Source organism: Bubalus kerabau, chromosome 1 (genome assembly GCF_029407905.1).
Source record: "Bubalus kerabau isolate K-KA32 ecotype Philippines breed swamp buffalo chromosome 1, PCC_UOA_SB_1v2, whole genome shotgun sequence".
NCBI classification, from domain to species: Eukaryota; Metazoa; Chordata; class Mammalia; order Artiodactyla; family Bovidae; genus Bubalus; species Bubalus kerabau.
Window position 1 is genome coordinate 184039730 of NC_073624.1, and position 133422 is coordinate 184173151.

At 49.7% G+C, this 133422-nt stretch overlaps 1 protein-coding gene, 1 long non-coding RNA gene and 2 other non-coding genes across 9 annotated transcripts; 2 read left to right on the forward strand and 2 right to left on the reverse strand.

Annotated features, from left to right (window-relative positions):
- Window positions 1–2507: 2507 nt before the first annotated feature.
- Window positions 2508–11724, reverse strand: LOC129625964 (uncharacterized). The gene is made up of 3 exons (XR_008701679.1): window positions 11554–11724; window positions 9964–10043; window positions 2508–5137 (listed from the first exon to the last, which is right to left on the reverse strand). It is a non-coding gene; the product is annotated as an uncharacterized LOC129625964 (long non-coding RNA).
- On the forward strand, window positions 11509–101416 carry SMARCA4 (SWI/SNF related, matrix associated, actin dependent regulator of chromatin, subfamily a, member 4). Of its 6 annotated transcripts, none has more exons than XM_055545023.1 (35): window positions 11509–11680; window positions 27381–27633; window positions 29491–29623; window positions 30524–30904; window positions 31209–31307; window positions 32193–32451; window positions 34435–34561; window positions 35426–35599; window positions 36907–37080; window positions 38403–38570; window positions 38663–38713; window positions 44560–44690; window positions 45018–45075; window positions 51687–51808; window positions 53111–53261; window positions 54629–54792; window positions 59054–59120; window positions 60253–60363; window positions 62327–62569; window positions 63932–64045; window positions 64611–64718; window positions 65944–66030; window positions 67042–67088; window positions 68685–68851; window positions 71646–71809; window positions 73891–74118; window positions 74433–74531; window positions 74798–74875; window positions 75518–75736; window positions 80049–80302; window positions 97712–97820; window positions 98059–98160; window positions 98922–99054; window positions 99150–99292; window positions 100896–101416. In XM_055545023.1, exons 2-35 carry the CDS (start codon window positions 27412–27414, stop codon window positions 100926–100928), a joined length of 4920 nt encoding a protein of 1639 aa, XP_055400998.1. In that variant the 5' UTR covers window positions 11509–11680; window positions 27381–27411; the 3' UTR covers window positions 100929–101416. The 6 variants fall into 6 exon arrangements, with proteins under 6 accessions (XP_055400998.1, XP_055401015.1, XP_055401022.1 ...); XM_055545040.1 differs by having other exon boundaries at window positions 97715–97820; XM_055545047.1 differs by having other exon boundaries at window positions 38666–38713.
- On the reverse strand, window positions 95656–95728 carry TRNAG-CCC (transfer RNA glycine (anticodon CCC)). Its single transcript has one exon. It is a non-coding gene; the product is annotated as a tRNA-Gly (tRNA).
- A 26911-nt stretch (window positions 101417–128327) lies between the features above and the next one.
- On the forward strand, window positions 128328–128434 carry LOC129642475 (U6 spliceosomal RNA). The gene has a single exon (XR_008709745.1). It is a non-coding gene; the product is annotated as a U6 spliceosomal RNA (small nuclear RNA).
- Window positions 128435–133422: the final 4988 nt, after the last annotated feature.

Below are 133422 nucleotides of genomic sequence, written 5' to 3' on the forward strand. Positions count from 1 at the left end.
TACCACAGGCTGGCGGATGCCACGCCCCAGCATAATCTGCACTGCAGAATGAAGTCAGTGGAAGAAAGGGAGAAGATGGCGTGGGAAAGGCAAAGAGGAGGCAGATGGAGGCGGGCCAGGTGAGAGGGCCACCTGGTTCTGTCACAGCTAGGCCGGCTTTATAATGTCTCTGCCTTTTAATATGCTGTCAAGGTTGGTCATAGCTTTTCTTCCAAGGAGCAAGTGTATGTGTATGTCCTGGTGTTCACCTGTTTCTAGTCTGTTTTGGTGATTGATGGCTAACGTTATGTGTCAATTTGACTGGGCTGTGGTGCCCAGTCATGTGGTCAAACGCTATCCTGGATGTTCCTGTGAGGGTGTTTTTGGATGAGATTCACATTTAAATCAATAGACTCTGAGAAAAGCAGATTGCCCTTCATAATGCAGGTGGGTCTTGCATAATCAGTTGAAGGTATGACTAGAACAAAAGACTAACTCCCCCAAGCAAAAGGGGATTCTGCTGGCAGATTGCCTTGGGGGTGGAACTGCAGCATCAGCTCTTTCTGGGTCTCCAGACTGACGACCCATCTTGTAGACGCTGGATTTGCCAGTTTCCTTAATCATCTGGGCTTCCCTGGTGGCTCGGTGGTCAAAGAATCCGCCTGTCATTGCAGGAGAGGTGGGTTTCCATCCTGGGTCAGGAAGATCCCCTAGAGGAAGAAATGGAAACCCACTCCAATCTCTCTTGCCTGGGAAATCCCATGGACAGAGGAGACTGGTGGGTTACAGTCCATGGGGTTGCAAAAGAGTCAGACATGACTGAGCGTGCATGCTCCTCCTCCTTGATCACCTGAGCCAATCTTGTATTAGTCTGCTCAGGCTGCCGTACCAACATATCATAAACTAGGTGGCCTCAAAAACAGAAAAACTTTTTTTTTTCACAGTTCTAGATGCTGAGACATCCCAAGATCAAGGTGCCAGCAAATTCAGTTTCTAGAGAGGGCTCCCCTCCTGGCTTGTAGATGGCCACCTTCTTGCTGTATGCTCACATGGCAGACTTAGAGATGGAGATGGAGGGAGAGGGGAGAGACAGAGAATAAGATTGTTCCCTGGTGTCTTCTTTTGTGTGTGTGCATGTTCGGCTGCTAAGTTGTGTCCAACTCATTGTGACCCCGTGGACTGTAGCCCACCAGGCTCCTCTGTTCATGGAATTCTCCAGGCAAGAATACTGGAATGGGTTGCTATTTGCTTCTCCAGGGGAATCTTCCTGATCCAGGAATTAAACCTCTGTCTCTTGCATCTTCTGAACTGGCAGGTAGATTCTTTACCACTGAGCCACCTGAGACAGACAGAAAGAATAAGACTGTTGTCTGTGCTCTTATAAGCACACTAATCCTATCATATCAGAGCCCCACCCTTATAACCTCATTTAACCTTAATCACCTCTTTCTAGGCCCTCCTCCAAATATAGTCACAGTAGGAGTAACAGCTTCAACATGTGAATTTTGGGGGACACAATTCAGTCCACATCAAATCTCTTTCCATCCATGTACACATCCTATTGGCTCTGTTTCTCCGGGAAACCTCGACAACAGAGGTGAGATGAGATCTTCTAAATAAACCAACCCAAGCTCTCTCAGTCACAGACCACCGAGCCCAGGTGATGCTGGCCACTAGGGTTCCCCTTCCCTCTCTGGCTCTGTGTGCCACCTGCAGGCAGCTGACTCCTGCCCCACCGCTAGCCTGCATTTTCTTTTGCTCCCATTACTGGCAGCAGTGGTTAAGGGCATGGCTACCAGAGTCCATCTACCTGGCTGTGACCAGGCCAGCCTGTAAGGACAGTGTGGACCTTGGGTAGATTATTAACCTTTTCTCTGCCTCAGTTCCCACTATAATGTGGGGGCAATGGCAGGAGATGCAGCGAGGGTCATGTACATATATGGATATGGATGTGTAGGTTTTAGATGAACAGACTTTAGTTTTCAAAGATTTATTTGGCTGTGCCAGGTCTTAGCTACGTCATGTGGGATCCTTCACTGTGCTGCACCGACTCTCAAGTTTTGGCGTGCGGGCTCAGCAGTTGCGGCGCACACACCAGGGATCGAACTCACATCCCCTGCACTGCAAGGGGGGTTCTCAACCACCGGACCGCCAGGGAAGGCCCCAGACTTTATTTTTTAGAGCAGTTTTAGGTTGACAAAAAATTGAGCAAATGGTATACAGTTCCCATATATCTCCTCTCCCCATCAACCATCTATCCCATAGTTTCCAGTTTCCCTTATTAACATCTTGCATTAATGTGAAATACTTTGCTACAACTGCACAATTGGTTACAACTGAATCAATATGGATACATTACTACTGGCTAAAGTCCATGGTTCACATTAGGGTTCACACGTATTGTTGCATATTCCATTTTTTAAAAATAGGCTTTAATTTTTAGGGCAGTTTTAGGTTCACAGCTAAACTGAGCAGAAAGTACACAAAGAACAGTACAAGTTTCTTAGCGCCCCTGCCCCCCTTACATGCACAGCCTCCCCCACTGTCAACAGCCCCCACCAGAGTGGTACATTCGCTGCAATTGCTATACCTGCCTTGACACATCTCCATCACCCACAGTTTATATTAGGGAAAACCCTGTGTTGCACATTTTATGGGTTTGGGCAAATGACATGTATCCATCACTGTGTCATATAGAATGGTTTCACTACTTCTCTTTCACCCCCAACCCCAGGGGAAGGTCTCCTTTTACATTCTCCGGTTTTGCCTCTTCCAGAATTGCCATAGAATTAGAATCACATGGTATATAACCATTACAGACTGGCTTCTTTCATTCAGAAATACGCAATTAAGGTTCCTCCATGTCTTTTTTTTTTTTTCCCCCAATTTTTTTGGCCATGCTGCGAGGCATGCAGAATCTTAGTTCCTAGACCAGGGATCGAAACCATGCCCCCTCCAGTGGAAGTACGGTCGTGGGAAGTGGGCTGCCTGGTCTGATCTTGTTTCTCTATAGTGCTAACATTCCATTGTCTGGATTTATCATGGTTTGTTTATCCGTTCACTTATCGAGGGGCATCTTGGCTGCCTCCAAATTTTGGCAATTGTGAATAAAGCAGCTAGAAACACTCATGTGCAGGTTTCCGTGTGGACCTAAGTTTTTAATACATTTGGGTAAATACCTTGGAGCAGAATTGTGAGATGATAAGAGGATATTTAGTTTTTCCTTTTATTTGCTTATTTTGTCTTTGGTTGTGCTGGGTCTTTGTTGCTGCCTGGGCTTTTTCTAGTTGCAGCAGGTGGGGCCTACTCTAATTGTGGTGTGTGGGCCTCTCATTGCGGCGGCTTCTGTTGAGGAGCACAGGCTCTAGGGTTTGCGGGTTTCAGTAGTTGTGGCACTCAGGCTTAGTTGCTCCGCAGCATGTAGAATCTTCCCGGACCAGGGGTCAATCCCGTGTACGCTGCATTGGCAGGAGGATTCATAACCACTTGTGCTCCAGGTAAGTCCAAGGATATGTTTGGTTTTGTAGGAAATTGCCATATGGTCTTCCAAGGTGGTGGTACCAACTTGCATTTCCACTACATTTAAATTTACAGATTCCCAGCTTAGAATAGCAGCTGGCACCCAGGAAATGCTATGCAAGTGTTAGCTGTTGTTGCTCATATTAATTTCTGGTCCTTCAACGGCGGCTTGGCTTGCTAAGCTCATCCTTTCAACACCTTTGAAAAAGGATTCCCTCTTGTGTCTCTATTTTTCCCAGCAGAGGAAGGGTGTCTAACCTGTCTGGGGTGGGGATGGAAGCTAAATCTAAGCCAAGTCCTCCTGTAAGATGCCAGGGAGGGAGGCAGAGAGATGGCATTCAAGCTGGGGTTATTGTTCAGTCACTGAGTTGTGTCTGACCCTTTGCGACCCCATGGACTGCAGCACACCAGGCTTCCCTGTCCTTCGCCATCTCCCAGAGTTTGCTCAAACTCATGTTCATTGAGTTGATGATGTCACCCAACCATCTCATCCTCTGTCGCCCCCTTCTCCTCCTGCCCTTAGAGACTAGAACAGGACAAAAGGGGACCTGCATTAGGTGTGCAGGGCTGTGTTCCCAAGCAGGTAGAGGAAGATCTGCAGTGGGGAGTGGGGTGGGCAGGAGAGGGCAGAGCCTTGTGGGCCTGCTACTTCACAACGCCTATTTCTGAGCCATTCAGGGTTTATTTAAAGTAAGCAGGTGCAGACTTCCCTGGTGGTCAGTGGTTAAGAATCCACCTTCCAATGCAGGGGACATGCTTGCAATGCCAGTTCTCAGGCCCTGCCCCAGGTCCGCTGACCAGATGCTCTGTGGGTGGGGGCCCCCTGCCTGTTCATAGGCCCTCAAGAAGATCCTGATAGACACACCAATAGTGTGTTCTCTAGTACACGTTTACATCTAGAGTTTAAAAATATGGTCACGTGGAATTAATCACGTGGCTACACTAGTTGTAAATTACTCACCAGACTCACCTTCGCCTTTCCTATTGGTAGGCAGGTGGGTAAGTTTCTGAGTCTGTGGATACTTGCCACTGAAATGATTGCTCCCTCACCTGTTCACAGATGGTACCGATGCCAAGGCTCACCTGGGGCACTTTCTTTTTTTGGCTGCACTGAAAGACTTGCAAAATCTTAGTTCCCTGACTAGGGATTGAACTCGTGCCCTCAGCAGTGAAAGCCTAGTGTCCTAACCACTGGACCACTACAGAATGTTCATTCCTTGGGCACTTTTTATTTATCTTTGACTGGGCAAGCGCTTTGTTGCTGCGTGCGGGTTTTCTCTAGTTGTGGGCACGGGCTTCTCATTGCGGTGGCTTCTCTTGTTGTGGCTCATGGGCTCTAGAGCGCACAGGCTTAGTTGTCCTGAGGCATGTGGGATCGTCCCAGACCAAGGATTGAATCTGTGTGCCCTGCACTGGCAGGCAGATGCTTAACCACTGGACCACCAGGGAAGCCCCCTGGACATGTTCTATGAAAAAAATTTCTAGAGCTCCACCAGATAGGGTCTCAGAACTTAAGAAAATTCTCCAGGCTTGTGTTTTGAACTAATCTCCCCTTGGCGATTCATCACACAGGTTAATGTTTCTTTGTCTGTTTCTTTAGAACAGAAACCTCCATGGGGGCAGAGGAGTTGCACAGTACCTGAAAATAAATTAAGCAATGGATTAAATCACTTTTATTGAATTGTCTCCTAAACAAAAATCACTTACATTGAACTCCTTCCCAGCTGGCCCAGTGGTGAAGAAACTGCCTGCCGATGCAGGAGATGCAAGAGACTTGGGTTCAATATCTGGGTCAGGAAGATGTTCTAGAGAAGGAAATGGCAACCCAGTCCAGTAATTTTGCCTGAAAGATTCCACTGACAGAGGAGCATGGGGAGCTACAGCCCATAGGGTCACAAAGAGTCAGATACGACTGAGGATGCATGCACACACAAACACCTCCAACAAGACTGTAGCTCCCAGAAGGCAATGTTTTTTAAAATTTATTTGGCTGCGCCAGGTCTTAGTTGCAGCATGTGGGATCTAGTTCTCTGACCAGGGATCGAACCTGGGCCTCCTGCATTGGGAGCTCAGAGTCCTAACCACTGGACCACCAGGGAAGTCCCCTCCTTCAAATTTTCTTCCAGCAACTAAGGTATGATTACGACAGAGAAGGGACCCAAAATATTACAAGATGTATCTTCTTCAACTTGCTCATCTGTTCATTTGCCCAGGTTTGCAGAAGTACCAGAAGTCAGACAAAGGTAAATAAGTGGATGTGATACACAAGTTCATGGCATAAAGCTGAGGGCAGACGCTGTGCATTGTTTCTCCAGATGTTGACAGAGGGTGATGCCATTAGAGTTAGGCTGTCCCCTCTTACTGACTGCGTTGGGAAGGAGGGGAAGCAGCAATTACTGAGTGCATTGACCAGATCTCACAGCGGCTCCTGTTGACTCTGCAGGGTAAATACCCAGGAAGGCCACAGAGAGTGTAATTACACACACACTCGCACAAGAGCAGGAGAGCCTAAACAACCCAAATATGGCAGGCCATGAGGTCTTTTTTTTCCTTTACATTTTTCAAGCAACCACAAAATCATTTCTTTTGCTCAGTTCACTGCATAACAATTTCTACCCAATCCATTTTAAAAATTAAAACCTTTTTAAAAATTAATTTTATTGGATTATAGTTGATTTACAATGTTGTGTTAGTTTCAAGTATATAATGAAGTTTCAATTATACATATACATAGATCCACTCTTTTTTAATTCTTTCCCCATATAGGTCATTATAGAGTATAGAGTATTATAGAATCCCCTGTGCTATACAGCAGTCTCTTATTAGTTACCTATCTTATAGTAATGGGGATATGTCAATTCCAATCTCCTAATTTATCCTTTCACTCCCCTTTCCCGCTTGGTAATCATAAGTGTGTTTTCTACATCTGTGACTATGTATGGATGGAGCCTGTTTTCCTTGTAAATGTTATCCTAAGCTTCTCCCTTCCTCCTCTGGATAGAAGGTTCAACACATCTGAGAAAATACAAGTGATCTGCAGCTTTGCTTCATTTGTCATTTAGTCCCTAAGTCGCTTCAGTCACGTCTGATTCTTTGTGACCCCATGGACAGTAGCCCACCAGGCTCCTCTGTCCATGGAATTCTCCAGGCATGAATACTGGAGTGGGTTGCCATTTCCTTCTCTAGAGGATCTTCCTGACCGACCCAGGGATCAAACCTGCGTCTCCTGCATTAGGGGCAGATTCTTTACCGCTGAGCCAGCGGGGAAGCCCCCTAAATAAGACATACCTATAAAACACCTATAAAACTATGAAAAATGTGGGTAGTTTCCACCTGTAGTTGCAGAAAGTGACACAGTTTGCCGCAAGTGTAACACAATATTCTTGATCATCTGCTGAGCTGATTTAAAACTTGGGCTTTCAGCTAAAAGAAATCTATTGCCCTGGGTTTGTAATTTGGAAGGATGGCTTCTTGTTTTCTGCACAGCACATCTCATTGTTTGATTTGGGGAAACAGTTTTCTTGTGATGCCCATTTTTTAGGGCAGTAGGTCATGTTTGAGGAATAAATATATGTTCGGTTAATAAATTAGCAGTTTTATGCCTAAGTAAGATCTGAAGAGACACTCTAAAAAGTATTTCCTAAAGGAAATCAACCCTGGATAGTCATTGGAAGGACTGATGCTGAAGCTGAAGTTTCAATACTTTGGCCATCTGATGCAAACAGCTGACTCATTGGAAAAGACCTTGATGCTGGGAAAGATTGAGGGCAGGAAAAGAAGGGGGCGGCAGAGGATGAGATGGTTAGATAGCATCAGCGACTCGATATGAATCTTAGCAAACTCTGGGAGATAGTCAAGGACAGGGAAGCCTGGTGTGTTGCAGCCCATGATGTTGCAGAGTCAGACACGACTGAGCAATGAATAACAGCAGCATCCACTTTACTGTGGCAACTGAAGAGTATGCATTTCACATTTTCACCCACTGGATGTGGATGAGCATGTTATTTCAAGACCTTGATTTGAGTCAAAAGAGATTAGTCCATTTTCTCTGTAATGGTTCATCTTGTGTATCTGTTTGGCTGGTTCATGGCACCCAGCCATTTGGTTAAACACCAGTTCCTAAGCTGCTGTGGAGACTTTTATCAAAATGTGATTCATGTTTAAATCGGAGTCATGATGTTGAGTCAAACCGTGGACCCTCCATCGTGTGGATGGGCCTCATCCAATCATATATAAGGCAAAAACTGAGGATTCCCAGAGAGGAAGGTCTCAAGACTGTGGCACAGAAACCTTGCCCGAGTTTCCAGCCTGCTGCCCTGTGGAATTCAAGCTCAAACACTGCAGCATCCTCTCTTCCCTGAATTCCCAGCCTCTGGCCTGCCCTACAGATCAAACTTCAGACTTGCCAAGATCCTACAAGCCCTGGATGCTGGGAAAGATTGAAGGTCAAATGAGAAGGGGGCGGCAGAAGCTGAGATGGTTGGAAGGCATTATTGACTCAATGGACACGAGTTTGAGCAAACTCTGTTAGATAGTGAAGGACAGGGAAGCCTGCTGTGCTGCATTCCATGGAGTCACAAGGAGTCAGACATGACTGAGCGACTGATCAACAACAACAGTCATGTGAGCCAATTCCTTAAAATAAACATCTTTCTCATTTATCTATATACATATATATTAATATATATATGTGTGTGTGTGTGTTCTCTTTCTCTCCATATGCATATATACTTCATTTCTCCAGTGCAACAGAATCAATAGGATGTATGTGTGTGTGTGTGTGTGTATATCTTGGATTTTCCAGGTGGTTCAAGTGGTAAAGAACTCACCTGCCAGTGCAGGAGATGCAGGTTTGATTCCTGGGTCAGGAAGATCCCCTGGAGAAGGAAATGACAACCCACTCCAGTATTTTTGCCTGGAGAATCCCATGCACAGAGGAGCCTGGTGAGCTACAGTCCATGGGGTCGCAGAGTCAGACATGACTGAGTGAGCATGCGTGAATGTGTATGTATAGCCAACATCCTATTGATTCTGTGTCTCTAAAGAACTCTGACACATCCTCTGAGCTACATGGGAAGCTCCTACCTAATAGGGCCACAGATACGAGGTTGTAGATGTGAATGCAGACTCTGAGACTCCTAAGACCAACTGGGAATTGTATTTTTGCTGTGTGGGGAGTGATGCTGCAAACATCTGGATTGCTACACTCCTCTTTGCATCCTTGCGGAGCACAGCTTCCTCATGCCCCTATCTGGCCCTGTCCTGCCCACTGGGGAAGGCGGGAGGGGCAGCTATCATTGTAAGAGGCAGCATATGGGGAGAGTGACCAAGACCAAGACACAGGAGATGAGGGGTGGAGCCTAAAGCTCTGACTTCACTCTAGGCATCTCCCTAGTGGCATCTGAGATGTCACAGGTGTAAGACTGAGGCCTCAACAAGCATCTCATAAACTCTGATTTTGTGTGAGAGGCAGCATGGGCCACTGGAGAGTGCTTCTTTAGCCTCTTTTCCATGCACCAGTCACTAGGCGCTGTGCTAGGTGCTGGGGACAGACAGAAAGCTTATGTTCCAGCGTGCAGGATGAGTACAATGGAGAGATATCACCTGGGGATGTAGCAGGTCGCATCTGTAACATTACAGAGATTCTCTGGGAGACACAGCCATGCAGGGGTCAGAAGCACATGTGCAAAGGCCCTGGGGCAGGAATGTGCCAGGTTTGAAGAATATTAAGAATTGTCCACGAAGCCCTGCCCTCCCCGGTTACTGCAGACCTCCCCCACACAGAGCCACAAGAGCTGTCCTCTGTTCCCACACTCCTTTCCCTCTTCAGGGTCTTTGTACATCCTGTTTCCTCCGCTGAGTGCCTTCCTCCTTTGGGTCTTGGCATATGGAGAGTCTGACCTGACTTCTCAACCCCAGGAAGACCCCATATTATCAACCCCGGGGCTTTTCTTCCAATGCATTTAGATTTTTCCTATCAAGTATTATTAGTGTGATTGGTGTGGGAGATCATTAGCTGAACTCATGGACTGTCTGCTCCAAGGGCCAGAACCCTGCCTGCTCAGTGCATCACCGCACGACTAAGACCAGCTCAGCGTTTTTGGGTTTTTTGGCTGGGTCAGGTCTTAGTTGCAGCATGCGGGATCTTTAGCTGCAGGGCACGGAATCTCTAGTTGTGGCTCTTGTGCTCTGCAGCATGTGGGATCTTATTTGCCCAACCAGGGATCAAACTTGCCTGCGTCCCCTGCATTGCAAGGCGGATTCTTTTTTTTCTTTTTTAAAATTTATTCTTAATTGGAGGATAATTGCTTTACAATATTGTATTATTTTTTGTGCAAGGCAGATTCTTAACCACTTGACCACCAGGGAAGTCTCCTGCTCAGCATTTAAGATGTTGAAGGCACTTTAAAAATATTGCTTGAATGAATGAGACAGGCCAAAGTCCAGATCCCACTTGCCCATTACCTGTCCATTATCCAACGTCACAAGCTAAGTCACCGAGAGCTTCTCCATGGCCTGTTTTCATGGATTCCTCATAACCAACCCTGTGGAGATGAGTGCTGTCACTGTTTTGACTTTACAGGTGAAGGGATGTGTGGATGCCTCCAGTAAACTTGCCTGGCATCCCCCAGGTACTAAGAAGAGTCAGGTTTTCAATGCAGGTCTTTTTGGCTTCAGGCCAAGGTATTAGTTGCTGCTCTATGCTCTAAGGGCCTCACCTTGGGCTTGGAAAGGCCCAAAGAGCTGATGATACACACCCCATAGAAGCTAATATATTTTCAATTAAAAAAATATATTTTAAGGTATCTAGTGTGTGGCAGAGGGTGGCACCACACTAGATATTCGGTATTCACTAGGGACTAAAATTGACAACACTGTGCCATTCAAATCGAGGTTAGGGAGACAGATATTAAAGGGGTTACCCAAGAAATGTGAAAGGAAGGAAAAGGAGGTGGTGATCAAAGAGGAGGCAAGGCCAGGGGAGGTGATGAGTCAGCTGAGACCTGAAAAATGAGGAAGAGCAGGCCTGAGAGAAGCAGGGGTAGGGAGTCACAGGCTGTGGGACTTGGTCCTGGGGACCGTTTGTCCAGTTGTGGGGCTAGAAACAAAGTATACCGACTCAGAGATACTCTCAAAATTTAAGAGATGAAGCCTCCTACAGTCTCCGGGCCTTCACACTTGGAACAACGCTCTCTCTCTCACTGCTTTTATGTCTTGACTCAAATGTCTTCGCAGCGAGGCTTTCCCTAACTGCCCCATTTAAAACTTCCCCGACCCTTCACGTGTCCATTTCAACATAGTGTATTTTACTAGAGTTTTCTTGCCTCGCGCCTGCCTCTCCCACTAAAGCATGAGCGCCACAGAGGCTGAGATTTCTCTTCGGTACTACGGCACCTCAGTCTGGGGCAGGTCAATAGATATCTGCTAAACTAATAGCCCTAGGTAAGTTTTGCGGAAAAGGTAGCCACGGTCTTTGCCCCCCAGGCTTTGCCGAACAGGCACCGCCACCATCGGAACATCGACCTGCACTTGGCCCAGGGGCCGGCTCTGCTCATCCCCGGCCCAGCCTGTCCGCCTTCTGCCTTCATGCACGACCTTGGAAGCCTCACTTCTGAGTCTCGGGGTCGTCGGCCACGCTTTCCCCGCAAACCTCTCCACCACCCATCCCATCCCATCCCCCAACCTCCCCCTGCCGCCTCCACCACCGCCGCAGTGACCCTGCTCTGCGCATGCTCGGCAGCGTTGAGATGCGCGGCGTGCGAGGACGGAGAGCATCGCGCGCAGGCGCATGACCGTCCCACACAGAGTGGGGAGGCGCGTTGGGCGCTCTAGCTCTCCCTGGCCCCACCCACCTCTCCCAGACAACCCCGGCCAGACGCGCACGCGCGCTAGGAGCGGAAGGGCGGGCGGGCACGCGCACGAGGACGGGCCAGCAGCGGAAGCGAGAGAGGGAGTTCGTGGTGGGGGGAGGGGAGGTGGCGAGTGCGCGCGCAGCGGGGGCGCGGGCAGCGTGGGGGGGCGGCTGAGGCAGGCGGGCGCGCGCGCGAGGCTTACTCTCGCTCGGCGGCTGCGGCGGCTGCTTCTTTGTTTCGTGAGGAGAAGCGAGACGCCCATTCTGCCCCCGGCCCCGCGTGGAGGGGCGGGGGCGGCGCCGGGAAGGCGACGGCGCCGGCGACTCCCGGTAAGGAACGCGGGTCGCGGGGGGAGCGCGGCGCGGGGCTTGGGAGGACGGTTTGAATGGAGCCGGGCCGCCGAGGGGGGAGGGGGCCGCCGGCGCCCGGAGCGGGGCCGGGGTACGGCGGCGCCCGAGGGTCAAGAAGCCTGGCCGGCACCGCGCGCGCGGGTAAGGCCACAGGCAGCGAGGCCTCGGCGACTACAGTATCCGCGGGACGGCGGGGTGGGGGCCCGGGCCGCGTGGAGGCCGCGCGCCCCTCGAGCGCGCTCTCGCCGGGGTCGCCGGACAAAGCGCGTCGCCCCGTCGGCGGTCCAGTAGCCCACATCCCGGTGTCCGCCGGGGCTGCAATAATAGCCAGGCGTCCGGGCTTTTCTGCTTACGTTCTAACGGGTCCGACTCGAATGTTGGGTTTTGGCGAGGCTGCAGTCGGAGCTCAATAGAAAAACCCTAGGTGTGTCCAGCGTCGCCCGGACACGAACATTAGCAGCCCCCCTGGGTTAGCCGACCTGAATTTTTATTTTTAAAAAAGTCATGTCGTTTTAGATTTTCAAGGAAAGGTAAAGAACTCTGCTAACCCCTCGCAAGTAGTGACTTGAGAACGTTTGCCCTGAAGCCGGGGGTCGGCAGCAGTGGGGCAGGATGGAGAGAACTGTTTGCTGTTGAAAGCATTGTTTTAGTTTTGCATCCTTCCCCTTTTCTGCCAATCGATTTTCCAGATTAAGGTTTTTATTTAAAACGCGAATCTTTCCGGAGAAGGTGTTTTGTGAAGGTCTTGAAGACACTATTGTTATTTTTTCCCCCTAGTGAATCATTGGGGAAAGTAGGGAATAAGCAGTGAGAGCCACTTCCTAGGAATTTGAAACAAGTTTTCACTTTTAAATGACAGGCCTGATTCGAGTTTGACTCCTGGCTGTTGCTGGTCACTTCGCTGTGTGACAGGAGGCAAATAGCTTAATCTTTCGGAACCTCTCAGTGTCCTCATATGTGAAATGAGAATAACGGCACGAATGGAGCTGGTGAAAGCCTGTAAAATGGTTCCTGTCAAGAGGGAAGCGCTATTCTTGTTGTGCAGTCCAATCTCTTCCATTCTTGTTCAACACATACTTGTTGAGCCCCGGCTGGGTGTTTGGTGGTTGGAGGTTGGGTGCCCAGAGCAGCCTGTTCAGTCTTGTAGGGGAACAGGTGGTAAATGTGGGAACAACTGGAGGCCTGTCATGTGTGAGGAGCACAGCAGATGGGTGCGAGTGGTGGGAACCAGAGATCAGGGTAGCTGCATGGAAGAGGGGGCCTTTACTCAGGGTTAGGGACGACCCCCAGGTTGTGTTGGACCACTCGGGACCAGTCATTGCTCCCCTCTGCTGCTTTTGCACATGGTCATCTTGATCCTTTCTTGTGTTAGGAGTTACTCCAGTTTATCATTACACATCTCTTCTCCAAGGGCCATCAGAGCTGTTTCTGTGTAATCTCCTTTAGTGTACCCTGGCCCAGAGTGTAGTAGGCCCTTAGCGAACATTTGTGGATGAAGGAGGAGGGTACTCTTGAGGATTGAGTAACCTTGTGTGTGAAGTGCTTGGTCCAGGACTTGAGGGCCAGTTGCAGACAATAAATATTAGTTGCTGGTGATGTGTTTTGCTTTGTTTTTAAATTTTTTTCTAAAGCTTTCCAGGCCATTTTCCCCACACCTCATTCCCTCAACAGTGAGGGTGTGGGGTGGTGGTTAATAGGAGGTGGTGTTGTGGAGTGCTAGTTCTGGAATTAGACCTCCTGGATTCACAGTCAGCTCTAAATTCTAGTTTGATCTCTAGCAAGACACTTACCAGTAGGTCCCCCAACTTGAGAAACAGATATGACAGCGGTGCCAGCTCAAAGAATTGTTGTGAGGGTTGAAAAGATAGTATGGGAAGTGGTTTAACACTGTAGAGTCTGGCGTGTAATGAGCTCTCAATTTTTCAGAGGTGGTTTTGTTTATATGTATGTATTTGTAAATTAACTGTTCAGAAAACTGCAAACATAAGAGTCATTCTGTATCCCAGAAACCCCAGGTTTGATGTCCTGGTTATATACATGTTCCTAATTTTCTTTAAACTCAGTACATACACGATTATGAAAATAATAAGTGTTCCTCCTCATGCCACTTGAAATCATTTGTGCCCAACCCTTCAGGGGGGCTTCCAGGTGGCACAGTGGTAAAGAATCCCCCTGCCAATGCAAGAGACATAGGAGACATGGATTTGGGACCTGGAGGAGGGCTTGGCAACCCATTCCAGTATTCTTGCTTGGAGAATCCCATTGACAGAGGAGCCTGGTGGGCTATAGTCCATGGGGTCGCAGAGTCGGACACGATTGAGCACGCACACCAGCTGTTCAGGAGATGTTGATTTTGCAGGTTTTTTGGGGGGGTGTTCATCGTGGGGTGACCTCATCAGAGCTTTGGTGCAGGGCAGTGCAGTGGTCTCCAGACTTTCTGTCAGTGAAAAGCACTCCAACATAAACACTGTATGAACACTCCAACATACACTGGTAACTGTAGACCAGCTTCCGGTCCTCACTGTTTATCAGATGTGGGAGAGGGGGAGGGACTCGGTGTGTTGGGTGAATATCCCTTGAGAACGTTTTGCCAGTGAAGAAACTGAGGTCCAGGCATATTTCACCAGGGCCTATCGGGTTGAACATACAAGTCTGACTCCTGGGTTGGCCAGTTTCCCTCTTGGTGCCTCCAAGAAATGGGGTAAGTCCTCAGACATGACGATTGATTTTGGCCTGGGTCATCAGGGCTGCCGTGGCTCAGAGGGCATTCAGATTGACCCTAGACAGAGCACAATGTCCGTGGTGCCCCCCTGGAGTTGTGCAGGAAGTGGCCCACCCATGCATTCCCCGTTCACATAGGGAACAGGCACGCACCTGCTATGAACCTGGTGCTGCTGGGGGCCGGGGGTTCGGCCAAGAACAGGCAGACAAGGACCCTGTCCTCATTCAGTCATATCCATCTCCTTATGTGCAAAGAGGGCTGGTCCAGTAATAGTTCCCAACTTGGACGATTGTTGCAAGGACTAAACTACAGCAAAATGATGGATGACCAATGTTAAGTGCTTAGAGTGCCTGACACACAGGAGTAGACAGTTTGTCGCTGTTGTTATTTATTAGGATCCCAACAATATCCTAGTGGGTTAAGATACAGAATAGATTTTTGCCTCATTGCAGTAGTTCCATATGTTTTCAAAGTGGTAGGAAAGGAATTGGTGCCTCCGTTCTGTCCTTAATAATTTCAAAATGCTGCGCTTTGCAGTTTCACCATACGGCACTGGAAAGAGGGAAGTGTGTTAGGTGGCTTGGATTTTGAAAAACGTAAAATGTTCGTTTTCCCTTTCACATATCTCCTCGTAACTGGATTGAAACACTGGAGAATCAAAGTTTTTAAAAAAAAAAAAAAAAAAGAATGAGCAAAACCTCTAAAAGGGAAGTAACAGCGGTCGAATATTGGTGAGGGGAGAGGTCTGAGGGTGAATCTATGAGAACTGAGTTGAGATCACGTGAGCTCTTATCTTCCAGGTGTCATCCCTAAGAAGCAGGAAGCTCTTTGGTGTGATCAGTGATATCTCCGTGTTTGCTCTTGTGTGCTTAGTCATCAGTCGCGTCCAACTCTTTGTGACCCCCATAGACTATAGCCCGCCAGGCGCCTCTGTCCATGGAATTTCCCAGGCAAGAATACTTGAGTGGGTTGCCATTTCCTACTCCAGGGGATCTTTCCGACCCAGGGATCGAACCCCCATCTCCTGCGTCTCCTGAATTGCAGGCAGATTCTTTCCTTGCTGAGCCATGGGGGAAGTTTTTCAGGATATGGATTTGATGGGCATGAGAAAGTGGGCCTCTGCTCATCTTCCTGAGTGGGAAGGGGCCTGGAGCTGCCTCCAGGCGTAGCTGGGTTTCTTGGGGGATTCCGTTTCCCACAGCAGAGGGAAGGGAAGAGTTGTAGTCAGTTCCCCTCAGGGAATGGGCTTTGTTGTCCTGGCCCCTTCCTGGAAGCCAAGACTGGTTTCCAGAGCTTGGTTTTTGGGCTCCGTTACTTTGCCTAAAGGCCGTGTATTCATTTTTGTGTGTGGACACTTGTAACCCGGGGGCAGTCTTGAGTTTCGCTCACTGTGAAGTCTGCCAGCTCCTGGAGTGTGATAAAGAGGAAAGGCTTTCCCAGTGAGGACCTGCTGTAGAGCCCGGGGGATTGTACTCAGTATTTTGGCATAGCCTGTAGGGGAAAAGAATCTGAAAAGGCTTATGTACACATATCACTGAGTTGTACACCTGAAGCTAACACATGGTAAATCAACTAGCCTGCAATTAAAAAAAGAGAGGATGGGCTTTAAAATGGCTCCCTGGGGTGGGGTAAGTTCTCCTTTCACTGGCGAGTCGCGCCTCACTGGTTCAGGAAGCAGGCGGCCGTGTGGCAGTTGCCGCCTCACCTGGTACCGTGCGAGACGGGAGGGGGCAGGGTTGCCCCAGAAGCCTCAGGATAGTTGGAGGGAGGGTGTCTCTTGTGCCCATGGCTACACTGATGCGCAGGGGGCTCCTCCATGTGCCCTGGGAGCCGCTTCTGGCCCTGGTGAACTCCGAGCGCACGTTGGACTGCAGCCGGGACTCCTGGCGCCTCCTCAGAACAGCCCTGGAGGCTCTTGCCTCGGGAGTGCTCCCTCTGCTGCACTTTGTGCTCCTCTGGACTGTCCTCCTCCTATGTCTTCTGTTCCTCAGCCGGCATCGGTGCTCAGGCACCAGATGCAGATAGTCTTGAGGCAGGCAGGACTCTCTTCCAACGTGACTTTGGGCAGACAGCCTCTTGGAGCATAAACCCCCTGTTTCACCCCAAGCGGGTGTGAGTTGAGGCCAAAATGCAGCCTGGCTGGGCTTTGCTAAGCCTGGTTCCAGGGCTGGTTGCCCCCAGGGAAGGGACACTTTCTGTATTTCTTTTTTTTGATAATTCTTTTTATTTACTTATGGCTGTGCTGAGTCTTCGTTGCTTCTCAGTCTTACTTTTCAGCTGCAGTAAGCAGGGGCGACTCTTGCGTTGCTGTGCACGGACTTCTCGGTGCTGTGGCTTCCCTTGTTGCGGAGCACAGGCTTTAGGTGTGTGGGCTTAAGTAGTTGCAGCTCCTGGGCTCTAGCGCACTGGCTCAGTGGTCGTGGTGCACAGGCTTAGTTCCTCTGTGGCATGTGGGATCTTCCCGGACCAGGGATGGAACCCATGTCTCCTGCATTGGCAGGTGGATTCTTGAGCCACCAGGAAAGCCCCCTGTATTTCAAATGGCATGGCATGTGCCAGCTGAGGCCCCTCTGGTCACTTTGGTCATCCCTGTCTCCTCTTATTCTCTCACTCTCACATCCATTCCATCTGCCGGTTCAGAAAAATCTTCTAAAACCATCATCAGACCATGTCGCTGCCTGACCTGCAGTATACCAGTGGTTTTCCATTGCACCTTGGGTGGACTTCTGCTTCCTCACCACTGCCCTCCAGGCCTGTGATCTGTGCTCTTCACCCATCTCTGATCTCGTCTGCGGCCTCCCCCTTCTCGCCTCCTCTTCTTCAGGGTCCCACCCCAGGGCCTTTGTACTTGCTGGTCCTGTGCCTGCCCACGGCCACCGGCTCCCATCACACTCCAGGTTTCTGCTCAGATGTGTCCCCGTCCTGAGACTCCCTGGCCGCCATGACTGGAAGCGCACCTCCCATCAGCTTGACTGTTAACCCACTTGATTATGCGTAGCTCTTCCACCCACTAGCAACGTTGTGTCCTGTTGATTTGTGTCACTCAGTTGTCAGTTCCACCAGGCAGAGACTTTGTTTTCTGCTGCATGTCCAGTCCCTGGAACCCGGTTCAGGGCACGTGTGTTCTCCCCAGGTGTTTGGAGGTGGCTGGAGGGCCCGTCACAAACCCGCCACAAGTGGCACTTGTGGGTGCCGCACGTGCACTCTGTGCGTCCCTGTTGTAGGGAATTTCTCTCCAGCCGTCTCCAGGAGTCACGGCTAATGCTCAGTGTTGAGTACAGAGCAGGCCTCACAGCACACTTGGTGGTGGTCTTGCTGTTCATCCAGTGGGGCTCGGTCAGCCTTAACAGAGGAGAGGGGGAGAGTCTACCCAGGGTTCAGAGGCGGAGCAGGGTCAGGACTGAAGCTGAAGCTCCAGTACTGTGGCCACCTGATGCAAAGAGCTGACTCATTGGAAAAGACCCTGATGCTGGGAAGGATTGAGGGCAGGAGGAGAAGAGGGCGACAGAGGATAAGATGGTTGGGTGGCATCATCAACTCAGTGGACGTGAGTCTGAGCAAATTCCGGGAGATAATGAAGGACAGGGAAGCCTCGTGGGCTGTAGTCCATGGGGTTGAAAAGAGTCGGAGATGACTGAGAGACTGAACAAGGGTCAGGAGAGAACTGTAAAACTTGTTACGGTTACTTGATTTGTGTTTATGTTGGGTCACCTGGAGTCTGCTGTGCTCAGTCGCTAAGTTGTGTCTAACTCTTTGCAACCCCATGGACTGTAACCCACCAGGCTCTTCTGTCCATGGAATTTTCCAGGCTAGAATACTGTAGTGGGTTGCCATTTCCTCCTCCAGGGCACATGGAGTCTGGATCATAGTAAAAAGAGTTTGTTGTAGATAGGCAGTGTTTGTGTTCTGGAAGGTAGACAGTTTTATCTCCCTGCCAGATTAGAGCTTGAACTCCCTGAGGGCCTGGTTGCCTGCGTGTCTCCTGCCACGTTATAAGTGGGGAGGTGCTCTTCAGTGGTTTTCAAATGAATGAAATACTTAAGGGCGGAGTGGCAGGGGGAGGATTCCAATGCATCAAATGATGCATAATTCCCAGTGCTAAAAGTAATACTAACAATTTGGCATGTCTACCTCTTAGGTAGACCTGAGAAGACATTGTCATCATCATCATCAGGACATGGTTTTTTAGTTTCTAAAATTCATTGTCTTTTAAATGCAGGGCAAGTTTTTGCTACTTAATTCTGTTGGAGGGATAATGTTTGCCACAGAACAGCCAGCTTCAGGGCAGCTGTGGGCTCAGGAATGTGCTGTTTCCATGTGGTTCCTGAAACCCCAGGTGCCCCGACCCTCATGTCCTTGCTGGTTTGAGGACTGCTGCACCCCACAGCCTCAGGTCAAGTGTGGAGGGTTTTATTAGTTGTGGAGTATCTAGGGGAAATCTCATTTTGTAGTTTAAATGGGACGAATGAGGCTGGATTTGCTGAAGCCACCTGGCCAAGCTGCCTTGAACTCTCTCTGAGCTCCGAGTCATGACTTGACTACCATGGAGCTGCTGCTGAAGTGTGTCTTCAAACAAATTTCTCCACACCCCAGGAACAAAACAGCAGCTATCCTGGGACCAAACTTAAATATACAGCCGGTTTTTAGGCAAAATAGAAAAAAAAAAACCTTACCTGATCATCTCAGTAAGCAGATTTCAGAGGGTCCCCATCGCCCGTTAGCAGCCTGTCCTGCTGCAGTGATCGGCTACCATGATCCTTTTAAGAGAAATCATGGTCCTTAGAAGAGAAGCACTAAGGCCGGTACGAAAGAAGAAATGAGACCTTCTGATACTGAAGCAGTCTGGTTCCACATCTGAACATCAGCACAGCAATTTTGGTGAAGTTGAAAGTAGATGGAAAATAACAGTCTCCAAATGCTTTCATTGTCCTTGTTTATTTCTCCAGAGACACTTCCTGGGCATCTTTTCTGGGTGTTGACTTCCCAGGTATTTTGTCTGACCTAGGCTTTTTTTTTTTCCTTAAAAAGTGTGTGTGTGTGTGTGTGTGTGTGTGTTTAAATCGTGTTTACAGAAGTAATAGATGGTTAAAACAAACACACACAAAGAAAAAACTCCAGAAGTCTGTGATGTGGAACGTGTTAAGCTCCCCATCACACGCCTCCGTAGAGAGCCACTGGCAGTTTGGTGCATGTTTTCTTGGGGCTAGCTTCTATGCTTGGATTAACATGAGGAAATTGTTATTCTTAGCAAAACGGTGCTCAGGCCTACACCCCTGACTTTGACGGTACCTTCTTCCCCCACTTCATTTTGGACCATCTCCATATACATATGTACAATGCTACCTCAGTTTTTGTGTTGTTTTTTTTTTTTAACTTATTCATTTATTTACCTATTTTGGTTTTGATTGCCTGGTTTGATTTGCAGGGTTTTGGTTGCTTCACGCCCCCTTTCTCCGTTTGCAAGCAGAAGCTATTTTCTAGTTGCGGTGCACAGGCTTCCATTGCAGTGGCTTCTCTTGTTGCGAAACACAGGCTCTAGGCACATGGGCTTCAGTGGTGGCAGCACTTGGGCTCAGTAGCCCCATGGCAGTGGGATCTTAGTTCCCTGACCGGGGATTGAACCCATTGCCTCGCATTGGCAGGCAGGTGGAGCTCCAGCGAAGTTTTGAAGTCAGCCAAGGGAAGGCGCCGCCCCGGGATTACTTTGTGACTGATGTATCCTCAGTAATAGTCACTAGTGACTAGTAATAGTCGCACAGAAGCAAAACATAATCCCCCTGAATTTTGAAATATTCCTTTCTTTCTATATCTTGATGACCTTGAAGCAGTTAAGGAAAACCTGCTTTCTCTTGTCACAGTACTTTTGACACCGAACATGTTTTTTTCCCCACACCAAACAGTTCTCCAGGTTTGTATGGATGCCATTCGGGTGTCCAGCAGTTCATTTGAATTCTGGCACTAACCACCCAGAGTTAGTGGAGACCTCACGGGTTAGGGGTTCAGCCCCACGAGAGTGATGCCTCTTCAGATGCCAGTTGCAAGTAGTGAGTGGGTTTCCAGGTTACCCACACCCCTGTCCAGCTTGGCTACAAACAGGGATTCCCATGATGCCTTAGCAGCTTTGGAAATTTGCACTGCTACTGCTGCTGTTTCGTCGCTAAGTCGTGTCCAATTCTTTGTGACCCCATGGACTCTAGCCCCCAGGCTCCTCTGTCCACAGGATTTCCCAGGCAAGAATATTGCAGTGGCTTGTCATTTCCTCCTCCAGGGAATCTTACTTAGGTTTACTGGTTTATAAAGGCTACAGAAGAACAGCCAGCAGAAGAGATACGTAAGGTGAGGTCCAGAAAAGTTCTGAGTGCAGAAGTGTCTGTCCCCATGCAGGTGGGGTACACCACCCTTTTGGCACATGAATGTGTTCACCAACCCTGAAACTCTTGTGAACCCCATAGTTTAAGGTTTTTGGTGCTCTGTCACATAGTCATGGTCTATGAACTCAGTCTCCAGCTCCTCTCCCCTCCCTGGAGGATGGAGCTGAAGTTTCTAAACTATTAACGTCTTTCTTCTCACCAGCTCCCATCCTAAAGTTATTCAGGAGCCCACCTGGAGTAGCCTCATTAGAACCAAAGACTGTCCTGTCTCTGAGGGAATTCTAAGGGATTTTGGAGCTCTGTGTAAGATGCTCTTATCACCCTTATCACTTAGGAAATTGCATGGGTTTTAGGAACTCTGTCAAGAACTGAAGGTAGAGACCACAAATACATTATTTCTCATTGTCACAGATAGACATAGATTTCTTAAACAGAACCCCAGAACCATTAATTGTAAAAGAACAGACTTGAGATTATTCAGTTCAGTTCAGTTGCTCAGTCATGTCCGACTCTTTGCGACCCCATGGACTGTAGCATGCCAGGCTTCCCTGTCCATCACTTAACTACTGGAGCTTGCTCAGACTCATGTCCATGGAGTTGGTGATGCCATCCAACCGTCTCATCCTCTGTTGTCCGCTTCTCCTGCCTTCAGTCTTTCCCAGTATCAGGGTCTTTTCCAGTGAGTCAGTTCTTTGCATCAGGTGGCCAAAGTATTGGAGTTTCAGCTTTAGCATCAGTTCTTCCAGTGAATATTCGGGATTGATTTCCTTCAGGATTGACTGGTTTGATCTTGCAGTCCAAGGGACTCTCAAGAGTCTTCTCCAACACCACAGTTCAAAAGCATCAGTTCTTCGGCACCCAGCCTTCTTTATAGTCCAGCTCTCACATTCATACATGACGACTGGAAGAACCATAGCTTTGACTAGATGGATGTTTGTTGGCAAAGTAATGTCTCTGCTTTTTAATATGCTGTCTAGGTTTGTCATATCCTTTCTTCCAAGGAACAAGCGTCTTTTTAATTTTATGGCTGCAGACACCATCTGCAGTGATTTTGGAGCCCAAGAAAATAAAGTCTGTCACTGTTTTCATTGTTTCTCCATCTATTTGCCATGAAGTGATGGGACTGAATGCCATGATCTTCGTTTTTTGAATGTTGAGTTTTAAGCCAACTTTTTCACTCTCTTCTTTCACTTTCATCAAGAGGCTCTTTAGTTCTTTGCTTTCTGCCATATGGGTGGTGTCATCTGCATATCTGAGGTTATTGATATTTCTCCTGGCAATCTTGATTCCAGCTTGGGCTTCTTGGTGATTCAGCTGGTAAAGGAACCACCTGTAATGCGGGAGACCTGCGTTTGATCCCTGGGTTGGGAAGAACCCCTGGAGAAGGGAAAGGCTACCCACTGTAGTATTCTGGCCTGGAGAATTCCATGGACTGTATAGTCCATGGGGTCGCAAAGAGTCAGACATGACTGAGTGACTTTCACTTGATATATTGGACATCATTAAAATTAAGAACTTGTTTTCATCACTGAGAGACAGTAATTATAATCACTTATCCCGAATAAAATGTTAGTGAAAACTTAGAGCCTGTATAAAAGTGAATCTTTTGGTGGCCATTGAACCTATGAAAAGGCGCAACACCGTTAAGTCACAAGGGAAATGGAAATTAAAACCGTAATGAGATTCAATTATACCCTCACCAGAACGGGTACAAAGACCGACAGCACCAAGTTTTGAATGAGAGGAACTGGAATGCTTACTCTGCTGCTGCAGGGAGGGCAGCGTATGTGATTATTTTGCTAATTTGGAAAACTGGCAATATCTGCCAAGCTAACATTATTACGCCTCCCTTATGACCAGCAGTTTCCCTCCTGGACACACTCACAAGGAAAATGTGCACCCACGTCCACCTATTGACATTGTTCACATCAGCTTTACGTGTGCTGGCCAAAACCTGGGAGCTCAGGGTCTGGGAATAGAAGAACTGACGGCTGTCCCTACAGCATGGATGTTCCTCCCAGACCTGACGTTGTGCAGAAGTAAACTGTATGACCCTCCTTTCAGATGGAGTTCAGTAGCAGGTGGAACTAACCTACAGTGAGAGAATCAGAGCAGGGATTCCGCCGGGAGGGTGGTGGTCACGGCTGGAAGCAGGTGCCGTGGAGGTGCCGTATCTGATCTAGGACTCGTGTAGCTGTACACCTGGGATCCGGACCCTTGAAGTATGCCACAACCCGAGGCTGCATCGAGTGCTGGAGGGCTGCTCCCTGCTTCCCTTTTCCTGTGCTCCACACCCACATGATGCTGTAGGTCTGCCCTCCTGTGTCCATGGGTGGTACGAGCACCGGTGCCTGATGGGTTGCTTTTTTTTCTTAGTATTTATTTTGGGTCTTAGTTACAGCATGCGTGATCTTTGTTGCAGTATGTGGGATCTTTCGTTGAGGTGCACAAACTCTCTACTTGTGTCACACAAGCTCAGTAATTGCAGTGTGCAAGCTTGGTTACTCCTTGGCTTGTGGAATCTTTGTTCCCTGACCAGGGCTCGAACTTGCGTCCTGTGCATTGCAAGGCGGATTCTTAACCACGAGGCCACCAGGGAAGTCCCACATTTTGTTTTTAATTGAGGTATAGTTGTGTGTGTGTGTGCGTGTTTGCGCATGCTTAGTTGCTCAGTCATTACAACTCTTTGTGACCCCATGGACTGTACCCCACCAGGCTCTTCTATCCATGAGATTCTCTAGGCAAGAATACTGCAGTGGGTAGCCATTCCCTTCTGCAGGGGATCTTCCCAACCCAGGGATCGAACCCAGGTCTCTTTCATTGCAGGTGGCTTCTTTACTGTCTGTGCCACCAGGGAAGCCCGAGATACAGTTGATTTACAATATTACATTCCTTTCAGATATACCACATTGTGATTCAAACGTTTTTCTACATTGTACTCCATTTAAAGTTACCATAAAACATTGGCTGTTATTCCCTGTGCTCCATGATATATCCTTGTAGTTCATTTTATACGTACTAGTCTGTACCTCCTCATCCTCTACCTGCGTCTTGCCCCTCCTCCTTCATCTCTCCCCACTGGTAACCACCAGTTTGTTCTCTGTATTTGTGAGTCTCTTTCTGTTTTGTTATATTCATATGGTTTATTTTTAGGTTCCATATGTAAGTGATAACAGACTATTTGTCTTTCTCCTAATTGACCAAGCAGAGTACCTGGCAGGTCCATCCGTGTTGCAAATGGCAAAGTTTCATTCTTTTCTATGGTGGGGTAATATTCCACTGTCTAGACTATTACTCCATCCATCTGTTGGTGGACACTTATGTTGCTCCCATGTCTTGGCTGCTGTAAACAATACTGCTGTGAGCATTTGGGTGCATTTTTTTTTTCTGCATGTATTCTTGCCTGCTTTGTTGTAGATTAGCTGACCCTCGTTGCATGGTTTGCTTCTGGGCTCTCTATTCTGTTCCATCGATCTCTGTGTCTGTTTCTGTGCTGGCACCATACTCTTGATTACTCTGGCTTTGTAGAGCAGTCTGAAGTCAGAGAGCATGATACCTCTAGCCCCATTCTTCTTTCAAGATTGCTTTGGTAATTCGGGGTCTTTTGTGTTTCCATACAGATTTTAGAATTATTTGTTCTAGTTCTGTAAAAAAAAATGCCATGGATATTGTGATAGCGATTGCATTGAATCTGTAGATTGCCTGGAGAGGTTTGGGTATTATTTTTCAATCCACGAACACAGTGTACCTTCTCTTTGTGTCATCTTCAGTTTCATTCTTCTTTTGTGTGATTGTGTATGAGATTTCTGTTCGTTTATTTTGGCTGTGCTGGGTCTTCACTGCTGTACGGGCTTTCTCTGGTTGCGCAAGCAGAGGCTGTTCTCTAGCTGCAGGATGTGGGCTTCTCACTGCAGCAGCTTCTCGTTTTGGAGCACAGGCAGATTTTAGGGTGCATGGGCTTCAGTAGTCATGACGCACAGGCTTACAGTGGCATGTGAAATCTTTCCGGAGCAGGGATTGAACCTGTGTCCGGTGCACTGGCAGGCAGATTCTTAATCCCTGGACTACCTGGAAAGTTCTTCAGTTTCTTTCATTAGCGTCTTAAAGTTTTCTGAGTACAGGTCTTTTTGAATCATCTCAGATTTTGCTTCCAAATGAATTGGTCTCGAATTTGTTTTTTGTTTTTTTAAAGTTTGATTTTTCCTTGAGCACATTGAGTTGGGATGTGTGGGGAAGGGATTGTGAGCATGTTCTCTGACGCTACTGTTCATCTCCAAGGCTCCTGGAGCTCTGGAGGAGACCAGGGATGCAGGCAGAGTGGAGAAATGTTTGCTCGTTTGGTTGGGTGTGTTCACAGGCAGGGGAGGTATTTGGGCCTGCCGAGATTTCTCATCCTCTTTGTTCCCGTTATTTAGTCGTGAAACTGGAGTGAAGAAGTATGGGCTTTTGATCTGTTATCCAGGAAGATACACCCCCACCTGTCACAGGAAGACCTTTTTTTTTTTTTTTTAAATCAGGAAAATTTAAAATGTTCCTGTACTGGGACTTCCCTGGTGGTCTAGTGCTTAAGACTCCGTACTTCCAGAAGGAGGGGGCACGGGTTCGATCCCTGGTCAGAGAACTAAGATCCCACATGCCTTGCCATGTGTTGTGGCCAAAATATTAGAAAGTAAAATAAAGCATGTTTAAAGTATCCCCAAAAATGTTCCTGTACCTTTTCAAGATTTATCCTTGAAATCAGGAGAGCCTAGTAAAATTTAAGTGAAAGTGAAAGTCGCTCAGTCGTGCCTGACTCTTTGCAACCCCATGGACTATACAATCCATGGAATTCTCCAGGCCAGAATACTAGAGTGGGTACCCTTTCCCTTCTCCAGGGAACCTTCCCGACCCAGGGATCAAACTGGAGTCTCCTACTTTGTCAGGCGGATTCTTTACCACTTAGCCACCAGGGAAGCCTGACCTTCATGGGAAAAGAATCTAGAAAAATGTGGATATATGTATATGTATATATCCACTGATTCACTTGGCCAATTCATTTTGCTGTACAGCAAAGTGATTCTGTACAGCAGAAAGGAACACAACACTGAACTAACTATATTGCAATTAAAAAAAAAAAGCAAGGGGGGAACTTTAAAATAACAGAATGCATCAGTCCCAGGAAACTTGGTTAAACGGCTAGAATTTGCAGCTTGAAGACGACTAAATGATGAAAAGGTCCTAAGTATGATTCTCTGAAGGGAAACCGTGCCTGGAATGTGCTGAGTAGCCCTGTAGAGCGAGCGTCTGCCTGTGTGTGGAGTAGCCTCGAAGGACAGGCCCCGGAGTGTGGTGGGGTCCCGGTGCCAGCACCAGTCAGACCTCCTTCCTTTGGGGGCTCTGTTGTCACAGCTCTGGGGGGCTCTGAGGAGCTGTAGCCCTTCCTCCCCACAGATACCCCTCAACTCACCTTCCTGGGAGGGTAAGAGGGCAAGACTGTTTCTTGCTGTCTGCAGGGCCAGCAGACACGTAACCTCTGAGTCTGATGGGTTGATTGGTGATTTTTCAGTATTCTTTTTGTATTTTCCAGATTTCAGCACTGAGAATGCCTTACTCTGTCATCAGGAAAGGGGTTGTTGCATTAAAGAGAATCTTTCTTAAGGACATATAACTGCACAGCAGATTGAAAATTGAACACTTACTATAGAAAGCTCTTATAAATCAGCTCACAGGCCAGTCAAAGGAATCATGACTCAGCTCACATTAGGAATTTTTGGGCTGATTTTTGAATCTTGTGGAGGTTCTGGGTCATAATTCTGGGTATCAGATTTTAGTTTGCAGCCCTTGAGTATCACTTTAAATTAAAAAAAAATTTTTTTATTTGACTGCACTGGGTTTTAGTTGCGGCATGTGGGATCTAGTTCCCTGACCAGGGATTGAACCTAGGTCCTGTGCACTGGAAGCATGGAGTCTTAGCCACTGGACTACCAGGGAAGTCCTGAATATCACTTTTGAGGTATTTGAGATATCAGAGTGCCATTAGTTACGTAGTTCGTTATGTAACTATGCCCTTAGTTATGTAGGCTCTTTAAAGGAGCCTACTTTTAAAACTTAGATTCATTTATTTTAAAGGAAACTTGGTCTCACTGCATTAAGTTGAAACCAGCATTCCTTGCCATGAATATTTGTTTTAGTTGAATTGATGAAGGTCCAGTCAGATGCTGTTGCTGGCAAAGGTTTGAGCCTCAGTCACACTCCTCTTTTTTCTTAAATGGAAAGATGAGCAGGCATTCAGAGGGCATGAAGGCTGTGTCAGCTCTTCCCTGAGACACGCCCTCTGTTATAACTAGAAAGCTGCCAGGGCACGCCAGGCAGTATCTGTCACCTGGTGCCCCACCTTCTGGGTCCCACCCCTTCCTCAGGGCACTTGGGTTTTTTGGGTGTCTGACTGTCATCTGCTCGGAGAGGAATTGGGGAGAAAGGCCTGGGTGGCTGGGGGTGCCTGTCAGAGGCTCTGTCTGACCTGACCGTGTGTGATCGTCCTTGACCTGCTGTGACCCACCCCAGCCAGGGACTGTGACCCCCACACTGACCAGGACTCTTTTCCCAGCAGGAGACCACTGTCCGCAGCTCCTGTGAAGATGTCCACACCGGACCCAGCCCTGGGCGGAACTCCTCGGCCAGGCCCTTCTCCCGGCCCGGGCCCCTCCCCCGGAGCCATGTTGGGCCCCAGCCCGGGCCCCTCCCCTGGCTCCGCCCACAGCATCATGGGACCCAGCCCAGGGCCTCCCTCGGCAGGACACCCCATCCCGACCCAGGGCCCTGGAGGGTACCCTCAGGACAACATGCACCAGATGCACAAGGTAGGGAGCCCTGGGCCCTCAGCCCCACCAGCTGGGTCCACACGCGCAGGGGCGGGGGGTGCGCAGCGTGTCCTGAGCCCCACTGCGAGCTGGCAGCCGTCCTAACCCTGGGTCTCTCACGCCTGTTGTTTTATTAATGAATAAAAGTGTCCAAATCCTGAAAGATGGCCTGCAGCCCGTGGTTACCTGCTTGGCTTACCTGCGTGACTCACGGAGCACAGCAGCCAGTGCCCTCTGTCCCCACTTGATCCTGTACTTGGGTATCATTGTCCTGACCACTCACCCGGGCGCATCAAGGATGCTTTAGCCAGTGAGATGAGAAAAGCCTCTTTTCACACATATAATTTTCTCTTTCTTTGTATTCCTGGGAGGTGGTTGGAGGAAATACTTTCTTATGGATAAAAAGCATCTAAAGGAAAAGGTGCCTTTTTCAAGCATCTGGGATCACAGGCGGCCATCACAGTAGGAGATACAAGGCCTGGGGACGAGGGGTCTCTGCCGACCCCTCTGGCTTCCCTGCCAGGCTGTCCATGTGTCCGTACCCCAGTTCACTTATCCCCTCCTGCCAGCCCATCAGGTGCAGGTATGTATTGTGCCCATTTTGCAGATGAGGAAGTAGGGTCTCAGCGGGATGGTCACTCAGCAGAGCCATCTCATCCCTTTGGCTTTCCCTGACCTCCGGCACAGTGAGGTGACCCCCCTCCACCCTACCCATCACCCATATATTCCTGTCAACTTGGGTACAGTATCTGTCTGGTCATTTCTTCTTAGAAAGCTGTTGAAGCTGTTGATGATTCTCTGACCGCTGCCCTTAATGCTGACTTAGGCCCATTTCTCCTCCGTTTCCCCTCTCTATTTTGTTTCTTCCTGGACACCTGACACGTCTCTCAGACACCTGCCATGTGTCTGGCTGGCCCAAGAGTTGAGGTCTGGTGGTCCCCGCCCCTTCCCCTGCCTGCAGAGAGCTCCTGCCCTGGGGGAGGGGAGCCTGTCTCTCAGCTCCCCAAGCCCAGGGGAGAAGGAGCAGAGGGCAGGCCCCACCCAGGGGTCTGCTCAGCATCCCAAGGGCCCCACGCTGCTTCTGGTTGGGAAGCTGGCCCTCTGCTCTTGGCGCACGCCTTTTCCTCCTCCTCCTTTCATGGTACACATTGAGCTGTGGCTGACTTTGCCTGGCCACCTCTTAGGCCAGAGAGGTGGACATTGGCATCCGAGCCTGGGAGGGTCTCGGAAGACGTCCACTTTGCCAGCCATTCCATGGGGGGAGCGCTTAGTGCTGAACATCAGGAGGGAGGCTGTGTGTTTCTGTCCCACCAAAATCTGACCGTGTCTCCTAGGAGGGGCAGAACAATGTTACAAACGTCCCCCTCCACGCTAGCAGGCAGGAGGCCGATCTGGGATCAGTGAGGACATTTGACTGTTGCTACTGTACCTCGTGGGCAGGAGTTACTGCCTGTCTCTGATTTACAGTCTCCCAGGCTAGAGGGTCCGTGGTCACAAGGTCTTCTTGTGACGGCTAGAACCGCTCCTGACCTGGAGCTCTGTGTGTGCTTTCCTTGTGAGATTTGGGCCATCAGAAACTGTCCCCTGCCTTCCCCTGGGGTCCTCGTCCGGCCGTGCCCTTGCCCCTAGATCACCAGTCTGCAGGTCCCCTGATTGGCGTTATTTCATGCACATGCCTTGACACCTAAGTAGGCATCAGGACCACGTCTTGGACGTAAGCTTGGCCATGGGGGCTCAATAAGTGCCTGGTGACTTGAATGCACGTTTTCAGTGACCTTGAACTTCTCTCGTGTGCATTTCTGTGCTGACTCTTCCCATGCCCCCTTGCTGATCCTGCCTTGTTGTCCACTCTCGCAGCCAATGGAGTCCATGCATGAGAAGGGCATGTCGGATGACCCCCGCTACACCCAGATGAAAGGGATGGGGATGCGGTCAGGGGGCCATGCAGGCATGGGGCCCCCGCCAAGCCCCATGGACCAGCACTCCCAAGGTACGGTTTCCTTTCTCCTCTTTCCTCATGTTTGTCGCCCTCTGGAAGTCCCAAGCTCACTTTCTTAAAGGAGTCACCGATAGATGGATTCCAAGGACCCAGGACAGTTGAGCCTTGTGATACACCCTGCCATGGAGGGCTGTTGAGCTTGGGCTTAGCTGGCGCCCTGTTCAGGCCGTCTTGTCCCAGAGCAGCCCCAGGAGAGTGGAGACTGGTGGGATGAAACCATGTTCCACGCCAGGTGTTAGACAAGGGCTGGGCAGGACAGGGTCCTTAGGACAGTGGCTCTGGTGTCACCCAGGAGCGTATTAGGAATGTAGACTCTGGGAATTCCCTGGTGGTCCTGTGGTTAGGACTTCCACTGCTGGGGCCCTGGGTTCGATCCTTAGTTCTTGATCTGGAAAACTTAAGATCCTGCAAGTCCTGTGACGCAGCTGGAAAAAAAGGAAAGAGAAAGCAGATGCCTGGTCCCTGCTTCAGACCTGCTGAGTCAGAATCTCAGGAGGCGGGCAGGGCTGGGCTTTATCTTTGCTGAACGGGGGTGGCTTCCTGTCAATGGGGCTGGAAGCTCAGGGGCTCTGCAGGTAAGGGAAGTGGGGAGAGTGGACCTGCCCAAGGTGAGGGGCAGGGGGGCGGGCCCAGAGAAAGCCTGCATTTTTGTGTCACCTCTGCTTTAATCATTGGCAAGTTACTAAGTGGGCGGAACCAAGTGCTGTGCAGGCTGCCAACCAGGCTGTGAGCGTGTGTCCTCTGGGTGTCTCTGTTTGAATCATGAGTACAAAGTCATTTGGCCGTCCTTGTCTCAGGGTAGTGGCCAGTGTAAGCTGGGCCCCATCTTTTCCTTAAAAATCACTGGATGTGTGCTGCCAAGTGACCGCCCAGACCCATGTCTCCCCACAGGTTACCCCTCGCCCCTGGGCGGCTCCGAGCACGCCTCCAGCCCAGTTCCAGCCAGTGGCCCGTCCTCGGGCCCACAGATGTCATCTGGGCCTGGAGGGGCCCCGCTTGATGGTGCTGACCCGCAGGCTTTGGGGCAGCAGAACCGGGGCCCAACACCCTTCAACCAGAACCAGCTGCACCAGCTCAGAGCGCAGATCATGGCCTACAAGATGCTGGCCCGGGGGCAGCCCCTTCCCGACCACCTGCAGATGGCCGTGCAGGGCAAGCGGCCGATGCCTGGGATGCAGCCACAGATGCCAGCTCTACCTCCGCCCTCCGTGTCCGCAACAGGGCCTGGGCCCAGCCCTGGACCAGCACCTCCAAATTACAGCAGGCCTCATGGTAGGGCCCACCGCCCTGGCCCTTGGGATGGGGAGGGATCTCAGAGCCAGCCGACAGGAATGTGGACATGTGCGTTGGCAGGTCTGGGCTCTGCTGTCCATTGGCTTCCCCAGCACCAGGGCTGCTGGTGATAAATGGTGTTTCTCTAGCTCCCTTGTCTGCTCTGGTGCCCACACCAAGGGGCTCCTTGTTGGATGTGTCCCCTGGAGCCAGGGCTGCCCATGGTGGGGGCAGGGTGCAGGGCCGCTGCAGGTATAAACACAGGACACGTTTTATTCTCTGGTCTGTTTCTCCTTGCGTGTAGGTATGGGAGGGCCAAACATGCCCCCTCCAGGACCCTCAGGCGTGCCTCCTGGGATGCCCGGCCAGCCCCCCGGAGGGCCTCCCAAGCCCTGGCCTGAAGGTGAGTTCCCTCTGTCCTACTGACACGTCTGTGCCCTGACTCCCACGTCTAGTTCATACTGTGCAGACTCTGAGATGAGCCTGGTCAGAGAGAGTAGGTCGGGGACACGTCTGCTGCTTCTGCCATCTTCTTTGGGTCTCATCTGGCCTAGCTTGGCTCCCAGAGCCTTGGGTTTGGTCCCATTACTCTCTACCTACCCACCCTTGTCTTTTGGGTCACAATGACCCTGGGGTCTCTGAGCCAGTAGCAGGAAGAGAGGGACAGTAAGGTATGAGTCCACTGTGCGACTCAAGTGAGAGGCTGCAGAGCAGACACCATCCTTCAGGATGTAGTGCCCTGGGCCCAGAGGTCACGGCCAACCCCTTTGCCTCCCGAAAATGCCCCCAGCGCTGTGGGAGGCAGGCTGGAGGGCAGGGCGACTCAGGGTTTTGTCACCCCTGTGTTCGGTGTAAAATGTAGTTAGTACTTATTTGAGGGTTACATCTGTGAGGTCAAAGCTGTGGATAAAACAGACTCATTCCTGTCGTCTTGGGGCCTGAGGATCAGTGATGGGCATTGAAGAGCCAGTCCTGTAAATCAAATTCTGCTGCAGCTGGGGTGGGTGAAAGGCAGGCTCACCCCATACCCACCCCGGGTCGGCACCTGGACCAGTAGGGGCTTTGGGGAAGGGATGTGCAGGCTGAGACCTCAAAGAAGAACAGGGAGCCAGACCTCTCAAAAGTGAGGAGCCATGGGGCAGTGAAGGGTGGGGGGCTGAGAAGCTGCCCAGCCCGTGTCAGCCTTGGGACGAGCTTGTCCCCGGGGCAGTCAGCACCCCACAGGCTCTTCACCTCCCAAGGCTGACCTGGGACTTAATGTGGTGGCCCACTTCCTGTCTCCCCCCAGGACCTATGGCGAATGCTGCTGCCCCCACGAGCACACCTCAGAAGCTGATACCCCCACAGCCGACAGGGCGCCCCTCGCCCGCACCCCCTGCTGTCCCACCTGCTGCCTCCCCTGTGATGCCGCCCCAGACGCAGTCACCGGGGCAACCAGCCCAGCCTGCCCCCATGGTGCCGCTCCACCAGAAGCAGAGCCGCATCACCCCGATCCAGAAGCCGCGGGGCCTGGACCCCGTGGAGATCCTGCAGGAACGGGAATACAGGTGAGGTCCTGCCACCAGCCAGGAGTGCCCCCCCCCAACCCTGTCAGCTCTGACACGCATTGATGGTGGGGCTCAGTTCTGAAGGCCAGTGGGGTATGCAACCAGAGGTCTCCTTCCTGCCTTGGTCCCCAGCCTTCTAGTTCCTGGTGTGTGTGCATCCTTGCAGAGAAACCCCATGTGTGTCAGAATAAGTGTGTCCACACAGCTTAGTTTGGGTACAGGGGGTTTATGTGCACGAGGAAACTTCATAGATTGTGCAATACTGCCCTCCATGGAGGTTGTACAGATAGATACGTGTTAGAATGAACATGCCTGGTTCTCCTCTCCTATCCAACTTTTGGCTCATCCGCATTCAAAAAGTCTCCTGGCGAGCTTTGCTGTGGACGTTTCTGAAACGTCACTCACTGTCGTCTGCCTTGCCCGGGCCTCCTGGGCACTGGGCACTGTGTGAGGGGCTGGCACGCAGTAGATCTGTATCCCCTTGTCCGACAGTTCTGTTGGTGCCTGAGATTCACTCCCTGGACACCTCACGCTCCCACTGTTTCTCCCTTGTGTTTATAATCTCTTCAGGGCTGGCCTCCCTGAGCAATGGCAGCTCTGTCCAGGGAGGGGCCTTGCCTCATTCACCGCAAATCCCCAGATACATCAGTGACTCAGCTTAATGACAGTCTTCAGAGTGTATCTCCAGCTGTGATGAGCCCTGGAGCTCCAGCACCTGGGCCCAGGTGCCTGCCCTTCTGCTCCATCCGAATGGCTTAAAGATGACCTGTCCAGATGGCCCGACTCCATTCTGTCTCTATTCCCATGTACCTACCATCCAGCACCAAAGGGACCATGGGACCTTGATCCTTGCTTGCAGTGTCCCCGTGGTGAACTCTCTCAGCTTCTTTTCCCCCCAGCACCGTTCACCCTGCCAACTGGCCTGCACCTCCTCCCCAGCCTCCTTGCTCTTGGCCTTGCCTGTGCAGGCTGTTTTCCCTCAGTTAACTTACACCTATTTCTTGGGTTAAAACTGGCTTCCCATTATCAATTTTGCAACCCTTTTCTCTTTAACCCCTGCCCAGTGCTCTGTCCTCACCTCCTTGACTCTCCTGGTTCCTCTTTCTGTTCAACAGGTTAGACTCATTCCTGCCCCAGGGCCTTTGCACATCCTGTGCGTGACTGCTTGTGGTTATTTAAACTTTATTGCCAAGGCCTCCGTGTGGTAGAGACTCTGTCTCCCACACCCCTCATCTCCAGCCCCTTCTTCAAAGTACTTTTCTGGAATAGCCATAGATACTTAATTTTTTAATTTCTTTATGGCTTTTCTTCCTGATAAACTTATGAACTCTGTGAGAGCAACCAAGAGCCCTGGTTAGTCTTGTTTAGTGCTGAAGCCCCACACATCGAGTGTTCCCTGGCATACAGTAGGTGCTCAATAATTAAGTGTGTGAAAATATGGGGATTATTCCGTTTGAACTTTATGCTCTACCCCGCCCTTTTTCTTTTTTTGGCTATGCCGTGCAGCATGTGAGATCTTAGATCCCCAACCAGGAATCGAATCTGTGCCTCCTGCAGTGGAAGCACGGAGCCTTAACAACTGCACCTCCGGGGAAGCCTCCTGTTTGAACCTGTGACCAAGCCTATAGGGTTGCTCTGAGGGGTCTCCCCGCTTCATAGCTGAGTAGATTTCCAGGGCCGGGATGGAGGCCCTGGCCCGCCTGACTCCAGAGATTCGCTCCCACTGCTGAAATGCCAGAAGCCGGCTGTGGGCTTTGAGCTTTCCTGTGTGCTGCGGCTCCTGGGGCCTCTGTGGCTGCCCTCCTGTGCGCAGTCTGTTGTGTGCATCCTTGCTCTGCCCTCTCCTGTCTCAGAACTAGTGTTGGACTCCACTGAGGAGGATTCTTTTGAGGCTCTGGCTTTAAAGAAAGGGAACCAGGGGGGTTCCCTATAAACTGGTGAGATCTCATGTCATGGGTCATTTTTTCCATCTTCGCACCCTAGGCTGCAGGCTCGCATCGCACACCGAATTCAGGAACTTGAAAACCTTCCCGGGTCCCTGGCCGGGGATTTGCGAACCAAAGCTACCATCGAGCTCAAGGCCCTCAGACTGCTGAACTTCCAGAGGCAGGTGGGCGCAGATGTGGGCTGTGGGGTTAGGAAGAGACCCTTCCTGCCAATACTGATGCTCAGATTCAGAGAGATGCTTACTGGGCAGTTTTTTTTTTAATCTTTCTTTTGCTCTGTCTCTCTCTCTGCGTTGGGTCTTAGTGTGGCATGCAAGATCATCATTGCATCACTTGGGATCTTCATTGTTATGCACAAGCTCAGTAGTTGTGGCATATGGGCTCCAGAGTGTGCCGACTCAGTAGCTGTGGCTCGTGAGGTCTCTAGGTGTGGTTTGAGAGCTTGATAGCTGTGGCTACAGGCTTAGTTGTCGCAAAGCACGTAGAATCTTAGTTCCCTGACCAGGGGTCAAGCTTGTGTATCTTGCATTGCAAGGCAGATGCCCAACCAGCAGACCATCAGGGAAGTCCCTGGGACAGTTATGAAGTATACCCTGACCCTTAAGCCACAGTGCTCCCCCTCACAGTCACCCACTGTCCCCCCTTCCTCTCTTCGTCCTGCCATTGGAATGAGCAAGTGTGGGCCTTCCTTAAGGTGGCCGTGTTCAGCTTGCAGCAGGAGGCTTGGATGGGTCTATTTCTGAGGGTCCTTTGCTTTTGAATGAGCAGTAAGAACTTTTGTGTGTGGTTGAGGGAGGGCAAAGCTGGAGACCTGAAGACCTGAGAGGCGCTCTCTGGGGTCCAGGGGCAGCCGTGTCCTGCACTGTGGGTGCCTGCTAGCCCTGCCCCACCCCAGGTCCTCTCCATGCGTGTGTTTGTGCTCTCGGGTCCTCCTGCGTGTGGCAGCCCGCTGCCTGGTTTGCATTGTGGAGGCACGCGGGCATCACCGAGTTATACCAGTCGCCAATTTCTCCCCTTCCTTCCTGAAGCTGCGGCAGGAGGTGGTGGTGTGCATGAGGAGGGACACAGCCCTGGAGACGGCCCTCAACGCCAAGGCCTATAAGCGCAGTAAGCGGCAGTCCCTGCGTGAGGCCCGCATCACCGAGAAGCTGGAGAAGCAGCAGAAGATCGAGCAGGAGCGCAAGCGCCGGCAGAAGCACCAGGTGCGTCCCTGGGGTGCAGGTCGTCAGCCCCGCACTCTGGGGTCCCAGTTTTTGTCTGCACACACAGTCTGCGTGTGTCTCTGTTCATCATAACAGTATTCTAGGCACCGAGAGTACTTCAGTGAACAAAACCAGTAAAGACAGTCGGGGAGATGGGCTGTAATCAAACACACATATGACGTTTGGGGAGTTAATAGGGTGTCAGGAGACAGGACATGGGGATAGACAGAGATGGAGGAGCCGTTCACACAGGATGGTCGTTCAGAGAGGGCCTCCTCGAGAAGGTGGGGTCTGAGCAGAGACCCGAGGGAGGAGCCACACGGATGTGTGATGACAGGGGTAGATGCAAAGGCCCTGGGGTTGGACGGCACACTGGTGTTGCATGTGGTCAGAGTGGGGGGAGCGTGGGTGAGGGAGGGAGGAGGTGAGGACAGGGACGCGATGGGACGGGCGTGTGGGGCCCTGTGGCAGAGGGGACCACTCAGGCTTGTGCTCGGAGTGAGGTGGGCGCCATGGAGGGCCTGAGCAGAGGCAGTATCTGACTGAGGTGGTTACAGGGTCTGTCAGGGAGACCAGATTCTCCATTCAAGCAGGGTTTGGGATTATTTTGTCTGTTTACATTTATATTTATGTTTTTTGTTTTACTTAATATAAAAATATTTGTATTTTCTAAAGTTTTTCTCCAAACAGTGTCTGTTATTGGCATAGTTTAAAATAACAAAAAGTCAACATTCAGCGATTAACCACTGTTAACTTCTTGGTATATATCATTGCAGTCTTTTTTTTTTCCCTCTATATAAACACAGTAGTCAAAAGTTAAATAGCTGTCTTTAAAAAACATATAGACATGTTGACCTGTTGAAAGTATTACTGAAGTCTACATTGCCTTCCGTCTCCGAGTGCTCAACATTCAGTGGTTTATGAAACCATTTCCCTGTCTTGGGACACACAGCGTATTCTCCACTTCCCACTGTTAAAAGTGACGCTGGGCTAGGCATTCTTGGACTTGAATTTTGGCGCCCATCTCTGCCATTTTTCTTAAATCCCTCGCAGCGATGGTTTGGATGGGGGAGGGGATGGGGGCGGATTTTGCAGTGAGAGCAATTGCCCTGGCTGCTGAGGCGGGGTTGGAGGGGGGCCCTTGCCACCACATGGTCCCCACAGAGAATGGTGGACCTTGTCAGCAGGCAGTGTCGCAGGACCAGTTTGATCACACCCCCTTGGTTTTCACCAAGCCCGCTTTGGAGTTTCGTCTCCCTCGGGGCAACATCCCGTAGTCAGTCGGCTCTTCTCTTTGCGCTCTGCAGGAATACCTCAACAGCATTCTTCAGCATGCCAAGGATTTCAAGGAATATCACAGGTCGGTCACAGGCAAAATCCAGAAGCTCACAAAGGCGGTGGCCACGTACCACGCCAACACCGAGCGGGAACAGAAGAAGGAGAACGAAAGAATCGAGAAGGAGAGAATGCGGAGGCTCATGGTACAGTTGGCCGTGGTGACCTGGGTCCCTCAGGAGGGTGACGGGTGTTGGGAGCCTGGGGATCAACCACCCAGGATTACGCTGGGGCATTTTGCTGCTTAGTGTTAGAGGTGGGACAGAGGAAGAAAGGATTTGGGAGTCCGAAACACCTGGCCCCAGGTCTTTGCCTGGTCATCCTGACTGTCAGTGACCTCTTGACCTCAACCAGTTAGCCAGCTGCTCTGTGGTCTCTGAAAGCTGGAGGTGGCACTGCCCCCTAGTGGGACAGTCACCTAGTGTGTGCCCAACCTCCCCACCCCTTTGTATGTAACCACGTATTATTCACGGAGGGTTCTCTGATTGGGCCAATATCAACAGCCCTGCTGCGTGGACAGGGACCACAGTAGTAAGGAGGACATGGTTCCTTCCCTGGTGGGGTCATGCTGGCCCTAGAGAGACAGGTGCCCACAGAGACAGACAAGATGGTTTTGGGGGGTGAGAAGTGCACAGAGGAGAACAAAGCAGAACCAGGGAGTGGGGATTAACTGTGTGTTCCAGGTAGGGTGGGCCTGACCCACGACTGCAGAGCTCTGGGGCGGGGGGTGTGCCTCCCAGCACAGAGGGGCGCCAAGAGCATAGACTCGAGGCAGGAGGAAGCTATGTGTGGGGCTCAGTCAGTACCCCCTGGAACAGTGTGGTTCAAGGCAGTGAGGTTGGAGTCCCACCTCCAACCTCCTGGCATTCACGGGGGCCTGGCAGGCCATGGAGGGCTTTGGCTTTAATTCTGACCCTGAAGGGGAGGCTGTGAGCTAGAGGAGGGCAGTGTGGTCTGATGTCTTCTCAGAAAGCCAGGTGGGAGAGTAGTGGTTCGGAAAAGGTGGAGAGAACAGTTGGAATTTGGGTGTCTTGTGAACAGAGGGGATGGGGCTTTTTTCTCCCCAGTCTTAGTTTGGCCACACTTCATGGCATGTGGGATCGTAGTTCCCCAACCAAGGATCGAACTCATACTCCCTACAGTGGAAGAGTGGAGTCTTAACTGCTGGACCGCCAGTGAAGTCCCAGGATGGGCCTTTTAAATGGCTCCTGCAGGACCATGTCTGTCCAGCAGGACCCTGTGGGGCCTGGTAGGGGTGGGAATTGGGGAGGTTCTGCAGGGGAGTTCATAGATCACATCAGTGAAGGGGGTGTATAGAGCACAGTGTAGGCCATGAGCTCAGTGCTTCCTAAATGTGGGTCTGGCCACTGGTTAGCAACACCCCACAGGCTTCTGAGTCTGCTCACTGCCCTGGGTGCTGGTGGACAGGTGAGTCACAAGCTTCCGCCATAACCACCCGCTTTCGCAGGCCGAGGACGAGGAGGGCTACCGAAAACTCATCGACCAGAAGAAGGACAAGCGCCTGGCTTACCTCCTGCAGCAGACAGATGAATACGTAGCTAACCTCACGGAGCTGGTGCGGCAGCACAAGGCCGCCCAGGTCGCCAAGGAGAAGAAGAAGAAGAAGAAGAAGAAGGTGCGCCGCTTGGTGGGGCTGGAGTGGCTGTGTGTGGGCATGCACCTTGGCCTTCTCTGTCAGGGGCTGACTGTCTCTCTCTTCCCTTCCAGAAGGCGGAAAATGCTGAAGGACAGACGCCTGCGATCGGACCTGATGGCGAGGTGAGCAACCAGGGCTTTCTTCTTGTGGACATGCCAGCCCATCCCCGGAAGTTAGGTCAATTTCACCCTTAAAGTTTTTTTTGTTCTGAAATTATGAAATGTATGGTGCTGGTAAGAGTCCCCCTCGGTCCCCTGCCACCCCCCACCCTTCTTGCCCCCACTCCCCAGAGAGCACATCGTTCACACGTGGGTGTGTTTCCTTCTGGGGCTTTTTCTGTTCACGGGCTGTTATTTCTTTCTCAGTTCTTTCTTTAAAATTTTAGACTCCCCGGAGAGGTGTAAGAACAGTACAGAGAACCTTTGTGTGTTCATCACCCACATCCCCACTGTTGATATTCATTTTTTATAAGCCATTTGAGAGTCAGATGCCAACATGATGGCACTCTGCTGCTGTGTGTTTCCTGTGTACATCCTAAAAACAAGGCTGTTCTTTTCCGTAAGTGCACAGCAGTCAAAACCAGGAAACGGACGTTGACGCGGTGCTGTCATCTGATCCACAGCCCTTGTACGGCCTCACCGTTGACCCTCCGGTGTCCTTCACAGCAGCAGGAAGCCCTGGAGTGACGCAGGGTCCTTCTCCATGCATCACATGGGGAGTGTGTGGCGTAGATTTCTTCCCTCAGTGGTGACCTTGATCCCTTGGTGTCAGCCTAGGCGTCTCCAACTGCAGTGATTGGAAGTACCCTCTGGGGAGGTACTCACACTCTGTGAAGATACTCTAACGCCGGAAGCCTGCACCCACTGTTTCAGCGCCCACTGTGTTTGCCTGCATCAGTTTTTGCCATAACAGTTGCAAGATGATGATTTCTCCAGTCAGTATTCCTTCTGTGTTTATTAGTTGGCTTTCTGCAAGAAGGGAAAGTCTTCCTTTTTTCTTTTCAAATTGGAGTGTTGCTTAACAATGTTGTGTTAGTTCCTGCTGTATCCCATTTAGGTCAGCTCAGAGCATTTAGTAGAGTTCCCTGTGTTATATAGCAGGTTCTTATTATCTGTTTTATACATGTGTGCTGTGCTAAGTCACTTCAGTCATGTCTGACTCTTTGTGACCATGTGGACTGTAGCCCACCAAACTCTTCTGTTCATGGGGTTCTCCAGGCAAGAATACTGGAGTGGTTGCCATTTCCTTCTCCTGACCAGGGGATCAAACCCATGTCTCTTAAATTTCCTGCATTGGCGGGCAGATTCTTTACCACCTAGGAAGTCCATTTTATACATAGTAGTGTATATGTGTCAATCTCAATCTCCTAATCCATCCCAAACCCTCTCTTCCCTCGTTGGTAGCTATACATTTGTTGTCTACATCTGTGTCTCTGTTTCTACTTTGCAAATAAATTCACTAGTACTATTTTTCTAGATTCCACATATATGCATTAGTATGCGAGATTTTCCTTTCTGACTTACTTCACTCTGTATGACAATCTGTATGTCCATCCATGTCTGTGCAAATGGCACAATTTCATTCCTTTTTATGGCTGCATAGTATTCTGTTATATATATGTGCTATGTCTTTTTTTTCCCTATCAGTATTGTGTTATTGTAAGGGTTCCGGTTTCTCCACACCTTTGTCAATACATGTTATTGCCTGTCTTTTTTAAAAGTTTACTTTATTTTTGGCTGCATTGGATCTGAATTGATGTGTTGGGGCTCTCTCTAGTTGTGGCAAGCAGGGCCTCCTCTCAGTTGCAGCGCACAGGCGTCTCATTGCAGTGGCTTCTTTTGTTGCAGAGCACGGGCCGTAGAGCCGGGGCTCAGTAGCTGAGGTGCACAGGCTTGGTTACCCTGTGACATGTGGTATCTTCCTGCACTGGGGAGCGAACCTGTGTATCCTGCGTTGGCAAGTGGATTCTTAGCCACTAGACCACAAGGGAAGTCCTGCACCACATTTTCTTTATCCATTCCTCTGCTGACGGACACAAGCTTCTGTTCTTCTTTATTTGGCTCATGGGCCATAGTTTGCTGACCCCTGGTACCGACTCATGGATTCTTATTTGGTCTAATGGATTTACTTGGTTTAATCTTGCACTGTCATTATATATTTTGATGCTCAAGACTGTTCCAATTTAGGCCCGTGGGAACCCCTTCACCTTAACTCCTGTGTCCTTCTGCCCTATTGTTCTCTGAGGGCGTTGTGACTTCCTCACACACCAGAATGGCCTCGGGCTCATCTGCTTTCCCTCCCGAACTCAGCCATTTCTCCAGGGAGCCCTGACTCCTTTCATCAGAAAAGAATATTTGGAAACCATGATCTACGTGTGCTCATTGTTACTGAGGTTTCATTGTTTGGGGGCCCTCTCAGCGGACACATCTAGGAAATAGATGTGTGTATGCACGCACATCCACTTTGCTAGTTACACATATTAACTAGTTATATAAATTACAAATGTTGCAGTTGCACTGATACCTCCAGTTCTAATCCAATACCCTGGCTTCGTTCTCTCCTCCCTGCCCATGTTATGATAGCCCCAAACCGACTCCTGTCTGCCACAGTATAATCCCTTATTCGCAGAGTCCTAGAAGGCGCGGGAAGTAATTCAGAGCGGCTAACGTGCGGTCAGTGTTTGTTTTCAATTTAAAACATGTGCTCCAGGGACTTCCCGTGGCTAAGACCCCGAGCTGCCAGTGGGGCCTGAGTTTGATCCCTGGTCAGGGAACGAGACCGCACATGCCACAACCAAGACCTGGCACACCCAAGTAAATAAGTTATTATTTTTTAAGTATATGCTTCAGATCCTTTGTTCAGAAGATTAGTCCTCCCAATTGTGAGGTTCCCCCCAATCCTTGTTGGTTTTATTTATTTGTGTGCATGTATGGCTCAGTCCCTCAGTTGTGTCCGACTCTTTGTGACCCCATGGACTGTAGCACACCAGGCTCCTCTGTCGGTGTTTCCCAGGCAAGAATATTGGAGTGGGTTGCCATTTTCTCCTCCAGGAGATCTTCCCGACCCAGGAATTGAACCTGTGTCTCTTATGTCTCCTGCATTGGCAGGGGGATTCTTTACTACTGGGCCACTTTATTTACTCCTCACTTATTTATTTAGTATGTGAAATATTAGCCTGGTCCCAAAGTCAGAACCATGCAAAGAGGCCCCCTAGAGAGGGGCTACTATCCCCACACACCCGTCTCTTCCAGAACATTCCTTTCTGCCTCCAGAAGGCAGCCATTCTCACCTGACACACTCATGTGAAAAAAAGATGTGAGATGTGCAAATGAACGGTGTGTCCTCTACCCTCTCCCTGAACCCCTCCTCCAAGCCCCTTCCCAGAGGGAAGCCTTGAGTAATCATGGGAGTGTGTGCTCTGGGGTATCTTCTGTATACATGCCTCCTGGAGGTTTTCTTTTCCCTGCCTGGTGCTGTATTTTAGTTTTTCCAGTTTCACTCTATTTATTTATTTATTACCCTCACCATAGTCTTTTTATTTATTTACTTGTGAGATTTATTTATTCTTTTTAATGTGGATCATTTTTGAAGTGTTTATTGAATTTGTTACAGTGCTTCTGTTTTATGTTTTGGTTTTTGGCCAAGAGGCATGTGGGATCTTAGTTACCCTACTAGGAATTGAACCCACACCCTTTGCATTGGAAGTGCAGATTCGGAACCACTGGATGGCCAGGGAAGTCCCACCTGACTCTTTTTAATGTCACTGTGTTAGAGATGTGGCTGTTGCTTGCTTCTTTGAATCATAAATGCGATACTACTCCTTGGTGAAAAAATGATAACATGAAATGTGAATGTAGTGACGACGTGAGAAGTAGAAGCCCCCGGGGTGCTTGTTCTCTCATGAGCGTGCATGTTGATTTCTGGTTGACCTCTCTCTCTACACCTTTCCCAGAATCTTCGTGCTTGCATTCTCTTTGTTTTGTTTGGGGACCATTTGGGTTAGTCTACACATAGCAAGACTTCTACTTGGCAGAGTATCTTGGACCACTTTCCATATCAAGCCATTAGTTCTCTTATTTTTTTGTATTGACGTACTTAGAATCTCTTTCATTGTTCAGACCGATATCTGTTTAAGTTGCTTCCCATCAGTAGATACAGCAGACACCCTGCACCAACCAACCCTGATGGACCACTGTGTACCTCCTCCCTTGTTGGTAGCTCTTCCCCCGTTTGCTTTCTTTTTTACACGCACATTGTGGTAATGAGCCGCCTTGTACTTACCTTTTGATGCTCTCTTAGCTGGTATGGCTTAAGCATCAGAAATACGTGTTTTTATGGTTATGGAAGCTGGAAATTCAAGCTCAAGGTTCAGCAAGGTTGATTCCTGGTGAGGACTCTGTTCCTGGTTTGTAGCCTCCTGCCTTTTGGCTGAAAAGAGAGCAGGCTCTGGGGTTTCTTCTACAGTCACTAATCCCATCATGAGGCCCCCACCTTTATGACCTAATTATGACCTTATGACCTTAACCTGGATTACCCCACCCCCTCACTCCCACAGGGCCCTGTCTCTAAATATAGTCACATTGGAGAGTTGGGGCTTGAGCTTTTGAGTTCCAGAGGGGACACAACCTAGCCCATAGCAGTTGGCGCACTTTTGCCTATTGGCCTGATTCCCAGAAATGAATGGCTATAGTGATTAACTCACATAATGTATTGATACTTATTCCACAGGGTTTTATTTGAAATACTGAATTTTTTAAGAAGAAATGTGGGCTCGCATTTGACCACAGCACAAAGCCTTCCCGAGGCCATTGGGGGCATTCGTATGGCAGGAAGCTGAGGCCCAGGGAACTCTGGAGGATTGCCACTGCAGCTGCTCATCCTGTTACGGTGACAGGAAGCACTGCTCCATGGTGGCTGCTGGTGGTGGTCCACAGCCTTGGCTGGACATCATTATCACCTGGTGAACTTCTGAAAATTAGAGAGGCCTGGGGTGAGGACCCCAGGGCAGTTGAGTCAGGATTCTAGGGATGGAGAGGTCCCACCATCAGCACCCTGATTGCTCCCAGGAAAGATGCAGGGGTGACAGTCACTGACCGAGGCAGCCTGCAGAGCTTGTTTGTGGGGTGGCGGTTAGGCGGGTTTAGAGTCCATGGGGTTGCAAGAGTTGGACACAACTGAGCGACTTAACAGCAACAGTAGTCTCTACTGAGGGTCATTGTAGGTGGTGAGCACAGCCTGCAGGGAGGTTTGGGAGGTAGTAAGTTCCTAGTGGGTATCTCAAGAAATGAAGGAATTACATATTTGTTGCTACAAGGAAGTTGTTTGATTTTTCAAAGATTCTAATTAGCTGTTTAACAGAAAAGAATGAGGACCTTTGATGAAGTCTACAAATCCAGTATGAATGGAAGCAATCAAGGGCCAGAAGAATGGGAATAGTGTGGTCACTTGGGTCAAAAAGTAATGAATACAGAAGACCTTGTTTCTTCTGTGTGGAATTGATCTAGGAGAACACACCAGAAACTGATCGTGGTGGGCACTTGTGGAGAGAGGGACTGTTGAGTTCGGGGGTGGGGATGCGGAGAGTCCACACTCCATCTTCTTGAATCTTGGACTGTATGATTATGTTATTGAGTTGGCCAAACAAATGGGTGTTGGGTTGGCCAAAACGTTGGTTTGGGTTTTTCAGTCCCATCTTATGGGGAAACCCCAACCAATGTTTTGGCCAACCCAATACCTATTTGAAAATCAAAAACATTTATGTCAGTTATTTCCGAGACACAGCTGTTATCAATTGGTTACATATATTTTTACTGAGTTATTAACATTCAGTGACCCAGCTTGTGTGCCATTTTTCTGGGCTGGAGTTGGGGTGGGTGGGGGGCAGTTCCCAGATGGCCCCGGTGCATGGATGGACGCCTAGGGTACGGACTCGGCAGAACCTCATGTCCTGTGTGTGACTCTCTTTCAGCCTCTAGACGAGACCAGCCAAATGAGCGACCTCCCGGTGAAAGTGATCCACGTGGAGAGTGGGAAGATCCTCACAGGCACAGATGCACCCAAGGCCGGGCAGCTGGAGGCTTGGCTGGAGATGAACCCGGGGTGAGTGGGGTCTTGCGGACCAGTGGCAACCAGCATCCCCGGTTGAAAGGCAGCCTTGTTCCGCGGGAGCTAGCTGCCAGGGGTGATCCTGGTTGCATTGGGAACAGGCTGATTTGCTAAAGAAAGTGAATCATACTGGTTCTGGGGAGTTTTGTTTTTTTTTTTTTAATCTGTGCTGCATGACATATGGGATCTTAGTTCCCCCACCAGGGATTGAACTCGTGCCCCCTGCATTGGAAGCTTGGAGTCTTAACCACTGTACCTCTAGGCAAGTTTCCTGGGGAGATGTATATTACAACACTGATTTTTTTTTTTTTCCCTCCCCAGGTATGAAGTAGCTCCAAGATCTGATAGTGAAGAGAGTGGCTCAGAAGAAGAGGAGGAGGTAAGAGTTCGTTTGCTGACCATCCAGGCCCTCGGGGCTCTGTGGTGTGACCTCTACCACCACGGATGCTAAGCTCCTCTTCCACTCAGGCCAGGCATCGAGTTGGGTAAGAGATGGGCAGGGGGCCGCTGAGGCTGAAAGTTGGTTTTTGAGAGCCACATTGCTTAATATGGTAGCCTCTCATCACACGTGACTGTTTCTACTCTAACTTCATTAAGTAAAATATAGATGTCCTCAGTCACACCGGCCCATATGCCAGGCACCCAGCAACTCTACCCTCCAAAAAATGCTGGTATGAAGTTGTGAGCATGCGATCGTGAGCATGCAGTGTTTGCCCCTTACCATCTGTTCTTTGAAAACCTTGTACATGATTGTATTTATTGTGCGTATTGTCTAAGTCGTTGAATTATGCCCTGTGAGGTGATTTTTAGAGTTGCCCTGGTTGTCAGAGCTCAGATGAGAGTCTTGTCCCTTTGTCTGTCCTGGCCGGCCTCGGGAAGGGTGACTGGGAGGAAGCCCGGGGATGCAGTGTCTGTGGGGAGGGTTCCTTCTGCACGGTTACCCCCAAGAAGGGCACTCCTTGCAGTCCCCCATCAACTGCAGTGAGGGTGGCTTACAAGGCTTTTAAAAAGCTTTCGTCCCCTCCATGAGGTTAGAGAGAATTTTAACAGGCATATCTTTGCTTATTAAGATCAAACATTTTTTCAGGTGTTACTGACCACCTAGATTTCTCCTTTGAATGATTTGCTTCACTTGCCCATTTCAGATCAGTTGTGTATTTTAGCTGAAACTTTAAGTGTTCTTTATGTATTTACCTCAGCCTGAAATCAGCTTGGTGTTTATCTGTATCTTTCTTTTGATTTGTCCTGTCTTCACTCCCCTCCTTCTTACCTCTTCAGGTCACCTGGAATTTATTTTGTGTAGGAATTCAGATGGAGTCCCTTTCCCCCCCACTTCTAGTAGTATTAAGTCCCATAGACAGAGGAGCCTGGCAGACTACAGTCCATGGGTTGCAAAGAGTAGGGCATGACTTAACGACGAAACAACAGCAAAGTAGTATTAAGACAATGGGTATACTGTTGGTTCACTGCTTCCCCACTGACCTGTGATATTTTTAAAAAATTAATACATTGGGTTTTTATATCCACCAGTTTCTTTTTTTTTTGATTTTAAGAATTTACTTTTCTCGTTATTTTGTTTTATTTGTTTTTAAATATCGAGGCATAGATACATAGTTGATGTAGTATTTAAAATTCCTTTTAAAATTCTAATGATTTTTAGACTAATAATGTTTCATTGAAATTTTTTTAAACAACGTTTTGGAGATATAATTTGCATACTGTGAAAGGCACCCATAAGAAGAGCACTCTTCAGTGATTTTCGTGAAGTAACAGTTGCACAGTCGTCACACTACCCAACGTTAGGGTGTCTTCACCACCCCAGAAAGCTTCATCTCACTGATTTACAGTTTTTCTTGCTATTTCCTCCAGCCCCAGGAAATCACTGGTCTGCTCTTCTCTATAGATTTGCCTTTTCCAGAGTTTCACATAAGTGGAATTATACAACATGTGGTATTTTTTGTCTGGCTTCTTTTACGTGGCATGTTTTTAAGTTTCACCTATGTTGTCTGTATGTCAAAAGTTTGTTCTACATTGCTAATTATTAGAGAAATGCAAACCAAAACTACAATAAGATACCACCTCACACTGATCAGAATGGCCATCATTAAAAAGTCTACAAATAACAAATGCTGGAGAAAGTGTGAAGAAAATATTTGCAATGAGAACATTATGGAGGTTCTTCAAAAAACTAAAATAGAGTTGCCATGTGATCAGAAATCCTACTCCTGGGCATATAATCAGATAAAACTATAATTCAAAAAGATACATGCACCTCTGTGTTTATAGCAGCATTATTTACAATAGCCAAGATATGGAAACAGCCTGAATGCCCGTCAAGAGGTAAATGGTTAAAGAAGATGTTAAAGATAATATACACAGTAAAGTATTAGTCATAAAGAAGAATGAAATAATACTATTTGCAGCAACATGGATGCACCTAAAGATTGTCATACTAGGCAAAGTAAGTCAGAGAATGACAAATACTACATGATATCATTTATACATTAAATCCAAAATATGTGAATGAACTTATCTACACAATAGAAACAGACATAGAAAACAGACTTGTGGCTGCCAGGGGGCAAGGGAGGAGGAAGGATTGGGAGTTTGGGACAAGCAGATACAAACTGCTATTTATAGAATGGGTAAGCAGCAAGGTCCCACACACGGAGAACTGTATTTAATACCCTGTAATAAAGCATAATGGAAAAGAAAAAGAAGATATTCTCTGCTTTGAGGGTGTAGATTTAACCCTTATATGCATATTTCCAAACTTAACAAACTCAACTATCAAAATTTTTGATAAGATGTGTACATTTTACTCCTAGGTGATTTATATCTCAATTTAAAAATATTAAAAAGAAATAATGTGGAGAAGCCATTAATAAAAGTTAAGATCTTAAAAAAAATTTTTTTATTCCTGAGTCGTGTTCCTTTGCATGGATATACCACATTTTGTTTGTCGATGCACCAAATTGTGGGCATTTGTGTGTGTTCCATTTTCATTTCTCTTGGGTAAATACTTCGGAATGGCATTACTGGGTCATATGGTAAGTTTATGTTTAACTTTTTAAGCAATTAGCAAACCACTGCCTGAAGTGATTGTACCTTTTCACAGGTCCCCAGTTTCTCCGTGTCCTTATCAACACTTGGTATTATCTGTTCTTTACATTGTAGGCATCCTAGCGGGTATGTAATGGTATCTCTGGTTTTACTTTGCATTTTCCTAGTAAGTAGTGACGTTGAGCATCTTTTCAAATGTTTATGCACCATTCATATATCTTCTTTGGTGAAAATCTACTGAAATCTTTTGGTGATTTTTAATTGGGTTGTTTGTCATTTCATCCTCGAGTTGTAGGAATTCTTCATACGTTCTTGATACCTGTCCTTAATCAGATATATAACTTGCAGATATCTTCTCCCAGTCTGTTTGCCTTTTTTCCCCTCAGTGTTGTCTTGAAATGTAAAAATGTTTCATTTTGATGGAATCTTTTTATTGATTTTTTTCTTTTATGAATTGTGCATTTGGTGGTATACTGAGAACTGTTTGAAATCATTAAGGTTTTTCTCTTATGTTTTCTTTTGGAAGTTTTATATTTAAGCTCTTACATTTAGGGTCATAGTTGAGTTGATTTCTGTGTGATCTGAAGGTCTAAGGGTTTCTTTGTATATGGATATCCACCTTACCCAGCACCATTTGATGAATAGGCTATTTTCCCCCATTGAATAGCCTCGGCAGCTTTGTGAGAAATTAGTTAGAATAAGGGTTTGTTTCTGATTCAGTGTTTTTCTGTTGATCTGATTATGTTTATCTTTGTGTCACTGCCACACTATCTTGATTATTGTAGCTTATAATAAGTTTTACAATCAGGTAGTGTTAGTCCTTCAACTTTTTTGCTGTATTTACTATTCCAGAGCCTTCACATCCCCATGTACACATTAGGATCAGCTCATCAATTACTACAGAAAGGCTTGCTGGGATTTTTTGGGGGGATTGTGTTGAGTCTAGATCAGTTTTGGGAGAATCACGTTTAATAGTACTTACTCTTCCAATCCATGAACATGAACTGTTTCTCCATTTATTTTGATAATCTTTAATTTCTTCTAGTATTGTTTCGTAGTTTTCAGAGTACAGTTTTTGTTTTTTTGTTGTTAAATTTATTCTTAATTATTTTATCCCTTTTATGCTACTATAAATAGAATTGTTTTCTTAATTTTATTTTTGAATATTTTGTAGCTTTTCTGTGGAAATAACATGGAAAAAATTTTTTTATGTTGATCTTATGTTCTGGGAACTTGCTAAACTCATATTGGTAATTCCAGTAAGGTTTTTTTGTTTGTTTGATTCCTTGGATTTTCACAAACAAGGTCATGTCATTTCTTGGATTTTCACAAACAAGATCATGTCATTTCTTGGATTTTCACAAACAAGATCGTGTCATTCATAAATAACCATGACTTCTTCCTTTCCCATCTGTGTGCCTTAATTTTTAATCTCTTTTTCTTGCCTTGTTGCACTGGCTAGATCCTCCAGTAAAATGTTGAATAGACGCATCCAGAGCAGGTATCATTGGCTTGTTTTTTATGTTAAGTTTGAGGCAGTTACTCTGTCACTGTTTAGTGTTAGCTGTAAACTTTTCGTGGGTATCTTTTAACAAGATGAGTAAATCATGTTCACATCACACTCTTTTCCTTTTTTGCTTATTTTACAATGAATGTTTGTTGTTGTTTAGTCGCTAAGTCATGTCTGACTCTTTTGCTACCCCATAAACGGTAGCCTGCCAGGCTTCTCTGTCTATGGGATTTCCCAGGCAAAAATCCTGGAGTGGGTTGCTGTTTCCTTTTCCAGGGGATCTTCCCAACCCAGGGATGGAACCTGGGTCTCCTGCATTGTAGGCGGGTTCTTTACCTCTGAGCCACCAGGGAAGCCCAGGGAATGTTTAGTGGAAGGCTGTATTAGCCACTCTGGGTTCTGACTTCCACCCTTGTGGGTTCCTTTTTGGTGTTTTTATTTGTTTAGTAAATTATCTAGGCTGAATCTGTGGGATGTTCCCCCAGGGAATGTGCTGTCTATGGTGTCTGATCAGTTTATTGTTTTGCTTTTTTTCTCATTTTCATTTGTAATCCTGGCCCTCTAGGAATGGGTTGTATTTCTTCATAACTTAGCAGTCACCTCCAACACCTTGACCCAGTAAAGACTGTGTCTCCTGCCAATAGATCTGTGTATGTAGAAGAGCATGTTCCGGGTCTGGGTCATTTTCAAGCCTACCCTGGCTTTTACTTTCCGCCAGGCCCTGTTTCATTTCCTTTGCGCATGTGCAGAGCCCTCAGCTGGTAATCTGCTCTCCCTACGCGTGGCTGAGGTCCTCAGCTCCACTGACTGCTGCTGGCCCGAGCATCGCCCACTGCTGTAAAACAGCTGAGTCCCCCCTCAGCCTCAGTTGCCAGGCCTCATGGCCTGCCTACCCTGACAGCTTACACGTCAGGATGGGAGAGGGGAAAACACCCACAAGTAAAATCTCTACAAACTCCCACCCTCTACTTACTCAAAGCTCTGCAGTTTTTTTAAGTATTAGTGCCTCTCAGACTCCAGTTCTCTGGAATGGTTCCTGGTGCTACTTTTGTCCAGCTGTCATGTCACTTTTTAAGGTAAAATTTGCTGATCCCCTTTAATTGAAATCAGCCAGGCTTCCCATTCCTATTTAATTCCTGGTAATATCAGCTTGGAAAGTCTTACAGTTTAGATTTTTGGGGCCAAAGTGTGTGTGCTATCATCACGTGTTCATTATTCCCAGTAATCTATAAGATTATTTTGCTTTCTCCAAGGGAAATTTCATTGGAGTTTGGAATAATTTAACAGGTTAATAAACAGATACTTTCTTTTTTTTTTTAGTTTTATAGCAGTTCCATTGTACATACACATTTTGTGTGATTTAAACAGGAATACAAGGATAGTTTAATGTTAAGGAATGCATTTGTGTGTATTTTATCAATATGTCATACAGAATCCCCTTTATTATCTGCTAAGTTAATGTTGAAATATCCTTTTAATGAAACATAATACTTAAATAGTAAGTCCCCTACATACAAATGAGTTCCATTTCGAGAGTGCGTTCGTAAGTCCAACAGTTCGCATAGGTAGCCAACTAACACAGTTTACCTATATAGTACCGTACGGTAACGGGTTTATGATACTTTTCACTCAAAGAATACATAAAACAATCATGAACTATAAAGAAAACATTTTCACTTATAGTATGGTACCTTGAAAAGTATAATAGTACAGGTCAGTAGCTGACACTCAGGGGTGGGCATCTAGTGAACAGGCAAGAAGAGTTTACGGACTGGAGGAGGGAGAGGAGGCGGGAGATGGCAGAGCTGGAGGATCGTCAGCAGTAGGAGACAGAGGGCAGGCTGCTTTGTCATTCACACCTGACGTTGATGGAATGCATGTTCACATCTTTGAAAGTTGTCAACTTGAAGGTTCATATGTAGGGAACTTACTGTACTCAAATTTATAGAAAACCTCTTAGTAAACTACGGTACCTGTTACCACGAGTCTTATTTGACATGTTGTACAGACATTTGGGCTGTGTCAGTAAAACCAAAAGTAAATAAAGACCAGCAAATATTGAAGGTTGCCTATGAATATTTAATACCTAGAAAATCCAAGAGAGTTGAAAAGCTGTTTTAGTAGCATACATTATGTAAGAAGAGCTGGGTGCAAATAGAATCTACTAGCAGCAACTGAAGTACAGAAATATCCTGAGATATCCTTAAAAAGAAGTGTCTGGACTCTGCTGTGAAAACTAAAAATCATGTACTGAGCAGCTAAAAGAAGATGCACGTGAAAAGCATGACATGTTTTGGGATGGGCAGGAGGAAGGCGTGTGGGTTGTAAAACCATCCCTAGTTTCTGGGCTTCTCCCTCAGGCGCCCCAGGCCTGTCCCTGTGGTGACCCGGGGAGACACGGACCTGTCTCTTGGCAGGAGGAGGAGGAGGAGCAGCCGCAGCCCGCGCAGCCCCCGACCCTGCCCGTGGAGGAGAAGAAGAAGATTCCAGATCCCGACAGCGACGATGTCTCCGAGGTGGATGCTCGGCACATCATTGAGTAAGGATTCTCGCTGCCCGCTCCCACTCTGCCAGCTCCCTGCATGGGAGCACGAGCTGGCAGCCATTGCTGGACCACATAGGTCAAATGGACTGAACTTCAGATGTCTCTGATTTTCATAGGATGTGATGACAGTCCATCCATTCACGTGGTTCGTCTTGTGTGTAGGAGATGGTGGGGTTTACCACGAAAGATTTACCATGCTTGCGCTCCAGCTCAGCCCTCCCCCTCTCCTCCCTGGGAGAAATTGGTTCCTCCGCGTGTGTCTTCCACACATACCCTGTGCTTTTTTTTCCCCTTTTCATTTCTGGGACACTCTTCTGCCCCTTGCTCCCGTGTCTGTGTACACACAGCATCTCACTCTGTTCCACATCTGGCCGCGTGGTGTCCCTGCCATGGTCTTGTACTGTGGCCTTTGTCTAGCGGTGGTCATTTAGGTTATTTTTCATCCTTTGCCCTTGAAAACAGTTAAAATTATTATACCAGTTTCCTGGTGGCTTACAGTACAGAGTTAGTGGATACTCTTAGAGGATTGAGAATGATATGTATTATATACACTTCAGGCATGGAGGGGAACCACTAGAACAAACATACAATCTTTTTAATCTATTAGAAAAACCCTCTAAGCCTCCAGGCCGCAGACCGGTACCTCTGTCAGATCAGCGGCAGCATTAGATTAGCAATAAAGTGCTCAATAATATGTAAAGTACTTGAATCGTGGTGAAACCACCCCACTGCACTCCCTGGCCTGTGGAAAAACAGTCTTCCATGATACCAGTCCCTGGTGCCAAAAAGTTTGGAAACCACTGCTCTAAGCTAAGAAAACCCAGCTTAACTGGGCAAATGGGTAGGGTGATACAAGGACAGAAACATAGCGTAAAGCAGTATGCTGGAAATCGGGTCACCTGTATCTGTCACATTAATAAAATGTGAGTAGTTTAATGTCATTTTTTTAAAGAATTCCAGATTGGATCACAAAACCTCCAGTGTATAAATGATTCAAGTTTGCAAGGCTGTCAAGTGTACATTTTCCCTTGAACTCTCAGTAGAGAGGGTGGGCCATGCAACCAGCCTCCAGCAGAAAGTAACGCTGCTTCCCAGGCGCCCCCTCGGCACCCAGAAATCCAATATTGGCCCCTAGGTTAGTGTCTACTGGCTTGCCTGTCCTCAGACTTTGTGGCTGCTCTTGGGCTCATCTTGTGGCTCAGGCCGTAAAAGCTGCTCCGCAGAGGCTTGTGTCAGAAGCATGTTGTCCCAAGTAAGAGTGTTTGTCTTCTCATGGCCCTTCCGTTTTCCTCCCAGGAATGCCAAGCAAGATGTGGATGATGAGTACGGCGTGTCTCAGGCCCTCGCTCGTGGCCTGCAGTCCTATTATGCTGTGGCCCACGCCGTTACCGAGCGGGTGGACAAGCAGTCGGCGCTTATGGTCAATGGCGTGCTCAAGCAGTACCAGGTAGGTTGGATGGGGCCGAGTCCGCACGGCAGTCCTGACAAAGGGGTTGAAATGAAATGGTGCAATCAGTCTGTCCTGTGTGCTTGGTTTGTGCCTGGCAGAACAGGAACACTGACAGGCTTTTAGCATCTGAATTCCCCCAACAGCTTTGCAGTAGGCACTGTGATCCTCCAGGTTTCATGGGGAGTTTGAGGGATAAGTGAGGAGCAGATAGATACAGCAGTTTCTCAAAGTCAGATGGTTCAGAGGGAGCTCAGCTCAGTGCTCTGTGATAACCTAGAGGGTGGGATGGGGAGGTGGGAAGGAGGTTCAAGAGGGAGGGAATATGAATATACTTATGACTGATTCATATTGTACAGCAAAACCAACACAAAATAGTAAGGCAGTTATTCTCCAATAAAGAAAAAAAAAATCACATGGTTTGGGAATGGCTGAGCCAGAATGGGACCCGGGTGTGGGGCCATGGGGGCTCTGCAGTGTGAGGCAGCGAGGAGGAGAGCCTAGCAGCTCTAGACTTAGTCCTTTCTTCTCAGAAATGCAGGCCTGTGAGGGTCACGTGGTCATGACTCGAAAGCTCTGTGTCAGGGCCTGGCCTGGAGCAGCCAAGAAAGGGAACTGCTCGTCATAGAAATTTCTTTTTCTGTGACTGTGGCCCCTCACCCCTGCTCATCTCAGCTCCCAGGAGACAGCTGGCATACCTCCAACCAAAGAATACGTTCCCTGTCTGCTGCTCGGTGTGCTGGTAACCCCTGAACCCTGCTTTTCCTTACAAGCACTCAGCACCTCTGCTGACATCAGGTTCCAAAGGTGAATCCTGTGACCAGTGGAAGTTTCCAGAGAGGCCTGTAAATCACAGAAATCAGAACATGGCCACGACTTACTTAATCTGTTAGGAAACTTGCCAGATTTTCCTTGAGGACAGTCTTCTAACGGCCTGTGGCAGAAAGCTTTGCAAGCTTTGGAAACCTTTACCTTCATCTTGAAATGCTGTCGAGGCAGTTAGTCATGTGGTGCACTCGTTACCCTGACGCCCCAAGGCTCCCCTGAATCCGGAGTCACACATTGAGGGCAGGCTGGTCCCAGTGGGCTGTGTGGCTTGGTAGCCGGCAGTGACAGAGACTTAACAGTTTAAACATGTGCCTGGGAAGGATGTTTCATACCTGGCTCTCATGAGCACAGCAGCCCTGTGATTCCAGAGAAAGGAGTGTGAGATGGGCCGAGTGGGATAGAAGAGAGTGAACAGAGCACGATGCCGAGCGAGCATGGCAGCGGGTGGTCCCTGGCTGGGCTGGAGCTTGGGAGTCTCCGAAGCGCAGGGAACCCTCTCGCCCCACCTGGGCCTCAGCTCTGGCCACTCGTCCTTGCAGATCAAAGGCTTGGAGTGGCTGGTGTCCCTGTACAACAACAACCTGAACGGCATTCTGGCTGACGAGATGGGCCTGGGGAAGACCATCCAGACCATTGCGCTCATCACATACCTCATGGAGCACAAGCGCATCAACGGGCCCTTCCTCATCATAGTGCCCCTCTCGTGAGTGCCGCCCGAGCTCAGACGCCCGTGTGTGAGGTTATCCGGGCCACCCTCATGAAGAACCACAGCCTGGGTGGCCTCACCACGGGCCCTGCTTCCCTGGAAGCCCAAGTCTGGGTCCAGGGTGTCCGCAGGCCTGGTTTCCCCCGAGGTCTCTCTCCTGACCTTGTGGATGGTGTCTTCTCCCTGAGTCTTTACTTCACCTTCCCTCTGCATGTCTGTACCCACATTTCCTGTTCTTATAAGGAAGTCATATAGGCTTGGATTAGGGCTCACCCTGAGGACCTCATTTTTATTCATTACCTTTTTTTTGTTTGTTTTCTAAGATTTATTTGCTTGGCTGAGTCCGGCCTTAGTTCGGCACACAGGATCTTTGTTGCAGCGTGCAGGCTTTTTGCTGTGGTTCACGGCCCCAGTAGTGGGGGCACACGGGCTTCTCTCTAGTGCTCCCAGGCGCTAGAGCACAGGCTTAATAGTTGTGGCGCACAGGTCTAGCTGTTCCGCGGGGTGTGGGATTCTCCTGGATCAAGGATCAAACCCGAGTCTCCTGCATTGGCCCGCGGACTCCCTGCCACTGAGCCACCAGGGAAGCCCTGCATCGGGCTGTAGTTGTGGCTCGCTGGCTCAGTAGTTGTGGCGCTCGGGCTTAGTTGTCCTGCAGCATGTGGGATCTTAGTTCCCCAAGCAGGGATCAAACCCGCATTCCCTGCCTCAAAAGGTGGATTCTTAACCACTGGACCACCAGGGAAGTCCCTTCTTTACTTCTTTAAAGACCCTATTTCCAAACATAGCTGGGCTCTGGGTATGAAGATGTCAGCATGTGAATTCTAGGGGGTCGCACCCAGTGCACGGCTGCCTGCCTCTGGGTTCAAGGCACAGGGTAGAGGAAGGGCAGGTTCTGGGGTGCCTGCCCATATGATCCCTGTTGGGGCGACTCTCTCAGGCTGTCCTTGGTGTCCTTTTCAAGTCTTAGAACCAACAGATTCCGCTTCAGGTTGTTACAGGAGTCAGATAACTGCCCACTAGAACGTGGAGTTTTGGTGTGTGTTCAGGTGCTGTTTCCGCTTCCTGCTAGGGCTCTGTGCTCTGCCGGTTGCGTCCCAGCCCAGTCCAGGCACCACAGGTGCTGAGCTGTGGTGTCTGGTACCTGAATGGCGTCCTGCAGAAGCTCTCACTTGCAATCTCTTGGTGGTACCGGCCTCTTCCTCCCCACAGACACCCTTCTGGGGCCAGGATTGCTTAGCCACTCTGGGGCTGCCTCTTCCTAGCTCTGCATATGACACACGATGGTTCTGCCTGCAGGGTTTTTCTAGAAATCCTGGGACTGGCTGTCCTTGACCTGGTTCCAGTCACATGCTAGGCGGCAGTCCAGCTGTGGGCCCAGGGGATGGCCTGTTCTGATGTGGCCAGGCCTGAGTGTGTGCACTTGGCCTGGCTCAGAAGGGGAAGCCCTTGCCTTCGGCCCAGTGTGCAGTAGGGGCCACGTCAGCTGTCGAGGCGGGTGATGGGAAGCCATGTCCTCATCCCCCAGCCCATGGGAACATACTTTCCTGCCTGGAAGATGGGCAGGCCTCCAGAGGCCATGCACCCGTGGCTGGGGGGCCTCAGGAGCCTCTACAGTTTACTGGGAGATGTTGATTTCCCCTTTTGCTTTCTCTGGCTCATGGTGGTGTAAATCTGGCTGCCTTGGGGGGAATAGATCTTCATAGAGAGGGAGTTGCTTCTAGAAGCGGCAGGAGGTCCTGGGCCTGCAGCTGGCCTTGCTGCGTCCTCCCTTGGGTCGGCCCAACTTCTTGTCAGTGCCCGCGGCCCTCGCCTGTGTACTGTCCACAGCCCTCCAAGGGCTCCTGTCCCCTCCCTTCTGTTTAAGTGGGACACCAGAATAGCTCTGTGTCCAGCGTGCTATGCTACAGACTGGGTTTGTTTTTTTTTTTTTTCCCTTGGCTGCACCTTGCCGTTTTCCAGATCTTAGATGAGAAAGGGGATAGTCATAGAGCTTCTCAATACCCTCAGCAATGAGAGCACAGAGTCCTAACCACTGGACTGCCAGGGAGGTCCCATGGTTTGTCTCTTTTTTGAACATATGTTTCTTTAAACTTTATTTTGTATAGGAGTATAGCTGATTAGCAATGTTGTGACGATTTCAGGTGGACAGCAAAGGCGCTGAGCATATGACAAGCTATTCAGCATCACTAATAGAGAAATGCACGTCAAAACTACAATGAGATACCAGTTGTTAATTTTCATTTTTAAAATTTTTTAAGGCTTAAAAACAACTGCAAAAGCAGCTTAAAAAGTTCCTGCACACCTTTTAGCTGGCCTCCCAGAGCTCACATCACCTTAGGACGGTTTTAACACCAGGCTAGTAACAACGTGGTGATAAATCATCACTGTTAGTGACTCCAGAGACACAGTTCAGATGTTGTCAGTTTCTGCATTGAAGACCTTTTTCTGGTTCACGGTCCCTCCCCTGCCTCTTGTTGTCGTGTGTTGTGATGTCTCTGTGACAGCTGCCCAGCTCGGCTTTGTTCTTCTTGATCTTGGTGAGCCTGAATCCCGGGCAGGTGTTTGGTAGACCATCCCTCCTTAGACAGGGCTCATGTGATGTGTCCTTCTTTCTGGAATTCCGGCAAGAACCTCCAGGAGGGGCTCTTGTGCCCTTCCTGAGGCTTTACATCAGAGGGCACAAGCCCAGGGCTCCACAACAGGAGAGCGTCACTTTGGTCTGCCCTTTTATCTTTCTGCCGGATGGTGCAGCACGAGGGATCTTAGTTCCCCGACCAAGGCTCGAACCCTCGCCCCCTGCAGTGGAAGCATGGAGTCATAACTGCTGGACCACCAGGGAAGTCCCGAGTTGTTCTCTTCCTGTGTGGTACCTGCTGGTTTCCCCATGCAAATGTAAGAGTTTTCCTTTGTGATTTATAAGTATCCCGCGGGAAGATTCTGAGAAACTGTGACTGTCGCATTTCTCAGCATACTCTTCTCTGTAGTTTCAACATCTATCAGAAACTCTCGCCTGAAACGATGATCCCCCTGGAAGGTGCCCAGGCAAGGTTTTCTCTTTCCAGCATTCCTTCCGCACTCTTGGAATCTACTGCAAAGGAAAGCTGTCTCTTCTCCCCCGTGTAGTAGTTTAATGGTTTAGTTCTTCATAGCAGCGTAGGCTCATGGAGCCTATCATTAGCGATTTTGCTGAAGAAGGAAAGTGAAAGTGAAGTCACTCAGTCGCGTCTGACTCTTTGCGACCCCATGGACTGCAGCCTACCAGGCTCCTCTGTCCATGGGATTTTCCAGGGAAGACGACTGTGTCCTTTCAGCACGTCCCCACCATTGCCTTGTGATGGTTTGTTTCCTGTCGAATAGCATCCGCTTTATAGAAAAGTTGGAAGGATGGTACCCAGAGCTCCCGGTCCCTTCCTCTGGTTCCCCCTGTGGCTGATCACATCTTTTTTGCTTGTGTGTTTGTGACTGGGCATTGAACCCGTGCCCCTCTGCACTAGAAGTGCAGTCTTAATCAGCGCACCACCGAGGAAGTTGCTGTGGTTGATCACATTTCACGTGACCCTGTTACGTTTGTCACAAGTGAGGAATCCCCACTGGCCCATTATATAGAGAGAGAAAGTGTGACTGAACACATTAACCTTATGTAAAGTTTATGCAGATTTTACTAGTCTTGCCCTGACTTCTGTCTTCAGCCTCAGGAGCCCATGTGGCATTTACCCTTCGTGTGTCCTCAGGCCTCTTCTGGTCTGTGACTGTTCCTCAGACTTTGCGTAACTTTAGTGATTTTGATGGTTTTGTGGAGATTGGTCAGGTGTTTCATAGGAGGTACTTCAACCTGGGTCTCTTTGGTGATTTTCTCATCCTTAGATGGGATGATGGGTTTTGGGAACAAAGATCAGAAGTGAAGCCCGCCTCTCAACTCATCATGGGGCAGTTACTGTCAACGTGACACTTCACGCTGGTGGTTGACCTTGATCACCTGGCTGAGGTAGAGTGTGTGGCAGGTGTCTCCACTGTGAAGTACTTTTTCTTCCCCTTTCCATACTGTATTCTGGGGAAAATACTCAATTTAGCCCACACATAATAGGTGGGCAGTTAAGTGCTACCTCTTAAAGGGGAAATCACTATACAAATTATTGGAAGTTTACCCTGCCAGGATCACGGCCACGTCAGCCTTTACGTCCTTACGGACATCAGTGTGGACAGTGAGTGGCTGACGCCAGAGCTGGTACCTGACTTTCTTCCTTGTTTCCCCCAGAACCCTCTCCAACTGGGCCTACGAATTTGACAAGTGGGCCCCCTCCGTGGTGAAGGTGTCCTACAAGGTACGTGCCACCTGAGGAGGTGGGCGTGGGCAGGGTGGGGTGGGTAGGGGATCCGTGTGGTGAAGAGGGATGTCGACCTGTATTAACGACAGGACGCACGTGTGCCTGCCTTCTTAGGTCAGCCATGTGGGGGCTTGGGTCATTTCATTTCGAGGAGGGGTGCTTTTCCTAAGTTCTGGACTCAGTGTGTGGACTGTGCTGGTGTGAATGCACTCACCTGAAGTTTGTTATGCCAGCTGACCTCCAGACCTGTCCACATAGGCAGACTCAGTGAGTGTCGCACAGCTGCTGCTGTGTGATGGGCTGCTCCCTGTCCTCACCATCTCTAGACCAGTTCACCTGTGCACTGGGGCTGAGAGTGCCTCCTGTCCTTGTTGGGGGGGGGCCGGGGCGGGGGGCCTCATGCAGTGACTCGGTGGCAGAGCTCAGTCATGCCCTTGGCACAGGGCTCCTGGGTCCAGGCTCACCACTCTGCCGCGGAGCTCTCAGCCCTGTGATGGGAAGAAGCGGGTCCTGGCAGAGATGACAGCATGTGCAGGGAGAAATTGGTGCATTTGAGAAACTAAATGTTGTCCTGCTGCCAAGGGCTTTTGGGAACGAAGCAACTTATACTCTAGTTTAAAAAAAAAAAAATTCAAGAGGAAAAAGAGCTTCTGGGAACGAGTGCAGCTCAGTCTGTCAGGAACAGTGAGCTTGAAACGGGGAACCAGACAGATTTGCTAACCAGGGAGAAGCTGGAGCTGCCAATAGGGAATGGTCACCGTGGACTGAACCTATGTGGGAGACACGGTGGCCTGAGTGGGGACCCAGGAGGAGGCAGACATGGGAAGCGGAGCTGGTTGCCCACCAGGAATGGGGCAGGTGGAGGTGCAGGCTGCAAGCCACCCAGGGCCTGCATGCCTCTCTGCTCTCTGCTCCCTGCACGAGGCCCTCTGCATGGAGGGTGGAGTCAGGGACGGGGAGCAGTCTGGGGGTGGAGTCCAGGGAGGGACATCCGCTTGGGGGCCAAGCTGGGGAGAGCAGCAGTCTGGGGTGGAGTCGGGAGAGGGCCAGCAGCCTTTGCCAGTTCTCAGCCTTACCAGGGCCCCAGAACTTGGGGGGCTGAGGCGTGTGCGTCTTCTCTCCCTCACAGGGCTCCCCAGCAGCCAGACGTGCTTTCGTCCCTCAGCTCCGCAGCGGAAAGTTCAACGTCTTGCTGACGACATACGAGTACATCATTAAGGACAAGCACATCCTTGCAAAGGTAGCGTGTTCACCTGTAAAACAAGGCAGCTCGTCCCATCACGTGCTGTCCGGGTGCCTGTGATCCTGCCCAGGCTGGTCATGCATGGGTCACGCTTCTCATCTTCTCAGACCCCCCACAAGTCATTGCTCAGTGATCCCCTGCATATGCATAAGGACAGCTGCTCTGTGGGTGTGAAAGGCCTCAATCAAGGTGGCTTGGGGTTTGCTTCTCTGACTGTGTGTTCCCAGGCTTGCCCTGGATCACGTCCAGAGACTGGCACCATCTACATAGCACGTGGACCAGCTTCTCTTGGGGCTCCTGCCCAAAGAGCCTGGTCATCTGCGATGCCTCCCAGCCTTCCTGTCCTGCCTGCCGTGTCCCTCACAGGGCCATGTTGAGGCCCTCCTCCATCTCCACCTGTCTCTAGAGGCCTCAGACCTGCCTCCCTGGTGGCTGTGTCTTCGCACCGCAGCCTACAGGAAAGCAGCCCGTGAAGCAGGCGGGGTCCGGCCTTCAAGGCAGTGTGCTCTGAGGTCCTGTGTGTCCCATCGTCCTTGAGCCACTGAGCTGGTGTGTTTAGTGGGTGCCATGCGGCTGGGCAGCCTCTTAGCTGACTCAGTTGTGAAGGTGGCTATAGTTGGGCCACCAATGAGTTACCAAGAATAATACTATGACCCAGCTGTAAGACAGGCACAGTCCTTTGCGTCCAGAAAGCTCTTTTCCTGGGGTGGGGAGGGGTTGGGCTGCCACATCTGGCCTCGCTGACCGTATGGGGAGGAAGTCCAGGGCTAGAGCGCTTTACACGTTAACCCCCACCTGTGGGGCATGTTCATACTGATGACATTCGGTGCTTGATATGCATCTCTGAGCTACAGGTAAGGAAACTGAGGCCCAGCCTGCTTATCCTAGGGCTTGTGCTGCGGGTCACCCTTCTGACCCAGGACAGAGCCAGGCCCATCCCAGACACGAGAACAGGGCTCTGAAAATCCTGTGTCTGACAGTGGCTTTAATCAGTGTAAACCTCCCACCATGGGGGTTACTTGTGGGAAAGGGCTGCTGCCCCCCGCCCCCGTCAGTCCTGTCCTTTTCCTCTGGGACACCTGATGTGCAGAGCCTCAGCTGGGCCATGCTTGGTCCCCAGGACCTAGATGCCAAGGCCCGAGTGGCTCTGAAGGGCATCACAATTGCATGTAAACGGGAGTTTATACCTGCAGCCCCTGCCTAACCAACCTAACTCCCAGTTAGAATTGGCGTCTAGCCTGTGTCCATTGGCCAGCGACCACTGATAGGCTCTGGGGTACAGGCGGCACCCCCACAGCAGAGTCTGCCCCCAGCTGTGCCTCCCTGCCTCTGAGCCACCACCTGCTGACTGGAAATGTTTAGTCGCTCAGTCATGTCCGACCCCCATGGACTGTAGCCCGCCAGGCTCCTCTGTCCATGGGATGTCCCAGGCAAGAACACTGGAGTGGGGTGCCATTTCCTCAACTCTGGGGGATCTTCCCAACCCAGGGATTGAACCTGTGTCTCCTGCATTACAGGCAGATCGTTTACTATCTGAGCCACCAGGGAAGCCAGATTGAAACGTACCTGTTACCAAACCATGTCCTCTCTTGACCCTACCCCAAGGACCTGTGATCAGCAGGCTGTGTATTATTTAGGGTTTTGTTTTCTCTATGCCAGATACTTGGCGTATGTAGTTTTCTTGGAAAACCAGAGTTCTTTTCTGGACTTAGCTTTGCTCACCTAACAGCAGCTCCCAGCCGTCGCCCTGTCCACGTGTCCGCCCTCCCCACGCGCCACGGAGCTGCAGTATGCGTCTGCCCCTCGGGGCGTGGCCCCTCCTCTGATGCTGTCGAGCTCATGTTCCCCACCCTGCTGGGCCGAGCTGCCCAGAGCCTTCATGCCTGACGGCAGTGAGCTGCTCACCCAGGGGACAGCCCCACCGCCTGTCCTCCCCTGACCACCCGCTCTCGGCCCGCAGATCCGCTGGAAGTACATGATCGTGGACGAAGGCCACCGCATGAAGAACCACCACTGCAAGCTGACGCAGGTGCTCAACACGCACTACGTGGCGCCCCGCCGCCTGCTGCTGACGGGCACACCGCTGCAGAACAAGCTGCCCGAGCTCTGGGCGCTGCTCAACTTCCTGCTGCCCACCATCTTCAAGAGCTGCAGCACCTTCGAGCAGTGGTTCAACGCGCCCTTCGCCATGACCGGGGAGAAGGTGGGCAAGTGGCCAGCCACGTGGTGGAAGGGGGCGGGGCGGGGAGCCATGGTCTTTGGCCACAAGCAGCTCCAAGGACTGTCCGAGCTGACAGTCCTGGCCCAGCCGGCTTCCCCAGGTGGTTGTGGATTGAGTGCCCACCACAACCAGCCTGGCCACATACATGGCAACCCTGCCACCAGAGAAGGGAAGAGAAATTTCAGGGGATCCTTGGGGCTTCCCTGACCCTGTGCCCCAGGCATAGAAGAGGACATGACACAGCAGGGCCTGAGGTGTGAAGGCGCAGCTGGAGGGCTTGAGGGGAATTTAATTCTCACCCTGAGGGCAATGGGTGGCTCTGGTCGTTTCAGTGAAGAGAGTGGTCAGATCCTGCCCCTTTTGTTTTTAAAGAAAATAAAAAGCTGTGGGCTGTGGCTTGTATCTCTCACATCTGTCTGGCTGTGGGTGGAGTTGGTAGTCTGCTTGTGGGCCATTTGTTTTCTGTTGAAGGAGGTTGACGGCCTGAGCCTTATACTGAGGAGGTGGGCTCGACTGCAGGGTGGACGAAGAGCCCCCTCGCCGGGCAGCCACATCCAGCCCACTGGTCCCCAGTTAGGAGATTCTCCTCGGGTCTGGGACAGTTGGGACCACCACGCTCTTACAGGGGGACCTCTGCATCGTCCCTGGGGTCCGCCCTCCTTGGCACTGGCTGAGGCAGAAGCCCTCCTAGAGGAGAAACTGAGGCCCTTTTAAGGCTCTCATGATTAAAACAAGCCCCCTGTTTTCAGACTTCTAGGACTCCCACCCCAAGAGCAAGGGAACAAATGCCATGGTTTCACCTATTTTCAAGTTGAGTAAAAGCTTCACTTAAAGGGTCCTAAAGAAAAAAATTCAAATGTCGTCTTATTATTCACTTAAAAACTGTTTTAATTCAAATTTTGGTCAGAGTAGCAGGCCCACAGGAGAGCAGCCTTTCTATCTGTCTCTCTCACGGAGGCTGAAATGAGAGGGTATTGGGGCTCCCAGTAGAGCACCCCCAGTTGGCACCATGCGCTCTGTCCATGTTACCCCCGCTGTGCTGGCCAGGTTCCCTTTGGACATGTTCTCAGGATTCCAGACACATGAGTTTTTACTCTTGGGGAGGCCACTCAGTGTGATGCCGTGTTTCTTGGTGCCCTGGGGGCTTCGCTTCCGTGTCCCTGGACTTCCATGGAAGGTCTCAGGTCCCTGCAGTTTTCCACAGGAAGAGGGTGCCCCGCCGAGCTCTCGTAAAGCATAGTGCCGCCTGGAAAGGGGGTGCAGGGCGACACCAGGTGGCCCTGCCCATGCGTCGCTGCTCCCCTGGAGGTAACACTTGGCTTGCATGTCTCGTTGTGGTGCCAGGTGGACCTGAACGAGGAGGAAACCATCCTCATCATCCGCCGTCTCCACAAAGTGCTGCGGCCCTTCCTGCTCCGGCGGCTCAAGAAGGAAGTGGAGGCTCAGTTGCCTGAAAAGGTGCTGTGTTTACTTTGAGTGGAGGGAGCCCTAATGCAGCATTCAGCATTGTGTGGGGGTCGCCCCAGGGTGGGGGTCACAGTTGGGCAGCTCTCTAGAGTCCCCAGCCTGGCCCTGTCTTGCTCAGCATTCAGGAGTCAGTCTTGCCTAGGGATGGCTGCTCACCTGCATGGGTCTCTGAAAGTGCAAGGCAGATGTGCTAGGGGCCAGCTAAGTCCCATCTGCTGGCCCGTAGCGGCCCCTCCCCTCTCCCTGAGGGGGCTTTGGGTCCCCAACAGTCACCCCTCATGTCACTCTTGCTCTTTGTTCCTGGGCTGGCTGAGGGGAGGCCTTTGAAAGAAAGCTGTGTTGCCCCTCTGGCCCAGGAAGCCCCACACTTCTAGCCCCGTGCATATACTGCAGCTCGGCTTCACTCATGCCCTGGGTGTGGGGGCTCTTCACCATCACCCTCGTGTGCCACGATCAGAGGCTAGGGCCCAGGATGCCCAAGAGGCTGGGAGGTCAGAGTCGGGCCCAGGCTGGGCTCTGGGGCCTGGGCTCGGCTGACAGCGGCGTGTGCCCACAGGTGGAGTACGTCATCAAGTGTGACATGTCGGCCCTGCAGCGTGTGCTCTATCGGCACATGCAGGCCAAGGGGGTACTGCTGACCGACGGCTCCGAGAAGGACAAGAAGGTTGGCCTGGGCCCCTGTCCCACCTGGGTATCCATGGCAGGCGGGCGGGTGGGCGGCCTGGGAGCAGCTGAGTGCGTGGGAACCAGCAGACTTTCTCCTCCCGGGAGGTGATTTTTGTGACCAAGGCCCCATCTGCTTGTGATCCTGAGGGCGTTGACCGGCCCTGGTTTAGATCATAGCTGGTGTGGTTCGGTCCAGTCTTTAAGGCTAAGGGAGCAGGGGCTGAGGGCCTGTTTTCAGGGGGGCCTGAGCCTCCCAGTCAGCAGTCCAGGGTCCTCTGTTGTGAAGTGCTGGCTCCTGTGGGCGCATCCGTTAGCAGTGAGGATCCAGCACGGACCATAGCAGTTAGAACATTCAGGCGCATCCCATCTTCCCGACAAGCCACGGCCACTGGCTCCCTTTTCCTTGTCATTACGTGAACTTGGGGTGATGTTCATTTATAATGGAGAGGAGTCGGGGCTAGGTGGGCTGCTACCTCCTGGGCCTCTCTGAGGCCCCGGGCCTACCCTAACAACTCTCTTCTCACCAGGACTGAAATCATCCTTCCAGGTCCCTCATCTCTGTGGCCTCGAGCTTGGCCCAGCCTCCCCATTCCCTCCCCCACATGTTTGGTTTGGGCTCTTTACCTGGGCTGTTGTGGCAGCACATTTCCTGGTTTACTTCTCTGCCCACGGCAGCCACCCCCGCACCCTTCCTTCATCCCGGAGCCAGAGGTCTTCCTCAGCCGTCACGGCCCATCTGGCTGCAGCCCCCGGGGACTCTCTCCCAGTGCCCGCGCAGCTGGCCTTCTGAATCACACAGTGTTTGTGATCCGGCCTCAGCGCTTTGCCAGTCCTTTCCGTCTTGCTGGCCTGGCCCCTCCTCACTCTTCACCCTCCAGGGTGCCCAGGGGTCTCTGCTCCCCCAGCGCTGGCTTTATGCTGGCTTCTGAGCCCCAGGAGGAGCCAGCTCCACAAGCCCTGCCTCCCCCCATGTCCTCCTTCCACACCCACCCCCACCCCACTCCAGACAAGACCAATTTGGGAGCCTCTCATGGCTCAGCTGGTCAAGAATCCGCCTGCAACGTGGGAGACCTGGGTATGATCGCTGGGTTGGGACGATCCTCTGGAGAAGGGAAAGGCTACCAACTCCAGTATTATGGCCTGAAGAATCCCATAGACTGTATAGCTCTTGGGGTCTCAAAGAGTCGGACACGACTGAGCAACTTTCACTTGTGCCTCCTCAGGGCAAAGGTGGTACCAAGACCCTGATGAACACCATCATGCAGCTGAGGAAGATCTGTAACCACCCCTACATGTTTCAGCACATCGAGGTGAGGCCCAGGTGGGGGGCCTCAGCCCACACGAGGCCCTGCTTCCCCGGCAGAGCTGGGGCACTTCTCTCTGCAGCTTTAAAGATGAAGAGTTTGTAATTAGGTGATGCGCATACATTTGTCTTCTTATTGAGATTCTCTCTGCAAGTCCTTATTGTGAAGAATCCAAACAGTGTAGAAAAATATGAGAGAGAGGGACTCTCCTGGTGGCCCAATGGTTAAGACTCCGCACTTCCACGCCGGGGGCATGGGGTTGATTCTTGGTCAGGGTACTAAGATCCTGCATGCCCTGTGGTGGCCAGAAAGAATACATAACATTTTTTTTTACAAAGGAAAGAGAAAAGAAGTATGTGAGAGAAATGAAAGTCCCACCTTGGATGACCACGAAGCCTTCCAGGCTGTTCTCTGGAATTGCTTCCCACCCAGGGTGGGAGTGGTCATGCCACCCCTGCTGGCTGGCTACTAGCCTTCCCCACTCGGCAGTGTGTGGGGCCATCCCAGGTCAGCATGTGGAGAGCATGTCCCTCTTCATGACAGCTCCAGCCATGACCTTTCTGGGCCCCAGGACACTTGAGAATCTGGATTCTTGCTTCTGAAAAGCACACATAACGACTTCCCTGATGGTCCAGTGGTTAAGGCTTCGTGTTTTCACTGCAGGGGGTGCAGGTTCAATCCCTAGTCCGGGAACTAAGATCCCACATGCCACATGTTGCGACCAAAAAAATCAAATAAATTTAAATGAAAAGCACACATATGTCTGCACATTCTGGCATAAAGTTTCAGGGTCATCGCAAATCCCCTGACAGTTCCTTTTCAGTGCTCCAAAGATGATGTCGGGTGCCTTGTGCGCACCTTTGGTGGTTAAGACCCTATGGGAAGGCATGTCGGTGGGGTAGAAAAGCTGTTGTCAGCACTTCTGTGTGGTCTTGGAGCTGCTGTGGGTGGGCTCGGAGGCATGGGGCCGGGACACCTTTTCCTGCCCCCACTGACCCGCGTCTCATTCTGTTACAGGAGTCCTTTTCTGAGCACTTGGGGTTTACCGGCGGCATTGTCCAAGGGTGAGAATCTCCCTCACTTAACAGGGTGGATGGATGGTCCACTGTGTTCTCGCTGTGGTTGACTTTGTTTCTGTTGTCACAGTTGTCTGCTTTCAAAGGCAGTATATTCCTGGTAAAAAACTTAAAAAACATAGATGAGCCCAAAGAAGAGAAATGAAAATTCTGCACTTTGAGGGACTTACATGGTGGTTCAGTGGTTAAAACTGTGCTCCAAATACGGAGGGCCTGCGTTCGATCGCTGTTCAGGAAGCTGCATTGCACCCGCTACAATTAAAGATCTGCACGCTGCAGCTAAGACTCGGTGCTGCTGCTGCTGCTCAGTCGCCTCAGTCGTGTCCGACTCTGTGCGACCCCATAGACGGCAGCCCACCAGGCTCTGCTGTCCCTGGGATTCTCCAGGCAAGAACACTGGAGTGGGTTGCCATTTCCTTCTCCAGTGCATGAAAGTGAAGTCACTCAGTCGTGTCCAACTGCTCGCGACCCCATGGACTGCAGCCTACCAGGCTTCTCCGTCCATGGGATTTTCCAGGCAAGAGTACTGGAGTGGGGTGCCATTACCTTCTCTGAGATTCGGTGCAGCCAAATTTAAAAAAAAAAAAAAAAATCTGCAATTTGAGGGTTGACCAGACATGGCTTCCAGGTCCCACTCTTGCACTTCTGGGTTCTGTGACCCGTGACAGCTTCCCTCTACCCTCTTGAGCCTAAACTCTGCCCACCAGGAGAGAGGCACTTTTTATACAGTGTGCCACCCAGCTTGCCGTGGGGGTGTTTTCCCCAGTATTGTTTATAAAATGCAGCCCCAGCATGGTTCAGCCTTAGCATTGGGCTCGGATCTAGCCTCCAGGTTTCACTCTTAAAACATTCTCAGCGCTAAAGCCACCATCACTTCTCTGGGATAGTACACTCTTTCTTAGAGCAGGAACCCTGAAGGAAAGAGCAAAGGTCCTTTTGCTGTGTCGTTTTTTTGTATCAAGTTACATAACGGGGTCCCACAGACCTGGCCTTGAGTCCTGGCCCTGGCAGGTCAGCAGCCATGTCACACTGCCCCCAGCCTCAGTTTCCATACCTGTAAACTGAGAATGAATGACCAAAGCCATGTGGCCCTCAGCCCTTCTTCTCACTCGTACAAAGATCCTAGTTGCTCCGTAATTCCACAGTCACCCTTGACCCGGGGGGCTTCCCTGGTGGCTCAGATGGTAAAGAATCTGCCTGCAATGCAGGAGACTGGGGGTTGATCTCTGGTCAGGAAGATCCCCTGGAGAAAGAAATGGCAAGTATTCTTGCCTGGAGAATCCCAAGGACCGAGGAGCCTGGTGGGTTATAGTCCATGGGGTCAGAAGGAGTTGGACATAACTGAGCGATTAACACTTTGACTTGACTTAGGGTGGCCTGCGTTTATTTTAGTTGGATTGGAGTGGCTCTGCTGAAACTTTGGGGGCTGGGTAGTCTGCCAAGGGAGACATTCGTGTGCCCCTGGCCCTGGTGGCCAGCCCACCCAGGACTGGTCAGGTAGTGGGTGGGAACACGTCCTCTGCCTGCCTTCAGGGCCCTGTGGTTCACGTCCTGTGTGTCCTTCCCCGCCCCCACCCTCCCCAGGCTGGACCTGTACCGAGCCTCAGGGAAATTCGAGCTGCTCGATAGAATTCTTCCCAAACTCCGGGCCACCAACCACAAAGTGCTGCTGTTCTGTCAGATGACCTCCCTCATGACCATCATGGAAGACTATTTTGCATATCGTGGCTTTAAATACCTCAGGCTCGATGGTGAGTGTGGCCGGGGAGAGAGATGTGTTTGAAAGGGCCTTGTTATCCACTGCTGCCGAAGCTTCTGGAGGGTTTGCCCTCCCCCGTGAGGCAGGGCAAGGCCCAGAGACTCCAGGTCTAGTGTTGGGAGTGGACACAGTGGCATGCTCAGTGACGCAGGCCTGTGGGACTGGGAGGGGTCCTGGGAGTATTGTGCTGGTCTCCCGAACACAAGGCTTAAAGTCCTTGCACCGTAATGCTGGGTCCAGTGGCTAATGTGTATCCCATAGACTTAATTTTAGTGGGAAGTGACAGAAACTCATATCCTGTGGGCATAGGGAAGAAAGCCTTAATAGACTCACATAACTGAACTTTAAGGGTAAGCTTGCTTCAGGCACAGCTGGATCCAGGTACCGAGATAGTGTTAGAGGAGCTTTTCTGGGGCTCTCGGCTCCTTTGTCCTCCACGTTGGCTTCATTGTCAGGCATCCCTTCCAGGCTTTTCTTCCACCCACAGAAATTGGGGTGTCCCCAACACTGAGCAGACAACAGTGTCCCCAACAGAGAAGCAGCTTGTCTTTTCCCCCAGGGGTCTGGAGTGAGCTTTCATTCGACTGCTGTGAGCGACATGCCCCCGTCTCCACTGCCCTGGTGGCTCTGGAGCTGAAATCAGACCTATCCATGCCAGAACCACAAGCACGGGGAGAAGCAGGAAAGGGCGGGATGGAGGGATCCACATGTGGCAGGGGTGATGGGGCATGTCCAATGGGAACCACGCTGGCCTGTGACCATCAGAAGCCCGGCTCCTGCCTTGTTGCCTACATAAGGGAGTCCTGGGGAGATGGGGCTGAGCACAGGGGTAACAGTGTGCGGGACTCCTGATCCGACATGTGTCGCTGACCAGGACGGCCCTAGGGGGAGACCCCCGCTCTCCATAAGACGGAGTGAGTGGGGCTCTCAAGAAGAACTGGACTTGGGGGAACTTCCCTGGTGGTCCAGTGGCTACGACTTTACCTTACAATGCAGGGGGTGCAGGTTCAGTCCCTGGTCGGAAGGAAGCTAAGATTCCCATGTGCCTTGGGACCCCCAAAACTAAACACAAAACAGAAGCAATACTGTAACAAATTCAGTAAGGACTTTTAAAAAACTTATTCACATCAAAAAATAGCATTTAAAAAAAGAGAGACTTGAGACCCACTGGAGTAAATACAGTTAAGAAGCGCGGGTAGACCATATTTCTGCAAGACGTTGTCTAAGCTCGGTACCAGCTACATCCATCCATGGATGGACACCCAAACCTCTGTGCCTCTGTTGTGTGTTTCTCAGTGCCTCTCGTGGTACTGTGGATTTTCAGACCGTTAACTTGTGATTGCTGGGTGGATCTGTCCTTCGAAATCGGCCCTCCCCACTCCCGCCCAGAACCTTTGCTGCATCTCCATCTTGCCTTCTTTCAGCTGTTCTTAGAATTCCATCCAGGGTAGTAACCTTTACAAACACAGCTTTGGTCAGGTGCTCACGCGTCCTGAGGCTGAAAGCTGCATCCCTGCCAAGGCCTGTGTGACCTCAGTGCGCTGGCCTCTGTTGGGTCTGAGCTCTACGATGGTGACACTGCCCCCTAGTGGACAGGCCGAGAGCATGTTCCCACCCACCCAAGTATCTGTCCACTTGCCCCCCAACCCCTTTTTCTCTCCATGACAAGAGGCCTCTGTGTAAGTGAGGACTTCCGTTTGCTGGACCATGGTTGCATCTTTAGCATTTCATGTGGTCACTGCCACATGGGTGGAAACTCTGGGAAAGAAATGCCTGGTGGTCCAGTGGTTAGGACTCTTATGTTTCTACTGTGGAGGCATGGGTTCAATCCCTGGTCGGGGAACTAAGATCCCACAGGCCTCTCTGCCCCCAGCCCCCTAGAAGGAATGGCAAAGGGTTGGGGAGCTCAGTGACATGGGGAGCGGAGCCTTCTGCTGTCAGAGTGCTGAGAGTGAGGGTGCAGCCTGGGGTACTGGAGGAGCCCCTTGACCCGGCCCTGCCCAGCCGTGCCTGAGGCCTTAGCCCCTCCTAGGAGCCAGGACAGCCCAGGCGCCATGGACCTTGGGCCTCTGTGCTGTTCGTCCTGATGTGTAGGCGAGTCGCTAGAAGCAGCACCAAAAATGACACCTGGTTTCACCAGAGGCACCTCTGCTTTGAGTTGATGGGAGCCTGAGGAGCTTAGATGCCCCTCTGAGGATCACGCCCGGGGCCCTCACATTCGAGTCACTGTGGCTTCAGGAAGCGGGGAGCCATCCTGCCCACAGAGAGACGTATCCCCATTGTACAGTCGCATGTGCTTGTCTGTATAGACGGTTCCCTTTGTGAATGGAGAAAACTCACCACAGGGGCATGGAGGCAGGCTCCAGCCTCTGACCAGTCTCATTACCATAGCAGCACCGTGTGTCCACCCAGAGGCCACTCACGGGTTCAGAGAGGCGCACTGAAACAGCGCCGCTGCAGCGTCTCCCACCGCCCCGGACAGCTGGTTCCAGCAGTGCTCGGGTCAGCCTGTTGCCTGGGTGTCTGCGGGGTACCAGCCCTGCGCTGCAGCGCCTGCCTGTCTAGTGCCTGTGGCAGCCCCCGTTCACGTGGTGGGGCTCATTTTCTTCTCCTGGGGTGGGCAGACTGGCGGTCAGTGGTGTCACCTGGATCTGAGTTGCTCGTCAGTCACAGTCCACAGCCATTGGTTGGAAGGCGGTGGGCGTGGTCGCCGCTCCCTGATGCAGGTGTCCCTCTGTGTCTCCTCCCTCAGTTGCCCTGCTAACACTGGTCTACCCACCCGGCAGGAACCACGAAAGCGGAGGACCGGGGGATGCTGCTGAAAACCTTCAACGAGCCCGGCTCCGAGTACTTCATCTTCCTGCTCAGCACCCGGGCCGGGGGCCTGGGTCTGAACCTCCAGTCGGCTGACACTGTGATCATTTTTGACAGTGACTGGAACCCCCACCAGGTAACAGCACGCACCCCCCGGCAGTGACCATGCCCCTGGTGTGAGGGTCCGGCGGCCTCCTGACATTTTCCGAGAGCCTTGGCAGCGCCTGGAGAGAGGTGCAGAGGGCAGTTTCTCAAAAGCAAACTAATTATTTGCTCTGATTATGAAAAAATACATGTTCTACCGTTATTTTAAAAAAATTTTCTGAAAATTCCCCGGCTGTCCAGTGGTTAGGACTCCACGCTTTCACTACTGACGGCCTAGGTTCGGTCCCTGGTCTGGGGACTGAGCTCTCACAAGCTGCGTGGCACCATCCAAAAGAAGGGGAAAAAAAAACCAATCCTGGCATCCCATAGATGTGCAAAAAAATGGAAAATGGTCCCGTTCTATGGTCTGGTAGTAAGGGTCCCCGTTAGTCATGGGGTCCTTCCTGGCCATGTCCTGGCCCAGCCCTCACGCCGGCCCCTCTTCGCCGGGGCTCCTTTGTGTGCTCCACGCACAGCTGCCCTGATGTCTTGTCTGCACGCCTGCATGGGGCTCCGTGCCCGTAGTTCTTTCAAATGCAAATACCAGTAACTGAATGTAACAAACGGAAGTGTGCATTTTTTCCCTTCCCTGCCACTCCCACTCTACTCTGAGCACACGCCAGCCTCTCCCTCTGTACACACAGATGCTCTGGCTTTGGCATGAACCTGGCACGTTCCAGCACGTGTCTCTTCCTGCCACTGGCTGGTGTGTTCACATTTCCGTGCAAGTGCACTAAGCCTCTGCCCAGCACATCCTCGGCAGCCAGCCTTCCTGGTATATGGCGGCCCCAGGCCTTTTAACTCAAACCCCAGTGGGCAGGTGTCCAGGTTTCCCGTTTCTCGGCCTGACCGCTGTCCTTTCATGGAGCCCTCTTGTCCCTCTCTCAGAGCACTGGCCAGGCCCAGGCTGAGCGAGAGGTGGGGTATCTCGGCCCACAGGCCTGTGCCCGTCATGTTCTGTTGGTTCTGCCAAAGTGGCCTCCACCAGGCTGCCCAGCTCTCGCTCCTGTTGATGGTGTGAGTGAGCCCTTCCCCACGCCCAGTGGCCCTGGTTATCACCGTGCGAACCATAGCCTGTATGCCAGCGAACGTCTGGGGTGGTCACTGCCGTCAGCCTGGGTTGGAATGGTTCCCACCCAGACTCCCGTGACTGGCCTGTTTGCTAGGAGGTGGTGGGGCTGTGCTTCCCCCATCAGCAGGCAGCTGGGGGAGAGGCCTCTGTGGAGCCCCTCCTCCACACTGGGAGGCATTGGAGGTCATGAGACATGGCAGGGCTAGGTGTATCATTAGGCGCCAGTCCTCCCTGCCGGGAATCACGCAGGCTGACCAGGAAGCTGAGCCGTGGGGCCAAGACACGCCTGTCCCACCAGGTGTGGCCTCTGCTGCCCTGTGGGGTGCAGATCTCCAGGTCAGCTCCACGCGGCCCCAGACTCAGGATTCCGTAGGCGCCCTCCTGGCTCTGCACTGGGCTCATGGGGTGACACAGATCGTGTTGGCACCACACCTCCCACTCTACCGGCGTTTGCTCCACACCAGGCACTGGGTATCCATTGCCCGTTGGCTCCTCATGCACACAGTAACCACGAGCGGGGCTGGTGTTAGCAGTGGCTCCCAAGGCTAGACTGGTGGGACCTGGGCCCGGCGTTGCCTGGCAAGGGAGCAGCAGGGCCCCCAGTCAAACCAGGCATCGACCTGGAGTGGTGCGCAGCTTCGGCGTCATTCTGTAAACAGTCCTGTTGCGTAATGCGGCCCCACCTAGGGGGCCTAGTCACACAGTGATGGGCCCCCATGCAGCTGTGATGGGAGCTGCTCAGGAATATCCCTCAGGCAGCCTTTTAAAACCACGCTTCCTTCCCGAGTATCTGCCAAGTTCCACTTAAGGTAGAAAGAGACGCTTTTGCAGGATCTCAGGGTGAAGTCCCCTTGGCGCAGGCTTCAGGTCTCGTTCCTGAGTTTCCTGGCTGTGTAGCTGCTGGCCAGGCGAGCGCTTGTGTGTCTCTCAGCAGCATCCAGTGTCCCGACTCCCCCTTAACCATCTGGGGCTGACGGCATCTCCCCCACTCCCGCCCCCAGGACCTGCAGGCGCAGGACCGCGCCCACCGCATCGGGCAGCAGAATGAGGTGCGGGTGCTCCGCCTGTGCACGGTCAACAGCGTGGAGGAGAAGATCCTGGCCGCGGCCAAGTACAAGCTCAACGTGGACCAGAAGGTGATCCAGGCCGGCATGTTTGACCAGAAGTCCTCCAGCCACGAGCGGCGCGCCTTCCTGCAGGCCATCCTGGAGCACGAGGAGCAGGACGAGGTGAGCGCAGCACTGGCCCCGACCCCCTCCCCGGCGTGAGTGGTGGACGCATGAGCGGCTTTCGTTTTTGTTTTTTTTTACCTTTTTTTGCACTTTTTCTTTTTCTTTTTTTGTTTTTTTTTTGCATCCCTTTGGAGTAAAGGGAGTGTGGGCTGAAAGGAAAGACGATGAGTATACTTGCTTTTTCTTTGAAGTGGTTTTTTTTTTATTATTATTATTAATTATTATTAAAAAAAAAAAAAAAAAAAAACAACTGCTGGTGAAAGACGCCGGATTGATAGCCCTGGAGACTGAAGTCCTCTATCTATCCACAGAGCAGACACTGCAGCACGGGCAGCGGCAGTGCCAGCTTCGCCCACACTGCCCCTCCGCCAGCGGGCGTCAACCCCGACTCGGAGGAGCCACCTCTAAAGGTGAGCGGGGTAGTTCAGTCTCCACGCCCATTCAATCCTCGGCTTCTCGGCTGAGACGGCCAGCAGAGGGCCCTGACCCCACGGAGCGTGCGTGTGCGTGTGCGTGTGTGCCTCATCGCTGCCGCGTGGGTCCCCATCCACCGCAGCCGGACCAGGGACCACCAGCTCCGCTCCCACGGACCGCCGCCGCTCGCCTCCGAGCCCGGCCGCCGCCGCCGCCCACCCCGGCCTCCCCGCAGCCGGACTAAACGTGTGACGTCTTGTAGGAAGAAGACGAGGTGCCTGACGACGAGACGGTGAACCAGATGATAGCCCGGCACGAGGAGGAGTTCGACCTGTTCATGGTGAGCGCCGCGGGCACTGGCTATTCCACCTGCACGGACCGTGGGCTGTGGGGCTCACATGCCCCTCCCTGCCGACACCCAGCAGACCGAGTGGTCTCAGTGACATCGGCGTCCCCAGACTACTGAAGCCGGGGGCAGCCCTTCGAGTGGGCTGCAGACAGCACCTAACTGACCCCTCTTTGTCCCGTGGTCTCCTAAGGTCTCCTAAGCATGTCATAGGGATGGCAGGACACCCGGGCACACCCAGTCCTGCTGGTGCCTGTTGTCCTTGAGGCTCTCTCCCTTTCAGAGGGCATCATACTGTCCCGGGCCGAAGAGCTAAATCGGGCCTCGGTCTCAGATCTCCCTCGCCCTTCGTGGGTGTGGAATCCAGGGCGTCCTTGGCCTCAGCGGGCCTGTGCCTCCCACTGAGGCTGTCCATGGAACCGCCATCCCATTTCAGCCCTGCTTCTGTCACCTCCACGTCCTTCCCAGTTCTCTCTGCCCCACAGCAGAGTCCCAGCCAGGGTCTGACCTGAGAGCTCAGCCAGTTTGGCCACCACAAAACCCAGCTACCATGTAACTGGGTCCCCAGGCAGGGCGCCCCGCATGTGCCTGCCGGCCGTCCCTGTGCTAACGCTTCCTTGGCCCCACACCCCACAGCGCATGGACCTGGACCGCCGGCGTGAGGAGGCCCGCAACCCCAAGCGGAAGCCGCGGCTCATGGAGGAGGACGAGCTCCCCTCGTGGATAATCAAGGACGATGCCGAGGTGGAGCGGCTGACCTGTGAGGAGGAGGAGGAGAAGATGTTCGGCCGTGGCTCTCGTCACCGCAAGGAGGTGGACTACAGTGACTCGCTGACTGAGAAGCAGTGGCTCAAGGTACATGCTGGAGAGGGCCGTGAGAGGGGCTCAGGCGGCACAGGTTTGGCTGCCGGGTTAGGGGCCTTCATCCAAACCCCGGGCAGCGCCCTTTAGCCATTCTCAACACGAACGGCAGCAACCCTTCACACACGGGCTCAGGTTCACTCCGTTCCTCCTGTTGAAATGGTGGCAGGCACACCTTTGAGGCTTCCGAGCCGCTCAGAACGCACTGCTGGGTGGAGCTGGCCTTTCGTGTGTCAGGTTAAAGAAAACTTGGTGATCTCGGCAGGGGGCTGGCCAGAGAACCCAGAGCTAGACTAGGGATGTCACCACTCCCTGTAAGATCATTGGGAGTGCTAATGGGGTCAGGTGCCCTGATCAGGGTGCGTCATCCCTGGGAGCTGCAGGGAGGAGGGAGCGAGCGCCCCGCCCGGCCCCCTGGAACCCCGTAGCCCCCAGCCCTCGGCTCCCAGGGCCCAGCACTGAGGTCAGCATCTGGGTTACCGTGACACATCAGACCCCACCCCCACCCCAGAGCTCTGAGTGTAGAGGTGACGATTGAGAGTCCAACCCTCAAATTGTTGTCCCTGAAACAGTACTTGCAGAAGGCAGGTGGTGGCTTTTGGCTGCGCCCTGCTGGTTGTCACACCCTGAAATGAGCAGCTGCACCCCAGGCCTCTAATCACACACCCCAAGGTTCCTCTTGATTAACTGTGGTCGCGGCACTTCCTCGACTGTGAGGCCGGGTGGCCCTGATCCTCTCCTGAGACCTCAGAACACCCGAGATTTGCAAGCTCACCCACTGAGCTATACACCAGAGGGAGCTGTTGAAGCATGCCAGGCAAGAAGCCTACAAAACTCAGATGAGGCAGCTGGGGTGTCCTGTCCCCAGCCCTCAGCTCAGGGCTCTGAGAGGCAGAACAGAACCTCTGACGTTAGCCCAGCCATAGACCTTACAGCTCCCATGGGACCTCTGCCAGCCCTGCATTGCTAAGGCAGTGGGTGCCCTTGAAAAGGGCTTCCCAGGTGGCTCAGTGGTAAAGAAGCTCTTTGCAATGCAGGCAACACAGGTTAGATTCCTGGGTTGGAAAGATCCCCTGGAGGAGGAAATGGTAACCCATTCCTGTATTCTTGCCTGGGAAATCCCATGGACAGAGGAGCCTGGAGGGCTACAGTTCATGGGGTTGGAAAGCATTAGACGTGACTGAGCATGCATGCACACCTTTTAAAAAAAAAACTGCCCACTTGTGTATAATAAAAATTTATGCACATTTCTTTCTCTACATTTTTTGAGGAATAACTTACATACCACGGAATTCACCCACTTAAGATGCACAATTCAGTGATTTTGGTGTGTTCTCAGAGTTGTGACAGTCATCACAAGGGAAGTCTAGACCTTTCTCCTCTCAAAGAAACCCTTTCCTCTCCAGCTATCTTCCCATCCCATTAAATCCTCTGAATGACTTTGTCAACAAAAATTTTGACTATTCAGGACATTTTCCATGTGTAAAATCATGGAATACATGATCCTTTGATGTCAGGCTTCTTTCACTTAGGAAAATGTTTTCCAGGTACATATAGATTCTCGTGCACATCAAGAGTTCATTCTTTTTATGGCTGAATGATAGACCATTATGTGGGTATACAGTACAACATTTGTGTATCTAGTCATCAGTGGGTAGACATCATTGGGGTTGTTTCTGTTTTTCGGCTGTTATGAATAATACACTGAATATTTGTGTATACAGATATTGTGGACACATGTTTTGATTTCTCTGGGGTGGATGCCAAGGAGAGGATCATAGGGTCATTCTCTATTTAACCTTTGAGGGGACAAAAACTCTTTTCCGAAGCGGGTGAACCATTTTACACTCCTGCCAGCAGCACAAGAGGGTTTCGGTTTCTCCACATCCTCACTGATGACTTCTATTTTTTGGCTTTGGCTGTGCCAGGCAGCATGTAGGATCTTAGTTCCCTGCCTGGGGATCAAACCGGCACCCCTGCATTTGAAGCTCAGAGTCTTAACTGCCGGATTGCCAGGGAGGTCCTGTTTGCCTCTTTGATTCCAGCCATTCTAGTGGGTGTGCAGCGGTATCTGTGGTTTTGAACTGCATTTCCAGGGGGCTTGTGGTGTCAGGCCCCTTTTCATGTGCTCGTTGGCCATGTGTAGATCTTCTTTAAAAGCCTATTATCAGACATATAATTTGCAAATATTCTTTCCTGTTCTGTGGGATGGTTTTGGTTTTTGTTTTTCACTATCTTGACGATGTCCTCTGTAGCACAAAAATGTAAATTCTGATGAAGTCAAATTTGTTTTTCTCTTTTGGCCTTGGTATCATGTCTGAGAGTCAGTCCGTTGTCAAATTGAAGGTCACAGAGATTTACCCCTGTGTTTTCCTTCGTCAGTTCTTACATTTAGGTCCATGATCCTTTCTGAGTTAACTTTTGCCTATGGCATGGGGTCAAGGTCCAGATCCATGCTTTTGCATGTGGCCTCTGGTCATCCCAGCACCATTGTTGGAAAGACTATTCTTTCCCCTTGGATAACATCCTTTTTTTTTCAGTAGTTCATAGTCAGTAAAATTTGCATTAATAAAAGAGAGATTTACCCAAAACAGCACTCCTCGGTCTTAGCTGTGGGCGTGGAACTGGCACTGCTTCTCTGGCAGCCACTGTGCCCTGTATGCACACAGACCCTTCAGAATGTGCCTGCCTGTTTGCCCGCTGCGCTGACCCACATGTCTTGGGTGTAGGACCGGAGGCTCCAGTATTGGATTCCAGAGCCTCCTGTAATAGTGATCACAGATACAGTGATTTTAACACAACAGGAATTCAACTTCTCACAGTTCTGCAGGCTGGGAGTCTGAAATCTAGGCATCAGCAGGGCTGTGTTCTGTCTCCAGGCTCCTTCCTTGCCTCTTCCAGCTTGTGGTGGCCCCAGCATTCCTTGGCTTGAGGCTACGTCTCTCCAGTCTCTGCCTCCATCTTCACATGGATGTCCCCAGGGTCTCTCTGTATGCCCTTTTCTGTCTCCTGGAGTCTGGTCCACCCTAACAGAGGATGGTCTCATCTCAGTCCTTGAGTTATTATGTGTGCAAAGGTCCTGTTATCCTGTAAGATGGCACTCTGAGGTTCCGGGTAGATACAGATTAGAGGGGGCACGCTTCAGCCCTCTGCATGCCTGCCCCTGGGCCAGCCTACTCTCAGGTCCTCCTGCCCGCTCTGTGCCCCCATGCTATTCCTTTAGCCTGGGTACCTCCTCCCACCACCCCCCAGCCCTCAGGTCTGCTGACGTGCCCCACCCAGGGGAGCACTTCCCACCCCCGACCAGGACACATCAGCTGCCGCACCCTTGGAGCACCACTCACCCTCCCCATGGCAGTCAGCACTCTTGTCACCGCATTTGTGGGGGGTGTGACTGTCTCCCCTCCGCAGGGGGCGGTGGTCAGTGCCTGGCCCCAGTGCCTGGCCCCTACCTGCCCACAGTTGCAGCAAGTCACTGAGATGAGTAACCAGTGCCTCCCCTCCTTTTGGCTCCAGACCCCCCCTCCCATTTCTGACTCCAGCCTCCCCTGGACACCTGGCTTCCTCTCACTGGGTGTTCAGATTAGTTACTACTTTGAGAATTCATCATTCGGAGCTATTTTAAAGTGACCATTCACGTTCATGTCCTTCAACTCGGCAGTTTCACTTCCAAGAATCAATCTGAAAGACAGACAGATGTCTGGTCATGGCATTACTTAAAAACAGCCCACCCCCTAACCCCACCCCACCCTAAGTTGGAAAGAACCTAAATTGCCCAAGAACAGAGGTTCAATTAAGGCCCGCTGTGCGAGAAAATACTTAATAGACATTAAAAATTGTGCTGCAGAAAAACGAGAGGAAGTGTATCTAGGACAACTTAGTGAGCAGAACGATGGGTCGTGGTGTGGTCTGGGCTCTATCCCCCTGCTGCCTCGGTTGTACAGACAGGTGGATGGTGGTCCACCTGTGGGAACACTCCTGATACTGTTGAACTGCACACTTGACAGTGTTTGAAGCACTTGGTTCTGTGGGATGTGGATCTTAGCACAGTTGTTTTAACAGCATGGCAGTCGGGCGCACAGTGTTGACCAGGTCACCTCCCGGTGGAGGACTGACAGGCACCCACTCTTTGCGGCTCTGCACCATGAGGCTGTGACTCTTCAACTTGTCACAGACGCCATATGTCCGTGAAGGACAGGGTTGGGGAGGCAGAGCTGTCCCCCACTGGGCCCCCGGGTCTGCGCGCGGCCTCTGCTTGTCGACCTCGGTGCTGGCTGTCCTATTTTTACCACTATTGACCCTGAAGGCCATCGAGGAGGGCACGCTGGAGGAGATCGAAGAGGAGGTCCGGCAGAAGAAATCGTCACGGAAGCGCAAGCGAGACAGCGACGCCGGCCCCTCCACCCCGACCACCAGCACCCGCAGCCGCGATAAGGACGACGAGAGCAAGAAGCAGAAGAAGCGCGGCCGGCCACCTGCTGAGAAGCTCTCTCCTAACCCGCCCAACCTCACCAAGAAGATGAAGAAGATCGTGGATGCCGTGATCAAGTACAAGGACAGGTAAGTGGGGGCTCCGGGGGGGCCCTGTGAGCCCACTGCCTCCAGGGCAGTCACTCCACAAACTCTGATTGGTTCTCCGTCTCAAGAGTCTCTGACCTCATGGGACATGATGTTCACGTCCTGGAAGACGGGAGACAGTGTCAGCCGTGATGAGAGGGCAGGAAGGTGACCTTTGAGAAGAGCCCCAAGGAGGGCAGGTCTGGGGCCAGTGCTCCAGGAGGGGCCCCACAGTAGGGTGAGTGGAGGACGAGGGTGTCTGCTGTGATGGAGGCCGATCACGTGGCCAGTGGACCGTGGTGAGGAGGCTCCTGTGGCTGGAGCAGAGAGCCAGTGGGTCTCCTGTAGACACCTGCCCCCAACCCTCGCACCCTCTTCCCACCTGATGTAGTCTCCCTGGGCCATCGCAGGTCAGCCGCTTGTTGAGAAGACATAGACCTGGGTCCCTGCCCTCAGAGAGATACCAAATAGAAGACTGTGTGCTTTCTGCTTCAGTGAGGGTCCTGAGTAGATCAGGAGCTCTCCTTAAGAGAGGGACTTTTCCTGGTGGTCAAGTAGTTAAGGCTCTGTGCTACCTTGCAGGGGACACGGGTTCAATCCCTGGTCAGGGAACTAAGATCCCACATGCTATGTAGTGTGGGCTAGGGGAAAAAAAAAGGATAGAAAAAGCAGAAAAAGAAAACCATGGCTCTCTCACAGCCCTCCCAGGAGATGCGTGCGTGTTCTGCCCACCAGGGCAGGTTGTGTGCAGGTGCGCAGGGCAGCCAGGGTCGTCCTTCAGCCCCCCAGTGTCTGTTCCGCTTCCTGCTACATCCAGGTCCATAAGGCTGTCTCCATGGCAGGAAGGCTTGAGTTTATAGCAATGCTTAGCAGTTAGTCACAAGCAAAGTGGGGGGAATTAATCTGTGGGAGGGAATAGTGTGAAGGTGTGAGCCCGGGGGCATCCCTTGGAGACACTGTTAGCGTGAATTTTGGGGTGAGTAGTGACTGTTATAGAACCCAAATAAAGGATGCAAATTGTGCTAAGAATTTTCTGTCTTAAGAAGAGAAACAAAGGATGAAGTGGAGAAGAAGCAGATTCAAGTTCAACTGCTGGGCCTAAAAATGTATAATCTGTGTCATTGTTGAGAACAAAACATCAAACTCATTTGGACACTTCACCTCTGAGGCAGATTCCACAAAGAAAAAGAAATGTAGAGCAGCAATTATTCAAAATATGCAGCGTACCAAAATCCAGTGAAAATGACAGACCCTGGTGTTTTCTTCTTAATAATATTCTTCCAAAAGAACCTTGTTAGAATCGAGAAAACAAAGACCCTTGGAGGTCAGTGGGGAAGGATGGGTTTTTCTGAACGTCATGCAGATTGCTGGCATATCCAGACAGAGAAGATGAACCTTGACCTCTCCCTTCCCTGCACACATGTATTAATTTTAAATGGATGATAGACAAATGTGATGTAAATGAGCTGTATTTCAGTAAAGGTTTTTTTTTTTAATGTGAAAAGAGCAACATGGGAGAAAATCTTCGTGGCCTGGAAGGAGGCTAGACGGCTTCAGGTCAGAAACGCCACTAGCAGTAGAAGACTCGGAAGCGAGACTTCACTAAAGTTAAACGTCTGTTCATCAGAAGACACCCTCTTAACAGATGGTGAAAATTGTTACAGACTGGCAAAGGAAAATCAGATTTTAAACAGGCATAAAGGGACTTCATGATGGTCTGTGGTTAAGACCTGGTGCTCGCTCGCAATGCAGGGAGCACAGGTTTGATCCCAGGTGGGGAAACTATAAGATTCTATGTGCCATATGGAGTGACCTTAAATAAATAAAAATAAAACGGGCAGAGACTTCCTGGTGGTCCAGTGGTCAGGAATCTGCCTGCCAGTGCATGGGACGTGGGTTGGATCCCTGGTCTGGTAAGATCCCACCCGCCATGGAGCGGCTAAGCCGGCGTGGCCCAGCTGCCAGTCCTGCACTGTCGAGCCCGCGCTCTGCAACAAGAGAGGCCACCACAGTGAGAAGCCTAAGCACCCCAGCTGGAGAGTGGAAGAAGCCCGTGCACAGTGCCGAAGACCCAGCACAGCCAGAAATTTGAAAATAAACAAAACGGGCAAAAGGCGTGAACAGACACCTCCCAGAAGAGGATGGCCTGATGACCAGTCAGCATATGAAAAGGTGTTCTGATCACTGCACAAACGTCATGACCACAAGGAAACGTACAAGTGGATGGGAGTGATGTGCCCCCTCATGTGCCCCAGAACGTGGAGCTCCAGGACCTCACACGCTGCTCATGGGCACACCGGGCTCTGGGCATTGTCTCCCAGAGCTGGACACACTGACTGCTTCTGACATGGCCACTCCAGTCCTAGTGCTGAGCGCACACACCCACCAGAAGACACGCACCGGTGCGTCCACAGCAGCTCTGATCACAACTGCCCTAAAGGAAACAGCCCAGCGTCCACCCCCAGGAGAACATGTCCACGGTGGCCTAATGGAGAGCAGAATTCTGCCAAGCACAGAAACAGCCAGCGTCAGCTGCCTGGAAGAATCTTACAGATGCTTTGTTGAGGGAGAGAAGCCAAACACTGACAAGTACAAGTTGTGCGCTTCCAGTTACAGGAAGTTCAGAGGCTGATCACTGGCGATGGATGTGAATCAGTGCTTACTTCTGGTGGGGGAACTTGACAGAGAAGAGGCACTAGGGACCCTCTGAGACTTTGGAATCTGGGTCTGCACTTGAAAACCTTTACTAGGGATACACCTCAGATGTATATACTTCCCCATAGCAGGCTACATCTCGGTTATTAAAAAACCACAGGGCTTCCCTGGTGGTCCACTGGCTAAGAGGACCAGTGCGGGGGGCCCGGGTTCCACGCCTGCTCAGAGAACTAGGTCTCACATGCGGCAGCTAAGAGTTCACGTTGCACCACTAAAGACCCCGCCTGGCCCAACGAAGACCTGATGCAGCCAAGCAGATCAGCAAATAGACACTTGGAACCAGCATCTTACTGACAAGGCCCTGGATATGTTCAAACCAAAGACAAGGTATGTCAGCTGTCAGTCCACCTGCTGTCATCCTGTGACTTAGAGAAAAATCCATCTGAGCATCGTGTTTCGCCACTGGGACACAAGAGAAAGTGGCTCCCCCAGCTGCTGAGAACCACCATTCTCCTGGCCTGTGTGAAATGGGTGGTAAATCAGTCTGGCGTGGTGCAGGGAACCCTCGTCAAGACTGGTCTTTAGGACACAGAGATCCTGTTAGGGATTCTGTCATCCAGCTTGCCGAGAAACCCAGCTGCAATCACAGAGCTGAGCTCCCAGCCCTGTTGGACCCACACAGCGGTGCCTCCATTGAGGGTTGGACAGGTGGCTGACGTCTAACCTCATGTCCCCCTGGAATAGACGGCCACGCTAGATTGGGCATGCCTGCTAAATCGCTTCAGTCAGTCCACCTCGTGTCCGACTCTGTGCGACCCCACGGACTGTAGCCCACCAGGCTCCTCTGTTTGTGGGATTTTTCAGGCAAGAACACTGGAGTGGGTTGCCATTTCCTTCTCTAACACTAGACTGGGAGCTCTCCATTAAGCTGGGGGAACTGCAGAGCAGTTACAAGGACAGCGAATAAGACCATTCTGGGAAGTCCACCCGCACTCCAGCTTTGAGATGAGTTTGGTTCTTGACTGGAGCTGGGCCTTCCACTTGCTGGGTTGCTGGTGGCCGCACAGGAAGAGATCAGACAAGGCACACAATTGCTTCAGAGATGATGTGTGGGAACAAGCTGACATTTCTGATGTTCTCAGCAGACAGTGTGAAGTCCCGGGGAAAACCTTGGTGTGGTTCATGCAGCTGTAAGATTAGGCCCCACCCTGTCTCTTCTGACCACAGCTGCAGAGTCCAGGGTCTCCAGGTCCATCCTCAGACTCGATGATCCCCTGGAAGGACTCTCAGAACATTCTGAAAGCTGGTGTGCTCATGGTGATGGTTTTTTACAGCAAAAGGACACAGGTTAGAACCAGCCGAAGGGAGAGGCATAGTGGGCAGCATCCTTCTGTGGCGTTGCAGGCAGCACCAGCTTTGCTGGCAACATTACAGGAAGATGCACACGGAGCATTGCCAGCCCGCAAGCCTTGCTGTCTGGGAACTTGGTCACATAGACATGACTGACCACCCACGTGGCTGCCTGGTCTCCACCCCTCTATAGTTGAGCTGATGCAGTGTGACCCCACACCTCTGCCTAGAATCACATTCTTAGACTCTGTGCCCAAGGCCCCCAATTAAAGAAAGTCACCCCTGCCCCCCCGTCCCGCCCAGGCAGGACATTCAAGGGCCGAGAGATGGCCTCCCAGCAGCTGAGGACAAAGGCCAGACCTTTCTTTGGGCCAGGTTATAATCTCTGTGATGCACCTGTCATCTACCTGGAAGGTTCTGAGGGACTGACCACTGCACCACACCAAGGAGAATAGACATAGAAATCGGAGGCAACCTAACGCACTTTTTTGTCTCAGACTTCCAACTACTCCTTCCCAGAAGGAAAAGTGAAACTTTGGGCTTAAAGATCCCATTTCACTTCTAGAACCCTGTGATTAGCTAAGCACTGTACTTGAGTTAAACGTGGATCTGAAGGAGAGACTGTTACAGCTTGATTCTTCTGGCTGCCACAGAATGGTCACCAGACATTATCAGTAGCTGGCTTCCATGGAGGGAGCCTGCCTTGCTGAGCCGGGCTCATGGGGCTGCCATTCCTGCCCCTGGTGGTCATGGAGGCTCGATGCGGTCTCTCCAGAGAGAAGTGGCTGGGCCTGCCCTGAGCTGCCACTGATCAGCACCACTCCAAAGTTTGCTTTCAAGTGTTGATTTCAAGATCTCCCCACAGTTCTGTCCAAATACCCACACAGTCATGGTTGCTTGCACCTTCGCATCTATACCCTTGTCTGCATGCACGTAATGTCCTGATTTGGAACCTTTTGCTCCCTTCATGTGTGTTCAGACTTAGGGCTGCCACACCCACCCTTCTCAAGTTCCCTGCCGCCCATCCATGTGCCCTGTGAGTAGCACGCCCTGGAGTTGTACGGCTTCTGACATAGGCATGTGCAGCTTCTGGCATTGGCAGCTGCAACCCCCTGCTATGTCAGGGTGAAGCTGCACATCCCAGGACTTCCCTGGTGGTCAGTGGCTAAGACTGTGCTCCCAGTGCAGGGGGCCTGGGTTCAATACATGGTCAGGGAACTAGATCCCACGTGCCGCAAGTAAGAGTTCACATGCCACAGCTGAAGATCCTGAGTGCTGCAGCTAAAATCTGGAGCAGCCAAATAAATGAATAAGTAAATATATTTTTTAAATGATTAAGATGGTAAATTTAAAAGAAAGAAAATGCAACACCCGCTATGGGTTCACTATGGGAAAATGCTTGAAGAATCTGCAGTTGACCAGTCCTGGCCTGGGCAGCCCTGGAGGCCAAGCCTGCGTGCAGGGCCTCTCAGGGCACCTTCTTGGTGCTTGGAAACCTGAAAACTACACAGAGGAACCATCTGTTAAATAGCCATGAGTGAAACCAGAATTAAGTTGGAAATAGGGATTCCCACTTTAAGCATGCAAATAAGTTAGGCTCCGGGGTCTGGCCAGGGACTGTGTGTGGTGCCAGCTGCTGTCTTCTCCCCCGACCCTTCGCAGGGAGGCAGCTGCTGGTGGCCAGAACATTTGGGCACTGTCTCCAGATGCCAGTCAGCGGTCATGTGTCCCAGGGCACATCCCATGGCGCCTTTGGGACAGCTTCAGAGAAGTGCATCTTCTAGAAGGCCCTTCTTCAGGGTTCAGCCTCCTTAGGACCCCACAGAACCCCCTCTGTGCCCAACTGGCTGGGGTGTAGAGCTAGACTGTTAGCAGCTCCAGGGCAGAGCTGTGGCTGCTGTAAAATCTGCATGGACAGTGGAGGCGTGTCGGCACCAGGTGTCCTGAATTTACTCACGGAGCCGAGGTTGTGCAAGAGAACATCTTTGTTTTTAGGAGAGTCTCAGAAGTTATTCCCAGAGGGTTCAGAAAGCTGGTGATGTGTACAGGTGCCCAGGCTAAGCCTCCCAGAGCTGAGCTCCACTGGGTGGGGACCCAGAGGGCCCAGGTCCCCTTCTCCTGTCTTCTTAGCAAGGACCCTGTAAGAACTGTAGGGGTCTGTAGATCTAGGGTCCATACAAGATCCAGGGCTTCCCTGGTGCCTCAGTGGTTAAGAATCTGCCTTGCAGGAGTCATGGATTTGATCCCTGGTTCGGGAAGTTCCCACATCCTGCTTGAGCAACTAAACGTGCTCACCATGACTGCTGACCCTGTGTTCTGGAGCCCACGTGCTGCAGCTGCTGAAGCCTGCAAACCCTAGGGCCCATGCTCCACAAAAAGAGCAGCCACCGCAATGAGAAGCCCAAGCCCCGCAACTGGAGAATGGCCCCTGCTTGCCACAACTAGGGAAAAGCCTGCCCAGCCACAAAGACCCAGCATAGCCAAAAATAAATACAATTATTTTTTTTAAAAAAGCACTAGAGTCCCCCGTGGGTGATGAAGGGCCCTATGGCATGCACCATGGCAGCTTCACCCGGGCCTGGGGCCCACTGCCCAGACCCTCTCTGCATTTGCCCTCTGCCCTTGCAGGTGCACTGAACGCCTTGATTAGAATAAAAAAGCAGATAGCTCTCCGGGGGAAAGGTTGTGCCTTGATTTGTAAGAAAAACCGGGGCAGAGTCACAAGGCCCGGGCAGGTTGTTGAGCCGAAACATTCTCTAGGAGAGGACGCCCCAGTTGGCTCCAGTCCCCTCAACATGGGCCTCTGGCGAGAAGGGAGCGGATGACAGTAGGCGGTCTTGGAGCCCTTTCCTGAGCGGGCAGGGAGGCCTCAGGCTTCTCCTGCCTCAGCCTGTGGCAGGCCACACTGGCCCTCCATCAGGAGCCCAAGCTTGGGTCCTCCAGGGACAGGAGGCAGGCCTCCACCTGCAGGGCCAGGTCTGGGGTCAGCGTCATCTGCCTGGCACCCAGTCCCCAGCCTGACATGGAAGGCGCCCGGGTGAGATGTTGTGAGAAATAGTGCTGATTGCTATCATCTAACCCCAGGCCAGTCAGCGTGGGCACGGGCCTGGTTGTTAGCCAAGTGGGGCTCCAGACCACAAGAAGGTTAACTTGGGTGGCCTTCTTGAGCCAAAATGAGATTCTGAGCCTGCCACACACTCTGCTGGAAGAAGCTCCAGCTGCCCAAGGTGTCAGGCCAGTTCCACCCCTGGGCTTCACTCTCTGCTGGTAATTGCCGTGGTCTAGACAGATGCTTACTCCTTGGAAGGAAAGTTATGACCAACCTAGATAGCATATTCAAAAGCAGAGACATTACTTTGCCAACAAAGGTCTGTCTAGTCAAGGCTATGGTTTTTCCAGTGGTCATGTATGGATGTGAGAGTTGGACTGTGAAGAAGGCTGAGCGCCGAAGAATTGATGCTTTTGAGCTGTGGTGTTGGAGAAGACTCTTTAGAGTCCCTTGGACTGTAAGGAGATCCAACCAGTCCATTCTAAAGGAGATCAGCCCTGGGTGATCTTTGGAAGGAATGATGCTAAAGCTGAGGCTCCAGTACTTTGGCCACCTCATGCGAAGAGTTGACTCATTGGAAAAGACTCTGATGCTGGGAGAGATTGGGGGCAGGAGGAGAAGGGGACGACAGAGGATGAGATGGCTGGATGGCATCACCGACTCAACGGACGTGAGTCTGAGTGAACTCCAGGAGATGGTGATGGACAGGGAGGCCTGGCGTGCTGCAATTCATGGGGTCGCAAAGAGTTTACACGACTGAGCGACTGAACTGAACTGAACTGAGACAGAGCACGCCAAAGACCACAACAAAAAAAATAGGGATCCAGTTCTAATGGTCTTCGTGGCTCATGTGCTCAGTCGTATCCAACTCTGCCATGCTAAGACTCCGTGCTCCTAATGCAGGGAGCCCAGGTTCGATCCCACGTGCCACAGCTGAGACACCTGGAGTAGATGGCACACCTGAGAAGTGGCCTGCGTTGTGATCTGCCTTCTGCCACTTGCCGTGTGGCCCTGGGTCTGCTGTCTCTTCTCCAGCAGAAAGGTTTCATTCAAGCTAAGTGGTTTCAAGTCCGGCATAACGGAGTGGGGGTCAGGTTTTCTTTAAAATGAGATTTGATTTCGTTGTTGAGCTGTATTAAGAAACATGAGCCTCAGGGACTTCGCCGACAGTGGTTAAAAAACTTCCTCTTCCAATACAGGGGGTGTTGGTTTGATCTCAGGTTGGGGAGCTAAGATCCCACATGGCTCTAGGCCAAAAAACAAAAACATAAAAACAGGCACAATATTATAACAAATTCAAGAAAGACTTTAAAAATGGTCCACATTGAAAAAAAAATCTTTAGGGCTTCCCTGGTGACCCAGTGGTGAAGAATCCGCCTGCCAATGCAGGGGACACTTCTAACCCTGCTCTGGGAAGATCCCACTTGCAACGGAGCAGCTAAGCCCATGCGCCACTACTACTGAGCCTGTGCTCTGCAACAAGAGAACCATCGCAATGAGAAGCCACACACTCCAGGGAAGAGTAGGTCATTACAGCAAGAGAAAACCCCACACAGCAGTGAATACCCAGCACAGCCAAAAATAAACTTATTTTTAAAAAGAGACATAATGCCAAATGTAATGTGACCGTTGATTTCAAAAAATATTTTAAAAAGGAAGAAAGACACATAAGCTCAGGCGTGTCATTGGCCCCCATAAAGCAGTCAGTTCACTAGAAATGTTGGTTCATTAGGTGCTGATTAATCAGCATCATCACTTGTAGCCAGTCCAGCCCTCCTCAGGAGGATCCTGTAATAAGGTCCCCCCTCCCCCTCCTCTATTGGGAGAGTGTGTTGAGAGTGCAGGGCAGGTGGCTTAGAGACCTTTCCTATTGGCAGGTTCCTTGGTGAGTATTGTCTCCTTTTACTCGTACACGAGGCTGGATTTTTCCTACACCACACAGCCATAAATCTGACACTTAAGATTGATCTCAGAGCAGTGGGTGCCCGGCAGGTGGAGGCTCTTAGTAAATATCTGTAAGTGGAACTGCTGTAGGCATTTCACTTTTCTGATTCTCGAAATGGCCTTGACTTTGTAATGGGTCAAAAATTGAACCTAGTAAGTAATTTTGTTCTAACATTTTTTGTAAAAAAAAAACATGGTTTTGGTGGGGCTTTTAAACACATTTATTTGGCTGCATTGGGTCTTAATTGCGGTACACGGGATCCTCGTTACAGCTTGCAGGTTCTTCACTGTGGCTCAGGGCTCCTCTAGTGGCAAAGCACGTTGAGCTTGTGGGCTGTCATGACGTGTAAGCTTAGTTGCCCCACAACATGTGGGATCTTAGTTCCCCAACCAAGGATCAAATCCATGTCTGCCTGTCATGGAAAGTGAATTCTTAACCACTGGACCCTCAGAGTAGTTCCTGGACTAATAGCTTTTTAATATGTTTCATTATTTTATTTTCAGATTTCATGTATGATGTGCATGTATATATCTTGAGATGCTGTATCAGATAAATGTTCTGCTGCTAGATCAGTTCTTAATATCCTGAGCTGCACCTATCTGGGGCTTCTCTGGTGGCTCAGATGATAAAAAAAATCCGCCTGCAGTGCAGGAGACCTGGGTCCGATCCCTGGGTCAGGAAGATCCCCTGGAGGAGGGCATGGCAACCCACTCCAGTATTCTTGCCTGGAGAATTCCCATGGACCAAGGAGCCTAGTGGGCCACCATCCATATGGCCACAGAGAGTCAGACAGAACTGAGTGGCTAAGCACAGCTGCTCCTGTCTAGGACCCTTGCTGATACATTTTACTGACTGAGTCAAAAGAGAAAATGGCCCAGGGCGAGAAATCTGGAGGTGACGCTTACTCCTTGGAAGGAAATTATGACCAACCTAGATAGCAGAGACATTACTTTGCCAACAAAGGTCCGTCTAGTCAAGGCTATGGTTTTTCCTGTAGTCATGTATGGATGTGAGAGTTGGACTGTGAAGAAGGCTGAGAACCGAAGAATTGATGCTTTTGAACTGTGGCGTTGGAGAAGGCTCTTGAGAGTCCCTTGGACTGCAAGGAGATCCAACCAGTCCATTCTGAAGGAGATCAGCCCTGGGTGATCTTTGGAAGGAATGATGCTAAAGCTGAAACTCCAGTACTTTGGTCACCTCATGCAAAGAGTTGACTCAGTGGAAAAGACTCTGATGCTGGGAGGGGTTGGGGGCAGGAGGAGAAGGGGACGACAGAGGATGAGACGGCTGGATGGCATCACTGACTCGATGGACGTGAGTCTGAGTGAACTCCGGGAGCTGGTGATGGACAGGGAGGCCTGGTGTGCTGCGATTCATGGAGTCGCAAGGAGTCGGACACGACTGAGCGACTGAACTGAACTGAACTAGGAAGATCTGCACTCTAGGAAGGAGAGTGATGCTGAGGGACAGGGCGGGGCAAGTAGTAGGATCTATCAGGAGCACCATCTTCAGTTGACTGCTTCTGCTTGCCTGAGGCTCTCAGTGCGCAAGACAAGAGTGCTGCTGTGATCCATTTGCAGTGTCTGCCCTTGTCAGAGGATGAGCAGTGGAAGGCACCAAGCTGTATGTTATCATCCCTGGTACAGACATTCTTCCTGTTATTTTTAGGATTCATACCAGGGCTCAACAAACCAAATCAGCAGAAATAAGATCTGGCTCACCACTTGTATGTGTATAGTCTGAATTCAGAATTTTTTCTTAAATGAGTTTCAGAGAATCAAAAGAATACTATTTGGGGATGTCCCTGGCAGTCTACTGGTCAGGACTCGAAGCTTCCACTTTAGGAGGTCTGAGTTTGATCCCTGATCAGGGAACTAAGATCCTGCAGGGTGTGTGGTGAGGCCATGAAAAGAAGATGACAACTATTTCATGGTATGAAATTATATGAAAATCAAAGTTTGTTTTTTTATAAATGAGGATATACCTGAATAGTGTATTAAAACCTAGACTGCATATTAAAAAGCAGAGACATCACTTTGCCAGCAAAGGTCCGTATAGACAAGCTATGGTTTTTCCAGTTGTCATGTATAGATGTTAGAGTTGGACCTATAAAGAAGGCTGAGCACTGAAGAATTGATGAATTGTGATGTTGGAGAAGACTCTTGAGAGTTCCTTGGACTGCAAGGAGATCAGTCCTGAGTGTTCATTGGAAGGACTGATACTGAAGTTGAAACTCCAATACTTTGGCCACCTGATGCGAAGAGCTGACTTACTGGAAAAGACCCTGATGCTGGGGAAGACTGAGGGTAAGAGGAGAAGGGGGCAACAGAGGGTGAGATGGTTGGATGGCATCATCAACTCAATGGACATGAATTTGAGCAAACTCTGGGAGACAGTGGAGGACAGAGGAGCCTGGCGTGCTGCAGTCCATGGGGTTGCAAAGAGCTGAACGCGACTTAGCAACTGCAGAACATAAATGAGGAACACAGCCAGACTCCCTTTGCCTACATGTTCTGTGTGGCCACTTTGGTGTAACAACGGCAGAGCTGAGCCATTGTGGCCGAGGTGATACGGCACTCAAAGCCTGTAACATTCACACTGGCTGCTCACAGATGAAGTTTGCTGGCCTCGACGTAGAACAGCGCGAGGGAGGGTGGGAGAGGCCCCCGACTGGGCCGAGGAGGCCTGTGCTGGGGTCCTGCCTGCCCCCAGTTCCCAAGTGTCTGGGCCAGCTCTCATAACCTCTCTGGTTTCTCCATCTGTTTGAATGGCATAACCAATGGATGATCGCAGATACTGAGAATATTTTTTTTTAAGGGTTTTGTTTGTTTTTACTGCTTGGGGTCTTCGTTGCTGTGTGCAGGCTTTTCTCTAGTTGTGGTGAGTAGAGCTACTTACTAGCTGCAGAGCGCAGGCTTTAGAGCTCGGGCTCAGTAGTTGTGGTGCACGGGCTTTGTAGCCCCTTGGCACGTGAGATCTTCCCAGACTAGGGATCAAACCCGTGTGCCCTGCATTGGCAGGCTCATTGGACCACCAGGGAAATCCTCTGATCGTTATTTCTCCTTCACGTGTTGTAGGTTTTTAAAAATATTTAGTTATTTATTTGACTGTACCGGATCTTTGTTGGGGCCTTTGGGACCTTAGTCCCCTGACCAAGTGCCCTGAACCTTGGCCCCCTCCATTGGCAGCATGGAGTCATAGCCACTGGGCCACGAGGGAAGTCCCCCACATGTTGTAATTTTGTTTGAAGAACACATCAAAGGATGTGTCATTTAGACTTTGGGGCTCTCCCCCACAGTGTGGTCAGCCTGGTTGCGACAAACCTCATTGAATAAGAAAGGACCAGTGGGCTAGATGTGGGAGGGGTCGAGGCTCCACGCAGGGCCCTGGTCGCTCAGCCCCTCTGTGTGTCATGTCCCGTTGTGACGGGGACAGGACAGTGAATGAGGGAGAAGATCTCTGCTGTGGGAGCTAACATCTAGAGGCAGGAGATTAATTTCATTGTCATGGGTAACAGCAGCCACCGTTGCTGCCAAAACAGGTGGCAGGGCAGGCTGGGGGCATGAGGGCCGTGGTGGGCGCTTCCGTTCTTTGTGTCTGAACTGGGGTCATGGGAGGGTCCTGACAGCCTTGGGGTTCTCCCAGGCTCCTTCACTCCCATCCCCTCTGCTACCGGGCGGCCGGACATAGAGCAGGGCCGGAGATGGAGTTCCAGGCAGCTCTGCCTGCAGAAACTTCTTGAGAGCCAGTCCTCACAGCAGCACGCTCTCTGGGCAGTGGGGTTCCTGGCTGTTGCTGCCAGGGTCCTTTCTGGAACAGGGTGCTGTATGAATGACCATGCAGGGGCAGGGCAGTGGGGCATCCTTGCTCAGAGACGGCCCTGCTGAAACCTGAGTTGGCACACTGCTCTGTGACCCTAGGGCTTGCACCCTGAGCCATTTCTTCATTTAAAAAATGTATATTGAGCACCTATTGTGTACCAGGCTTTATTCCTGGTGCAGAAGATAGAGCAGCAAATAAAACAGGCAGAGCCTCTGCCCTCGTGGCTTGTGTTCCAGCTAGTAAAGCCAGGCAAGATATGGTAGGGAAGATGACAGTTGCTATGGACAAAAACTAACCAGGATAACCAGCCTCGTGCCTAATAATGGGAAAGGATTAAAGCAGCAAAGCTTCCAGGGACTTCCCTGGTGGTCCAGTGGTTAAGACTCCATGCTTCCACTGCAGGGGGCTTGGGTTCAATCCCTGGTCAAGGAACTAAGATCCTGCAAGCCTTGTGGCATGGTAAAAAGAAAAATAGCAAAGTCTTCAAGAAGGAAATGCAATACTTCATGACCTTGGGGTAGACAAAGATTTTTTTCACAAGACAAGAAATACCAGGTATAATAGGAAATATTGGTAAATTGGACTCAGATTAAAATTAAGGCCCCCTCGTCAAAAGACACCATCAAAGGAGTAAGAAGACACACTGTGGGGGCCTCCCTGGTGATCCAGTGGCTGTGACTCCGTGCTCCCAAGGCAGGGGCCCAGGGTTCAATCCCTGGTCGGGGAACTAGATCCCACACACCACAGCTAATGATCCTGCATCCCATAGCTAAGACCCAGTGCAGCCAATTTTTTTTTTTTTTTTTAAAAGACATGCCATAAACTGGAGGCGTTTACGATGAATGTGCCCTACACAGAATTCCCAGGAGGAAAAGTAAGAAAACAAGGATGCCTGGGAGAGGCCATCATATGACCAGTAACCTGTGAGGATGCTCGTAAGGAGACGTGCATTAAAACCACAGGGGAGTCTGTGGCCATACCACCCTGAGTGCACGCGAGCTCGTCTGATCTCAGAAGCTAAGCAGGGTTCGGCCTGGTTAGTACTTGGATGGGAAAACAACAAGAGATGCTGGTAGATGGCTCACCCACGGCCGGAAGAGTGAACATGGGCTCAGTTGCTACCAAAACTGAGTGCCCCTGCCTCCAGGACCAGGCCCCCCACCCCCCAGGGACCTTCCCACACGATGCAGGCCAAGAGCTGGGACACAGTGTCTGCAGCTGCTCACCATTTAATATCTCAGACCATAGCCCAGGTTCCTGTCACCAGCAGGGGGACAAGCAGACCGTGGCACGTGCCCACCATGGAGCGTGTGGCACAGCACAAGGGCCAACAAGAGCAGGTCTCAGAGCCATGCAGGGGGGCGGCCACGCCTGGGGGCACACCCTGTGGGATCTCATGACCTGAAGTTCAAGAAGAGGCCAGGCTTGGCCAAGTCCTGGAGGCTGGGGGGGCTCACAGGAGTGAGTAAATGAAGATTTGTGCCTTTATCTTTTTTCTTTAATATTTATTTGCTTATTTAGCTGCACCAGATCTTACTTGTGGCATACAAACTCTTAGTTGCAACATGTGGGTTGTAGTTCCCTGACCAGGGATTGAACCCCGGGCGTGTCCCCCTCCGCTACATTGGGAGTATGGAGTCTTAGCCACTGGACCACCAGGGAAGTCCCCGTGCCTCTCTGTCTTTCACCTCAGTCATCCATTTTCATTACGAGGTGTCGTGGAGGTGATGTTTATATTGAGGCAAGGGCGGGAGCCAGGGTTCCCTGGGGGAGCAGCCGCTTGGGTGATTCTGAGGCGACTGAGCAGGTAGAGAGAGGCACTGACATCGGAGGTTGTGGGCCACCCATCCTGGAGAGCCAAGCAGCCCCCAGAGCACCGTGGGTTCTGTTCCCAGCAAGGAGGGACTTGGTGAGCAAGCCTGGAAGGCTCCCAGCCCCGGTGCATAGAGGGTGGGGGTGAGGTATTCTCCAGGGGATTTCTGAAGACAAAAAAGGATCTCTCAGCACTTTGGCAACCAGAGTTTTGCAGCAGTAGCTTTCCAAGAAGTCTGCATTGTCAGAGAGGATGGTTTTCAGAGTCCCCGTGGCCCTGGCACCCTGCCCCTCCCTCTCACATGACCAGTCCCCAGCCATCCATGCTCAGCACAACACACCAGACAACGGTTTTCAGGCCAGGTGGGCCTTCATTCCTCAGGGAAAAGGTTCCCCCAGAGGTTTGTGAGAGGGTTTTTACTATGAAACGTTGCTCTGTGTAATGGTGCCAGAGTCCCCCGTCCTAAGTTCCCTGAAGGGCTCCGTGTCCTCTGAGGCCAGGTCACCTGTGTGATGCTACAGGCAGTCACGTAGCCTTGGCACCACACGCATGCCCGTTAGTGAGCTGCAGAATGAGTTTAGTGGATTTAAAACTGGCGTTTAATTTTCTTTATTTTGTTGTTATTGTTGTTTTCTTTTTTAATTATTTGTTTATTCAACTTGGCTGCATTGATTCTGCATTGCGACATACAGGATCTTTAGTTGTGGCATGTGGGGGTCTAGTTCCCTGACCAGGGATCGAACCCGGCCCCCCTGCATTGGGAGAGCAGAGTCTTAGCCACTGGACCATCAGGGAAGTCCCAAACCGGTGTTTCTTAAAAAAAAGTGAAGTAAAGCAGGAATTACTAGCATCCACTACTGTGCAGGCACTTTAGTTACTTCACACCCGCAGGCCCATGTCCTGCTCAGAAGTGTAGAGTGACACTGCGGTCGAGAGATAATGGAGAGCCCTTTGCTCAGGAGGTTGAGGAGTCAGGGGCGCAGGTCTGGGCTCTGCTGGAACATCAGAAACCAGTTTCCCAGAGTGAGCAGGGTTGGCTCGTCTCCCATCACCCCAAGTCCACTTATCTGAAGTAGGGGCCCCAATGTAGTTCATGCCTGTTCTCGGTTTTTTTGGAATTTATGTGAACAAATTCCAGTTTTCCTGTGGCCAAACCACCCCCCAACCTGTTCATGAGAGAGAGGACACCTGTGCCCCTGGGGACGGGCCCTTGGGTGGGGACAGTGGCCTGGACCTGGCCTCCCTCCCCGCCCCCAGTGTGTGACCTGCCAGCCCCACACAAGGCAGGACGTGGCTGAGAACTCAGCCCGGAGGAAAGAGGGGGCTGGCCCTTGTTGAGCACAGGCGACCCCACTTCACGCTGGGCAGGGAGGCCAAGACCAGCAAGGCTGGTGTTCGGGCCGGGCTTCTCGCCGGTTTCCTCATTACAGTTGGAATAACATAGTCCATTGAGAACACGGGTGTCATGCATCTGGCCCAGAGATGGTAGTCTTCCGAGGCCAGTAATGTGCGAGGCCCAGATTCCAGCCCCCGTGTTTCCCCGAGTGTGAGAGGGGGACCAGGGGCAAATGGCAGCAGCCTCTGGGGCGGGCAGTCCTGGCCAAGCTGCTCCCTAATGCAGCTGTGAGATGGGGCATCTGGCGACAAAACCCAAGAAGCGGTCAGGTCATCACTGCTGTCTTCCTGGCTGGTAGACCAAAAGCAAGGATGAGATGTGTTCAGGACGTGCAGACAGATGGACAGGCTGCCACCCTGTTCCCTGAGAACTGTCCTGAAAAGACCAGGAAGGCAGCGGTGCTGACGGGCGGTGGCGCTCCACTCCTGGTGCCCCCAGGACCGAATCCACCGTCTCAGACCTGCCCTGGAGGAGCCTGTGTTGTGAAGCAGCCAGGAGGAGCCCGGGCAGTGAGCGGGACCTAAATGAACCCACAGCCAGAGCACGTGGGGCCCCGGGTGGAGAGAGTGGGAAAGGAGGGTGACCAGGTCCCCAGCCCCCTGGATGGCCGCGCAGGGCCTCTGCTACCGTCCTTCTGGGGGACAGGATCCCCATTCTGGAGGCTGAAGGAACGCTGGTGGGGTGGTGTCTCGGGGGTGTCTCGGTTCACCCCATTCCTTGTCCAGGCCCCCAGGGGGTTGTCGCCTTGGAGCCCAGCGCTTGGATTCCTCATTTCGTGACCACTGACAGCTCACCCTTCCTCTGCTCTCTGGTACAAAACCAGCGCTGCTCAGTGGAAAGAACTAGGAAACAGCTCTAGTCGCCCATTAGCATCTTGTCAGGGGGCGTCTCTCCTTGGGTTTTCGCCTGGTTCTCTGAAGTTCACTGCTTATGAGCGCCACCCGAGAGAGGCACAACATGCTTGAAAAACCCATCTCTGAAAACGCTGGCATTTAACGCTCCTGACACGAGCAAACTGATTTCTGTGTCATATGTAAATAAAGAGTTCTCCCTCGTGCAGGTGCCAAGGCTCTTGCTGCATGTGGCACGTGATGCTGTTTCCTCCAGGGGTGGGGTGGGGGGAGGTGGGTGAGTTCAGAGCCTCCATACAGATGCAGCAGCAGACCTTTCTGCTTGGCTGCCCCTCGGGAATATTACAGAACTCAACGAGTCAGCTCACATAACAGGAAATGACTCCTGAGTGGACTTTAAAATTTCTCACCATCTCTGTCCTCCAGCACCCGGGGTGGGGTGGTGGTTGTTGTGGGGAGGGTGCCGGGCAGAGGTAGGGGCTCCCCGGCAAGCAGGGCCTGCGAGTGACGCAGCCATGTCTCTCCTTACAGCAGCAGTGGACGCCAGCTCAGCGAGGTGTTCATCCAGCTGCCGTCCCGCAAGGAGCTGCCCGAGTACTATGAGCTCATCCGCAAGCCTGTGGACTTCAAGAAGATAAAGGTAATCCCGAGTCGAGTGCTTAGAGCCATGGGACGTGGGAGCAGGGGTTCTTGGTCTTGGGAGCCCCCACCAGGGGCCCTGGTCATTGGCCACTGAGGATGTGACAGGTGACCCCATCACCCACGGCTGGGCCCCCGAGTCCACACAGAGCCGGGGAGTTCCACTGTGACCTCACCTTAGGTGGCTGGGACCCGGGTGCCAGGGGGCCCCGAGATAAGGCCGCTTCTCCTGCCCCCAGGAGCGCATCCGCAACCACAAGTACCGCAGCCTCAACGACCTGGAGAAGGACGTGATGCTGCTGTGTCAGAACGCGCAGACCTTCAACCTGGAGGGCTCCCTGGTGAGCGGTCCTGGGCCCCAACTCCCCAGCCCCCGTGAATTGACTGGTTCAGAAAAAAGTTCCTTGCACCTCGGAGCACATCGCTCATTACAGAGGCCTATGTGTTCATTACTGAAAACGTGGCAGAAGATAAAGATGAACAAAATAGAAGAAGTAGACTCAGTCCCATCCGTCCACGGGGCCCTGGGCACACTCTGTGAACATCCTGGAATCTGTTACGAGGTCAGTCAGGGACGCTTTTGAAAGGACATCCAGCTCTGTGCTGGGTCCTGTCCGGTGATGAGATTCACACACAGCCTCAGCCTGGCAGTTTTCCTCATTGCTGGGATGAATGCCTGCTTGGCAAAGAGACTTTAGAGTCGCACATGCCGGGGAATGCTGGCTTCAGCGAGGCCGTGCGTCTCTGATGCTAAACTGCAGGCCATCTCAGAGCCTTTAACCGGGTGCTCGATGCGATTGTTCAGGGGGAGGGAGGGGGACTTCCCTGGTTGTCCAGTGGCTAAGACTCTATGCTCCCAATGCAGGGAACCCAGGTTCGATCCTTGGTCAGGGAACTGAATCCCACATGCCACAACTGAGGGTTCATGTGCCACAACTAAGACCCAGCGCAGCTAAATAAATAAATACTTGAAAAAAAGAGAGGAACGCCTGACCTTCTGTCCAGGACCGTTTCATTGAGCTGTCCCTCGTCCGGGACCAGGCGGGCGGGCAGGCAGCCCCTCATCTGGCCCCCGACCTGAGCTCTGCGTGTCTCCACCCAGATCTATGAAGACTCCATTGTCCTACAGTCGGTCTTCACCAGCGTGCGGCAGAAAATCGAGAAGGAGGACGACAGTGAAGGGGAAGAGAGCGAGGAGGAGGAGGAGGGCGAGGAGGAAGGCTCCGAGTCAGAGTGTGAGTCCTGGGGGTGGGGACGGGAGGTCGCATCCACCCCAAGACACCCTGGGGCCCTGCGCTCACGTCTCCTTTCCTTCTGGTCCCCTCCCCAGCTCGCTCAGTCAAAGTGAAGATCAAGCTTGGCCGGAAGGAGAAGGCCCAGGATCGGCTGAAGGGGGGCCGGCGGCGGCCGAGCCGCGGGTCCAGGGCCAAGCCAGTGGTGAGCGATGACGACAGCGAGGAGGAGCAGGAGGAGGTGAGGTCCCCACGCCCCAGGGCGGGCAGGTCACCAACGTCCATTCTTCTTGCCAGGTCCTAGACCTGTGGGATGTTTTCAGACCTCCAATCCACAGATGAGGCTCAGTGTTACAGAGCGTGGGACTCAAACCCAAGTCCGTGCAGCCCTGGAACCAGCGCTCTTGGAGCCACTGGGCGTCAGGTTCAGACGGCATCCCTCCTCCCCACCCGACGCCCACAGTTCCCACTGCACAGCCCCAGGCTGACCGTGAGGGGGCGGGAGGCGGGGAGTTGGAGATGCCTTCAGAGAGACCGGCCCCGCTCCCCCAGTGCTGTGGCATCCTCACCACACTGTGCTCCCCAGGCCTCTGCTTGTGGCTCCGTCGTGGCCTGTCTCAGAGGGTTTCCAGACCGTGGTGGTGGGTTGAATAAAGCAAACAGAAAGTGAAAGTGCCATAGACCACAGTCCTATAAACAGGGGAGCTGAAACCATGAACGGGGCTGTGAGTGGTACCTCGGTGATGGTCCCCCAGGCACACCAGGGAGGAGCCACGAGAACCGCAGGAGCACCGAGCCTGTACAGTCTCGTGGGCCTGGGGGCAGGAACAGACTCGCTTGCTGCGTTTTAATAAGTTTTGCTCTCTGGCTCCCACCTGGACGCCTGGCCCTTCCCTCCTGTAGGACCTGGGCTGTTTGCTTCACCTCTGAGCCTGCCTCCACTTCCACAAAGCAGGGAGGTCAAGTGCATTTCACGGGCCCCAGCTCCCAGCAGAAAGCTTGACAAGCACCATTTCATCGTCATTAGTCTTCTTATAGAGCTATTTGCAGTAATAGCAAAACCAGGTGCCTCAGAATAATCCTGACCGCTGACGTTTGTGGTCTTACGGGGACGTTAATGACATTCTGAACACGGGGAGCAGTGGCCTTGTTTATGGCCAGGAGAGTCTGGGCTGTACAGCTCCCTGTCTGCCCAGTCTGGATCCAGCAGCACCTTCTGTGGCCCTTGCTAAGGTGTTGAAAATGTTTACATAGAAGAGCAGAGATTGTACGTGGTCAGGAATAGCCAGGGTGGTTTTAAAGCTTCAAGTCAGGGGAATTCCCTGGTGACCTGGTGGTTAAGACTCAGCACTTTCACGGCTGAGGGCCTGGGTTTAATACCTGGCCAGGAAACTAAAATACCACAGACCTTGAGGCTCAGCCACAAAAACAAACAAAAAACCCCCCGCAGGTCAGGGGCACAGGGACAGGCAGCTAGCAGTGGGACAGAGCTGAGAAGGCCCAACCTGCTTCCCAGGAACCAAGGAGTCGTCAGTGTGAGGGTGCAGGGGTCAGTCCTTGGGAGAAAATGACATTTGGGTGTGACCTTGGCAGCAGGGACTGAGGGCAAAGGTCACTCCACCCCAGCCTCAGTGTGGACAAGGCAGTTCTGCCTGCACTGGTGATTAAGTATATTTAAAGCAAAGGTCGGGGACTTCCCTGGTGGTCTAGTGGTTAAAACTTTGCACTTTCACACAGAGGGGCAGAGGTTCAATCCCTGCTCGGGGAACTAAGATCCCACATGCTATCTGGGTGCTCCCAAGGGCCAGGCTGACTCTCACTCTCTCCTCCTGTCCCCCTCCCAGGACCGCTCAGGAAGTGGCAGCGAGGAAGACTGAGTCCCGACATTCCAGAGTCTCGACCCCGAGCCCCTCGTTCCAGAGCCGAGATGGTGTTAGCCCTTAGCAGTAACGGGTAGCAGCAGATGTAGTTTCAGACTTGGGATAAAAACTGTATAAACGAAAATCTTCCATATTTATACGGCAGAGAAGATGTAGGACTGTCTGTGTCTGGTCCTGTCCTGGCATCAATAGCGTTTGTAACAGCATTAACTGTTTAAAACGAGAAAAAAGGAGAAAAAAAACGAATTATGAATTGGGGAACACACGACACCTGTCTTTCTTCCCTTTCCCTGGCAGTACTGTTTCGGCCGCAGTTTGGAATCACTGTAGTTTAAAGCTGTGGATGCATGTGTGTAGCCGTCCACTCCTTGTACTGTATTTTATTGGACAGGTCAGACTCGCCGGGGCCGGGGGCCCGCAGGCCCGGCGAGGGTATGTCAGTGTCACTGGATGTCAAACAGTAATAAATTAAACCTCCGACAAAAGTCTCGGCTTCTGCTGGACTCATTGCTGGCTCCTGGTACGGGGGGAATGTCTGCAGCCGCCTACCCGAGCGACGCAAGGCCCTGGCTGAGGCCTCACTGTGTCTGCAGTCCAGTCCTCCCGTCACCAGATCCCGGGGGGCCCATTTCCCGGGGGAAGACACTGAGGCCCAGGCAAAGGAGAACCTTGCCTGGATGTCACACCATCTTGACTAGCAGCCTGGGCTCCCTCTGGGTCTCTCACCACTGCCACTCCCCATCATTTGTTTAAGCCCACCATGTCATGCACAGAGCAGACAGATCAGTCCCTGCCCCTTTGCAGCCACGGTGGGGTCAGGAAGACAGGTAAACAGGTGCCTGTCAGCAGTCGAAGTCCTGACATAGGAAGCCCAGGGCATTGTGGGAACCCAGGTGATAAAAAGCTTCCAAGTCCAGGACTTACTTTAGGTCCTATTCTGTAGTTTTTGTGTCTCCCTTAAGATCTTATATTCGTGAGTCACTGTCATCGTATTTGCCATTAATTCTTCAAACATTGTTCACTTTAGTTTTATGAATGTTTAGACTGACTGCTGTGGGTGCAACATCTGGGCTCCCTCGGAGAACATTTCTATCAACTTACTTTTTTTTCCCTCAGAGTAGGTCACACTTAGCTCTTTCTTCACATGTCATGCTGCCTTTTCTTTCTTTTTTTTTTTTCAAAAACAGGCTTTTTTTTTCCAGCCTTGCCATGTGGCCTGTGGGACCCCAGCTCCCCGACGAGAGATTGAACCTACACCCCTGGTAGGAAAAGAGCAGTGTCCTAACCACTGGACCACCAGGAAACTTTCTCAAAAATGGACATCTGTGGAGACTTCCCTGGCTGGCAATCCAGTGGTTAAGAATCTGCCTTGCAATGCAGCGGGATGTGGGTTTGATCCCTGGCCAGGGAACTAAGATCCCACATACCACAGAACAACTAAGCCCACACACCCCAGCTAGAGAATCTGTGTGCAACAACAAAAGATCCACATTCTTCAGCCAAGGTCCAGCACAGCCAGATAAACAAATAAATGATTTTAAGAAATAGACAGTTTTTTAAATAATAGAGTTTAGCAACTCTGAATTCCTCTTTCCCCACACACGCAGGGAGTTGTCCCGGTGGTGTTTTTGTTCTGTTTGTTTTAGTAAGTGCTGAGCCGACTCTGTAGGGTCCCTCTCCCCCACAATGTGCAACTGTTGATGTCTCTGCTAAATTTTTGAGTTTCTGCTTTTCATTATTTTTAGGCTGACTCCCTCTGGGAGTCACCCCTGGTTCGGTCTAGCTTCGGGGCCAGCCAGCAATGGCTTGGAGGTTGTGCTCAAACCCCAGAGTCAGTGAGGCCCAAGCCTGGGGCGTGTGCTCGGGCCAGTTTGCAAGCCAGACCTGCCTTTGCTTCTCGCCTGTCCCTCTTTCATTTTCTCAGTGTGTGCACATGGCCTCCTGTGGGGCAGGTTGCCTGCATTTGTGGGTTGATGGGGTCTCTCTGGCTCTCATGCAGCGTGGTGCATACATGGACCTTTTCAGACCCTCAGGATACGTGGGGCCAGCTATTTCATTCGACCTCCTGACTGGATAGATGGTACACCAGCAGCCATATTGGGCCATGAGGTAATGCTGTGCATAGGGGTGGCAAATACTAAAGGAACAACATAGAGGCTGTTTTCCAACACCGAGACACCAGCTCCAGACTTTGACATGAGAGAGATCGTCTATCCTGACTAGGTTACCAATCTGTTGCCACCAGGATCTCAACCTCAGTGAGGAGACCTTGGCCTTCCCCATACACTCCACTCTGAGATCTCTACTGTATCCAATTCACCCAGTGGCCTGAGGTGTTACTTGGCTCCAAGTCAGCTCCCTCCCACAGTGATGTTCATGGCTTGTCCTGGCCAGTAGGAGCTGGGAAGCCAAAAACCCGTAATCTCCCACTGTTCTTACCTTCCCATTTAGTAATTATTCTTGAGTAAATCTTTCTTAATTTGTTTAATGCCTTTAATTAATCTGCAGAATCCTGAAGTGGGTTGTTTTTGACAACTCTCTACTTTTATGGTTGCCTCTTTGGAATGCATTTGCCAAGATACTCACATGTCATTTTGAAAGTCTGCTTTTGCAGGGGGCGCTTCCATGGCTGTTCAGTGGTTAAGACTCAGAGCTTTCAATGCAGGAGGCATGGGTTCGATCCCTAGTAGCGGAATGAAGATCCCACATGCCACGTGTGTGCGTGTGCTTAGTCGCTCAGTTGTGTCTGATTTTTTGTGACCCTGTGGACTCAGGCTCCCCTGTCCATGAAAGTTTCCAGGCAAGAATACTGGAGTGGGTTGCTATTTCTTCCTCCAGGGGATCTTCCCAACCCAGAGCTAGAACCTGCATCTTTACCTGGGAAGCCACATGCCGTATGACAGAGCCAAAAAAAGAAAAAAAATACACATTTTTGTATGTGAATGACTCTGACTTCATTTTAATAGATTTAGGTTTATTTTAATGTTTACAGAACCCTTGATTTCATAGTATTCAGACTGAGGCCAGTGTAAAAAAGAGTCCCCTGGTGGGGGATGGGGGCAGATGGGAGAAGTGTATGTGGAATTTGAACAGGAGAAAATATGTATCTGATGGGCTTCCCTGGTGGCCCACTGGTTGAGAATCCACCTACCAATGCAGGAGACTTGGGTTCAATCCCTGGGTCAGGAAGTTCCCCTGGAGAAGGAAAATGGCAACCCACTCCAGTATTCTTGCCTGGGAAATCCCATGGGCAGAGGAACCTGGTGGGCTATAGTCCATGGGGTTGCAAAAGAGTTGGACATGACTTAGTGACCAAACAACATCAATGTGTCTAATCACAGTTTGTTGGGAAATGGATGCCAGAAAAATTCAGAATAATGTTGACTTGTCGGCCATGAGTTCATGTCTTGCCTCTCTCCTGTCAAAGTCTGGAGTTGGTGTCTCAGTGTTGGAGAACAGCTTCTGTCTCGTTACTTTCAGCATCACCTCATGACACAAGAGGGCTGCTGGTGCTCCATCTATCCATTTCACATCCCAGCCATCCACGAGGAGACAAGGAGAAGGAGAAAGGCCCACCCATCCTTTAGAGATCCTCTCTGGAAACCAACACTTCACTTTCTTATGTGCTGCAGTATAGTCAAATGGCCACACCTCTAGCTGCACAGGAAGCTAAGAAATGCAGCCTATCTGGTGCCTATGTGCCCTGCTGAAGTTGTGGGCACACCACTTTCTTGCTCACTGCCTACTTTGCATTGATTAGCGCCAGTCTTCAGATGAGTAAACAGGTGCAGAGAAGAGAAGGACTTGCCCAAGGCTGCATGGCCAGTCCTAGACCCGGTGGTTGTCAAGCTCTGTTTACCTTCCTCCCAAGTTGAGTGGTCATGGGTTTGAATTCTGGCCCTGCCATGTCCAGGCTCTGTGACTTTGGGCAGCTCTCTGCACCTCTGAGCCCACTAAGAGATAACCCAAAAACCTCATGGAGGTTTGTGTTTTTCTTTGGGCATTTTTGTATTTTCTAGGGTGACAATGAAAGGAGAAATAATTTTTCAGAGGAAAAAAAATGAAGGGAATCAAGAGGAACTAGTTGAGCTGAATGTCCTCACTTGCAAAGCCAAAGGTGATGGTGACCCAGGAACAAGTGGGCTGTGGTGAGGGCGAGAGGTCAGCCCCCTGGCCTGGCTCTCCCACACTGACCTTGACTTGAGGTCCTGGAACTAGCCTGGCTGGCCCTCATGTGGACGCTGGCCATGAACCAGGGACCTCCACCAACCTGAACTCCTGTCGCTCCTGGTGACAGCTGCCAACTGCCCCCTGGCAAGCCCACCGGCCTGTGCTTTCAGCTCGCATCTATGCAGACGGTCCTTTCCCCTCTGTCTCTGTCCTGCTGGCCAGTGCCTTCCTCCCCCATTTATCCCAACAATCCTGAGGGGTGGGGGCCTGCCTTCCCGTTTCACGGAGGACACAAGTGAAGCTCAGAGAGGTTGAGGCACTTGCCTAAGGCCACACAGATTTGGGCCCAGGTTTGTGGGGCCCAAGCATGAACCTTTGGAGTCTGGGACCTCTGAATCTGGAGGAAAGGCCCTGGGTCTGGCAGCGTGAAATAGCCCCTGGAAAGGGTGAATTGAGTAATGGAACACAGGTCTTTGTGTCCTCAGTGGAGCAGGCAGGCAGGCCCCAACAAGACTTGGGCAAGCAAGTTCTTTCGACTGGAATGCCAGATGGTCAGGGCATGATGGGAGTCCCTGGGGTGCCCTGGCACAGCCAGGACTGGGGGAAAGGCAGTCAGGAAAAATACGGAGCATCACATGTGACAGATGGTCACATTATCTCCCTTCCCACATGCACTTCTGGAACCTGGTAACTACATCATCAAGGCATGGAATCTAGGGGCTTCCCTGGAGGCACAGTGGATTAGAATCCACCTGCCAATGCAGTGGACACAGGTTTGATCCCTGGTCCGGGAGGATTCCACATGCTGCAAGGCAACTACACCTGTGAGCCACGGTTACTGAAGCCTGTGTGCCTGGAGCCCAAGCTCTGCCATAAGAGAAGCCACCGCAATATGAAGCCCACCCACTGCAACGAAGAGTAGCCACTGCTCACTGAAACCAGAGAAAGACCGTGAGCAGCAAAGAAGACTGAGCACAACCATAAATCAATTTTTTTTAAAAAAGAAAAGAATCTGAAAAAGAATACTAAACATATATGTATAACTGGATGACTTTGCTGTACATGGAAACAGCATTGTAAGCCAACTACCGTTGTTGTTGTTCAGCTGCCAAGTCATGTCTGACTCTGCGACCCCGTGGACTGCAGCACGCCAGGCTTCCCTGTCCTTCACTATCTCCCCGAGTTTGCTCAAACTCATGTCCATTGGGTCAGTGATGCCATCCATCCAACCACCTCATCCTCTGTTGCCCCCTTCTCCTCTTGCCGTCAATCTTTCCCAGCATCAGGATCTTTTCCAAAGAGTTGACCCTGCAACAGATGGCCAAAGTATTGGAGCTTCAGGTTCAACATCAGTCTCCCAATAAATATTCAAGGTTGATTTCCTTTAGAATTGAGTGATCTTGCAGTCCAAGTTATTTTCAAGAGTCCTCTAGCACCACAGTTTGAGAGCATCAATTCTTAAACGCTCAGCCTTCTTTATGATCCAACTCTCACATCCATACATGACTACTGGAAAAACCATAGCTTTGACTTTATGATCCTTTGTTGGCAAAGTGATATCTCTGCTTTTTAATATGCTGTCTAGGTCTGTCATAGATTTTCTTCCAAGGAGCAAGTATTTTAATTTTGTGGCTGTAGTCACCATCTGCAGTGATTTTGGAGCCCAAGAAAATAAAATCTGTCACATTTCCACTTTTTCCCATCTATTTGCCATGAAGTGATGTGGGCTCCAAAATCACTGCAGTTGGTGACTGCAGCCATGAAATTAAAAGACTCTTACTCCTTGGAAGGAAAGTTACGACCAACCTAGATAGCATATTCAAAAGCAGAGACATTACTTTACCAACAAAGGTCCATCTAGTCAAGGCTATGCTTTTTCCAGTGGTCATGTATGGATGTGAGAGTTGGACTGTGAAGAAAGCTGAGTGCCGAAGTATTGATGCTTTTGAACTGTGGTGTTGGAGAAGACTCTTTAGAGTCCTTTGGACTGCAAGGAGATCCAACCAGTCCATTCTAAATGAGATCAGTCCTGTGTGTTCTTTCGAAGGAATGATGCTAAAGCTGAAACTCCAATACTTTGGCCACCTCATGCGAAGAGTTGACTCATTGGAAAAGACTCTGATGCTGGGAGGGATTGGGGGCAGGAGGAGAAGGGGACGACAGAGGATGAGATGGCTGGATGGCATCACTGACTCGATGGACGTGAGTCTGAGTCAACTCCAGGAGTTAGTGATGGACAGGGAGGCCTGGCGTGCTGCGATTCATGGGGTCGCAAAGAGTCGGACATGACTGAGCGACTGAGCTGAACTGATGTGACTGGATGCCATGATCTTCATTTTTTGAATACTGAGTTTTAAGCCAGATTTTTCACTTTCCTCTTTCACCTTCATCAAGAAGCTCTTTAGTTTCTCTTCGCTTTCTGCCACTAAAGTGGTATTATCTGCATACTTAAATTTAAAAAACTGATGCAGGAGAGTGACTGGATCTAGAAATTAATTAAAGAGAACTAAACAAGATAGTGTATTGGAAAAAAAAAGGACATGGAATCTAATTCTTCTTCCCTTGACTTTGGCTTGGGACTCGGATAAGCAGTGGAATGCAGTAGAAGTGACACTGTGCCTGCTGAGAAGGGCTCACACAAAGCACCACAGCTGGTTGGGATACTCCCTCTTGAAGCCCTCACCTGTCACGGAACAGCCCAAATGCCTAGAAGCCACTGTGTTGTGAGGAAGCACAAATAAGCCCATGCCAAGAGACCACCAAGCCCACAAGAGGGGCAAACCCCCAGCTGTGGGCACCCACCTGGCTGAGCCCTTCCCATTTTCCTGGTGCAAAGAAACCACGAGAGAGAATAAACTGAATGTTGTTTCAAGCCACTAAGCTGTACAAAGATGGGTTTTCTACACAGTGATAGCAACTGGAACATCCTAAAACAATTTTTCCCATGACATGAGTCTAATTAAGCTAACATGGAAAGGACTTTCCTGGTGGTCAAGTGGTTAAGAATCTGCCTGCCAATGCAGGGACATAGGTTTGATCCCTGGTCCAGGAAGATTCCACACGATGTGGGGCAACTAAGCCCATGCACCACAACTACTGAGCCCCATGCTCTGCAACAACAGAAGCCACAGCAATGAGAAGCCACTGCATCACAACTCGGGGGTAGCCCCCACTCACTTCAACTAGAGAGAAGCCCTCGCACAAGAACAAACCCACAGCAGAGCCAAAAATAAAACAGAAAGCTAACATGGAAAGATCTTTAGGACAATGCTAAGTCTAGAAAAGCAAGCTGCACACTGAAATGTCCAGCAAGATGCCTTTTCTGGGCACATACACAGGATTGCATATATTTGTTCTGGACCATGTCACTGCCACATAGACATTTAGGGAAATATTTGTCAGGATATACCCCAGACACACTGTATCCTGAACAGCTGGAGGCAGGGACAAGAAGATGGATTTGGGAGCTTCTCCAAGCTCATGAGTTTCTAGACACATGTCTTTTTATGGCTGTTTGTTTATTTATTTATTTTTTAGTTTTTAGGGTTTTTTGTTTTTGTTTTTTTTTTTTTTGGTCACAGGATGCAGCATACAGTTCTCTGACCAAGGAACGAAACTTCACTCCCTGCATTGGAAGCGTGGTGTCTAAGCCACTGGACTGCCAAAGGAAGTCCCCACGTGTCCCTTTTAAGAACCATTTGTTGATTCCTCACCAATGCTTAATTCACTATAATAGTTGATTTCTAGTTTATGTCATGGTTGCAAAGATTTCTGCTTCAATGAGGCCATTTGTATTTTCTGGAGCATTAATAATGACAAGGTGCCCGAAGCCCAGCTCATTACGTTCCCACCTGATTCTGCTGCTGTGTCCCCATCTCTTAGGTGGCTCCAATAGCCCCAGGAAATCGAAGTCACTCTCATCCCTTTCCCTCAGCCTCCTCCATCCTGCCCATCCCCAGGTCAGCCCATTTTCCTTTCAAAGAGTATTCAGTCCACCTGCCTCTTCTCCACCCTTGGCCTCTACCTGATCCACCACCACTGCCATCTCTGGTCTGCACCAGTGTGGTCCTCTCCTCCCTGCTTCCCCACCCTCACTTCCCACCAGGAGTTTTTCCCACGTGGCCAGAGACTTCTAAACCCCAACTCCTGAGCGCACACAGGGCTCTGATCATCTGAGCCTGGCAAACCTTCCTAAACCCCAGCCACACTGAAATTTCACACCGCACACTTACAGGTGTGTGCACATGGGTGTTCCTCTTCCCATCATGTCTCACCTGGCGAGTCTCCTTCCCCTGAGCCTCATCTCAAATGTCACTTTCCTGCCCCTTCTCACCTTTTGTTGACAATCTGGGGGAGGAAGTTTGTGGGCACTCCCTGCAAGAATCCTCGGAATGTCTGTTTCCAAAACACATTCTCAAGACACCCGTGAAAGCTTGTTGATAAGTAACTAACAGGAGGGGGATGAGAAAGAAATGCTAACTTGTTTGCTTTCTGTTTGCTGTTTTTCTTCAAAAGGCTTAGAGAAGAGTGACAAAAAAGAAATACGAGTGTGTGTATGTGGGGTGAAAAGGGCTTCCCTGGTGGCTCAGCAGTAAAAGAATCCGCCTGCAATGCAGGAGATGCAGGAGATGCAGGTTCGATCCCTGGGTTGGGAAGATCCCCTGGAGGGGGAAATGGCAACCATTATTCTTGCCTGGGAAATCCCACGGACAGAGGTGCCTGAGCCACAGTGAGCTACAGTCCCTGGAGTCTCAAAGACTTCTAGCAACTGAGCGTGCATGCACATACATGAAAAAAAAGAATGTAACTCTTGCAACCACCAAGTAAAGGCAAATTAAAACCAAATAAAGGCGAATTAAAACAATGATGAAATCTTTATTTTTGTTGGCTTCAGTTCAGTTCAGTTCAGTTGCTCAGTCGTGTCCGACTCTTTGCAACCCCATGAACTGCAGCATGCCAGGCCTCCCTGTCCATCACCAGCTCCCGGAGTTCACCCAAACCCATGTCCATTGAGTTGGTGATGCCATCCAACCATCTCATCCTCTGCCATCCCCTTGTCCTCCTGCCCTCAATCTTTCCCAGCATCAGGGTCTTTGCAAATTATTCAAGATTTGTTAAGTGATAATGGGATGTTGGCAAGGTGGTAAAAAGGCAGGCCCTCATATCCCAGTCTGGGCTGTGGAGTCCATACCAAGGTCGTAGGTTTGAAACCTTGTACCAAGGCCACTGAGGTGGAGCCAGAACCAAGGTCATCTCTGGAACCGACTGAGCCCCACTGTGACCACTGCCAAGAGCCCCCCTGACCCCACAGAGCTCACTGACCCCACATGAGGTAAAAATACCCACCCTAACCAATCACCTAATGCCACTCTTCCAGCAGGAATTTTCTTTGTCTTGAGGCTATCAAAATTGGCTCCTAACCCATGAAAAGCGTCACCTCTTCCTGGCCTTTCAGGAGATTGCCCTGAAAGATAAGCAGTGCCCCCCTTATCTCTGCTCTTTATTTTTCATAAACTTACTCTTTTCCAAAACACTCTGTGTCTGGAAATTCTTTTCCAACCTGTGCTCAGACTATGACAGGTGCCTGGATGTGGCTTTCTAAAAAACAATTTGAGGAGCTTCCCTGGCAGTCCACTTGTTATGACTCCACGCTTCCACAGCAGGGGCTTGGGTTCAATCCCTGGTCAGGTAACTAAGATCCCACCGTCACACAGCATGGCAAAAAAAAAAAAAAAATTAAAAAGCAATTTGACAAAATGATGTAAATATGTTTAGACCCTTTCCTCAGGAATTTCTTTTAAGGAAATCACTAGGGATACAAAGGAATTAATACATGTACAGGTATCATTTCCATATTTTTGGTGGAAACTCAAGGGCAAAACAGTGAGGCATTGGTGACACCTGCTAAGTTTCACCTGGAAGATCCTGAAAAGTCATTAAACATCATGACAGGGACATGAAAAAGGGCTTATATGAGAAAAAGAGAGAGGATACAGGCCGCTCATTTTTATTGGTTAATAAAATCAGAGTTAAGTCTATGTATAACTGCACTGTCCTAAGACCAATCTCTTAGTTTGGGTGTGAGATACCCCACGCCCAAGATAAGAGAAATCCAAGTAAGATGGTAGGTGTTGCAAGAGGGCATCAGAGGGCAGACACACTGAAACCATCCTCACAGGAGACTAGTCAATCTAATCACACTAGGACCACAGCCTCATCTAACTCAATGAAACTAAGCCATGCCCGTGGGGCAACCCAAGACGGGCGGGTCGTGGTGGAGAGATCTGACAGAATGTGGTCCACTGGAGAAGGGAATGGCAAACCACTTCAGTATTCTTGCCTTGAGAACCCCATGAACAGTATGAAAAGGCAAAATGATAGGATACTGAAAGAGGAACTCCCCAGGTCGGTAGGTGCCCAATATGCTACTGGAGATCAGTGGAGAAATAACTCCAGAAAGAATGAAGGGATGGAGCCAAAGCAAAACAATACCCAGCTGTGGATGTGACTGGTGATAGAAGCAAGGTCCGATGCTGTAAAGAGCAATATTGCATAGGAACCTGGAATGTCAGGTCCATGAATCAAGGCAAGTTGGAAGTGGTCAAACAAGAGATGGCAAGAGTGAATGTAGACATTCTAGGAATCAGCGAACTCAAATGGACTGGAATGGGTGAATTTAACTCAGATGACCATTATATCTACTACTGTGGGCAGGAATCCCTCAGAAGAAATGGAGTAGCCATCATGGTCAACAAAAGAGTCCGAAATGCAGTACTTGGATGCAATCTCAAAAATGACAGAATGATCTCTGTTCATTTCCAAGGCAAAGCATTCAATATCACAGTAATCCAAGTCTATGCCCCAACCAGTAACACTGAAGAAGCTGAAGTTGAACAGTTCTATGAAGACCTAACTAACTAACCCAAAAAAGATGTCCTTTTCATTATAGGGGACTGGAATGCAAAAGTAGGAAGTCAAGAAACACCTGGAGTAACAGGCAAATTTGGCCTTGGAATACACAATGAAGCAGGGCAAAGACTAATACAGTTTTTCCAAGACAATGCACTGGTCATAACAAACACCCTCTTCCAACAACACAAGAGAAGACTCTACACATGGACACCACCAGATGGTCAACACCAAAATCACATTAATTATGTTCTTTGCAGCCAAAGATGGAGAAGCTCTATACAGTCAATAAAAACAAGACCAGGAGCTGACTGTGGCTCAGATCATGAACTCCTTATTGCCAAATTCAGACTGAAATTGAAGAAAGTAGGGAAAACCACTAGACCATTCAGGTATGACCTAAATCAAATCCCTTATGATTATACAGTGGAAGTGAGAAATAGATTTAAGGGCCTAGATCTGATAGATAGAGTGCCTGATGAACTATGGAAGGAGGTTTGTGACATTGTACAGGAGACAGGGATCAAGACCATCCCCATGGAAAAGAAATGCAAAAAAGGAAAATGGCTGTCTGGGGAGACCTTACAAATAGCTGTGAAAAGAAGAGAAGCGAAAAGCAAAGGAGAAAAGGAAAGATATAAGTTTCTGAATGCAGAGTTCCAAATAATAGCAAGAAGAGATAAGAAAGTCTTCCTCAGCGATCAATGCAGAGAAATAGAGGAAAACAACAGAATGGGAAAGACTAGAGATCTCTTCAAGAAAATTAGAGATACCAAGGGGACATTTCATGCAAAGATGGGCTCGATAAAGGACAGAAATGGTATGGACCTAACAGAAGCAGAAGATATTAAGAAGAGGTGGCAAGAATACACAGAAGAACTGTACAAAAAAGATCTTCATGACCCAGATAATCACAATGATGTGATCACTGACCTAGAGCCAGACATCCTGGAATGTGAAGTCAAGTGGGCCTTAGAAAGCATCACTACGAACAAAGCTAGTGGAGGTGATGGAATTCCAGTGGAGCTATTTCAAATCCTGAAACATGATGCTGTGAAAGTGCTGTACTCAATATGCCAGCAAATTTGGAAAACTCAGCAGTGGCCACAGGACTGGAAAAGGTCAGTTTTCATTCCAATCCCAAAGAAAGGCAATGCCAAAGAATGCTCAAACTACCACACAATTGCACTCATCTCACATGCTAGTAAAGTAATGCTCAAAATTCTCCAAGCCAGGCTTCAGCAATACGTGAACCGTGAACTTCCTGATGTTCAAGCTGGTTTTAGAAAAAGCAGAGGAACCAGAGATCAAATTGCCAACATCCGCTGGATCATGGAAAAAGCAAGCGAGTTCCAGAAAAACATCTATTTCTGCTTTATTGACTATGCCAAAGCCTTTGACTGTGTGGATCACAATAAACTGTGGAAAATTCTGAAAGAGATGGGAATACCAGACCACCTGACCTGCCTTTTGAGATGTGTATGCAGGTCAGGTAGCAACAGTTAGAACTGGACATGGAACAACAGACTGGTTCCAAATAGGAAAAGGAGTACGTCAAGGCTGTATATTGTCACCCTGCTTATTTAACTTCTATGCAGAGTACATCATGAGAAACGCTGGGCTGGAAGAAGCACAAGCTGGAATCAAGATTGCCAGGAGAAATATCAATAACCTCAGGTATGCAGATGACACCACCCTTATGGCAGAAAGTGAAGAGGAACTAAAAAGCCTGTTGATGAAAGTGAAAGAGGAGAGTGAAAAAGTTGGTTTAAAGCTCAACATTCAGAAAACGAAGATCATGGCATCTTGGTCCCAACACTTCATAAGAAATAGATGGAGAAACAGTGGAAACAGTGTCAGACTTTATTTTTCTGGGCTCCAAAATCACTGCAGATGGTGACTGCAGCCATGAAATTAAAAGACACTTACTCCTTGGAAGAAAAGTTATGATCAACCTAGACAGCATATTGAAAAGCAGAGACATTACTTTGCCAACAAAGGTCCATCTAGTCAAGGCTATGGTTTTCCATTGGTCATGTATGAATGTGAGAGTTAGACTGTGAAGAAAGCTGAGTGCTGAAGAATTGGTGCTTTTGAACTGTGGTGTTGGAGAAGACTCTTGAGAGTCCCTTGGACTGCAAGGAGATCCAACCAGTCCATTCTGAAGATCAGCCCTGGGTGTTCTTTGGAAGGAATGATGCTAAAGCTGAAACTCCAGTACTTTGGCCACCTCATGTGAAGAGTTGACTCATTGGAAAAGCCTCTGATGCTGGGAGGGATTGGGGGCAGGAGGAGAAGGGGACGACAGAGGGTGAGATGGCTGGATGGCATCACTGACTCGATGGACGTGAGTCTGAGTGAACTCCGGGAGTTGGTGATGGACCCGGAGGCCTGGCGTGCTGCGTTTCATGGGGTCGCAAAGAGTCAGACATGACTGAGTGACTGAACTAAACTGAAGATCAATTTCCTGGTTTAATAAAGTAGTGATGTAGATGTTACCCATCACTGAGGAAGGTTGGGGAGAAATGTCCAAGGGACATTTCTGTACTATTTTTGTGACTTATTTTAAATCTATAATTATTTCAAACTAAGAGGGGATAATTGTATCGGTCATGACATGCTGCTGTAACAAACAACCCCATCATCTAAGAGATGAAAACGGATGGAATTTAGACCAACCTCCGAGGAATGGTCTATGTTGGAGATCCCTAGGTTTAGAATTTGCAGAGGTGACATCAGCGTTTTTTCTAGCCCCAGATATGGGTTATTTCATTCATTGTTAGTCGAATTGATGTTTTATCAAGTAGAGTCCCTGCTTGCAAATGCCTCAAATCAGCTCGGGTTGTTTCAGAATCAAAGACAATGGATATTAGAGCCACAGTCCTGGTGTGGAGTCAAATCCTGGGTGTGAGGCTATGATTGGCTGAGTCCAGGTCATATACTCACATTCTTGTTCAAAGGATACTGGGGAAGTGAGTATCTGGCCTTTGGAATTTCTAAAGTTGGAGGGGGGAGGTAGACCTCCAAATACAGGAAAGGAGTTCACACGTTGAACAGACAAAAGGAAGGGAGAGTACTGGACAATGACTGCAGCCATGAAGTTATAAGACACTCCTTGGAAGGAAAGCTATGACAAGACTAGACAGTGTATTAAAAAGCAGAGACATCACTTTGCCAACAAATGTTCATATAATCAAAGCTAGGGTTTTTCCAGTAGTCATGTACAGATATGTGAGTTGGACCATAAAGAAGGCTGAGTGCTGAAGAACTGACGCTTTCAAATTGTGATATTGGAGAAGACTCTGGAGACCTTTGGACAGCAAGGAGATCCACACCAGTCAATTCTAAAGGAAATCAACCCTGAATATTCATTGGAAGGATTGTGCTGAAGCTGAAACTCCAATACTTTGGCCACTTGATGCGAAGAGCCTACTCATTGGAAAAGACTCTGATGCTGGAAAAGACTGAAGGCAGGAGAAGAAGGGGACGATAGAGGATGAGATGGTTGGATGGCATAACCGAGTCAATGGACTTGAGTTTGAGCAAACTCCAGGAGATGGTGAAGCACAGAGAAGTCTGGCAAGCTGCCGTCCATGGGATCACAAAGAGTCTGACATGACTGAATGACTGAATAGCCACAATATATCAGAATAACTTTACTGTACAGCAGAAATTAACACAACATTGTAAATCAACTATACTTAGACTTAAAAAGGAGGGAATACATTGGTTCCTATAGCTGAAAATTCGATAGGGTGCCTTCAGGCATGGCTGTATCTAGGTGCTTAGCTCTAGCTATGAGGTCAAGTCTCCATGTCTTATTTGTTCTTGCCTCTCTGGGGCCTTCCCCTCAGCAAACCCTCCCCTAATGGTGTCAACCAAGATGACTTCCCCATTGCTCCATCCTTCCCAACTCAGCTACCCCAACAGGAAGCAAATTCCTTTTACCCTGGTTTGAGTCACAGGTCCATTCTTGAGTCAATCTCTGAAGTTGGGTGTGACTTATTATTCTAATTGGTCAGACCCAGGTCACGTGGCCAATCCCTTACTGTTGCCAGGCTATTCCTTGCCCAAAAATGCATGGATTGAGAATTAGGGAAGAATGGTCCCTCCGTCCCTCCTGTTACCAGAAGTAGGGGGAAAGGCTGATGGGCAGAAAAGATCCCCCAAATGCCCAAAAAGGTTGGATGAGGAGAGTAGAAGGAAAGGCATTTCTGGTAGAGGGAACAGAATAAACAAAGGCCGAGCCTGTGGCACTCACTTAGAGATAGGCTTCCCACTTGGCACTCGTGGTCAAGAACATGCCTGCCAATGCAGGAGACATAAGAGACACAGGTTCAGTCCCTGTGTCGGCAAGATCCCTGGAGGAGGGCTCAGCAACCCAGTCCAGTATTCTGGCCTAGAAAATCCCACAGACAGAGGAGCCTGGTGGGCCACAGCCCACGGGGTCACAAAGAGTCGGACACGACTGAAGCGACTTAGCATGCACACACACACGCACGCATGGACAAGATGGGACTGAGAGGACTCGAATGCCAGGAGAGGACACCTGGTCGCCCAGGGAATGCACTGGCATTGCCACAACAGTGATAACAATAGTAACAATAATGGTGAGACAGGCTGGCACTTGGGATGCTTTGCTGCAGTTCTGCAAGGCTTCCACCTAGACATGCCTCTCCTCCAGCAACAAAATACAAAGAAACCATATGGGACTAAAAATAACTGTGCAGTTATAACAGGATTCTGCACATCTCAACTAGATGGTAGCCCCCAGCTCACTGCAACTAGAGAAAGCCTGCAGCAAAGACCCAGCACAGCCAAAATAAATTAAACACTCCTTAAAAAACGGGGTGTTGAGATCAAAAGCAAGGTACTGCGAACGCCCTCTGTACTCAAAACCACCAGAGGGGTGGGCAAAGCACCTAAGCCACCCTTCTGACCCACCCCCTGGACACACGCCTAGCCTCACCCCATATAAAGAACAAGCAAGGGAACCTGTTGCTTGTTCTCACTCCCCTCAGCTGCAGCAGGGGCCACAGTGAAGCCTTGTCTGAGTTTCTTTCTGACCTCTAGTCAATTCCTGGGCTTCCCTGATGGCTCAGATGGTAAAGAATCTCCCTGCAATGCAGGAAACCTGGGTTCAGTTCCTGAGTCAGAAAGATCCCCTGGAAAAGAGAATGACAACCCGTGACTAACACTTTTAGTTTCTGCTGATTGGAGATGGTGAGAACCTTGGTCAGGAACAATAGCAGCTAATGCCATTTCCTCCTGGGTTGCAGGTACTAATCTCAAAAAGCAAAAATCATCCTCACATCCATTTGATGCCTGACGAGATCAATGTACAGAGGAGCAAAGTAACTTGCCCAACGTCACCCAGGAAGTGGCAGAACTGAGGTTTGTGCTCAGAATGGGTGGTTCTCCACCCACAACCCACAAAATCAAGGCAAGGGTAAAACACTCGGTCAGAAGGTCCCTGGGCTTCCCGGGTGGTTCAGTGGTAAAGAATCCACCTGCTAAGAAGGGGACATGGGTTCAGTCTCTGGTCCAGAAAGATCCCACAGGCCTTGGAATAACTAACTCCGTGCACCACAACTACTTAGGCATCGCTATAGCGCCTCAGAGCCACAAGAGGAGAAACCGAGACGATGAGAAGCCCGAGCACCTCCATGAAGAGTAGCCCCTGCTTACCCAGCCTAGGGAGAGCTCGTGCACGGCAACGAAGGCCCAGCGCAACCAAAAATAACATAAATAAATAAAGAATGAATGAACAAATAAATGAATCTTAAAAAAAAAAAGAAGATCCCTGGAGGGTAGGTGGTATTTTTACTCGGATCTGTTTGTATCCGTTACCATCAACTTCAGCTGCATACTGTAAAAGAACAACGCATTTACAGAGTTCTCTGGTGGTGCTGTGGCTAAGATGCCATGCTCCCACTGCAGAGGGCAGGAGTTTGATCCCTGGTCAGGGAACTACTTCCACGACACCAAAACTTAGAGACTCTGTGTGCCACAATGAGATCTCGAATGCCTGAGCAGCAACGAAGTCCCACCTCAGCCAATAAATAAATAAATAAACATTAAAAAAAAAAGGTTTGAATTTTAGGACTTCCCTCGTGGTCCAGTCTTTGAGACTATGTGTTTCCAAAGCAAGGGGTGTGGGTTCATCCCTGGTCAGGGAATTAAGATCCCACATGCTCCACACCCAAAACAACTAAAGTTTCCAAATAAAATTTAAAAAAATAAAAAATTGAATTAAAATATGATCAAAATAAGATAAAATAAAATAAAATTGTATTTTCACCAGGGCAGAAATTTCCACCTGCTTCATTGGTCTTGAGACTACCACTAGCAGCAAGGGATTCTGGGAAATAATTTTAACTGGGCACATTATAGCCTGCAACAGGATTGAGATTCTATAAATAAAAGAAAAGAAATGTAAAACGGTGCAGCTGCTGTGGAAAATAGCATGGAGGTTCCTCAATCAATTAAAAATAGGTATGATCCAGCAACTGACTTATAGGTATATATACACCCAAAAGAATTGAGAGTACAGACTCCAAAGAGATTTGCAAACCCATGTTCATAGTAACATGATTCACTACAGCCATAAAAGGCAACCCGAGTGTCCATCAGTGGATGAATGAAAAAATGTGGTGTATGTATCAGTTCAGTTCAGTTCAGTCGCTCAGTCGTGTCTGACTCTTTGTGACCCCATGAATCGCAGCACGCCAGGCCTCCCTGTCCATCACCAACTCCCGCAGTTCACTCACACTCACGTCCATCGAGTCAGTGATGCCATCCAGCCATCCAGCCATCTCATCCTCTGTCATCCCCTTCTCCTCCTGCCCCCAATCCCTCCAGCATCAGAGTCTTTTCCAATGAGTCAACTCTTTGCATCAGGTGGCCAAAGTACTGGAGTTTCAGCTTCAGCATCATTCCCTCCAAAGAAATCCCAGGGCTGATCTCCTTCAGAATGGACTGGCTGGATCTCCTTGCAGTCCAAGGGCCTCTCAAGAGTCTTCGCCAACACCACAGTTCAAAAGCAACAATTCTTCGGCGCTCAGCCTTCTTCACAGTCCACCTCTCACATCCATACATGACCACAGGAAAAACCATAGCCTTGACAAGATGGATTTTTGTTGGCAAAGTAATATCTGTGCTTTTGAATATGCCATCTAGGTTGGTCATAACTTTCCTTCCAAGGAGTAAGCGTCTTTTAATTTCATGGCTGCAGTCACCATCTGCAGTGATTTTGGAGCCTAGAAAAATAAAGTCTGACACTGTTTCCACTGTTTCTCCATCTATTTCCCATGAAGTGATGGGACCAGATGCCATGATCTTCGTTTTCTGAATGTTGAGCTTTAAGCCAACTTTTTCACTCTCCTCTTTCACTTTCATCAACAGGCTTTTTAGTTCCTCTTCACTTTCTGCCATAAAGGTGGTGTCATCTGCATACCTGAGGTTATTGATATTTCTCCTGGCAATCTGATTCCAGCTTGTATTTCTTCCAGTCCAGCGTTTCTCATGAGGTACTCTGCATATAAGTTAAATAAGCAGGGTGATAATATACAGCCTTGACGTACTCCTTTTCCTATTTGGAACCAGTCTGTTGTTCCATGTCCAGTTCTAACTGTTGCTTCCTGGCCTGCATACAGATTTCTCAAGAGGCAGGTCAGGTGGTCTGGTATTCCCATCTCTTTCAGAATTTTCCACAGTTTATTGTGATCCACACAGTCAAAGGCTTTGGCATAGTCAATAAAGCAGAAATAGATGTTTTTCTGGAACTCTCTTCCTTTTTCCATGATCCAGCGGATATTGGCAATTTGATCTCTGGTTCCTCTGCCTTTTCTAAAACCAGCTTGAACATATGGAAGTTCACGGTTCACGTATTGCTGAAGCCTGGCTTGGAGAATTTTGAGCATTACTTTACTAGCGTGTCAGATGAGTGCAATTGTGTGGTAGTTTGAGTATTCTTTGGCATTGCCTTTCTTTGGGATTGGAATGAAAACTGACCTTTTCCAGTCCTGTGGCCACTGCTGAGTTTTCCAAATTTGCTGGCATATTGAGTACAGCACTTTCACAGCATCATGTTTCAGGATTTGAAATAGCTCCACTGGAATTCCATCACCTCCACTAGCTTTGTTTGTAGTGATGCTCTAAGGCCCACTTGACTTCACATTCCAGGATGTCTGGCTCTAGGTCAGTGATCACATCATTGTGATTATCTGGGTCGTGAAGATCTTTTTCGTACAGTTCTTCTGTGTATTCTTGCCACCTCTTCTTAATATCTTCTGCTTCTGTTAGGTCCATACCATTTCTGTCCTTTATCGAGCCCGTCTTTGCATGAAATGTCCCCTTGGTATCTCTAATTTTCTTGAAGAGATCTCTAGTCTTTCCCATTCTGTTGTTTTCCTCTATTTCTTTGCATTGAAGGCTTTCTTATCTCTTCTTGCTATTATTTGGAACTCTGCATTCAGATGCTTATATATTTCCTTTTCTCCTTTGCTTTTCGCTTCTCTTCTTTTCACAGCTACTTGTAAGGTCTCCCCAGACAGCCATTTTTCTTTTTTGCATTTCTTTTCCATGGGGATGGTCTTGATCCCTGTCTCCTGTACAATGCCACGAACCTCCTTCCATAGTTCATCAAGCACTCTATCTATCAGATCTAGGCCCTTAAATCTATTTCTCACTTCCACTGTATAATCATAAGGGATTTGATTTAGGTTATACCTGAGTGGTCTAGTGGTTTTCCCTACTTTCTTCAATTTAAGTCTGATTTTGGTAATAAGGAGTTCATGATCTGAGCCACAGTCAGCTCCTGGTCTTGTTTTTGTTGACTGTATAGAGCTTCTCCATCTTTGGCTGCAAAGAACATAATCAGTGTGATTTTGGTGTTGACCATCTGGTGGTGTCCATGTGTAGAGTCTTCTCTTGTGTTGTTGGAAGAGGGTGTTTGCTATGACCAGTGCATTGTCTTGGCAAAACTCTATTAGTCTTTGCCCTGCTTCATTCTGTATTCCAAGGCCAAATTTGCCTGTTAACTCCAGGTGTTTCTTGACTTCCTACTTTGCATTCCAGTCCCCTATAATGAAAAGGACATCTTTTTTGGGTGTTAGTTCTAAAAGATCTTGTAGGTCTTCATAGAACCGTTCAACTTCAGCTTCTTCAGCGTTACTGGTTGGGGCATAGACTTGGATTACTGTGATATTGAATGGTTTGCTTTGGACACGAACAGAGATCATTCTGTCATTTTTGAGATTGCATCCAAGTACTGCATTTCGGACTCTTTTGTTGACCATGATGGCTACTCCATTTCTTCTGAGGGATTCCTGCCCGCAGTAGTAGATATAATGGTCATCTGAGTTAAATTCACCCATTCCAGTCCATTTGAGTTCACTGATCCCTAGAATGTCTACATTCACTCTAGCCATCTCTTGTTTGACCACTTCCAATTTGTCTTGACCTGACATTCCAGGTTCCTATGCAATATTGCTCTTTACAGCATCGGACCTTGCTTCTATCACCAGTCACATCCACAGCTGGGTATTGTTTTTGCTTTGGCTCCATCCCTTCATTCTTTCTGGAGTTATTTCTCCACTGATCTCCAGTAGCATATTGGGCACCTATTGACCTGGGGAGTTCCTCTTTCAGTATCCTATCATTTTGCCTTTTCATACTGTTCACAGGGTTCTCAAGGCAAGAATACTGAAGTGGTTTGCCATTCCCTTCTCCAGTGGACCACATTCTGTCAGATCTCTCCACCATGACCCGCCCGTGGTGTATGTATACCAAGCAATATGATTCAGCCTTAAAAGGAAGGCAATTCAGACACATGCTACAGTATGGATGAACCCTGAGGTCACCATGCTCACTGAAATAAACCAGTCACAAAAAGACAAATACTGGATGCCTCCACTTATATCAGGTCCGTGTGTGTGTGTGTGTGTGTGTGTGTGTGTGTGTGCGCGCGCGCGCGCGCGCTCAGTCACGTCCGACTCTTTGCAACCCCATGGACTGTAAAACCCGCCAGGCTCCTCTGTCCTTGGAATGTTCCAGGCAAGAATACCGGAGTGGGTGGCCATTTCCTTCTCCAGTGGACCTTCCTAATCCAAGGATCAAATCTGTGTCTCTTGCATCTCTTGCATTGGCAGTCGGATTCTTTACCACTGAGCCATCTGTAAAGTCCATATTAGGTCCCTAAAGGAGTCACTTTCACAGAGACAGAAAGCTGAATGATGGGTGCCAGGGGCTGGGGGAGGGAGGATGGGGAGTTAGTATTCAGTGGGGACAGAGTTTTACTTTTGCAAGATGAAAGGGTCTTGGAGATGGACGGTGGTAATGGTTGGACAACAATGTGAATGTACTTAATGTCACTGAAATGCAGATTTCCTTTTTTTTTTTCCCCACGTGTGGAATCTTAGTTTTCCAACCAGGGATTAAACCCACATCTCCTGCAGTGGAAGTGCAGAGTCTTAACCACTGGCTGCTGCTGCTGCTACTAAGTCGCTTCAGTCATGTCCGACTCTGCGCAACCCCATAGACGGCAGCCCACCAGGCTCCTCCGTCCCTGGGATTCTCCAGGCAAGAACACTGGAGTGGGTTGCCATTTCCTTCTCCAATGCATGAAAGTGAAAAGTGAAAGTGAAGTCGCTCAGTCGTGTCCGACTCTTTGTGACCCCATGGATTGCAGCCTACCAGGCTCCTCCATCCATGGGATTTTCCCGGCAAGAGTACTGGAGTGGGGTGCCATTGCCTTCTCCGCTTAACCACTGGAGCTTCAGGGAAACCTCTAAACTGCACATTTCAGATGGTTAAGATGGTACATTTTATATTATGTGCATTTTAGCATAAGTATTAATTAATTAAATTTTTAAGTAAAAAGGAAAGACCCAAAAGGAGAGCGCTCTATTTGCAGGCTGCTCACTGTGGCCAACGCACCTGTAGTCAGGTAACTTCTCCCCCTGACCCAAGACGAAGAGTTGCCATCTATTCAACTGAGGAGGACAGAGCCCAGATTCAGGGCAGGGCAGTAGGGTGCTGTGTGTCCTAAGATGCTGAATTGGAAGAGCAGGCATCTGTAGGGATTTGTGATGGGTTTTTCCTTCCTAAATTCTCACAGATTCCTGGCAGTGGGGAGAGAGTGGCCTGAAAGATCTGAGAGGCTGTGCTGCCCTTGACATGGACTCTGAGGCCATGGCTGACGTCAGAGGCTAAGGGAGCCAAGGTTACACGTGTCGCTTGCAGCAGCTTTTGGCAAGTTTCTTCCCTCTTTCTTTCTTTTTTCTTTCTCTTCCTTCCATCTCCCCTTTCTTTCCTTCTTTCTTTATCTCTTTTTTATTTCTCTTCTTCTTTCTTTTCTTTTTCCCCCTTCCTCCCTTTTCCCCCTCATTCCTTCCTTTCTTCCCATTTTTTTTTCTTTCTTTTAAAATATTTAAGCATGGCAAAAGACACATAACAGGGACTTCCTTGGTGGTCCAGTGGTTAACGTGGGTTCAGGGAATGTGGGTTCGATCTGTGGTTGGGGAATTAAGATTCCACATGCTCTGCAGTGCTGCCAAAAGACTAAAAAAAAAGACACATAACATAAAATTGCCATCTTCATTATTTTAAGTGCACCATTCAGGGGCATCACATGCATGCACATTTTCAACCAGCGCCACCATGCATCTCCAAAATATTTCCATCTTCCCAGACTTAAATTATCTCCCTACTGAAAAATAACTCCCCAGTCCCCCTCCTTCAGCCCCTAGAAACCATCATCTTACTTTCTCCTCTATAGAAATTTGACTCCTTCTAGAGACCTCTTGAGGGCTTCCCTGGTGGCTCAGCTGGTAAAGAATCTGCCTGCAATGTGGGAGACCTGGGTTCGATCCCTGGGTTGGGAAGATCCCCTGGAGAAGGGAAAGGCTACCCACTCCAGTATTCTGGCCTGGAGAATCCCATGGACAGTATAGTTCTTGGGGTCACAAAGAGTTAGACACAACTGAATGACTTTCACTTTCACAGAGACCTCCTGAAGGTGGAATCGTACAGCATTTGTCTTCTCGTGACTGGTTTATTTCACTTTTTTCTTAATCACACAAGTAATAAGTAATATAGGCATGCTTCATTTTATTATGCCTCACTTATTTTTTAATATTTATTTAGTTATTTGACTGCCCCAGGTCTTAGTTGCAGAACGTGGGATCTAGTTCCCTAACGGGGGATGGAACCCAGATCCCCTGCATTGGGAGCACGGAGTCTTAGCCACTGGACCACCAGGGACATCCACTATGCTTCAACTTATCGTGCTTTGCAGACACTTCAAATTTTTTACAAATTGAAGTTTTATGGCAAGTCTATAATCACTATTTTCCAACAGCCCTTCCCCATAACCGCCTGGGCTGCCAGCCTCCCCCGCTCTCCCCATCCCCACCAGAATGGTGTATCTGGCACCACTGATAAACCTGCACTGACGTATCTTCATCACCCAGAGACCATAGTTGACATTAGGGATCACTCTGTGTTTCAGATTCTATGGGTTTGGATAAGACATCCTGGAATGTGAAGTCAAGTGGGCCTTAGAAAGCATCACTACGAACAAAGCTAGTGGAGGTGATGGAATTCCAGTGGAGCTATTTCAAATCCTGAAACATGATGCTGTGAAAGTGCTGCACTCAATATGCCAGCAAATTTGGAAAACTTAGCAGTGGCCACAGGGCTGGAAAAAGTTTTCATTCCAATCCCAAAGAAAGGCAATGCCAAAGAATGCTCAAACTACCACAAAATTGCACTCGTCTCACACGCTAGTAAAGTAATGCTCAAAATTCTCCAAGCCAGGCTTCAGCAATATGTGAACCGTGAACTTCCTGATGTTCAAGCTGGTTTTAGAAAAAGCAGAGGAACCAGAGATCAAATTGCCAACATCCGCTGGATCATGGAAAAAGGAAGAGAGTTCCAGAAAAACATCTATTTCTGCTTTATTGACTATGCCAAAGCCTTTGACTGTGTGGATCACAATAAACTGTGGAAAATTCTGAAAGAGATGGGAATACCAGACCACCTGATCTGCCTCTTGAGAAATCTGTATGCAGGTCAGGAAGCAACAGTTAGAACTGGACATGGAACAACAGACTGGTTCCAAATAGGAAAAGGAGTTCGTCAAGGCTGTATATTGTCACCCTGCTTATTTAACTTATATGCAGAGTACATCATGAGAAACGCTGGGCTGGAAGAAGCACAAGCTGGAATCAAGATTGCCAGGAGAAATATCAATAACCTCAGATATGCAGATGACACCACCCTTATGGCAGAAAGTGAAGAGGAACTAAAAAGCCTGTTGATGAAAGTGAAAGAGGAGAGTGAAAAAGTTGACCTAAAGCTCAACATTCAGAAAACGAAGATCATGGCATCCGGTCCCATCACTTCATGGGAAATAGATGGAGAAACAGTGGAAACAGTGTCAGACTTTATTTTTGGGCTCTAAAATCACTGCAGGTGGTGACTGCAGCCATGAAAATTAAAAGACGCTTACTCCTTGGAAGGAAAGTTATGACCAACCTAGATAGCATATTGAAAAGCAGAGACATTACTTTGCCAACAAAGGTCCGTCTAGTCAAGGCTATGGTTTTTCCAGTGGTCATGTATGGATGTGAGAGTTGGACTGTGAAGAAAGCTGAGCACCGAAGAATTGATGCTTTTGAACTGTGGTATTGGAGAAGACTCTTGAGAGTCCCTTGGACTGCAAGGGGATACAACCAGTCCATCCTAAAGGAGATCAGTCCTGGATGTTCATTGGAAGGACTGATGCTGAAGCTGAAACTCCAGTACTTTGGCCACCTCATGCGAAGAGTTGACTCATTGGAAAAGACCCTGATGCTGGGAGGGATTGGGGGCAGAAGAAGAAGGGGACGACAGAGGATGAGATGGCTGGATGGCATCACCGACTTGATGGACATGAGTTTGAGTGAACTCCAGGAGTTGGTGATGGATAGGGAGGTCTGGCGTGCTGCGATTCATGGGGTTGCAAGGAGTTGGACATGACTGAGTGACTGAAGTGAACTGAACTGAACTGATACACACATCCTGCCCTGTTCTCTCTCCTGGAGTCCTTGACGATGAGGTAGTGTCATGGTCAATTTTGAACCTCCCCAACTACGGATCCAGGGCTTTTGCCATGTTCTCAATATGGGTTTGCTTTCAAGTCTGCGGTTCTTCTTGAAAGAAAGGAATGGCGGTCCAGGACAAATTTGAGTTATGAATTATCAAAATCCCATCAAACCAGTCAATCCTAAAGGAAATCAACCCTGAATATTCATTGGAAGGACTGATGCTGAAACTAAAGCTCCAATACTTTGGTCACCTGATTCAAAGAGCCGACTCATTGGAAAAGACCCTGATGCTGGGAAAGATTGAATGCAGGAGGAGAAGGGGACGACAGAGGATGAGATGGTTGGATGGCATCACCGACTCAATGGACGTGAGTTTGAGCAAGCTCCAGGAGATGGTGAAGGACAGGGAAGCCTGGTGTGCTGCAGTCCATGGGGTCGCAGAGAGTCAGACAATGACTGAGCAACTGAACAAGAACAATAGCGGAATTCAGAAGCAGGGCATCTATAATGCTGTTGGCAGGCACATCAAAAATAAAATCAGTTATTTTCACTTGTCTATTTAGCCCTTACTACATGTATGGATGTGAGAGTTGGACTATAAAGAAAGCTGAGTGCCAAAGAATTTATGCTTTTGAACTGTGGTGTTGGAGAAGACTCTTGAGCGTCCCTTGGACTCAAGGAGATCCAACCAGTCCATCCTAAAGGAGATCAGTCCTGGGTGTTCATTGGAAAGACTGATGTTGAAGGTGAAACTCCAATACTTTGGCCACCTGATGCAAAGAGCTGACTCATTGGAAGAGACCCTGATGCTGGGAAAGATGGAGGGCAGGAGGAGAAGGGGACGACAAAGGATAAGATGGTTGGATGGCATTACCAACTCAATGGACATGGGTTTGGATGGACTACGGGAGTTGGTGATGGACAAGGAGGCCTGGCGTGCTGCAGTTCATGGGGTTGCAAAGAGTTAGACATGACTGAGCGACTGAACTGACTGAGTGCTATGCACTAGAGATACTATACAATATTGTCTCTGCCCTCACATGGCTTATAAGCATCTGATGGCTACAGCGTCCAGTCTGGTCTCTAAATACGCCCATTGGGAGGCACCAAGGCATCTGTGGTTACTCACCCTCTCTGACTGCTGAGTTCTGTTTCAGAGGCATCTATGAAGACTCACCTTAGCCAAAGACCAGACTCTTTTGGGTGGAGACCTATTTTGGTCTGAGCCTCCTGGTGACTTAGAGAGTTGGAAACCTGGACAAAGGGCATCAGAATGAGGAAAACACGTGCCCTGGGTTTAGATAATTTTGCAAGCCTAGGAACTTTTAGATGAAGTGGATTCCATGGAAGGTTTGTTTTTAAGTGCCTGTGAGGAAGAACGTTTCCCATAAAGAGAAGAGCGAAGAAAAAAGAAGATATCATTGCAAAGACAGGCAAAACCAAAACAAGGAACCAATACCCTATGGTCATTATGTGCCAAACAAGCATGGCTCCAATATGTGTCCAACTCTGCAACCCCATGGACTGTAGCCTGCCAGGCTCCTCTGTCCACAGGGTTCTCCAGGCAAGAAAACTGGAGTGGGTTGCCATGCCCTTCTTCAAGGGATCGTCCTGATCCTGGGATTGAACCCGTGTCTCTTATGTCTCCTGCATTGGCAAGCGGGTTCATTGCCACTAATGCTACCTGGGAAGCCCCCAATTGCATATATATATATATATACACACACACACACACACACACACACACACACACATACATATATATATGAGATGGTTGGATGGCATTACCGACTCAATAGACATGAGTGTGAGGGAATCTCCGGGAGTTGCTGATGGACAGGGAGGCCTGGTGTGCTGCAGTCCATGGAGTTGCAAAGATTTGGACACGACTGAGCGACTGAACTGAACTGAACTGAAACATACATGTGACACACATATATAATCATTTATATACATAATCATTATATATATAATCCTTTAGGACTTCCCTCATGGCACAGTGGATGGGAATCTGCCTGCCAATGCTCGGACACGGGTTTGATCCCTGGTCTCAGAATATTCCACATGCCATGGAGCAACTAAGACCATGTGCCACAACTACCGAAGCCCACTCTATAGTGCCCAGGAGCTGCAGCTACTGAGCCCACATACCGCAAGTACTGAAGCTGACTTGCTTAGAGCCTGTGCACTGCAACAAGAGAAGTCACTGAATAAGAAGTCGGAGCATGTGCTCGCTTCAGCAGCACATATACTAAAATTGGAACAATACAGAAAAGGTTAGCATGACCCCTGCGCAAGGATGACATGTAAATTTGTGAAGCATTCCATATTTTTAGCAAATGAAACAATTGACAAGGGATTAATTTCCAAAATATACAAGCAGCTCATACAACTCAATACCAGAAAAACAAACAACCCAATCAAAAAGTGGGAAAAAGACCTAAACAAACATTTCTCCAAAGAAGACATACAGATGGCTAACAAACACATGAAAAAATGCTCAACATCGCTTATTATTAGAGAAATACAAATCAAAACTACAATGAGATATCACCTCACACCGGTCAGAATGGCCATCATCAAAACGTCTACGAACAATAAATGCTGGAGAGGGTGTGGAGAAAAGGGAATGCTCTTGCACTGTTGGTGGGGGTGTAAATTGATACAGCCACTATGGAAGACGGTATGGAGAGTCCTTAAAAAACTAGGAGTATTCAGGATGGGGAACACATGTATACCCGTGGCAGATTCATTTTGATATTTGGCAAAACTAATACAATTATGTAAAGTTTAAAAATAAAATAAAATTTAAAAAAAAACTAGGAATAAAACCACCATATGACCCAGCCAATCCCACTCCTAGGCATATACCCTGAGGAAACCAAAATTGAAAAAGACACGTGTATTCCACTGTTCATTGCAGCACTATTTACAATAGCTAGAACATGGAAGCAACCTGGATGTCCATCAACAGATGAATGGATAAAGAAGTTGTGGTACATACACACAATGGAATATTACTCAGCCATAAAATGGAACACATTTGAGTCCATTCTAATGAGGTGGATGAACCTAGAACCTATTATACAGAGTGAAGTAAGTCAGAAAGGCAAAGATAAATAAATATTCTAACGCATATATACAGAATCTAGAAAAATGGTACTAAAGAATTTATTTACAGGGCAGCAATGGAGAAACAGACATAAAGAATAGACTTACGGACATGGGGAGAGGGGAGGAGAGGGTGAGATGTATGGAGAGAGTAAGGTGGAAACTTACATTACCATATGTAAAATAGATAGCCAACAGGAATTTGCTGTATGGCTCAGGAAACTCAAGCAAGGGCTCTGTATCAACCTAGAGGGGTGGGATGGAGAGGGAGATGGGAGGGAGGTTCAAAAGGGAGGGGATATATGTATACCTACAGCTTTATGCTAAGGTTTGACAGAAAACAACAAAATTCTGTACAGCAATTATCCTTCAATAAAAAGATAAATTAATTTTTTTTAAAAAGTCTGAGCACTGTAACGAGGAGCAGCCCCTGTTTGCTGCAACTGGAGAAAGCCCAGATATAGCAAAAGACCCAGGACAGTCAAAAGTAAAAATAAATAAAACACACAACAGTGCTATATATAATTATTTAAGTAATAATTTTATATAATCATAATGTATTTATATATATATATATATAGAGAGAGAGAGAGAGAGAGAAAGAAGGCAATGGCAACCCACTCCAGTACTCTTGCCTGGAAAATCCCATGGACGGAGGAGCCTGGTAGACTGAAGTCCATGGGGTCGCTAAGAGTTGAACACGACTGAGTGACTTCACTTTCACTTTTCACTTTCATGCATTGGAGAAGGAAATGGCAACCCACTCCAGTGTTCTTGCCTGGAGAATCCCAGCGACAGGGGAGCCTGGTGAGCTGCCGTCTATGGGGTTGCACAGAGTCGGACACTACTGAAGCAACTTCAGTTCAGTTCAGTTCAGTTCAGTCGCTCAGTCGTGTCCGACTCTTTGTGACCCCATGAATCGCAGCACGCCAGGCCTCCCTGTCCATCACCAACTCCCGGAGTTCACCCAGACTCACGTTCATCGAATCAGTGATGCCATCCAGCCATCTCATCCTCTGTCGTCCCCTTCTCCTCCTGCCCCCAATCCCTCCCAGCATCAGGGTCTTTTCCAATGAGTCAACTCTTCGCATGAGGTGGCCAAAGTACTGGAGTTTCAGCTTTAGCATCATTCCTTCCAAAGAACAGCCAGGGCTGATCTCCTTCAGAATGGACTGGTTGGATCTCCTTGCAGTCCAAGGGACTCTCAAGAGTCTTTGCCAACACCACAGTTCAAAAGCATCAATTCTTCGGTGCTCAGCTTTCTTCACAGTCCAACTCTCACATCCATACATGACCACAGGAAAAACCATAGCCTTGACTAGACGGACCTTTGTTGGCAAAGTAATGTCTCTGCTTTTGAATATGCTATCTAGGTTGATCATAACTTTTCTTCCAAGGAGTAAGCGTCTTTTAATTTCATGGCTGCAATCACCATCTGCAGTGATTTTGGAGCCCCCCGCAAAAAATAAAGTCTGACACTGTTTCCACTGTTTCTCCATCTATTTCCCATGAAGTGATGGGACCGGATGCCATGATCTTCGTTTTCTGAATGTTAAGCTTTAAACCAACTTTTTCACTCTCCTCTTTCACTTTCATCAAGAGGCTTTTTAGTTCCTCTTCACTTTCTGCCATAAGGGTGCTGTCATCTGCATACCTGAGGTTATTGATATTTCTCCTGGCAATCTGATTCCAGCTTGTATTTCTTCCAGTCCAGCGTTTCTCATGAGGTACTCTGCATAGAAGTTAAATAAGCAGGGTGATAATATACAGCCTTGACGTACTCCTTTTCCTATTTGGAACCAGTCTGTTGTTCCATGTCCAGTTCTAACTGTTGCTTCCTGACCTGCATACAGATTTCTCAAGAGGCAGGTCAGGTGGTCTGGTATTCCCATCTCTTTCAGAATTTTCCACAGTTTATTGTGATCCACACAGTCAAAGGCTTTGGCATAGTCAATAAAGCAGAAATAGATGTTTTTCTGGAACTCTCTTGCTTTTTCCATGATCCAGCAGATGTTGGCAATTTGATCTCTGGTTCCTCTGCCTTTTCTAAAACCAGCTTGAACATCAGGAAGTTTGCGGTTCACGTATTGCTGAAGCCTGGCTTGGAGAACTTTGAGCATTGCTTTACCAGTGTGTGAGACGAGTGCAATTGTGTGGTAGTTTGAGCATTCTTTGGCATTGCCTTTCTTTGGGATTGGAATGAAAACTGACCTTTTCCAGTCCTGTGGCCACTGCTAAGTTTTCCAAATTTGCTGGCATATTGAGTACAGCACTTTCACAGGATCATCTTTCAGGATTTGAAATAGCTCAACTGGAATTCCATCACCTCCACTAGCTTTGTTCGTGTGCTGCTTTCTAAGTCCCACTTGACCTCACATTCCAGGATGTCTGGCTCTAGGTCTGTGATCACATCATCGTGATTATCTGGGTCATGAAGATCTTTTTTGTACAGTTCTTCTGTGTATTCTTGCCACCTCTTCTTAATATCTTCTGCTTCTGTTAGGTCCATACCATATCTGTCCTTTATCGAGCCCGTCTTTGCATGAAATGTTCCCTTGGTATCTCTAATTTTCTTGAAGAGATCTCTAGTCTTTCCCATTCTGTTGTTTTCCTCTATTTCTTTGCACTGATTGCTGAGGAAGGCTTTCTTATCTCTTCTTGCTATTCTTTGGAACTCTGCATTCAGATGCTTATATCTTTCCTTTTCTCTTTTGCTTTTCACTTCTCTTCTTTTCACAGCTATTTGTAAGGCCTCCCCAGACACCAGCATATATATATATATATTTACTTAATCCTCACAAGAACCCTGAGTAAGTTACAGAAGAGCATATGGAGGCTCCAAGAAGTAGAGAAATTTAAAGTGTGACTCCATCCTCAGGGGAATATATGCTTATGTGGCAGGAACAGAAAGGACCTTGAGATTTCTGCAGACAGATCAAAGGCAGACTGGGTAAAACCATCCCAGAATTCTTGCCCAGGCTTGAGACCTCCAGGAATGTTCTTTTCAGGGTTTTTGTAGCCCTTTTCCAGGCCTGTCCCTATATCTCCATACAACTAGCTCTGAACACATGTTAAGTAAGCTAAGTCCTCTCTGGGAGAGAGTCTCTTCCTGGTAACCCTTTCCAGGGCTGTTGGGCAGAATAAGTCACCTACCACCAGATGGATCAGAGGAAGCTGGGCTCGCAACAGAAACAGTCTGTGAGGTCTTGTAAATTTTCAGAAGGGAAATCAAACCTAGTGCTCCTGCCTTTGAGGGGGGAAAAAAAGGAGCATATGTTAATATGTTATAAAGAATGGAATGGAGGGTGACACATTCATAAATGTTGCAACTCCCAGAACTTGCCCATCCTTGTCAATTTCTGCAGGTAAGATTATTCATGATTTCATTTTGACCCTGACACTGAACCTGCCAAGTAAGGGAAGTAGACATTACTTTCCCCCTGGTTTTTATTTTATCTCCTTCCCCAACCCTGCCCTCTCATCCACTGCCTTGAGGCTTATGGGATCTTACTTCCCTGACCAGGTATGAAACCCACTCCCTCTGCAGTGGAAACATGGTGTCCTAACCACTTGACCACGAGGGAAGTCCCAATGTCCGATTTTTTTAATTGGCAAAGCTAAGTGACTCGCCCAAATTTTGTATGATTCAGAAGCTGGGGCTCTATACTTCCAGACACTGTCTATAAGTTTCTTCTGGATTAATCACTGTTTTTCTTTCTGAGAGTTCAATTATCTCCTCTCTGCCTCTTTTCTGCCTTCTCTCCTGGGTTTCTCCGAAAGCCTGCTGAGAGGTTAGTACGCCTGCCAAGCTCAGTTTGTAAAACCTCAGAGAACTCTGCTAATCCGGAGAGAACCCTTCCAAACTGCCAGACCCTTTGTAGGAGGGCTTTTTGGCAAGGGACCCTGGCAAGTTCATGAATCTCCACCAAAGGGACACCCTGATTCTTAAAAGCTGTTCACCATCAGCTCTTGGTGGTTTAGGCATTCAGGTTCAGCTCTGAAATCTCTAGTTTGTTTTGATTTGGCTTTGGGGAGAGGAAGTGGCTACTCTGTTTGTTCAACCCTTTCTCTGAATAAGATAAATCAATATTTATGTCCAGACCCCAGGTATGAGGTCAGTTGATTTCAGAGATGTTTTGGCCCATAATTCATGCAAGTGCTGGATCCCACAAAACAAAATCAGTCTTTGCCTGTACTTTTGTGATGATTAC

Coding starts and splice junctions, on each gene's coding strand:
- SMARCA4 (XM_055545023.1), top strand. CDS start 27,412: ATGTCCACACCGGACCCAGCCCTGGGCGGAACTCCTCGGCCAGGCCCT. Junction 37,081..38,402: donor AGAGAATGCGGAGGCTCATG/GTACAGTTGGCC, acceptor CCGCTTTCGCAG/GCCGAGGACGAGGAGGGCTA. Junction 66,031..67,041: donor ACATGTTTCAGCACATCGAG/GTGAGGCCCAGG, acceptor ATTCTGTTACAG/GAGTCCTTTTCTGAGCACTT.